The sequence below is a fragment of the Emydura macquarii genome, unplaced genomic scaffold, assembly GCF_026122565.2.
Source record: "Emydura macquarii macquarii isolate MOO-44397 ecotype Brisbane River unplaced genomic scaffold, CSIRO-AGI_Emac_v2 contig_1146, whole genome shotgun sequence".
NCBI lineage: Eukaryota > Metazoa > Chordata > Testudines > Chelidae > Emydura > Emydura macquarii.
Window position 1 is genome coordinate 12,747,305 of NW_027131283.1, and position 124,211 is coordinate 12,871,515.

Below are 124,211 nucleotides of genomic sequence, written 5' to 3' on the forward strand. Positions count from 1 at the left end.
CAACTCACTTTCTTATAGCTGTGCTGACTGTGCACTACTAAGGGGGTTAAAAAGACATAGCAATTTATTTTAGTCCCTAACGTCAGCAATTGACTCTGAATAATCCCATGGCACACATATATTTAGGGAGAAGGTGCCATTTCCACACAAACAAAAAAACTGATGATTTGTTTTTACTAAAATCACCTAATACAGCACCACAAGCCACGAAATCTATGCAGAAAGAGGCTGTTTCTAAAACCAGATAAGGATGGGGGGGAAAGACATCTTTCATTTTGAGAAAGTTACACCATATGTGATAAGGAAGGAAGCCTAATGTCTGACTTCTTCGGTGTTATCTTATTGTATTGTCTGGACAAAATCATTTGGGTTTCTTCATCTAAACTTCATTGTAATTGTTGAGATTTTCACCCAAGTTTGTCCTTCCAAACATACAAACAAATGTGCTGTCTGGTATGTGCAGAGGCTGTTCAGTATCATGTTTTCAGTAGCTTCTCTTGAGCAATGTAAGACACACACATCTGCCCACCACCACCACAGATAACTTATTGGCCTGGAATTTCCCAAAGTTTCTTATCCTGTTTATTTACAAACTATCATGCAAGAAGTCCATGAAGGATGCAACTGATTTGTCCTAGTCATGTTATCACTGCTTTTTTGAGACTTCACCTTACACTTTTTATAGTTAAACTATGATTTCATTCTTCAGCGCAGTTTCTTGGAGCGTGACATGTTACATCTGAACCTACCTACAGAGCACAATATCACTGACAATGCTTCCTGAAAACATTCTGGACTGAATCTGGGAACTCAGATGACGTAGCTAGACCAAAAATTTCAGCAGGCCTCACTGGAAAGTTCTTTCTATGAGCTGTGATGATCATTCAGTTTAAAAGGAACCACATGTTTGAACAACTGATTTCATCACCGCAATTTTGTGCTAGTAAATGTAGGAAGTAGACAGTTTGTCACAAATTATTCGGGTATTGTGGGGTTTCTTCAGTCAATCATACAGATCAGAACAGGCAATAATTAACCTTAAGAAGTGCATATACTGCTGTAGGGCAGGTGATCAGTGTCAAAAGCCTACTGTTTAAAGAAAGGAACCACCAAAAACAATTAAGTACAAAACAAGAAAATTATACAGAAAGTGGGACATCTAGGCTGATTGCTTCATAGGATAGGTAGATTACTAGAAGTTGTTTGAAGTAGGAGATGGCAGGACCTTGGTATACACGAAGACCCAGATCTTCAATGGTATTTGGGTGCCCAGCTCCCATTGAAGATCTGGGTCTTAGTGTACACCAACTCCCATTGATTTCAATGGAAGTGGGGCACCTAAATACTTTTGGGCCCAAGAGACTAATCCAGGAGGGAAAGATGGAAGAAAGGATGGTGGTATTATAACCTGTCCTCATCAGCTAAGGGGAGGAAAGATCATGACTTCATTTATAGCCACTTTAAACTAACATATTGAGCGGATTCATTTTATACTTCATACATATACTATAAACCAGAGCTTTTCCCCCCAAGAACCCAAAGCAATGTCCAAACATTAACTAACTTTCTACCAGATATCTGTCACATTTCACTGACTGATAAACTGAGGCAAAGAGGCATACAACCACTTGTCCACAGTCACACAATGGGTGGGGTGTCAATTAAGAAACAAAAACCCAGTTCCCCACACAAGACATAAAGGCCTTAAAAACAAAATCCTGTGTCTTGCAGGGAATGGAAACCTAGGTGATAAGACCAAGATGCCTAAAACAAGAAACAGATCTTACTTAAAGAGGCAGCTTTTCTTCACATGTATGGCTAAGCTTTTTATCCTTAAGTAACACCATCTGTTCTGACAGACAGTTTTATAAAATTTGAATAGGGCGACCTGGATAACGTGAGTATCCTGTCTTATGGAAATGTGAAAGTCATACTTTGTTGTGAAAAGAATGTGAACTGCTCTTCCTATTTGTCTTCTATAGAGACTCAAGTATACATAACACAGTGACATGACCAGGAGCTTTTGCAGGCTTTCCATCCAAGTCTGACAATAAATGGCTATTTTGGTACAGCAGCTGAAATAACTGTCATACTGCCTTATGTGTTTACACACACTGACATCTGGCATTTATTAAGATGCCCATTTATAAGCTCTAATTTATTTTGACTGGTATAATTCTGACAGGTAATGTCACACTCCATCCTCACCGTTCTCAGCCTGTTTTCCTTATTGGCATGAAACCATAAGCAACAATTCCTCTAACCAAGCATCTGGTAAACCAATTCATAACAATTCCAATTCTTTGGCAACTCCGGTAACATTATTCACTGTTCCCCCGAGGCAGAAAAAGAGATTCAAACAGATGAAATAACAGCTCGTTGGGATTTGCAGTGCAGTGCTCTCAAAGGTGATTGAATTAACCTCTCTCCTCCACAGAGCTAGTTTCAAATCCTGAATTAGGGTGCAGTGAAACTAAGGTGATGGTGATTCCTGACTTGTTTTCATTTATCCTCCTCCCAAAATCATCTTATGGCTTGACATAATTGGCTGCCTCTGCTTCCAGAGAGCCCCCAGGACTGGAAGTATTATAAGCCATAACTAAGGAGCATTGGCAGAGCAGCGTGTACACTACCTGCTCTTTCACTGCATGGTTTACCTGTGCCATTGTTCCCTGATGTTCAGGAACACTAAGTTCACTCACAAAGATGTAATAGTAAAAGTCACTGTTTCTACTACACGTGTAAGATCACATTAACAATTATTAGAATATTTACCTTGATGTTTAAACATGATCCTCCACTGATACCATTATCCAGTGATGCCTGAAATCAGGGCTTAAATTCTCAGAGAGTATTTCCTGGAGCACACCATGCCTCCCCACCCCCATTCTCCATGGGAGGCTTCCAGGGCTCAGGGCTTTAACTCTGCAGGAGGCGCTGGGGTGCGCTAGGGCTCAGTGCATCTGACCTGCAGGGCAGGGGTTCTCGGGGCTAAAATTTTTAAAATTTTAAAATTGCAGCTTGACAAAGCCCTGACTGGGATGATTTAGTTGGGGTTGGTCCTGCTTTGAGCAGGGGGTTGGACTAGATGACCTCCTGAGGTCCTTCCAACTCTAATCTTCTGTGATTCTATGAAAATATTTACCAGAACTCCACTCCGGACAACTCCTGCTGAATTTAAGCCCTGCCTGAAACCATAGCGATTTGTGTGTATATCATTGGAAGATCATGCTCAAACATCAGTGTAAATAGTCTAATCATTAATACAATCCTACAGCTGTAGTAAAAACAGGAACTTACATATCATAAGGTTATTACATCTTGGACCCCAATGCTAGCCATATGCTATCGGCCAAAAAGCCCATGTTCTTTCCAAAAGCTATATATCACTGGAACCATGTCTGAAGGACAAGTTTTGTTTAAAAATTTTAAATTAAAAAAAGTTGACTATGGTGGTATATTTATTTGCATTTTTTTAAACTCCTTTAGATCAAGTTGGCTTAAAGGATTTTAAAGGAATTTGCTGCCCCCTTGTGATAATAAATTAAAATACCAACTTCTTAGCATATTAGCATTGAGATTATGTTGCCCAGCATTAACATATTTTTAAAATTCTGATAAATTCCAATTATTTACTTAGAGAAATTGACAAGTTTTGTTTTTACTCCCATCTCTGGAGGTAGCACAAAATAAAGTTGCCCTTTTCCTATTTAATCAACTATCTCAAGCTGTTAGAACCACCACATTGGGTTACCTTAATGCATATGGGTCTTGTTAATAGAACATAGCTTGTGTCTCTCAAAAAAAGGTAAAATCAATTTGACAATTTTAGATTTAAGATTAACATTTTAAAAAACATTTTAGGACCAAACAAAATTTCAGAATTTTCCCCTCCCCTCATTCATCTTATGAATCTATAAGTTAAATTGACTGTCAAACTGGACAGAAAGGAAGATCTGAACATACAGGTAAAACTTACATGGTTGTGACTGAACAGTGCTGTTTTCACACGATTGTCTACATAGAAATCTTTACTTCAGATGGGCGCTTCCTTCTAGAAAGTCCACCTCATCTGTACCATCAAGTCCCAAACAGTAAGTGCTAAGCACAGAGGCCCTAATTCTATAATTGGTTCTACTTAGGCAGTCACTTGCACCTGTGTGGAATGCAAGATCAGGGCCCACATTTTGAATGCATTCGTACTTAGATCCTGTGGCTAGATGCTTTATAGCTTTACTTCCAGGTTTAGAAACAATAGCCTCCATGTGCAAAAATCTGAGATGCACCCTGTTATTTATTTATAGTTATTTCAATGGTATTCACTGTAGCTTCTAAGATCTCAAAATATGAATGTGGTAACTAGAATGTATCCCTCAAGAAATCACCTGAGCACTCTTTGTGTAACTAAGGGATAACTTTTTCAGCCCACCAATGGCCTGAACAATTAAATACACCATACGTATTGTCTCGACCTTTTCAAAACTAGCTAATCTCCAGCTGTCACCTAATGTCCAGTAGGAGATGATGTGCCAGGGAGGACAGGGTTTCTGGGTGTCTCTGAGTCCAGATCACCCATATCTCTCCATTTCTAGGGACCCAGCTTTCTGCTCTGGCTTGCTCCTTCCCACACTGCTCCATCTCAAGCCAGAAGTATCAGTATCAACAGCTCGTGTCACCAATTAAGGCTAAGGTGGGAAGAAGCTAGCAGGAAGCACAACAGGGCATGTAAAACAACAAAACAAAACCCCCTCCACACACTGGAAGGAAGGAAGCAACTGCAATTTGCAAACATTCCCAAAGTGGGGTTCAAGAGGGAGTGAACTGAAGTATGCCCATAAATACAGAGGGCTGAGGACAGATCTACTCACGTCCAGTGTCCTCAAGGTTAATGTTTCCCTTCTCTTAGGCAAACTGATACTAAAACACATGAAAGCTTAGACAGTGAGAAGGGAAGTACCCTTTGATGTTAACTTTTAGAGGATACCTCCACCATGATATGCTAGTTTCGTGCACTCACTTATATATGGTTAACAGGGAGATTAAGATTTAATCCAATAAGGACCTGCCAAGATTTACAAATATGTTTGGTAACAAGTTTGTTAACCTTCATTAAACAGGCAAGTCACCAGATGTCTCCCTGACAAGAGAGCCCTCCCTGATCCGTGACACTTTGATTGATCAAAGGGTGTCTATTGAAACACCTGAGGTGCCTTGTAATCACTTATAAAAACACGTGCTCTGCTTCTTGGCAGAGAACCAGCAGTTGGAAAGCAGTCAGCTGAGCACTCAAGTTGATGAAGTGAACCAGCAGGTAACTGGAACAGACTGCTGTGAGGAGGTAGGCAGGTGAAAGTGGCCATGAGGCATGTAAGCAACAGTGGAGCATTGGGTTATGGTGCTTGATGGGGAGCGATAAGGGTTAGGAAGCTGGGAAGACAGTCAGTGTGGTGGAAGAGGTGAGGACTTAAGTATGGTCTTTGATACAAATCCTCCCTGTTTGGGAAGGATGGTTTACAAAATATTTGACCATATTTGCATTATTTTCCTGCAATTTGCACACATTTCAATAAGCACTAGAGCCATGCCTTTTCAATGTCCTATCAATAGTCTTCCAAACATTGGCATTTGTGCACAGAGATGACAGGACTGCTAGCATGGATGCTACCAGGAAAATAATTACTTCACATAACATGGCCACACGTGCCAAATGGGGAAGGGAGAGAAAAGAAATGGAACTAATGCTTTTCTGTTAAAAGCAGCAATAAGTTTACCAGTAACTTGCACTCCTGAAATATGAAAGATTCACCACTCAGAGTACGTACTCTAGCATTCTTACACAGAGTTTTGGTCTGCAAAAAATACCATCCACATCCTACAAACAGGCCTGCTACATTGCCAGCCCTCGATTTCTCTGTGCAAAATGTTAGAACTATTTGACAATCACATCTCCTCCTTTTCAAGCCTACAGTTCAGACTTCCATGCTTCCGCCGCAAGAGTTGCTCTTACATGTGCCCCCCTCCCAGGGGAAACTAGGACCTAGGTTGTGCGTCTCTGGCAACGCCATGTGGCCTTGAGGGAAAAAAAACTGCAAAGAGGAACAAGCCAAAGACTCCAGCCAGTATGAGCAGCTGGAGAAACCAAAGCAGGGACTCCTGTATAGGGGGAAATGGGGTCCAGTTAGAGCCACCCTTCCTCCCAAACCCAGAAATATGTAGGGGAGACCCCCTATGCTAATCTAAGGAAACTAGGACCCAAATGATGCTTCCCCTTGGCCCCCGCCACCTGGGCTTGGGAGACAACGGTCAGGGTGAAGCAGCCAAAGACTCCAGCTGACAGGGCAGTGGTTCCCAAATTTTTTACCCCACAGCCCCCCTTCCCTCTGTCTGCACCCCCACGCGGGAGCAGGACCACGGTTGTGGTTGGGAGTGGGGCCACAGTTAGGAGGCTGCTGTCAGAGACTGAAGCTGGGAGCCAAGACTGTGACCTGAGCCCATGACTGGGGGGCAGGGCCAGAGCATGCTGCGAGGTGCTCTTCCCTCCCTGTGGGGGTTGGCCCAGACCCTGCTGTGCCCCCCCAGGACAGTCCTCCAGCATACCCCATAGTTCAGGGACCTCTGCAATAGGGGCAGCTGCAGAAGCAGCCAAAGCAGGGACCTTCGGACATACAGCAAAGTTTCTGCAGGTTAGGCTTTCTTTGCTATGTGCTGATGGCCTATTTGCTCCAACCCTCTTCCTCCCTCAGTCTCTTCTCCTTGGCTTCACTCCACATGTACTTTTCTTCCGTGCCCCGTCCCCATCCCCTTTCGCTTTTCTTTCTATGGAGCTGATTTCACTCCCCCTTCCCACCCTGTAAACTTAAATCCACCTACCAAAAAAATATGTGGAACTAACATGATTTGTGCCAATACATTGTTCACTCTGCTGGTGTGTTCTACCCCTTTGCCCACCCTGTGTGTCTGCTCTATTTAGACTGTAAACGCTCTGTGGCAGGGACGAGTTACAACTGTTAGTACAGTGCTTGCTACAAGGAGGCCCCACTCTTGGTTAGTCCTTAGACGCTACAGTAATACTGGATACTTGTTTGCAGCAACACCTTACAAGGCAACCGCCACTTATGAGCAACATTTCCCCTCGGAACACTTTCCCTACCATGAATTGTCCACTCGGTTACAGCACTATAGCTGCCACATAACAGCAACGTGTGACTAACATCACATCCAGGGGCAATGCCCGACCCCCACAAACTGCATCTTTCTTTTCCCTTCCTATCCCTGGCCCTTCAACACAGCTCCAGGGCACACAGCCCCATCCACTTGCCCTGCCTGACGGGGAAGTTTGGGAGGGAGGATCTGGAAGAGAGGGATGTGCCAGGGGAGCAGCGGAGGTGCAGCTGGAAGGTTTTCTTCTCCCTTTCTCAGCATCTGTTCGCAGGCAGCAACGTATGGGGTGTATTTGCTAATTTGCAGGGGTGAGTGTGGAGGACACCCCACCCCATGCACTCAGCTATCCCTTCCATCTCGGTAGCTGGCAGCAGGGTGGGGGTGGGCTGTTTGCATTGGGTGGGAGGGTGTCAGGGGACTTCCCTCCCCAGGGCACTCACCTGTCCCCTTCCCCCTCTCCCGTCTCCATAGTCCGTGCTAGAAGCTACCCACCTCTTCATTGCAGAGTGCACACAAGGTCCTTCGCAGCCGTCCCTCGCCAGGCTGGAGCATGAAGCTGCCATCCGGACCATCCTCAGCTTGGTCCAAGGCAGCTGGGCTCGCTCACCCATTTTGCCAACTGGGGACTTCCTTGCCAAACCCAGGATTACTCTCCCCCATTCCCCCCATACTTGGAGTCCTTCTCACCTGTCCCCTCCCAGTGTGGCTGCCCCCCCCCCTTCCAAAACTCTTAACACACCTGGAGTCAGATGACTCTCCCCACATAGCAGCAACAGTCGCATAGGAGCAACATAGCAAAAGGGCACAGATATGTTGCTACTAATGAGCCTCTACTATAAAACTTAAAGCAGCACAGAGCGCACACAAAAAAATGCTGTGTTTTAGGTTCTTGTGGATATCAGCTCTTACACGTGAGTTCACGTTCTTTTGTTTCCCCATAAGTAAAAGAAGAAATTTTAATTTGTTTTTTTATAATGTAACTTTTGTAACAAAGCAAATATTAGGAGCTCTTCAAAGGTGAACTGGAAAGCTTTAATAAAATTTATTTTAAGTGATTACTATTACTAAAGTTTCAAGGGATGGCACCTATTGTACCCCATGGTGTAAAAACCAGAAACATGTACACAACACACCTTTTATTCTTTTACTATATCAAATAGAAAAAGAATATACTCATGTTTTCAATGGTACCCAAAGATTTAATCATTTGACTGGTTTTAAGTGATCTGGATCTTTTTGATTGATGGTTACGAGATGTTTACAGCATTACTGTTGGCCAAACACCTTGTGTTTATCAGATTGTTCCCCCATCCCTGTGTAGAAAAACTGCAACAAGAAACATCCCCCAAATTTAATTATTTTTGAGATACCTCCTACACTTCCATCTCCCTCTCTTTTTATTTAATTTTCTGTTACACCTCACTGACCCAGATTGGATTAGCTTTAATCTTTTTAAAGAGTTTGATTTTCATCACGAGGTAGGTTTTAGCACTATGTCTTTTGCACATGGTACTCTGCATTTGGATGTATAACAATAAATTTAGCAGAAGATGATCACATGTGGTGTTTGTTGCCTAGTCATGTTTTATAAATAAAACCAAGGAAACCTGAAATGCTAGTTGCAAATTAGGAACAGAAATCATTGTAATGCATAAGATTTCATCTTTATTTACAGGCTAATAAAAAAATATGAAACTCAGCTTAACTAGATATAATACATTTGTTGCAAAATGTTACACCTTCCACAGATATGAGACCAACCCAAGATGGAAGGGCGGTTGGACAGATTATACAATATCTGAATCTTGCTTAACATATCCATGAATCAACATATCTGTGATAAATTTGAGATAGATACAAACCCTCTCCACGGCAATGAATATACTTCTACCAAGGAAATACTAAACACAATTTATGACCAGAGAGTTAATTTATCACCATCAAGCTTGTTTCTTAGTAAGCAGTGGTCCCAGATGCCTTCAAACTCCATCTACCTTTAAAAAACCAAGAGATAGCTGCTATCCCATTGACGATTTTAAAAAATGCCCAAGAAATTATCCATGCAAAACTGCACTCTATACTCTTTAGAACTTTGTTTTAGTATTTGAAGTAAAATATATACAAGTAAACAATGTTCTATACTTTTTTTTAAATAAAAATGAAAATCTCACTTTCCTTGGAAACTCAAGTCTAACTCATTCAACCCCTGGGAACCAGTGGATTTGAGTGTTCCAGTTATGGCAAAACAGGGTAAAATATATTTATAGATTGCATTTAGGTACTGGCAACTTGTTGCTAAACTACTGTCAGTTTAAAAAAGAACTTTTTATAGTTTCACTATTGTAACAGTAAATCTGCATTGTTATAGCAGGAAGTATGGAGTCCATCCATGCTATTCTTTCACTGAATGTCCCAGCAACATTGTCTGAGTCGGGGCTTCCCAAAAAAGATCAGAAAAACAGACATGGGGGAAATTTGGCATTAATTTGTCAATGCTAGTCATCTTCCCAGCCACTACACTACTTCTATCACTGATCTCACATACAGGGTGATCAAAGCAGCAGTGGAACAGAGTCTAGCAAGTCAGAATTTGAAGAAGCGAAGTGGTGATGGAAAGAAAATTACTTCAGCAACCGTGTCCAACGTCAAACTGGAGGTGGCCAAAAGTATTTCAAATGGAAGATTCTAGGTGCTTGAAGGGAGAAGGGGCTTCCTCTTTCCCCACAGATAAATATCCCAGTGCAGCTTTCCTAGATTTTTTTTTTTTTTATTAAAGGATATGAAACTATTTGGACACTTCAAGAGGCCATGTCTAACATCTTCAAACACAGAGGGAATTCCAGAAAAGTGAAGACTGAACGACCTTCTCTGACAGAGAAGCATGAGATCTATGCTACACTCAGTTTCAGCGTACACCTTACTGGAATGACAGATGTGACCCAATGAAAAATGAATGTCTGGATGCAACATTACAGCAATAAATTCACCTGCTAAAATGTACCTGAAAATGTCATGTGATACATGAAGCTTCAGATGCATAGAAAGATCCTTTCATGAGCAACCGGTGATATGTTTCATATGCGTTCAGCCCTATTTTTAAATACTAACTTCTGCTTAGAGGCAATATTAGAGTATTTTAATATGTTCTACCACAAATAAATGTGTCTGCAAATGAAGCAGCTTGTTTGAGTGAATGGAACCATGCACAAAAATTCATGAAAAGAGCAACAGTTAAAGGTTTTATAAATAACAAAATCTTTGAATAAAGTATATACATTTTAAAGATCTCTCTATAAATATATATATAGTGCTCCTAGGAGGGACAAGTAACTGTGTTCTACATCAGAAGTTTTGAACATTAACTGATATTCCTCTAAAGGCCTTCTGAGATTTTTTTTTCTATTTATGTATATCCAATACAGTAACATTTGCAAAACTGTTATTTCACATTAGTTCCACTCTCAGAATACAAAATCTCATCTTTTCACATTACAGTTTTACAGTCTGCAGAGCAGTGAACAGGAGAACAGGCATTTCGTGCTTAATCCTGGGATAATAAAAGCTATTACACTTTTTACAGTTTACAAATGGAGCATATTGTGTTTTACTAAAGTATCTATAGATAGTGTGAGAAACTAGCCATGAAAATCATTATTTACTTTACCATTTTCCAAATATAACAGGCCTTTAGATGTACATCAATCACCAGCAATTTTAGGATGTAACTGTTCTTGGAAGGCAACAGTATTTCATTTCAACAGTAACAATAACAATGCTATAGATTAACAGGGCTGTCATACCATAACACATTTAGGGCCAGATACTGCATGGTCCTGAGCACCTGCTGTGAGGTATGGCGTGTCTTCAACCCCTTTTGATGTAAAGACTATTTCAATGGGAACTGATTGTGTTCAGTGCCCATCCAAAAGTACTCAGCATCTCATAGGATCAATCCCATGATGAACAACTCAAAATGTATAAAACTACTTCATATCAGTTCTAACAGTATCCATTTAATAAAGAATACTGACTGTATGATGCTCAGATACAATGTACAAGGACAGACATAATTCTGAACAAGCTCTATGCCATTTTTACACTAATTTTGCATTTAAAAAAACAAATAGAGCAGTATACTGTTTAAATACTTTTGGGAGAATATTTTAAGTGCAGCATTGATTGGCAATAAATTGTTTAAAGAAATTAAATAATGCTGAAAATCTCCTCACATGAAAAATGATCATGGATTGTGAGATCTGAATTCACAATACTAGACAGTTGTTCTTTCCACTTTTGTTTTTCTTGAAGAAAAACATTTGCTTTTTACTATTACGTGAAAATCTGAGTCATGACATTTTTGGCTCCTCCCCCCGGCTTTTTTTAAATTGCAGTTCAAAAAACCTAAATGGAAAATTCAGGGATGCAGTGGTAAATATTCACTTCTCCCCTTTTTAACAGTTATATGCTGGTTCAGCATCAAAGTACTGTTAATTCTGTACTTTTATGCAGTGACAAAGGAACAAAATAAAGCCGGCTACAATTTTATTCTACATCCTTCAAGGACATCAGTAGGATCCAAAGTTGAATGTATTAAATTATCTTTTGGAAACCACATGCTTTGGTTCTTACAGTTCAAGGAAAATTAATTTTACATGCAATGTGTTAACTACTGTGAATCACAGAGGAACAGAGTTTTACACGTTACGAATTGCTCACAAAGAAGCCCTGAGGTAACCGCCATTTTTTTTCAGGCAACAGTAATACAGGTTTCCTTTGACTTTTAATAGTCCTTTTACAAGCTACCATGGTATATAAAATTTAGAACAGTCTATACTAATTACCAATCTTTTCCGAAGAAGTGATCAGGCCAGTCAATTTCTTTAGGACAAGGACTCAGCAGAATCAGCTAGTTTGGGTGCAGTCTCTTCTAAGGGAGTTTGAACTGAATTTCCTAGGTCTCCATTTTCATGTCCATCAACACTTGGTTTCTTATCAAACACTGCAAATTAAGAAGAATATTTTTTTAAACAGGAGCTGAAGTGATCTGGGGAATTACAGCCCAATTAGCTATTCTTCAGGAACTGGAAAACTCACTCAAATAATTAAAATACAGAACTATAAGACTCCTGGATAAACATTATATGATAGGAAAATCATGCTTGTCTAATCTAGAAGAAATATTTGAATACATCTACAAAACAGTGGACAAAGAAGCACCAATTGTCAATATATTACGACTGGCCAAGAGTCAGAAACCAAAAAGTAGAAAGTCAATTTTCAGCATGGGAAAAGGGTTAAGAAGTAAAAAGCTGCAAATAATACAGATTTATCTTGGTTAGTCAAGATGACTGAATGAGGAACTTCAGAGGGACCTAACAAAGCCAGGTGAGTTGGCTGCATGATGGTAGATGAAATTCATTAAAAATTCTTGATTCCAGTCAAACAGGTTTGAATAATGATGTTTCAGCTTTTAACATTTAGGCAAAAGAAGTTTTACCTTCTGATGGTTTGACATCCACACTTGCATGTTTCCTATTAGAACCTGAATTTCCACCTTCCTCCAATTCATCAAGATACAAGCGATAGCGATGTCCACTTTCATCCTCATATTCTACATTTTCATCATCTGAGTCTACCTCTGGAGCAACATATACCACTTCAAATTCAATCTCCCCTCTCTAGAATACAATGAAGTTTATCATGTTACTTATTTCACAAAATGGCTAGGGTTAAACTGGACTACTAACAAATATATTTTGTTGAATATCTGAAACACTTTGAGTAAGTGGTTAATTCAGATATTTTCCCATTGAAGTGCAATAATAGCTCTATAGGTTGCATTGATATTTGCACTAAAGCAGGGATTAAACATCTTTGCTATGCATGAATAATAGTGTATCATCCCCAAATTTACAAAACTTACTGTTAGTGGAGAATGAATTTACCAAGTATATAAGTAAATCTGTTAATTATTTGGAGAGGAAAGGCAGTGCGTCAAGGGAGTCCATGGCCATGGTACATCATGAAAGTTGTAGTCTAGCACACCAAAAAGGAGGACAGGAGGGGACTAAACTACAATTTTCATGAGATATCACGGCAATGTTTCCAAATAAAAATAATATTTCAGATTTTGGACAAAATATGGTTTTCAACAGCTTAGTACTGACAGAGAGAAGAATAATCAGTAATGCTTCTTTACACCTTTAGATGCTCATTGGAAGTCTTCAATCTGAGTGCTGACCTAGCCTATCTAAAAGCATCAAAGCAGTATCTAAGAGCATCAAAATAGAAGGTTATACAACTGCAGGAAACACTATCTAAACACAAGTGCTGAGGTTAAAAGAAAATTAAAATATGCCAAGCAACTCAGTACATAAGAAGAAAGAACACATATGCACACACTGATGGATAATATAAATCACCTGCTGGGAAAGAATGGTCACTGCTTCTTTATGTTTGGCATCTCTCAGATTGACTCCATTTACTGCCAGAATGGCATCTCCAACATGCAGACCACCACATCGGTCAGCAGGCTGACCAGGGTGGATTTCAGAGATTAGTATTGGAACGCCGTGCTCTTTCCCACCCTATCAACACAAAAAGGTGTGTGGGTGGTTTAATATCCATTAGCAGGAAATTGAACAAATATGAGTTAAATACTCCAAAGAGTGAACGGTGGTAATTCTGACAATTAACAGAAAATAATTAAATATTTAAAGCAGATATACAAATTGATGAAACAAGATCATAAAGTAAAAAATGTTTTTAATACATCAGACACCATGTCAGTTACTTAGCAGCTACTTGCAGGATGCAATAAAATATAGGCATGAGGGCCAGAAGTTAAGCTCAGTTGCTTAAAAGTTTGCTATCTGAATGAAAGTGACCCAACTTTCAAAGGTACTGGGTGTCTGCTGCACTCACTAAGTTACCCTTTGAAAATCAGCCAACTCTTATTTGGATGTATGAGGTTGACACCCACATTTGAAGAAGCTGGCCAATGCCAAGATTTTGAAGCATTTCCATTATAAACCCTCATTCTTCTCTCTGCTTGCTAAAATTATATTCATTGGGTGTCAGAATTCACCACTGACTAACCTGCATATAAAGCCTAGCCCCAGAAATAAAATATTATTGGGTTTTTTAAATGCATGTTTGGTCTTGCTGAAGTTAGGTTTTTTAAAAAAAATTAGAGGTTTCAGCTGTTTTTCAGCTATGTTGCACATTCTAGAACTCTAAATGATTTGTATTAGTTTGTACATGCAGTCTAATCCTCATGAGATGATATTAAAAGCAGTAGACTTATTGTTCCTTATTTTATAAAAATAATCCTGCTAAATTTAACATCTTCACATTTCAAGTTAATATTTCTGTACATTTCCAACAGCAATTCTTACATTGAATAATACTTGAATGGTGAGAGTACAAACTACTTTTTGTTCTTCATAAACAGAAGTGTGTAACAACCGTTTCTATTTAAGTAGATTACTACTTATCTGTAATATTCCAATTTTCCAACTGTCAAAAATTGGCATCATTGACTGCTACAGTATCACCCAAACTTATCACCTCAGCGACAGGAATGAACTAAAAGTTAACTGTATATGAGGACAGAAAGTGGAAAATAGGTTTAAGTATTTATTACTGTGATTGAAATGCCGAGTCCTTCATGGTCTTCTTTAACAAGGAGAACTTTTCTGATTGGACCAACGCCTTGACTCTTCTTTAAGGAGTCTGGTTCCTAGTTTAACACAAAAAAGAATAAACACGTGAACCAGAAGGTAATTTTATGGCTGTTTTTTCACATGCAGAAGAAGAATATAAACAGCAGCAGATAAGTTAGAGTATTCCTTGCCAGACAAACTGTGAAGCAGAACTGATGATAGGAACAAAAGAGACCATCATCCTACACTCCTGATTGAAGGTAGAGTTCCTTTGGCACCAAGAGATGGATGAGACAAAAATCACCCCTGGAAAGGAGAAGTAGACCACACAAAAGCTCACATTTGAAAGCTGAGGATTCACCACACACTACTAGAAATTATATTTGACATCAGGTGAAATAAAAAAACTTTATGAAACCATACAGTGATATATTCAATACATTCAATATACAGTCTCAGGCATTTCTGATCATTTATTCCAGTAGGATATAAGAAACAAAATACAACAAAATACATTCATTCTCAAAATCTCACAAAAGCAGAATATAACAAAATATTTCTTTTCCTGTTATTTTTGTTAAATTTGTTGTTGCTATTATACATTATGAGAAAAAAGTAACTGCATAGAAAATCTACAGGGCTCAATATTTTTATAAGTAATGAGTGACTTTAGGTGATTTTTTTTAGATGCTTTTAAGAGGCTTTATTTCAAAGAACACTTTCTATAAAACCCAGGATTATTTAAGGTGTATCCAGTTGCAGCACCTAAAATCACTAGCCACTTTGAACATCTGGATCAGGAATTTGAGTTCACTCCTAATTCTAATTAAGTTTGTTGTTCAGATTTTTTTATAAAGATATTCTGACAATAAACACTATTAAGCCCAATTTTTTTTAAACTATGTGCCCGAAATTTGGCTCCTAAATTCATAAGTAGGCACCTAAACAGAAGTAGTCTCATTTTCAGAAGGGCTGAGCACCCATCACTCCCAGGGAAGCCAATGGTAGCTGCCGGTGCACATCATCAGGCTATTTTAGCAGTCACTATTCAGGACAGAACCACACTTTAATCCACTATAATATATGTAACACCTTAATGGCTCAGATTATATCACCACATGCAAGGGAATATAAACTCTATATCAGAACAAGCATGAAAAGGGTAGATTATACATATTAATTCTCCCTCGAAAGCTGTGAAAGATTTATGGAGAAAATAGCGGAAGGCAGGCTCACTAAGATAAATGTCAAATTTCAGCTTACATGCCCTGGTGGTGCTTGCATTGGTCGTTTCAGGTCATTACGACCCCGACACGCTCTAATTACAGTTTTGTGACGATGCAGGTGTATTTCTGCTTCTAGCTGGTTCCAAAGTTTATCATGAGCAGGACCTTTCATATCTCGACCTAATAACTGAATCTGCTGGACCCTACAAAATGAGGAAGAAAAAGAGTATGTACATATATCACAACTGAAAATTGAGGTGATCCAGAACTTACAATTTAACTGCTCTAGTGAACTGCAGTGTTGTAACATGCATCAGTTTGCTCAAACTAGCACAACTGCAGCACTGCTAAGCATGTACGCACACAGAACTCCCTGAAAGTTTCAGGACCTATGGATTGCTGTACCTACTCCACAATAACCAGCACAGCTCCTTGAAGCCAGTGTACATGGTTTATTAGGTGAGAGATTTTGCTTAAATCAACTGTAATGGCAAGACTTTCCCTATCTAGTGAAATCCTCATTTCCCCCAACCCCTTGAACTCTGGACCCTGCCTCAGAGGCCCATTCCCCACTGGAGACCACCATTTGGTGCAGAAACCCGCAACCATTTCCCTGGGTGTTGGCAAGAAACATGGTCTGGCAACAATGGAAATGCAGCAATGACAGAGAAAGAAGCTGTCTGGGCTCCCCCTGCAACCCAAAGGCCAATTTTTTTTCAGAGGGCAGCCTTGGAGGACTGTGTCAGTGGACAGTGGATGAAATCATAGCAGAGGGGTACTATGGAATAGAGGATAATTTAATATCCATTTTAAAACAAAGAACTGGAGAAATAAAAAATAGACAAGGGGTAACAAAATTAAAAAAAGAGAAATAACAATAGCTTTGCAGAGGGGTAGTTGGGGATAGTTTCTATACATTTTGAAAGATAAAAGAAACGATGTATACTTACCACCACCCTCACCACTGTTTATCTGTTCATTCACCTTCTCACACCTTTCACTGGATTTTTGTCTTTTCAGATTTTAAGCTCTTTGAACTAGGGACAGTGTTTTCCTATATGCTTGCAAAGTACTAAGCAAAATGTGGCCCTGTCCCTGAGAATGGAGTCTTTAAGTGTTATAATATTGTTACAATATAAATAAATAGTAATTTTACATTTAATTTCCCTTTTTATTTTTGAATAAATATGGTTCTTTAAACAATTTTAGAATTAGGATATTATTGAGGTAGTCACCATAGGTCATTCATGAAGCTAAGGAAAACAAACTTTTGTTCTATGGGAAGAGAAGGAAATGTATCTTTTATTTCTCCCTGGAGAACAGACATTTGCTTTTCTTACATGGGGCAGGAACCTGACCTGAAATATTCAGCCAATGCTTGGGCAGAAGTATGCATATTCCTAAAAGATGCTTCCAAGCTGCTGGTTACAGTTAGCAATGGACATATCAAAAGCCTGGTTTATTTTCAACAGCAGGAGGAACAGAGGAACTATGGATAAACATGTCCTAAGCCTTCTTGAATTCTGACTCTCACATAAAATTTATTATTATTTGTATTATCGTAGCACCTTTGAACCCCAGTCATGAATCAGGACCCCATTGTGCTAGGCATTATATAAACAGAACAAAAAGATGGTATCTATCCCAAAGAGCAAAATTCTCATGGTGTGGACATGAATTTACTGTTACAAACCTTCCAGCTAGTTCTTTATCTAAGTATTTGGCTGCCAATCTTGCCCCATAAACCTCAGCCTGGAGCACAGCTATATGTCGACGAAGTGCCTCATTTTCTTTCCGCAGTAACTTCACCTCAGCTTCAAGCTGAGCTTCTTTCACCTTTTCTTTCTTGTTGGCTTCAAGCTCTCTCTCCTAAAAAAAATGAAGAAAAAAATTGGCAGTGTTTCATCTCAGTTATTTCAACACCACCATTAAACATTTCTGCAAATAAACATGAAATAACTGCCAGCATTACAGAATGCATTACTCCCTCTAGACAGTATTAAAGCGATAGTTCCTTTATTATAAAGACTCTTACAAGAGAGCCATAAAATTGTCTTAACTGGGACTAACTTTGTCTACATTACAAGATCCTTTTATTTTCTTAGGGGAAGGGCACCCAAAAAACGCAGAGAGGAAGTTTCAAAAGGCACAAAGGGCAATTAGGTGCTCAAGCCTACTGAAAGTAAATAGAAGCAGGCACCTAATTCCTATTTGTGCTTTTGAAAATCTCTGCCCTAAACACCAATAAAAAGACTTTTAGACAAATACTATGTAATAAAGTCATCAATTTGAAACAGAAAATTAAAAATAAAATTAGTTACCACTTCATTAACAGATTATGCCTTAACATCAAATTATCTATATGCTATCAAATGTGTGGTAAATTTAAGAAAAGTCAGAGAAGGTCTTCAAAATATATGACAGACACACCCAGTAATGATCTATCTGAAAGGAACTGGCTGTCATGCCTGGCAAAGGTTAAGAACTGCCTCGCTTTGGAAATTATTTGGAATTTTATTTCCAATGGTAGTACATGCTACATATTATTTTACTACTAGTAGTTATTTATATTGCCATAATAGACAGGAACTCTAGTCCTGGATTGGGACCCCACTGTGCTAGCATGCTACCTAAAAGACAATCTATGCCCCAAGGAGTTTACAATCTAAGACGAGAGACAACAGATGGATTTACACAGATGGGGGAGTATAAGGAAACAATGAGACAATATTGGTCAGCATGACAGCTGCTGGTGTACAGACCACTGTCTGTCTGTTGTCAAGTTTTTTGTAGGCTTTCTGGCAAAGTGGAGGTTTGAAGTTGGATAATAAAGTAACTTTGAGGATGTTTACAGGGAGCGCTTCCCAAGCCTGTGGAGTAGGATGCAAGAAAGCACACAGATGCTTGTTTGAAAATTTAATAAGTGGGTGATGGAGGCTGGCATCATGGGCCCGATCAGAGGTGGGAGTGACAGCTCAATACCTAATGAGAGATGATATGTTCAGTGGGGATTAAGTGCGAAGGGCCTTGAAAGTTAATACAAGCAGTTTATGTTTGATGCAGCTGAGAAGGGGAGCCAGTGGAGGGATGCAAAGAGGGGAGTAACAAGGTCAAAGCAATGGGGTAGGAAAATGATCTTTGCAGTAGCATTCTGAATGGTTGAGTGGGGCAAGATTGCATTGGTCAAGACCAGAGAAAAGGATTTTGCAGTAATTCAGACATTTGAGTAATTGAGAGGGTGACAGCTTGGGCAAAAGTTTGAGCTGTGTTGATAGATACAAAGAGCTGTATCTTAGAGATGTTACGCAGAAATAATTGGCAAGGTTCAGATATAGCCTGGATGTGAGGTCTTAGAGGTCCAACTCGAAGATGACATACCCAAGTTATGGGCCTGAGTGACAAGCAGGATATTGATGTTGTCCACAGTGATCAAGAAAAGAAGCAGCAGGGACGGCAGAGATTAGCATCTTTGTTTTAGTCATTTTGAGCTTGAGCGGGCAGTGAGACATCCATGTGGAGATGTCAGAGACAGGCCAAGATTTTAAGCATGGACAGGAGGAGATAGTCTGGGGATACATATTAAAGTACATAAGAATGGCCATACTGGGTCAGACCAATGGTCTATACAGCCCAGTGTCCTGTCTTCTGACAGTGGCCAATCCCACATGCTTCAAAGGGAATTAATAAAACAGGCAATCATCAAATGATTCATCCCCTCAGCCATTCCCAGCCTCTGGAAAACAGCAATCCCTGCCTATCATGGCTAATAACCATTCGTGGACCTATCCTCTATGAACTTATCTGGTTCTTTTTTGAACCCTGTTTTAGTCTAGACCTTCACAATATCCTCTGGCAAGGAGTTCCACAAGTTCATAGAATCATAGAGTCGGAAGGGACCTCAGGAGGTCATCTAGTCCAACCCCCTGCTCAAAGCAGGAATAACCACAGCTAAATAATCCCAGCGAGGGTTTTGTCAAGCTGCAGCTTAAAAACTTCTAAAGATGGAGATTCCACCACCTCTCTAGGTAACCCATTCCAGTGCTTCACCACCCTCCTAGTGAAAAACTTTTTCCTAATGTCCAACCTAGATCTCCCCCACTGCAATTTGAGACCGTTGCTCCTTGTTCTGTCACCTGCCACCACTGAGAACAGCCTAGCTCCATCCTCCTTGGAACCCCCTTTCAGGTAGTTAGAGGCTGCTATCAAATCCCCCCTCATTCTTCTCTTCTGCAGACTAAACAAGCCTAGTTCCCTCAGCCTCTCCTCATAAGTCTTGTGCTCCAGTCCCCTAATCATTTTTGTTGCCCTCCGCTGGACTCTCTTCAACTTGTCCACATCCTTTTTGTAGTGGGGGGGCCAAAACTGGACACAATACTCCAAATGCAGCCTCACCAATGCCGAATAGAGGGGAATAATCACTTCCCGCAATCTGCTGGCAAGGCTCCTACTAATGCAGCCCAATATGCGATTAGGCTTCTTGGCAACCAGGGCACACTGCTGACTCATATCCAGCTTCTTATCCACTGTAATCCCCAGGTCCTTTTCTGCAGAACTGCTGGCTAGCTCATCGGTCCCCAGTCTGTAGCTGTGTATGGAATTCTTCCGTCCAAAGTGCAGGACTCTGCACTTGTCCTTGTTTAACCTCATCAGATTTCTTTTGGCCCAATCCTCCAGTTTGTTTAGGGCCTTCTGTATCCTATCCCTACCTTCCAGGGTGTCTACCACTCCCCCTAGCTTAGTGTTATCTGCAAACTTGCTGAGGGTGCAATCTACCCCATCCTCTAGATCATTAATGAAGATGTTGAACAAAACCGGCCCCAGCACCGACCCCTGTGATCAGCTGCCAGCTAGACTTGGAGCCATTGATCTCTACTCGTTGAGCCCTATGCTCTAGCCAGTTCTCTATCCATTTTATAGTCCATTAATCCAGCCCATACTTCTTTAACTTGCTGATAAAAATACTGTGAGAGACCATATCAAAAGCTTTGCTAAAATCAAGGTATATCACGTCCACCGCTTTCCCCACATCCACAGAGCCATTCCCCTCTTCATAGAAAGCAATCAGGTTGGTCACGCATGACTTTCCCTTGGTGAATCCGTGTTGACTGTTCCTGATCACCTTCCTCTCTTCCAAGTACCTTAAAATAGATTCCTTGAGGACCTGCTCCATGATTTTTCCAGGGATTGAGGTGAGGCTGACCGGTCTGTAGTTCCCTGGATCCTCTTTCCTCCCTTTCTTGAAGATGGGCACTATATTTGCTTTTTTCCAGTCCTCAGGGACCTCCCCCAATTGCTACGAGCTTTCAAAGATAATAGGCAATGGCTCTGAAATCACATCAGCCAACCTCTCAGCACCCTCGGGTGCATTGCATCTGGCCCCATGGACTTGTGTATGTCCAATCTTTCTAAACAGTCTTGGACCTGTTCCTTCAGCACTGCGGGATGTTCACCTCCTTCCCATTCTGTGCCGCCCAGTGCAGTAGTCTGGGAGCTGACCTTGTCTGTGAAGACAGAGGCAAAAAAGGCACTGAGTACCTCAGCTTTCTCCACATCCTCTGTCACTAGGTTGCCGGCCCCATTCTGTAAGGGGCCCACAGTTGTCCTAATCTTCCTCTTGTGGCAACATACCTGTAGAAACCCTTCTTGTTCCCCTTCACGTCCCTTGCTAGCTGCAACTCCAATTATGCTTTGGCCTTCCTGATTTCATTCCTGCATGTTTGCACAGCATTTTTATACTCCTCCCTAGTCATCTGACCAAGCTTCCACTTCTTGTAAGCTTCTTTTTTGTGTTTAAGTTCACCAAAGACTTCTTTGTTAAGCCAAGCTGGACGCCTACCTTATTTGCTATTCTTTCTGCACATCAGGATGGTTTGTTCCTCTGCCTCAATAAGGTTTCTTTAAAATACAGCCAGCTCTTTTGGATTCCTTTCTGCCTCATATTAGCCTCCCAGGGGATCCTGCCCATCAGCTCCCTGAGGGAGTCAAAGTCTGCTTTTCTGAAGTCCATGGTCCATATCCTGCTGTTCTCCTTTCTTCCTTTTGTCAGGATCCTGAACTCGACCATCTCATGGTCACTGCTGCCTAGGTTGCCACCTACTTCTACTTCCCCTACCAAATCTTCCCTGTTTGTGAGCAGCAGGTCAAGAGAAGCACGGCCCCTAGTTGGTTGCTCCAGCACTTGCACCAGGAAGTTGTCTGCAACACTATCCAAAAACTTCCTGGATTGTTTGTGCTCTGCTGTATTCCTCTTCCAGCAAATGTCAGGATGACTGAAGTCTCCCATGAGAATCAGGTCCTGTGAACTGGAAACTTTCCCTAGTTGACTAGTTGAGTGTCTGTTGTGCAAATACTTCTTTTTGGTCACTTTAAACTTGCTGCTTAATAATTTCATTTAGTGACCCCGTAGTTTTTATGTCATGAGAAAGAGAAATAACACTTCCTTATTTACTTTCTCCACACTAGTCATGATTTTATAGACCTCTATCATATCCCCCTTAGTCATCTCTTTTCCAAGCTGAAAAGTCCCAGTCTTATTAAGCTCTCTTCATATGGAAGCTTTTCCATACACCTAATCACTTTAGTTGCCTTTTTCTGTACTTTTTCCAATTCCAATATATCTTTTTTTGAGATGGGGCGACCAAATCTGCATGCAGTATTCAAGATATGGAAGTACCAAGGATTTATAAAGAGGTAATATGATATTTTGTCTTATTATCTATCCCTTTCCTAATGATTCCCAACATTCTATTAGTTTTTTGACTACCACTGCACATTGAGGAGATGTTTTCAGAGAACTATCCACAATGACTCCAAGATCTCTTTCTTGAGTAGTAACAGCTAATTTAGACCCCATTATTTTATATGTATGGTTGGGATTATGTTTTCCAATGTGCACTTTGCATTTATCAACACTGAATTTCATCTGCCATTTTGTTGCCCAGTCACCAAGTTTTGTGAGATCCCTTTGTACTTCTTCACAGTCTGCTTTGGACTTAACTATTTTGAGTAGTTTTGTATCATCTGCAAATTTAAACCTCACTGTTTACCCCTTTTTCCAAATCATTTATTAATATGTTTAACAGGACAGGTCCCCAGTATGGACTCTTGGGGGACACCCCTCTCCATTCTGAAAACTGACCATTTATTTCTACCCTTTGTTTCCTATCTTTTAACCAGTTACTGATCTAGAAGAGGACCTTCCCTCTTATCCCATGACTACTTACTTTGCTTAAAAGCCTTGGAGGAAATTAATGACCCTTAAGGGGATCTATTCTAGTAAAATTACTCTACTCTAAACACTTAACACCTACTGCGTAACATTTATTTTAACTATTTACAGGAACAGAGTGAAGAACACAAGAGGATAGGCCCTTGCTGAGCAAGAGACTATGGATTCCAGCCGACCGTCACAGGCGGTAAGAAGGAACTGAAGAGGCAGAGGATTGTCAGAGCCCTATATAGGTTGTCATGAAGGCACGACTCCAGGGGGCTCCAGAACTGACCCTATGGGTAACACTGGGGAAAAAACCTTCCAGTGACTGTGCATGAGGTGCGCACACACTTTGTTGGAATGGACATGAGAAAGCACTCAAAGAAGAAAGATATCTAGCCACACATTACAGAAAATCATTAGAAAATGGCTAATTTTTAATATAAAATGTACTGAGCAAAATGAAATGACAGGTTAGTGTCCTAATATGTAAGAATACCTCAGCCTTTTCATAAATCAGTTATATTATGCCTATATAAGCAGATATTGCTTTCTAGTGTTTATGACTAACATTCCTTAAAGCAGAAAGAATATGCTTAATATAGACAATGTTAAAAATATGAAGATTTACTCAAGAATAACAGTCCTCAATTAATGATTTTTCAAAAGATAAATTTTTAATAGTAGCTATAAGGTACATAATTCTACGAAAATAGTGACATTATTTAAAAATCTTGAAGTATCACTTACAAAGTTTAAAAGGTGAAAGTCAAGTGACCACCACTACCAAAAACACCTCCATATAAGTACATTACTGAGCTTATGTATTTTAGGCACCAAAGGACTGTTAACAAATAGGAAAGTTACATTAAAAACAACATGCTCACAAAAAAGGAATTGGGGAGAGGAGTCATGTATGAAAATTGACATTTTTCCAGAGAAAATTGATAATGTACAAAAATTATTGCTCATAACATACTGGATATTGTTATTTTTAATACATTCTTAAATAGTTTCAGATTTTGTTTCTATGCAGCAAAATAAGACAACCTTCAGAATTTCATAAGTTACCAGACTATATTATCCTAAAATTGTTGCAACAACCAGAACAAATATGGACATGCATACACTTGGGGGAAAAGGCACCAAAATTAAAAATTGTCAACAATATTGGATCAACTCAGGGGAGAGGAAGAAAACCAGCTAGATCTGTTTTTCTAGTCTCAATGGCAATATGTATACTGCCACACAAAACAAAAGCACTGGCTTAAATACAGATAAAGACAACTAGCATACTTACCAACTCATCCACAGAAAGGATAGACTTAAGAAAGAAAAAAATAGTTTCATAATCAGAAAAACTGGCAAACAGTGGCAACATGAACTTTTAGAAAATGCCATAAAATAAATGCCAATATCAGTCTTATTCTGTCAGAGCAATATTACTGAAATTTACTAGGTTTATAAAAGGACACAAAAATAAGGATGGTATTAAACAAACATATATTTAATACCGATTTCTTCATTGAAAGAAGAATTCACTGAAGTGTGTATTATAAGGAACAAAACATTAAAATTCTTAACTTTGTTAGAGAATTACATACATTCATTTCCTTATGAAATGTAAGTATGGGGAAGATCTACAAATACTTGAAATACAATAAGATTGCTATATAGATTTCCACATTTTGTTGCAGAAAAGATAATTACTTTTCAAACAACAAAAACAGGTTTGCTTCTAAGCCTTTCTGAACCTAAACTAAGAGTTTTACCTGATAATTTAATTATAATTGGGATTTACATAGCACCTTTCATCCAAAAGGATCATAAAATACTTTTCAAGCTATGTATTACATAACTGGCATGCAGCCAGTTTATGGGAGGGACAGATGTAGCACAAAAATAAATAAATATTATATATATATATATATAAAAATATAAATAAAATGCACTGCAAAACAGGAGGAGATACCATTTTGACCAAAGTCACTTTGGCCAACTCCTACAAAAAGTACCAAGAGTGCTTTCATGTCCATGCAGCACAGATCTTTAAAAAACAGATCTTATATGAAAGATGCCTGTAGAGTAAGCTATATGTAAGTCATCTGTTCAGTAAGCTTGAATATTTAAATGTTTTCATTCACCAACACTGCATAGTTCTGGAATTTATCAAATATGCATTAATAAATAATAAGCTGCATCTCAACCTTTCCCCATGCTCTAGTAAGAGTAGTAGTATTCTGTGCACAGAGTGAAGGAAGTGTAGTATTATATATATTCCAGTTACACATTTTGTTGATGTGGTCTTCCTTCAAAATACTTCCTCTGGGCAGATTCAGACTGATAGAAGTTCTTTTTAAAGAAAAACTCAGATTTTTTGTTGTCATCTTAGTAGCTCCAATTTTGTTTGCTAAAGCTCTCCTGGCTTTGTACTTTCTTTATCCAAAATGGTTTAAAGGACAGTTTCTCTCCACTAAAATCTACGAATCCCAGAAGAGAGAGTAAAGCAAACTCAAAAAATAAGCATTGTGGTTTATAAGAACGAGGATGAGACAAGGCACCATACTGAATTAAGGACAAAGTATCAGCCTAGTTTTTTAATGAGTACAATAAAAATAAAATAATAACCCTAAAAAATATGGGAAAGTTTATTCCTTTAATTTTAACTATGAACCCAGATATTTTTGTGGCTTTAATACAAAACTAATATTTTCCATGTAGTTCAGGTCGATTTTTTTAAATAGAAATGCTTACAATAAGATCACAGATAGTATTTTCAAAAATGCCTAAGTACTATTGTCAAAAATATGACTGAGGCACTTTACTGCCTAAATCTTATTGCAAGTTACTGGGATTTAGGAGCCTAAATCACTTTTGAAAAGTTTCACTCTATGTGAGAGTTGATATGATCAATCATTGCCACCCCATATATTTTATAAATATTTAATGGATGCTTATTTACAGGCAGGGTGGATTGATTTAAATCAAAACGATTTAAATAATGGATTTAAATCATGATTTAAACTGCCAAGAAAAAATTATTGATTTAAATCAAGTTTCCCACTGATACTTCTTCACATATTTCTCAAACAATGGTGCAAATCTGATCACTAAACCATGTTAATTTACAACTCAATACAGCATTTGACAACATCTAGGAGGGTATACTTTGTGTAATTTTTTAGATAAATTAATAAAAATCAAGTTAGGAAATAGTACATAATACTCATTACCAGTGTCAAGCTGCAGATGCAGCAGCAGTACATTAGGAATGGTAAGAACTAATTCACACTCACGCAAACACAATAGCACTTATATTTTATTAAAATAATCTTAAATGTTACATAAATGTTTCACATTTGCAATTGCAGCAGTCTCCTGAATTGCTGGCTGATGACTGTCCTTAAACTCTTTTTGTTTTTTAATTTTCACATTTTATTAACGCTGACAAGTCATCACAATAATAAACGTATGCAGTCCTTAAAACTTCTACAACTAGCTCTCATCTTCCCCACTCCCACTGTCATTTTTATTCACAGACAAACAGAAATACGAGATTTCTTGCTTTTTCAACTCCCAGTCGATTTCTTAGCTTTGAGTGAATAATACCAAACGATGAAAATATTCTCTCTGCGCTTGCAGAGGAAGCTACCGCTATAAAAAGTTGGCTTAGCAAATGAAGGAATTCTTGTTTCAAGGTGCCTGGCTAATGATTTGCACCAATTTAGGGGAGTGACTTTGTTCAAAACATCATCAGTAAACATGTACTGTTTAAATGGTTCTGCTCCAGCCCTGAAATTTATTATTATTTTTATTTTATTTATTAAAATTCCGTCCATGCTGGACCCTGAAACCATGTTAGCAGTGTTTAGTAATGAGAAAAGACTTTTCCTTTTTAGATCACCAGATAAAATGAAGCTTAAGCTAACAGGTTTTTTTTTTTTTTTTTTTTAAAAGACTGTTTGGTGGCGTTTGTCAAATAGTTTCTCAAATCACAGTGGTGTATGGAGTCTTTTCTGATTATCTGTTGAATGAAACAACAAGACTGTGATGGAAGATGGCCCAATATACTATATGAAAAAAGGACCACTGAGAAAGGAGCTTGACAGTTTCAGTCTTGTCTCTAGTAGTTACCCTTCCCATCACAAAAAAAAAAAAAAAAAAAAAAAAAAAAAAACACTCCACTCTAGGATGGAGTGGAGATGGAAAAGGAGAAATGGGTCTCTTTTTCTGGCTTCTTTACAATGCATAAAGAAGTCCAGATTTTTATTTTTTTTAAAGACATGCTTATTTTTCACATTAGAAATTCAGGTCTTTTCTACCCCAGGAAAACACCATGAACCATTGAAGAATTGTTAGCTTTACTTCTAAGGCACTTAAACTTGATTAAGAAGAGAAGTGACTTTTACAGTGACACTCATTCACACGCGGGTTTTATTTAAAATTCTGCTTTTGTTAACACCTAACAAACAGCTGAAAAAAGCTATTTAAAAAAACCAAGAGATTCAAACCCCCTTCACTCCTTCAATTAAGAAAACTGCCTATCAATTTCTCTGCATTCTCCAAAGAAAACCTTCAGCAAAAAAATTTATATTTCCGATATTTCGAAAATTAAAACCCCAACTCTCAGATCTTATTTATATATTATAAAAACAAAAAAATCTTAATGTTTCCCCACTGCAGAACTTTAATATAATTTTTTAAAAATTATCACATACATATTTCAAAGCAAACAGCCTGAAAAAACCCTGAATGTTGGTAGACAACAGCTGGTTGGGGATCCTTTTTTTCTCTCTACTGTATTTCTCTGGCTATAGTTTGTTACTAACTCATCATTTTAGCAGTCTTCATAAAAAATAGTATAAGAAGCCTTAGATGACATATATTGGTTTATTTTAAAGCTGGTGTTCCAATAAGTTTATGCCCGCAACATTAACATTTCACCACCTACACAATCAAAAAAGAGTGTAGTTTGAACTTTTTCCTTCACTCTCGGATACTTACCAATTTTGCTTTAATTGCCCCAGAATCCACATTCTGACCAGTTTTGGCATGCAGCTGAAGTTGAATAGCATGGAGTTGCAAAAGCTGATCATGCACTTCCTTTTCCAATACTACTTTCTCAGCCTGAGTTTCTGTCAGTTCAGATTTCAGATCCACCAGCTGCGCCTGGAAGATATCAGGAGTCCAACAATCAGTGTGTTATTATTACATTTTGGTTTCTCAATATCATAATACAGATGGATATTCTACATTATAAAGGTTTCAGATGTACAGTTAAAATAAAGATGGATTTGGGCTCTTTCTATGGTTCTCTCTCACCCCCTCTAAGGAGTCCTTCATTTACAACACTTTTTCTTCTCCAACTGCCAGCGCACAAACACATACAACCACTTCTCTGAGAAGTGAATGGAACTTCTTTCATAATCCATCAATGCCAATAACTGAAGGAGTAGTTGAAGAACAGTGTAATTCCAAGGGAAGATCATGGTGCTCCTGCAGAATTTAGCCCTTGACAGCACTGCCTACCTATCAGTGACTGTGCAAATCTATCAAGAAATTTTAAATGTCAGAAATCTGTTCAGCTTCCTCCCCCCACCCCCCCACTCTCATTTATTGCCCTGTTACATTGCTCATTATTCAGTCACATGCTTTAGAACACTAGGGGCCAGATTTTTAGAGGTATTTAGTGGGAGTTAGGCACCCAGGCACTTTTGAAAATCTCACAGGTGCCTAAAGATAAACACTTAACATGCCTTTAAAAACCTGGCCCTAAGTTCCTGGTCTACACTGGGATTTTTGCCTTCAGTACAAACCCTTAAGATAGACTCCATTCACACCAGTACAGCATGATTTCCATGGGTAAACCTTACCAGGATTTTAAATGGGGTAGTTACATTATATTTACACTAGGGACTTGCAATCATAGCTTAAATTCCAGTGTAGACAGTCTCAAAAATAAGGAGGAAGGCATCGTTCGGCAGACCAAGAAACTGACCAAGAAACTCAGGGCAATAACTGTGAGAACAATCTAAGCAAGATGACAATCACATGAACAAGAATGTAGCCAAGCCTTGGGTTTCTTAAACAACACCAGATATGTTAAAAACAATATAATAAAAATTAATTAATCTAATCCCAAAACCAAATGAACCAAGTCACACCCCAATTTAAAGTACTCCAGAACCAGCACCTCAGCTGAAATACTTGTATCTATTCTAAGGTACTTATATAGCCTCCACAATCATGGCATTTGAGCGCCTCACAATCTTAAATGTATTTATCTTCCAGCAACCCTGTAAGGTAGGGAACTGAGGCACAGAGAGACTAAGTGACTTGCTCATGCTGTCACAGGAAGCCTGTAGCGGAGCACTTAAATTTGGAGTCTCCCAAGTCACAGGCCCGTGCCCTAACCAGTGGGCCATCCTTCTTCTATTTATTTCATGTGTATACTATAGATAGATAAACTGGAAGCTATGAAATAAAGTGTATCTAAAATATTTTTTTGCAGGAAAGCATACAAAGTAGTAAGTCTAAAATCATATCGTTATTAAAGATATCAAATGAAGTTTATACATAGTATTTATATCTGAAATTATATAGCAAGGACAAGCATGTTTACTTAGTTGTTATATCCAAGTGTGGCCAACATTTTATAAGATATAAACAACTACATTTATATGTGCTATGAAGTAAGTATTTATCTAACTAATGTAACAGAAAATCTTTGGAAAAATGTATATTTAGTTTGTCCTTGTATTTTTTAGGGAAGTCCCCAAAGCAAATGCAGTTTTGGGACAACATAAATAATCAGATTAACAACAAAGAACATGAAGGCTCTGCATAAATTCCTGTACAGACTCTTGTGAATTAAAAGCACATTTCCCCAGAGATTTTGCTAAGATTATGCAGATTTCTTTTGATATTGAAAATTTCAAATTATAGGATGAATGACACTTGCTTTATTCCTGCAAGCAGCCTCCCTATCTTCAACAAAAAACATCTATGTTGATAAGGTAAGCCAGGATTTGCCCTAAGTGCTAAGAAAATTTGAGTAATTTTTAAAAACTCTCTTCAGTGAAGCTGAAGCAAAATGATTGTTACGGAAGTATTTTGCAACTTCAATAACATTTTCTTTTATTCCGGGAGAAGACGTACTTAAGTCTTTGGCTAAAAGATGCATTAAATGGGCACTGCAGCCATAGGTTATTAAGTCTTTGGCTAAAAGATGCATTAAATGGGCACTGCAGCCATAGGTTATTAAGGAGTATCCTTCCATTTCTTCTTCTAAGTAACTTCTCATCTTTGCCATGTTTGCAACATTGTCAGTGACAAAACACAGCACGTGACAGTTGAATTTTTGTTCACAGTTTATTACAGCTTTCATTGCCACTTCTTTTAAATATTCTGTTGCGTGGGCATCTCCCGATGCATCTATTATTTCTGAAAGATATGCAACCCCATCTTCAGGCACATATTACTGGATCATTGTGTACATTGTTCCACCCATCAAGGCTCAAAGTTACAAATTTTCCCTCAGGATTTCTTGCACACTGTTCAAGTTCTTTCTCATAGACTGTATCTGGCAACCTTCCATCAATGTCTGATCTACCAGGTGGCGTGCAGCCTGGTCGTAAGGACTCAATCATGTCAATGAAGTGATTATTATTAACAATGCAAAAAGGAGAATTAGTGGCATAAATGAACCGAGCAATCTTTTCATCTATGGTTTCTCAATGGTATTTGCTGGTCCTTACTACATACCCATCCATGGTGGTGGTTTTACAGGATGATTTAAATCTTTTGCTTGCTACGGATACTTTGTTGTCTGAAATACGTTTAGTTGCAGCACTGCTGCTAAAAGTACCAATGGATTACTCTGAAGTTGTTGCAGATAGATAGTCACAGTCAAGGTCTCTTATGCTTAAATGGATCCTGAAACAAAATTCAAAAATGATTTGGAATAGTTGTTCTTCTCATTCTATTATTCAGGTAATCGTTTACACTTTTTTTCAGCAAGGATGCAGATCCGATTCCAAATTACCAAAAAAGCTAAGACTAACTGCATTTAGAGTGCATTTAATTTGGAGTAAGCCCCATAGAACTCACTGGCACTTCTGTTTTTTGAGAAAACAAATATAGGATGGGGTTCCCTTCAGAAAGCTGAATTATGCTGAAGTAAAATAGGGAACAGACATGTGGCATCACCATTGTGGTCTGTGGCCATGATGTTCCAAAATAAAGGGCATGTATTATGTAAGATAAAATAAGAAAATGACACCCCAGTGGCAACTGGCAACTCTAGATTTCTCTTACTGCAGCTTTCTGTACCGTAGACTTGCAACATCCAACATAGCAAACAGCTTGCGAATTTACTTGTTAAATCACACTTATACCAAAAGGCATAGGAAGAGTCTTGAAGAGTGATGCATTGCAAAATGAATTAGTTGTTACTAAACAGTTGATCCACATTGTACTTCAGACATATCCACATCTTCATCCTCTTCATTTTCTCCCAATAAGCAGTTTTCATTATGATGTTTCATTCTTGCAACTAGGCACTGCATCTCCTTCTTGCACTGCTTATACTGTACACGTTTTCCTTTTTTACCCAGGGAAGGAATTTCTTCAAAATATTCCCAGAAGCCATGACAGTTTTTCTGTGGCAAAAGCATTGGGGAATATAGGAAGCTGGCTGTGTACTGAATAATGTCTTCCCTTTTTTTTCCCAGTCAACTCCACTGTTCCTTTCTACTCTGCCTCCATCCTTTGTCTCTCTGTCTTTAAGACAGTGTCTTAACTAACTCCTCTGCCTTGCTTGGCCCAGCTCCACCACCACATCAAAGCACAGAATTACATTATCCAGCCTGCGTCTTTCTTTGCACATGTGACTTTAGTCTGCTGAGAAACAGAAAATGAAATAGAAACTAAAAGCCCAAAACTTTCAAGAAGCAAGAGTTGGTAGGTAGGCTGGATAGACTAGAGCCATTTGTTCATTTTTATGAGACCCTAAGTGTAGGTTTAGCATGTTTGTGATGAGATTTAACTGAAACTGTTATTTTTTAAAACAATAGAGAAATTTAATATTTTATTGATTTTTTTAAAAAATAAAAAAAAATTTAAATCCAATTTTTTTTATTTAAAAAAAATCATTGATTTTTACCCACCCTAGTCTGAAGTCATATTTATTAAAAAACAGGTAAATCATGAGTAGTGAAAGCTTTTGATATTGTCCCATCTATGTCCAGTCACAAATGCTGCTGTAACCTGGTACAATTCTAATAGCAGGAGGTTAGTTCACACTATCAGTTTATTACATCCTTGGCTTCTCTGTTCAAATTCCCAATCAGTAAGAATTGTAGCTATTGGTTACGTGAGGTGGACATAAGTCCTTTGGGAACCATACTGAGACAATCAAACTCATTCACATACACCAAACACTAACTATTTTCTAAGTTATTAAAACAGATAAATAAATGCAGCTGGTCTGATGTACACATGAGATAAAGTGAGGGGAGAAGGAAGTAATCTATACACATATGAATGACAGTCATAATTCCATCTCATGTTTTACAGTATCACAAACATAAGTATTCAGACCCAAGGTTGACACCCGGAAGGTAATATAACTGGTGGCATATCACAAACACTGAATATAAGAAATCCTAAACCTTATTAGTCTGTCATACAATCATAAGCTTCTAAAAAAGCTGACCACAAATTTCTAAAATCACCTAAATAATTTCATTGATATGTCACCTATTTAAGATCAGCCAGCTGACTCAATTCTAAAAATCAGAGTAATATTTCCAATAGAGAAATTGATTTCCAATACTGTAAGGTATTTCTGTTCCAACAAGGAATGATGGTAGTTTACTATAGTGGAGTGGCTGCATTACGACAGGAAAGTTGTGTCAACGACTTCTGTTTAAAATAAAATCAACACGCTTAGTCAGATTCCTTTGAAATGTAGTGTGCATCAGAAGGGTACAGGGTAGGGTTAGTGAACCACATTTATATCCAATTATATAAGCCCTGAATAAAATAGTTTTCAAAAGGGTTTGGGTTTTTGTTTTTTGTTTTTAAACAGATCTAGAGATCAAACTATTATTGTGACAGGTGCTAAAATGGTCTCAAATAGTCCATTTTTACCCTAGGTATTGTTTTGCACACTAAGTTTTTTCACCCAAATTGTAAACAGTATTTAAGAACATATTCATTACTTCACTTTAACAGATTTAAAGTCTGAAAGGATTACAGCACACAGAAAAAAAAAAACCCAAAACACAAAGAAAGAAAAAAGAAAATCAGGAAACGGTTTCTGTGCAGCCACTTTATGCTTGACTGGTTAGTCTGAGGGAACATGTCCTTGGTGAATACTGCACCACTGATGCTATTAGTCGAACCTTTGTATATCTATGCAATAAAGATTTAATAACTTATGCTGCTTGCTACAAGTTGTCTCTACTATAATATAATGTGTTTTTATTTTTATGCTGGGGTTTACTGTGAATACAGCAAAAGAGTCAGCAGTCTAACCAAAATTTTTGTTATATCAGGTAGGGAGGAGCCTGAGACAGAGGACTGTGTGTACGTTGTGCAAGACAGGGGTTGTGGCTGCAGATGGGACAGATGGTACACAAGCCATCGACTGGTTATTTGAGAAAATCTGTATTTTACTAGCCCCTGGGCAGAAGGGAGATGATGGGCACAAGTGGCTGGTTCTGATCTCAGCGTAGATTAATGTGGCATTTCCAAACACACACAGTGTGGAGGTTTGGAACTGACAGAAACAGTGACTGACTGCTGAGGGAAAAGAAAAAAGCAGGGTTTCCAAGTATGGATTCTGGGTGATTTCTGAATCAAGAGATTGTAGAAGTTTGTGGGAGAGCAAGGGGTACACCATTGGATAGGAACCGCTGACTATAGACTGATTGGCTTAACATGTAAATTGTGGGACATGATACGTATAACTGCCTAATTACTACTAACTCCTACCAACAACTTATATTTTCCTGTTTAAACAAACACACACACACACACCCCCCTAGGAAATTCAATGGCAAAACACTACATTAACACAAAGTTAGGTTATTCATGATTTATCATCCCTTTACAAGATACTGAGTTGATCAAAATTCAAACTTCTGGAAACTAGGAAACGCACTGTTAAGGTTGCCCAGGAAACCTTAATTCTGCCCTCTTTCAATAACACCCTCGTGCACCCTGTTAATACACCTTTACTCTGCCACCTCCTTTTAAAATCTATTCACTCTCACTCACAGGATTCCATCTAACATTATTAAAGGAAAAAATATAGTTGCCCACACCACCTTTCTTTTGCCTTCTTTTTCAGCAGTGCCTCGATTTTCTGATATAACACACTCTCACTGACCATTGGCACTACGCAATTCAGGTTCCAGACACTGGCATAAATTCACAAAGTTAGCCAACTCTCCAGAAACAATACTACATGTGTACCATTTCAGAAACACTTCACAGTCTTTTACAATTCTAACTCTTTACACCAGCGGTTCTCAACTACGGATTTGTGGCCCCCCCCAGTCACTTTCAGGGGATCACGGGACCCCTCGGCTGAAGGCTGGTGCCCCAAACCTAGGCGCTCTCACGGGGCTGAAGCCGGGAGCAGAGCCGTGCAGCTGAAGCCGGGAGCCCTGGTGCCCCCTGCGGATTAAAGTCAGGAGCAGAGCCACAGGGCTGAAAGCCGGAGCCCCCGTGAGCCTAAAGCCCTGAGCGCCCACTTGCATAGAGCACCAGCTCCCCACAGAGCAGAAGACCCGAGCTCCTGTACCCTGACCAGAGCCCCAGCGCACCACAGGGCTGAAGCCCCAACCCCCCCCCCCCCCCCAGCCCAGTGTGCAGAGTCCTCCCCCCGGCCCGGTGCCTGAAGTCCAGAGCCCTGAGCCCCACAGGGTTAAAGCCCCAAACCCTCCCCCCACAAGTGGCTGAAGCCAGGAGCCCCACAGGTCCCCCACTGGGCCCTGGAGTTTTTATAGCACGTTAAGGTGGCCTCAGAAAGAAAAAGGTTGAAAACCCCTGCTTTACATAACTCACAGGACAGCTTCTCCAACTACACATTCACTTAGAGCATTAGAATCCTCTCATATTCCATCTCACTACTGACAATGCCCTTTGTAATAAAAGCTCTATGCTCTGCTACTGACATAATCCACACAATTCTGTATTAAAATGATGCATGCTGCATCCTGAAGGTATACATGCAGATGGACGTAAGGAAAGAGCTAACTCTGTAAGCATCTACACTAAAATGTAGCTCCCACCAATGTAACTTGCCCACTACACCAACTTAATAACTCCATCTCCATGAGAGGCGTAGCGCTTACATCAAATGTAGTTAGGTTGAGACAGTGTCAGTGTACACTGCACAGGTTACATCAACTGTTACTGCCTTTCAGAAACGTCCCCCAATGCCCCACAATGGCAGTTAAAATCGGACAAGCGCTCCTGGTGAGGACGCACACTGCCAACACAAGAAGGGTAGTGTTGTCATATAAAACTCATTCAATTACTATGGTGGCTGTACATTGATGTAATTTAGGTCGAATTAATTTTGTAGTGTAGACTCGTCCTTAGTATATGTACACCTAACACACTGACTGCACCTGCAGTGTATGCAAACAACTCCCATTAGCTACTGTCAGCTCCAGGGGATGAGAGGGAAGGTGTTGTGGACAACTTTTTTTTCTTCCTTCCCTTTTTGTCCTTCTATAGTGTTAGATGGAATCATGTGGATGAGAATGAATGGGTTTAAAAAGAGATGAAGAGTTTGTACATTTCAGCAACTGTGGCTGGCACAATAAAGGTATTTGCGTTAAAGGGGCATACTGAGAGACTGCTGAAAGAAGGCAGAGTTAAGATTACATGGACTACCTTAACTGTGCATTTCCTGGTTTTCAGAAGTTTAATTTTTGCTCACCTCAACGTTATGCAAGGGGACCACCAAGCAACCTTATCTTTGTGTTAATATAGGTTTTTGCCACTGAACATTACATATTAGTCTTAGTAGCTAGTGTCCTTCATCCACAGCACTGCCAATGCCCACAATATTACAAGACCACCATAGAAAAGCCCATGAGAAAATTAATAATTCTATATTCAGGGCAGAAAACACAGTGGGCAGTAAATAATGCACAGCCACACACTGAATGAGAAGGATAAAAAGAAATATTAAATAGCAACCCATTCAGTGAGCACTATTCATCCTGTGCACTGAATAAGAATGGGGTTCTGTGGAAAAATAGTACGTGATCATTGCGACAAATAGGTCCATTTCCCACAATATCTTTGAGAAACCTTATGTAATAAAGTTTAAGTATTTTTGGAGTCCATTGCATTGAATTAAAAGTTTATGTATTATTGTGGGACTGCAGGTAACTTCTTGGGAAGTTCGTGGTTGGGTGGAGATATGGCCAATACAACCCTTGGAAAGTGTTATGAGTTCCAAAGGATTATTTTAAACAATGTGACAGACAAGAAGGAACTTTTGGGACAAACAAAGTTAAGTGGGTTTCCTATGAAATACCTGGGGGGGGAGGTGATTTCAAGTTCATCTCAAGACCCAATCTTTTGAAGCTACACCCTGAGGAGAGAACCCATTGTCCGCTTATCACCTGTTCCCAGCATGTGAACATCAAAGGCCAAAGCTGTATAAAGAAGAGACTGACTTATTTATGTGTTCTTGTGATGCATTTGTAACCACAGAAAAACCATTATGTGGGATCTGAAGGACTGAATGCCTACCAGAGCCCTTGCTGGAGCTAGGGATGATCTCTCTCAAGCGTATTAGCATTCGTGCAGGTTCTTTTGTTGTTTTTAATATGTTTTCTCTGTAATACTTTTACCTTAAGAATTAATGTGCTTGCTTAGAAAGTGTGTTAATTTATAACTGTGGGCAATTACACTTAAAGCCCCTGAGGAAAAAAGTGAAGTGCAGATGTTATCTGTTCAGGCCATCTGGCTTGCTGGGAATAACACACAGTAAGCAGGAAATTGTGCACCCTAGAAAAACCCTGGTCAAGAGGAACAGACACATGGGCTCAAGAGGGGAGCCAGAAACTTTTAAGTAGGTGTCCTTGGTGGACCATGGAGCGGGAATACAAGTGCAGTTACTCTGAAATTGCAATGATCTTGTAATTAAAGACTGTATCAGAATGCACACAGACAAAGGGGCTGAGTTAAGCTTGCATGGACAATCTTACCAATCTTTTAATGTAGTTTTTTTTTTTAAATATATATTATAAATTACATGTCAAAGGAAAAGTGTCATGTCATGTTCCGAGAGTCACCCATCACTTATGGAATTTTCAGAGGAACCAATCAGAAACAGCAGAAAGAAAAACACATTATGTACTGGATGACAAACAGAATGTTTAGTTTTAAGATCAAAACATCTTGGGAGAAGACATTTGAACAACTAAATGGTACAACAGCAGGTTTGAGGCTGGAATCACAATCGAGAGGTTATTTTATATATTTATTAATGATATAATCCTTTATGTAACTTACTGATTCAGCCATGGAAGGCTGCAGGGAAGAGCTCTAAATGACTGGAATTCCACTTAACTTCCAAATCCTTATTTTCCTTAAAATTGCAAATTTACTATAAGTACAGTGAATTTTTGTGCATCAAGAAACCTCATTAACATCAGTAGGAGCTTTGGGTGAACAATGTAGCTAATTATAGGTATTAAGTACCTGTATTTTGATATTTTAACAAATATCCTGCTGCACATTTTCTAACTTCAATATTTACAGGAACAAACCTATCTGCTGTTTGTCAAACACCTTTCAGCTTGTCACAGTGGGAACTGTTGTGGTTTCCTCTTTAGGAAGTAAACCTGTGTAATCCCTACTAAACTGAGTAATGAACAAGGAAACCAACGGAGTACACTGTGGCACAAAATGAAGGCACATTGCCTTAAAAAAAGGCACATTGTCTTAAAAATTACAAGGCATTTATCAGTGTCTCATCTAGTATCAGTTACTCTTCTATAGCAATAAGAGCTCAGAAATATGGAGAGTACATCTCTAAAAGAAAACAAGTGTGGCTGAGCAATTTTTCCTTGGTATCATTTTCACCCTCGACAAACACACTGCCGGAAAATATATAATTTATTGGACAGGAAATCAAACATTTTTAAAGGGTACTAAAACTTTCCACTATTTTAACCTTATTAAAGACAATATACTCGGAGTATCATAGCAAGCTATTAATAAGGTAGTCAGGCAGCACAGGTCCCAGCAACAACTGTTGGCTAAAAAAAATCAAATATATGAGAAACAAATGTGTGTAGTGCAGCAACCCATCAATACTAGAGGCAGTCAGTAAATATTAAAATGGCAACAATATTATTAAGGACTAACATTCCAGGCAAGTGATGGGAGATGCCCCACTGAGTCCTAGTTACACTAAGAAATTAACTCATTTCCTACAGCAGTCATCAACAGTGGTTCAGGCTGAACTGGAGCAATAAAAAATCTGACAGCTATTGTAAACAGGACGTAACCCATGGTTAGCACCATTACGGAAAGCACAGAAGGGGAACAGTGAGGTCTACTGGATTGGGCACTGGACACTCAGTATTGGCCTAACTGTGTTCCCAGTGAAGTCAATAGGAGTTTTACCACTGACTTCAACGGGAACAAGTTAGGCCAAATGCTGAGCTGTTTTGAAAATCACAATTTTGGGGTCTAATCTCAGCTCTGCTATGGATTCACTGTGTAAACGTGGATAAAGTACTTAGGGCCTGAGCCAAACTTCACTGCAATCAATCAAAAATGTCCCAGTGGATAATGGATGAGGCCTTTAACCTCTCTATGCTCCTGTTTCCTCACCTTTAATATTGGAATGATACTGCTTACCCAGTTTGTCTAAAGTTGTTTGAGATCCATGGGTAGAAAGGGCTAAGTATACTGTTATTAGTGTTGACAAAGATTTAATGAAGTTTCAGGGCTCAGGGAGGAAGAGCATCTGCCATTAGTAGGCAATGGAGATTTCTGAACTATGAATATAGTGTTTTTCAGTTTCATGGTCACCTCTAAAAGAAAATACTGCAAAGTTACAACTATCTATGGAATAGACTAAGAAGAAGGGAAGACATAACTAACAAAAGGGCCTATTTTCCAATCAAGCTCTCCAACTTTTTACCACATATATTCATATTTTTCTTCATCTCCTTTTATTCACTGTCTCAAGTATAATCCTTTACACATTCACTTTAATTGCTACCCCACAACATCCACTCCAAGGTTACGGCTTTCTAAAGCATCAATGAGCAACATTCTGTTTCAGAATGAGTAAATGTTATAATCACTGTCAACACTGTCCTATATCAAGGAAGCTAGTTTTTAACTCTGAAACGCAAGTATCCTATTTTAATTAAGCTGTAGGTCCACATCATCAGCATCAACAATTGAATGTTCTAAATAACTCAGCAATAAGACAGTAACTCAGAAGAAAAATAAGTTAGTTTCTGCTAAGTGTATTCTTGCTGGGGTTTTTTGGTATACTTTTACTATTTGCCAGAAATTAAGTAGCATTTCTTAAAAAAGCATTTACAGCTACAATACATAAAATTAAATTTATCCCATTGAAAATAGTCTTAAAATTTTAAACATGACAATTTTGCCTATTGGGAATAGAGAACAAAATCATCTTGGAATTAAAAATCTACTGTTTAAATACGTTCTGAGCTATTTTTCAAAGCATTCAAAAATATTGTTGGAAAAAAGCCTGCTTCTCTAGACAACACAATTCAGACAGAAATGTTTCTATTTTTTATTAAATGGTTTTCTTTATTTACTGTTCTCAAGCATTTATAAGATAACATCATCAAGTCATCTTAGTATAAATGCATTTTCTGAAGTGGAAAAATATTCAAGCTGCCAATGTTCTAATTAACTATTTTAATTACTGTGATGATTACATTTGCAGTTCTTGTGTAGTTCCATAAGCTTTTTTGCAGGAAAGGAGGTGGGACTTTATAAAAAAAAGCTAGCATTATTCAGTCAACTCTGCAGTTCTTTATTTTAATTTTATTATTAGATATCCTGTGTCAACTCCTCATACCTAGACCTCTCAGGAGATCATTTGAGGAGCAACACACCCAGTCCACCTATACATTTTTTTCTAGCAAGGTAAGTGTAAAAACAATGAAGCTCGACTGAAAATAATTACTTATTTGGATTACCACAGCACAGAGGAGCCCTCATCATGGACAAATCCCCATTGTGATAGATGCCGTACAAATAAAGAAAGCAAAAACAGCAAGAATTTACAATCTAAGACTATGTCTACACTTAAACTGCTACAGCTGCAGTTGCACCGCTGTAGTGCTTCAGAGTAGACACTCATTACAGCAACAGGAGGGGTTCTCCCATTGCTGTAGTTAATCTACCTCCCTCAGAGAAGGTAGCTAGATTGATAGAAGAATTCTTCCATTCATCTAGTGCTGTATACAGGAGGAGTTAGACTGGTTTAGCTATGTCACTCAGGGTCTAGATTCTTCACACTCCTAGGCAATGTAGCTATGTCAACCTAACTTTTCAGCGTAGACCTGGTATCAGCATTAGATAAGAGAGAACAGATGGATACAGACAGGGAAGTATAAGAAAACAATGAAAGAATACTGGTCAGCATGATAGGCAATGGTCTCGGTACACCAGCAGCCTAACTGTTGTCAAGTTTTTTGTAGGCATCATAGCAAAGGAGTTTTAAAGATGGATCTGAAGGAGGATAAGAAGATAGCTTTAAGGATGTTTATGGGGAGTGCCTCACAAGTGTGAGGGACAGCATGGGAGAAAGCACACGGTGCTTATTTGAAAATTTAACAAGTGGGTAATGGAGGCTGGCAGCATCATTCCCACCTCCAATGGACCCAACAGCTCAATACCAAAAGAGATAATAGATAATGTGAGGATTGACTGTGATGGGCCTGGAAAGTGAGTATAAGCAGCTTATTTTTGATGTGACAAAGAAGAAGCCAGTGGAGGGATGCAAAAAAAGAGGTGACAGTCAAAACAATGGGCTAGGAAAATGATCTTTGCTGCATCATTCTGAAGGGATATGAGCAGGGCAAGATTGCATTGGTCAAGCCCAGAGAGAAGAAAGATGCAGTAATCGAGATACAAGATGATGAGAGCTTGGATCGATAAGAAAAGGCATATCTTACAGATGTTATGCAGAAAGAATCAGCAAGATTTAGACATAACCTGGATTTGAGGACCGAGAGAGGGCAAAGATGACACTATGGGCTTGAAGCTGTTCACTGTGATCAAGAAAGGAGGATGTGAGGAGGGCTTTGGGGAAATTAGGATCTCTGTTTTAACCACACTGAGCTTCAGTTGATGGTGAGACATCCATGAGGAGAGTCAAAGTCATAGGCCAAGAACAGACAAGTCTGAAGAAAAGAGGTAGATCTGAGTGTCGTCATCATAGAGATGGTAATTGAATTTAGGCTTGTGAATGACACTACCCAGAGATAGGATGCAGAGGGAGAAGGGAACCTAGGACAGAGCCCTGTGGAACCCCACAGAAAGTTGGAAGGGGGATGCTGGAAGGCTTCCAAGGACACAGGGAAGTTAGCTTTGTTCTATCTTGACAATTTATGACATACATTAATTTTTAGTCTCACACCAAACTACTGAACATAAACATGAACTATATCAAGGTAACTAATGCTTTTGTGAAGATGGTAACCACTCATAACACGAAAGGATAAATCACGTTAAGACATATGATTTATTATACAAGTACTATGAATATCACCAAATCTAACATATATTAGAAAAAGAGAAACTTTTTATTGGACAAAGGAGACCTTGATCAGAACAAAAAGTTTAACACCAATAATGTTCTTGATACTGTTTATATAAAAAAAAAAAAAAAGGCATCATACCTTGCTTCAACTGTGCTTCATGCAGATACAGGGGTCCACATGTGGACATCTTTGCAGAGTGAGGACCCAAAACTGTTGGAATGCAGTTAAACACTTAAGATGTGTGTGTGGGGGAGGAGTGTTATATCAAGTCTTCATTAAGCAATATGTAGTTTACAAATCCGCTAAAAACTAGAGTTTCTATAACAAACATGGCTTGACAAATCCTCTCTTATACTTCCCAATAGCGAGAATTAAACTTTCCCAGAAATTGGAGGATGGGGACTCACCCACCAACTTTTGCAAGAAACCAAGCTTACATTTAAGAACATTTCTAGTCTTACAATCAGAAAATATGCCCTCCAAACATGAACCAAATGTAATCTAATGTACAGTGTTGTCTTCTTGAATATGAAAACAAATCTTAAAGCCGTATCTAGGGCTTCTGTTTTTCAGGGTTTATTTATTTCATTTATCGGAATTTATTTTTAGCAATTTTTGAGTTCTATGTAATGTCCAGGGTTTTCTCTTTGTACATAATGTAATGAGTATCTCTTTATAATGTTCCCTAGCACACTTAACATAGTTGTGATGGGGTGTATAAACCCTGCACTGACAGGGAAGGGGCTAGGGAGGTTCTGTGTGATAAGGTAGGTTGGTAGGGAGGAGAGCTTTAAAAGGACGATGCTGTAGTTGGCAAAAGGGAAGCCCTAAGGAATGGCTGCTGAAGCAGCAGGAGGAATCCTCATCCCAGAAACAAATCAGGAGAACCCCAGGACAAGCCCGGTAGGGAGAGACTGGCTTGACTACCTGGCTATAAGGACTCCCGTAAAGTTGTTTCCCAGACACCCCTGAAGTAAGGTGGTGCCACTGACCTTTTTGCTTTATCCCAGGAGGGACTTGCTCTCTATTGAGTCTGAACTTTTACTTTTCCTGCACCCATAAACAAAGTAAGCAGGCCCACAAGGGTGGGGCCCACTGCAAGGATTAAGAGGTTGGGGCCTGGTCTGTGCCAACCCTGTGGTGGTAACTGGGCGTCATAATGCGCCTCAACACAGCAAGAGAGATGCCAGAGAGACTCTTTTTACAGTAGTACGGTTTCAAACAGCACTACATTAAAGTGCATTAGGGAACCTTTTGAACACTAGCAAGAGTCTGAATAGGCCAATTATTGTGCAAGACCTTAATGTGATTTATAAATCACACCCTCATAGTCTATATTACTTCTCAGTGTAGACAAGCCCTAAGATACAAGGCATTTTTGGTGTTTATTGGATAAACACCTACTGTTTTATTTTTGTACTGGAGGTGGGTTTTATCCATGTTTAAGGTTAAAACTACAAATCAGAAGCCCTAGCCTGTTTTATGTTCCTAAAGTCTCATGCTTCAGCTGATTACCTGTAGAGACAAGGAAGGGAATTATTCCCCTCCTCCCCACTGTTGACATATTCTGCGTTTTTTGTGGTCTCCATCTTCTGAAGAATCAGAGATGGCCATGGGGTGGAGAAGAGACACTCGATGGAGTGGGCTAGTGCTCTGAGGTGGTACTGAGAAGTCTCTCTCTCAGGTGCTTTGCTGGTGGATCTTACTCACATATTCAGGTCAGAAAGGAATTTTCCCACAGGTCAGATTGACAGGATGTTGGGAATTTTTGTCTTCCTCTACAGCATGGGGCATTGGTCACTTTCTAGGATCATCTGGTTGTATCTAATTAAATTAACTCCCTGCCTGTGCGAGAGCCTCCGCTATTGGTGCATCTCAGTCCCTTTTGTTCTTTGCCTGTGTTACATAATAGTTCAGTCCTCAGGAGCCTATAATACTTTGATCTAATTTTGGTTGTTGGGTGCTGTATAGTGGCCTGTGATGTACAGAAGGTCAGCCTATATGATCTGGTGCTATCTTCTGGTCTTAAACTCTGAAAAGAAATATGAATTGCCTAAGGCCCAAATCCTGACCCCATTATGCAGATCAAGCAGCAATGTTGTGAGCTACTGAGTTCCTCCAGGGAATGAATCCTTCCATTCCCCATGCCACCGCACATTACAATAGTGGAACTGTCCTGTGACTTCTATTTCAATGCTATGCAAGGCTCACATAACAAAAGGCAATATAAATTGTATAGCCCCCACATCTTTACATTTTTGTTTGTGTCACACATTTTGTTATGGCTGGGATTTTTTTGAAGGGAGGAGTACTGGTTAACTTACTTTGTTCTTCAAAGTAACTACTATACTTCAGAAACAATAAAATTATTAGTATGAGCTCAACTTGGAGACGTACACAAGTGCAGGATAAAGTCAACTTGTATCAGAACGTGAAAAAATAGGCCTCCTACTAATCTGAGGCCTACACTTTCTTGCCAAAGGCAGATAAAAGAGATGAGGGTGGTCAGGCTCCTCTAAACAAGACCCTGGGACAATCTGCTCATGAGAAGCATCCAAAGATGCTGGTATTTTTAGCATACCCGGTCTGCTTGGAGGCTCCATCTTTGGATCAGCCTCCGGCTAATAGTTACCTGATAAATTTGAAAGTGTCACCTTCCTCTAATTGCTGGAAGAGATAAAACTCCTCCAGAGTCCCCAGGGCTAGGTTGCCACAAAAAAGCAACAATGGAAGCTACTCTATTCCTTCCTCAGCCTCAATTATTTGAGTTCTCTTTCCCAATGAATACCTCCAATACCTACCTCTGTTTGCTATCTTCTCAAAACCCAGTATCTAAATGACATGATTTGTTCTAACAAACTAACCAGTGTCTTGTAAATTGCAAAGGCAGATGCAGCAGCTGCCATACACAAGCTGTCTGTAGCCTGAGAAAGATAAACACTACACCTTAAAACAATAAAAGGTAAAACCTTTAATTTTTTTAAAAGATACCTTAGGCTCACCAACTTGCTAAAGAATGCTTTTTATTTTGCACAGGTGAATGAGTGAGTGGACTTTTTCAAGCCCTGATTTACACAATATTATGAAATTTATAAAACATTTGTGTATTGGTTATCATAACCACCTAAAAGAATAGGAGACATTTTCTTTTACTATGGTGTTTCAGTGATTTCAAACTGTTAAAACATTCAGTTAAAGTTTAACACAGGAACTCCATCAATTCTTGTAACCCTGAGAAGAACATAAAGAACATGCTATGCTTATACAAAATGCTATATTAAATACAATTAGTTTAGATTACCACTGCTAAATATTAAGGACCTAAATTAATACTATAAGCCAAACAAAAACAAAAGCAAAGTTGAATTGAATTGTCCCTTAACTTGCATAATATTTAAATAAAAGTATTTCATATAAATACAGCAGATGGCAGTGAACTCACCTTTAACGTCTGACTCACTTTAAATATATTTAAATATATCTCCATACTCAATAAAAAGTGGTATATAACACCTAGCACTGATTTGCTCTGTTCCTCAGGTACAGTCGAAAGTCCTGAAGAAACATACTGAAACATTGGCTGGAGAACTAAAAGGACAGACAACATCGGCTTTGTTTGTTGTGCTAAAGCCCATTATGAACATATGATTTTTTGCATGTTTGCACACTTTTTCCCTGGTACACCAATAACTAAAATGCTAACAAATGTAAACTTCACAAGGGATTGTTTTGGTTGCTATAAGCAAGATAGCATTTAATATTCATATTTACAATAAATATTTTTCATCTCTATTGTTAGAATGGAAATACCTGTTCCTGCTGTGAGCTATTATCGTTGTGTTTTTATTTTGTTTTATGTACTGATTGCTGCCATTGTTTTGTACATAATTGTAGTTTTACTCTGGACTTGACTATCATATTATTTGTACTTATTTAAAAAAAGAAATTCTGAACTGTATTTTCATAAGCAACTGTAAGTCTTGTTGGCAATTTCAACATTGTCTGTACCACAGGAGTATTTTTTCAAGTTGCTTATACTTTTTAATTGTGTACCAAGGGTACCTATAACTTCTAAAAGCTGTTATATTCCTTATTATTGATGTCATTATTAAGAGTGTTATGCAAAGTTTATAACTCAGTGGAATAAAATTTAAAAACAAAACATTAGTACCCTATCATTTGCTCTTTGGATGTTCAACTTCTTTTTTTCTTTTATTTTAAAGAAAGCACACTGATTTCTGAAACACAAGTCAGATAATCAAAACTTCTTAGACAAAATTCCAGGATTTCAGAAGCATGAGAATATGAATTAAGTACAGCTAAACTCTTCATACAAAGCATAAAGATGAGTGAGAAACTTATAAATTAAACATGCATATGGCTGATGACCCTTATGAACCTGGATTTACACTGATGATATTTAAGAACTCAGGCATATCTTCACCTCCACTTACTGCATCAAAAAATAAGATCACATCCCTGAATATAAGTTTAATTGGACCAAGTCTGATTCAGTGGATGTTCCAAAAGACTAGATCACAGTCAATACCAACACTTCCATGCCAATATACATAGAGATCTAGGAGTAAAGCTGACTGCTAACTTATCTAAAATGGTCTCTTTAAATAATCATTTCAAAGGATAATGTATGCTGGCAACATTTTTAGATCTCATTATTAGGTTGCATTGACAATACAGAGATGCTTCCTTGACTTACTTTTGGCTGAGAAAGACGCCAATCCTGTAACAAGCTATGCAGGTGGACTCTAAACTTGTATAGAAATCAGTGGGGCTCCATATGGATGCAGGGTTCCACCTGTATGGTTTTGGTTTTGTTCTCTTGTAAGATAGAAACCTTAGTGTTACCTATAAATGACTATTTAATGCTCTTGGCTGTCTGAGTTAACAAGTTACTTGTACATGAGTAAAGCTGCAAGTCTGTCACGGAGGCCACGGAAGTCACAGATTCCATGATTTCTATAGACCTCTATGAAATAATCTTCTTCAGCTTCCGCCCCATACCTGGGCCAGAGGGACTAAAGCAATCATCTTTTGGGGGCTGTAGGGAACTTGGAACTCTCAGCCACCACAGGCAGCGAGGGTCCCAGAGCTCTCAGTGGGGGGGCAGCTCTTAGCTGCCACAGAGAGCCCACACCTCCGAGCTGCAACCAGCAGTTCCCAGACGCCACAGGGCCCCCCGCCGCAGGCCAAACCCACCACAGGTCATGTGGGACCCCAAAGTCTCCAGCCTCAGCTGGTGGACCCCGCAGCCTCCAGCAGGGGTGGACCCTGGAGCCCCAAGCCACCAAGGAGGAATTCTGAGTCCCAGTGCTGAAGGAACCCAGCGGTTCTAAGGCTCTCACCCCCCCATCTCGTTTCAATAATGCCCTTAGCTCCTCCCCCCATTATTTTTAGTAAAAGTCACAGACAGGTCACGAGCTTCCGTGAATTTCTGTGTATTCCCCGTGACCTGTCGGTTATTTTTAGTAAAAATAACCATGACAAAAATCTTAGCTGTATATATGAGTGTTTTGATGTGCTGAGCAGACATCATAATGGGCCTGATTCAGCGAAGTACTTAAGCCTACAAGTAAGCATATGAGGCTAATCATGTGTTTAAAGTTAACCACATAGTTATGTAATTTTACTGAACTGAGGCCTCTGATACTTTAAGTACATCTGATTGTTAGAGCCCCTTAGAGGTTTTGGTATGGCCTTTTTAAAGACAGGTTATGGGAGTGCCAATCAGAGTCGCATAATTGAGGATTAGTTCAGTTTTGTACTAGAAGCACAGGTATTCAACCACTTTGTTACATACAAAGAATAGAGTGTAACCTCCAAAATTGCAGCACTTATTCAGTGTACCAAAATAAATTTTAAGAATTGATAAATAAATCCGTTAGCCTAATTAAACAAAGATCTGTAATAAATGTGACACCCTATCTCAGATACAGAATGATCTTAACCATGGAATAACATACCCTTGAAACGTCATACAAGTTAAAATTCATTGAAATTTCATGAGTAGACTACAGTAAGAGGTTTTGTTTTTTTAAGGATTAATGATCATTCTCATGCCCCCTCCTCCATGTTATTTTTCTTTAAGAAATTCTTTTTCAGCAGAGATATTTTTTAAGAATTTCTTCTTCAATAGAGACCAATAAATAATGATGTACTACAGGGAATTTCATGAAGAACTATTTCAAAATGGCAGTTACCTCCTATTGTTCTCAATGAGCCTTTGACCCCACACATTCTCAGTCAAGATACCCTCTTTCAAAATCACCGCCATTTTCCTTTGTTCCCAATAAAATTGAAGCCAAGATAACCTCTGGGAAGATGGTGTCCCTGTACCACAGGAGGTTTACTTAATATACTTAACCTGAACTCTACCATGTACTGACATGAAAAAAAATTAAAACAAATCAAACCTGTCTTTACAAATCAGATCAAACTAATCTGGGACTACAAATGTATTATGCACTAATCATAACTGTATAGTTATTGCATGCCATCACTATAGGGAAGAGTTAAGGTTGTCTGGGTGTGCTAAATGTGCACCTCTATTTGGATTTCTTTTATATGTTATTATAACCTGTACTTCCTGGGTTTGTAATATCTACTTTGGGGCTAACAACAACATCCCTGGAATGTTTTTTACCCTTAAGTTGCTATCTATCTTAAAGTTTTATATTGCTGCCCTTCACTGTAGTAATATCTAAGCGCCATTGCCAGCAACATAGAAATATTTTAAAGTACGAAACTCCTTAGAGCAAGAGTGTCCAATCTATGGCCTCTGCAGCACTAAACTGTGGTCCTCAAGGGCAACTTCATTAAGAAGAAAATGTGTATTTAATTGATCGAACAAACCAAGATCTTACACTCAGTTCAATGGCACTTCTCTGTTTGCTTGTCTACAATGCAATAACGTGGTCACTACAGCTCTACAGGGGAACTCTGATAAAAAAAATAAAACCAACATGATATGGGCATTGGTTATTTATTTGCTTATATTCTGCAAAATTGTATGTAAATATAGACTACTGACCTGTGTTTAAGATGCAATGCTGTAATACTGACATTTCAAGAGAATTAAAAAAAATTAATAAATTTAGGAATGCTCTGAAAACCTCTTTGGAAAGTACACAGAGGGGGAAGAGAAGTAGCACTTTAGCATGACTACTAGCACCTTCCACCTTCACAGAGCAACTCTTTCTACACAATTTGCCCACAGTCCTGCACACACTTGTGCACACATATACCATTATACCGATACTATGGTGATGGGCACAGGGCAAAAATCTGAATAAACAATCTCATCAAACTCAATAGGACAACTTACATACAAGTATCTACAGGACTGGGGACCTTAGTTTCAGATAATCAATAACGCTTCAATATCAAAATATTACTCTCATCCAGATGAAAACAGAATTCTGGATTTGTTTTCTGATACTGCTAACTGCTTATGTAAAAATTAAGATGAAGTTTGAAACAAGTGATCTGAGTAAATGTTATATGCAGTGTTATTATAGCTGTGTTGGTCCCAGGTCATTAGAGACACGGTGGGTGAAGTAAATAACTTACTGGACCAATTTCTGTTGGTGAGAAAGACAAGCTTTTGAGCTTACAAAAGAAGAGCCCTTCTGGAAGCTCTAAAGCTTCTCTCTCTCACCAACGGAAGTTGGTTCAATAAAAGATATTACCCCACCTACCTTGTCTCTCTGAGTAAATATTGGTTTCCACACCAAACAGTGTTTGGCTCCAGTTTCACAATCCCAATGAAGGCTTCAAACTAAAATATGTAGGCGTTTTTAAATCCTTGTAACCAGCTACTAGGCAATGGTTGTCATTTTAATTATTATATCAAATTAAATACAATAATATGAATTTTAAACTGTAGTGTGTCTACCAATCATGTCCCAAGAACTGATATTGACCCAAGTATGTTGTTTCAAAATTTGAAACTGCATCCTTCATGTTGTCCACCAGGTCTTTTGATTAAAGGTTTGTAATAAAGACAGACATTTATTCTCAACGTAACTTGTAACTGTATCAATAAGACGTAAAATTAGCAGTTTCCATTTCAAATTTTTGCCCTTAATATTGAAGGTTTCCAAAAACTGATATAATGAAAACCACAATGTGCAAAATAACCCTTTAAATAACTATTTTAAAAAGATAAAGACCAAAAAACCTAACTGTATATATCGAAGATCTATTAAAAGTAATTGCTCAATAGAAAATTATTTCTCTAAAATGAAGAGGCAAGCACTCGCTCCACAAATTCCAACACCACCTTCAGACTTCATTTCTTCTTACACCCAGTCTGTCCCACTCAGGCATCTCTCTTAACTCTTTCCTTTTTCTCTTCACCCATTCAAGACTTAATGCTTGTTTTCCACAGTACAGGGAACAACTTTCCAAATCAATATTTGCCATGCATCTTCTTTCCCCTTCAAACAAGATCATAAAATCCACCTGTTTTACAAGGTACAATAAAACTGAATAGCACTTCCATCATTTGCTATCCGTGTTGATTTTGTCTACTGTAACTACACACAAGACCATCTTATCATAGATATATACGCAGGAACCTTGTCATAGCTAATGTATGGCAACATACATATGAATAATACTAAAAACATCAGTCTGGGAAGAACTCCTGTGAAATATAAGGAAGACAACTTTGTCCATTACAAACTAACATGATCTACTGAATTAATTTGTACTCTATTTTAAAATATTTTCCATCTCAGCTACTGCATTATTAAAACTCAAGGGGTATTTTGCACATCCATGTCTTGCTGCCAAGAAGAAACTGGATTAAAACCAAGGCCAAGGTACTTTCTTTCTAGAGTACACTATTTCTGCAACAGACCATACTGTAATTTTAATAGCAAGTGGGTGATCATATTGTGGCATTTTCTATTTTATTCCAAATACATGTTGCCACTGTGGTAGTCCTGCTGCATGGTTCTATGGAGGAAGGTATGGATAGGCAGACCCATTTGTGGGGTTACATGTACTACAGCCCCTGATATCCAATAGTTTTCTTTCTTTTCCAGCCTACTGACTCAGAACCTGGGGTAACCCCAAAGATCCTGTGGCCAATTTTGGTGGGCAATTGTTGCAAATACCTAATTTGAGACTGGAGGCACCATAACCATGACTCTGTGCCCATTTAGTTGGGAAGTCAAACAGCATGTCTGGATGCTGGGCAAATGTACTTCACCTGGCTACCAGATACAAAAGACTTATATAGGGGTGCTTAGGTTCATTTACATGTTGATCGTATAGTGGAATTTGATTAACAGTTCAGGAAAGACAATTATATGTACAATGGGGTACACCAGATGTTTTCACAGGAAAGACCAAAGAGCCACTTGATTATACAATGTGTTTCAGGTACCCTGGCTATCACCCGAAGATGGGTGGCTACACAATACATGTTAAAATGCTAATCTGTATGGAGTAAGTTCCTATGAGGCCAGGAAGACAGGGAGGGCACATACCCCCGATACTTATCAGAACAGATGTCTGGTCACAGACTTCAAAAAGGCTAGAGTTCACAAAAGGAGTTTGCATTTAAATTGTGGTCCTGAGACATCCTGTGGGATTTTAGCATCTTTATCTCAGTCTCAGTTTGGGGCATCCTGTCAATGATTTAACCTGAGGGCTTCCATCACAGTTCAGGCTACCCAGTTTCAGGCCAGGCCCTCTATAATCAATTTCAGGCCAGGCATTCTATAATCAATTCTATGATTAATTCTTTGATTCCACAATATAAAAGGCAATTTAAATTACTTATCAATCACACAGAGGAATGAGAGAGCCAGAGTTGGTGATTTATTTAACTACCCATCCAGGTTCTTACAGTGCATGTCACCATAATATTTGAGTGCCTCACAAATTTTTAAAACATACTCTCTCCCCCTTCCTGCTGTAGGTCAGAGTGCTTTCTTGGTTATGGATTCTTGAACTGGTTTATCTGATTATGTGGCTCTCTGTTTTTTGAGCTGTGAAAACAATATTCTAGGAAAGCTACGTTGAAGTTGTGGGTTTTACATTGAGTTGTGAATACATGGAGCGGTCCTGGCCCTCACACTTTAATCAGCAGGAAGTTCCAGTCTTAGTACAGCTCCTGGGAAAATTCCATCTCCTGTGCTCACAACAAGCCTTCTTGTATTGGTCAGACAAAGTGGGTGAGGTAATAGCTTCTACTGGATCGACTTCTGTGGCTGAGAAGGACAAGCTTTTAGCTCCACCGAGCTCTCGTTTCTCAGGTCTGGGCAAGGTACTCGGGGTTGCACTGGTCAATGAATTCATTAGCCTAGCAGCCCATAGCTACCATGGGAAACTATAGCTAAGGACAGCAAGAGGTAACCCAGCTAGTTCCGGCCAAGTGCAGGGAAGGCTTTGAACAGCAGAACAGCCACCATGAATTTAGTCTATCCAATGGGAGGCGAGGGCAGTTATGAGCAGTCAGGGCACCGGGGGGAAAGTACCCTCAGTTTATCAAGCCCTTTTGCTTCCCAACTGACTCCCACCTCCCCCAACAACTCAACCCCCCTTCACCCCAACCCCACCCCCATTCACTCTGCTCCTAGGACTCCCCCACCCCTCACCTCCAGCTTGTGGTTGATCTGGGAGACGGTCTGCGCCTTGTGGCAGAGCTGGGCGAAGCAGGAGCTGAGGCTGGTCATTTTCTGCCGCCCCTCGTAGGTGATGTCCGCCTGGTCGGGGTCGATCTCCCCCAGCAGCAGGTCCACGTCCACGAAGGCCTTGTCGAACTCCTTCTCCAGCACCTCCAGCCAGCGGAACATCGACACCCCCCCGCCCGCCGACGAGGCGGCGGCGGCGGCTCCCCCCCCGCAGGCCCCGGAGCCCGAGCCGCAGGCACCGGCCCCGACACCGGACATGATGACGCCCCTCACACGGCCCACGCGAGAACAAGACCGCCCCTTCCCCTCAACGCCCGCCAGGCGCGCCCCGCAGACACACCTGCGCGCTCCGCCCCGCTCCCCCTCAGTCGACGCCCGCCGCAGCAGGACGCGGCGACTTGGGGGCAGCGGCTGGCTGGCTGCGGGAGGTGAGGCGCGTCCCTACGGCGCATGCGCTGGCATGCTGACACAGGCAGGCTCTGAGGCGGCGCTCGGTCGGCGGACGGAGATCGTCGATCGGCTTGTGCTGCCTGCCACAACTGAGACCGCACCTCAGGCAGCCTGGCCGATCCCCACATCCGCGATTCCCGGCGCCGTCCCACCCCCTCGCACTGCGCAGGCGCCGCCTCCTAGTTCCTGCGCTGAGGGGACTCCAGGGAGGCTGCACCAGAGGGGGCGCTCACCCGCCACAGCGGGGGCTGGCTGCGCGTGCAGTTCCCTTGGGAACGACCACCCCCCTGCAGAGCAGCGGCGTTAGGAGGCTGCCCCGGAGACAGTCCGCGGCCCCCGCAGGCCTTGAGTCGTTGGTGTCGGTCGGAGGCGAGGCTGGGGGACGGTTAGAGAAGGGCCTGGGCGTCTGACCCGCACCAACGGCCGCCTCCGCGGTGGCCAGGCTGCCGCGTGCCAGGGCCGGCGTCTCTCCCGCCGAGCCGCGCGCACCGCCATGTCCGCGCCTTTGGTGAGCCCTGGCTGCAGAGAGAGCGAGAGAGAGACCATCCCCCCCTCCCCCCCGTCTCCAGCCTGTGGCCAGCACCGGCAGCTGGCGACGCGTGTGGAGCCCTGCGGATGCTGAGGCCGGCAGCCAAGTCAGGCCACAGTGTCATTGCGCCCCCTGCTGGACCTGGGCGAGGAAAGAGCGGCCCGCAGGAGCGGGGAAGGGCAGTACTGGTCCCTAAGCGGGAGCTAGCCAGCCCCTCAAACATTTGCATCCAGTCAGTCCCCACAGCTCTCCCACCCAGCCCTTGCAACCCCAGCCCTTCAACAGCTGGCTCTGTCTTCCCCCACAAAGTCATTTCTGGCCACCTCCAGCTTTCCCCAGATGATGCAACCCTAAGTGACCCCAGCCTAGCTAACCCTAGCTCCTTGCCCAAGCCGTCCAGCTGCTCCCTGGAAACCTCCACAAATCCAACTTCCCTTCGTTACCTCACACACTGCTCCCACCATCTCCACCTAGTAAGTCCCCCCAACAGTCCCCATCTTCCACACGAAGCCAGCTTCCTTCCCAGGTGCTCTTCAGCACGCACCCATCTGTCACAGCTGACGTATTTTGTGCAGCTCCATGTCCTGCCTCTACCATGGTTTGGGGGACAGTACATTCGCTTTAAGATGAATGTTATGGTCATATGCAAATTATTTGCAAATTTGCAACTTGAGCTGTAGCACATAAATAAATAATTTGACTAAAATGTCATTCATGGAAAATACTTGGCAGTTATTTGGCAGTTATTCATTTTCTTGGCAGTTAATACTTGGCAGAATAATACTTGGCAGTTATTCATTTTCTGTGCCTTAGTTTCCACATCAGTAAAATGATCTGATTAATAATTACCGCATAAAAGGAATTAATGTTTGTAATGTATTTTAAGATTATTGTATTAATGTTAAAGAAGAGCAAAAGCTTAGTATTATGTTATCATTGCTGTCTAGTAATTACCAATTGCCAACAACCAACCAATTCAAAGACCTAATTCTGCAATCCACATTCAGGCAAAACTTGGTTTCAATAGGGAGATTTTTTTTGCTGAGTGCAGACTCCAAATCAGGTCTCTGATCCAAATGAGGAATTTTGTTAGTGGAAGGACTGAAGATCCAGTCCCAGATGAGGACTTTGATATTCAAGTGAAACAATTTGTTGGTGGCCAGAAGTAAAGGCATGTATTGCAACTATTTTCAGAACTGAGATTTAAAATCTAGTCAGTCTCTAAACTGTAATTAAAGTAAATCCAATGGGGGCCAATTATTCCATTGATTCAAAAGTCAATACTTCCCCCTCCCCTCCTTTCTGGTGTAATGGTGAGGCTTCCCACCATTGTCCCTTTTGTAAACAATTAGATAATATAGAATTTTTAAGAAAAAAACTAACTTCTGGTGCACCCTAGGCAAACGGAAAATTGACTTATCTTTGCATTTGATTCTTGTGCTTCTCATTTTTAGAATTCCTCCAAATTTTGCTATTTTTTCAAAATGAAGTGTGTAGTAGTGAGAAATCTGATTTTGAAAAAATACTGTATTTACTGTGAGTCTCCACCCATAAACAAACCTGAGCACATGATCTGAGGGGAAATGCTTGGGATGCCTAGTTAGATCTGTTTTTTATTAATAGAATACTTTTCAAAGGGGGAAGGATACTTCTCTTTCCTCTTCCAGACAGTTTGATTAAGACCATAGTTCTATCTTAATCCCAACAATCAAGGGTGAAAATATCATTAGATTCCTGAATGAGTCAGATTTATGGTGGTAGTGCAATTCCACTCTGAGCCAAAAGCTTTCCTACTTTAAATTGCATCCATAACAGCACCTTGCCAGAGTAAGCTAAAGACTATTCTAGTTCAACTAAACTGTTCACACTTCAAAATCTGATTTATACATGTTCATTTGAATAATTGTTGAATAATTGAATACTTTTCTCTTCTACCAGCAGACAGAGGATGACTATATAGAGACTATGCAGCATAGTTGTAGCTTTGTTGGTGCCAGGATATTAGAGAGACAAGATGGGTGAGGTAACATCTTCTATTGCACCTACTTCTGTTGGTGAGGGAGACAAGCTTTCAAGCTACACAAAGCTCTTCTTCAGTAACTTCTTTGTGTAGCTTGATAGCTTGTCTCTCACCAACAGAAATTGGTCCAATAAAATATTACCTCACTCACCTTGTCTCTCTATATAGAGAATACATGCTTTACTGCCATTTCTAACCATATGACAATAGCATGTGAAGGCTAGGTTGTACATCCCACTCTGCTTCCTAAATTCCAGGAAACACTAGAGTGTTTAAATAACATTTTGTCTCTCTACACTTGCTATATACTGTAGTATGCACTGTTTTGGGGATGTGTGTTCATTGAAAAATCCACAGGACCAAATGTGGGGAAAAGCTCCACGTGTATTTTTCTCAAAAGTCACAAGAGTGTGTAAACCGCACATCAGGCTAGAACAGGCAGAGGTTACTGGTTTGGCCTTCAAACAGGTACAGCACATAGCTCCAACCTGCAAAACCTGCCGGAAATGGCTGGAGGAAGGGCTGTCAAGCTAAAAGAAATAACCTGGAGGGTGACAGAAAATAAGGGCAGTGGGTGGGGGGTAAATAGACCTTACAAAGGCTTCACGGATCTGGTGGAGATGTGTTGGAGGGTCAGAGCCTTCTATGCTAGCCTCTTCTTCCCAGAGAACTTCTTCCCTGCTGGAGAACTGGCAGGGTTTGGAGGGCAGGGTGGATGAGTAGTTGCAGAGGTGGACAGGACTGCTCTGGTGCCTTTCCTTGTGAAAGAGGGTGCCAATGCTTAATCAGCTGATCCTGTCCACGGTCTGGGACTGGCTCAACACCCTGATCCTGACCCCAGATTTCGTGGCCCATCTTTAGAAGTTAATTCTGGAGTTATTTTGGCCAGGACTCCTGCATCTCCCCCTGGAGGAAGAAGGGCAGGGCCTGTGCTGCCTTCACAGTCAGGTCCATACCTTCTGATTCCAGGCCCTTCAGAGACTTCATTATAATGCAGGTAGTCCGGCGTAGAGCACGTTGGCGCACGCCTTCCTCCACCGCCTCCGAGGGCTCTAATATGACCAGCAGCTCTTTTTTCTCCATCCGAGAGGTCAGTCTTCTACCAGGACCTCCTCTGGGCCTTGAGACTGGTTTCGGTGACCAGTCTGTGGCAGCCACTGAGGGGGCAGATCTCCTCATGGAGACCCTGCTACACAATCCTCAACTTGGTGTGCAGGTGGTGAAGTCCCTCTCAGTACGCCAGAGTTTGATCTTGGCAAGAGTCACCAGTATCAGAGACCTCCTGGGCTACAACTGGGAGACTGGGTGGATCCCCAGGCGCTAGGTCGACGCATGGGACTCTCCATCCTACAAACTCCCCAGAGCATACTCCAGAAGGTGAGGGCAGCCTTACTGCCCATCTCTTGGGTTTACCTTATGCTGGTCCTGCAGGAGGGTGCTCCCTGCCCACCTCTCATCCCTAGCCCTCTGAACCTTTTCATTGGGTCCCTGCCCTGCGAGCCCACACAGCCGCTCCCTCCACATACCCTGAGCCAGCTGCAAGAGTTGCAGCATGTTTGTTTCCAAACTGTGCCAAGGGGACATCTGTACACACTCGTGCTCCACACTCCATTTCCTCACCCTTGTATCCCACTCTGACACTATGTGGCAAGACATTTTGCCATCTGTTGAAGATGAGGAACCTCAGTGGGCCAGCTTCTATCCCACCATGGTTCCATGGCCTGCTGGGATATCCGCTGGCGACTCCTTCATGAAGCTGTGAGCACGGGCATGTGCATGACATGGTTCACCCCTCTCCTTGATACCTGCCCTTTCTGCAGTGTGAGGGAGGCCCTGGCACACATCTATCTGGAGTGTGCCGAGTTGCAGCCCCTTTTCTGGCTCCTCCAGAACCTGCTCCTAAGGTTCTGGCTGCACTCTCCCCACACCTTCTGATATATGCATACCCTGTCCGTGGCCCCACAAAGTCCTAAGACCTCCTCGTCAACCTCCTCCTAGCATTGGCCAAAGTGGCCATCTACAACACCAGGGAGAGGATGTTGGCTGATGGGGTGCTCTACGACTGTAGGGCCTATTTTCATTCCTCTATTCATTCACGTATCCGGGCAGAGTTCCTCTGGGCCGCATCTGCAGAACAGTGGATGCTGTCCAGGCTTCTCTGCTTGATGTGCCTTTGGGATTCCTACTTTTGACTGTTTAACCCTCAAACCTGTTCTTGTTTTTTCATTTGTTGTCCCCTGCACTTAGTTGAGTCCTGGGCACAGTAGTTCCTCCCTTTAGGCTGAGGGAGGGGCCTTCACTGTCCCAGAACCCAATAGGACCAGAAATTGGTCCAGTAAAAGATATTGCAACACCCATCTTGTCTCTCAGAGAGAAAGTTCTTTCCTTAGTTATTGTTTGGAGGTTGCACTGGGTGCAGTGAATTGGTGTTTCTCACCCATGCTCTACCTACAAAGATCTGTCCACTCATGTCACCAAAATGAGGCCATTTGTAGTAGATAGTGCTGATCTTATTAACATGATCCTCCCTCTTCTTCTTTCTGTGTTTTAATACTACTCCCATTGTGTGAGTAGGGTAGTTCACACTTCTTGGAGCTATTGTTTCAGGCTGACTGCAAACTAAAAGACAAATTGCATTGGTTTATGCTGTGGTGAAGGTTACCGTTTCAATAACAAAGGCTACCAGTGTGATTTTATTTTTAAATGAAGCATAGATTCTGGAGCCCCAGGTGTCAGCCATCAGGGAAACATACTGGTTTGTTCAGATCTTACAAGCTGGCCCACTTTGACCCCTACTCACATTGATGTAGATACAGCAGTTCAAACTTCTCTTTTTTAGTTTTGTCCCAAAAACCTATTGACTCATACGAATCATAAAATCTGGTCTTGAGGTCCTACAATATACATCTCCTCATCCTTGCGCATCTTGGAGCAAATTCAACTCTGATCAAACTTCAGTGAAATCATTAGAGTTATTCCAGCAATGACTGTAATACTGCTTGTGTCTGGTGCAGCCAGTGCCTATCCATGGCAGGGTAAAGGCTCTTAATTCAGCTCCACTGGCAGATGGGAGTGATCTGCCACAGGCTAAAGTATAAATTCAGCTTAAGAGTTGGTTGAAATATTTCAGAGGAACAGTTTTGGTTTATTTATGGTCAAAATAGACCCTTTTAAATGCTTTTTTTCCAGGAAATTGCAATTGTTGAAACTTGATTTTTTCTGTGTGAAAAACTAACCCTTGTAATTTTTTAAATCAAGAACATTATTAACAATATTAATAATTATTATCAAATGGTTATCAAAAAATTTCAGTTTACTAGAAACTGATGTTTCAATTTCAATACCATTCAATAACCATTTTGATAACATTACTGATAATATTTTCAATGCAATTAAAATTGTAAGATTTTGCTTTTTAAAAGTGGCTTTTAGCAATTATAATCAATGTATGTCACAAGGAGGACAGAGGAGCAAAAAGGCATACGCAGAGCAGGGACTGACTCATGGCAGTTTGATGAGTTCCCTCCTTTTAGAGGGGAGAAATACCAAAGAAACCCACCACAGTAGCCTTTAACTTCAAAAAGGGGAACTACACAAAAATGAGGAAGTTAGTTAAATGGAAATTAAAAGAAACAGTTACAAGAGTGAAATGTCTGCAAGTTGCCTGCATATAAAACACCAAAATAGAGGCTCAAACTAAATGTATGCCCCAAATTAAAAAAAACCCCCAAAACAACAAATGCCACCATGCCTAAACAACAAAGTAAAATAGGTGGTTAAAGGCAAAACGAAGACATCCTTTATATATTGACGGAAAATCCCAGCAAGGAAAATAAAAAGGAGCATAAACTTTGGTAAGTCAAGTGTAAAAGTATAATTAGGCAGTCCAAAAATGAATTTGAAGAGAAACTAGCAAAAGACAAAGAAGGGCAACAAACATGACTAAGGGCATGGAACAACTTCCATATGAGGAGATAGTAAAAAGACTGGCATTGTTCATCTTAGAAATGAGACAATTAAGAGGGGATATGATAGAGATCTATAAAATCATGAATGGTGTGGTGAATGTGAATAAGAAAGTCTTATTTACCCCTTCACATAACACAAGAACCAGGGGTCACCCAATGAAATTAATAGGCAGCAGGTTTAAAATACACATAAGGAAGTATTTCTTCACACAACACACAGTCAACTTGTGGAGCTTGTTGCTACGGGATGCTGTGAAGGCCAAAACTATAACTGGGTTCAAAAAAGAATTAGATAAGTTCATGGAGGATAGGTCCATCAATGGCTATTAGCCAAAATGATCAGAGACAAAACCCCATGCTCTGGGTGTCCCTAAACCTCCAAATGCCAGAAGCTGGGACTGGTTGACGGGACAATTCACTCAGTAATTACCCTGTTCTGTTCATTCCCTTTGAAGCATCTAGCACTGGCCACTGTCACAAGACAGGATATCGGCTAGATGGACCATTGGTCTGGCCCAGTAAGGCCATTCTTATTTGCTTATGGGTTGGTTCAACCATGCCCTGTCCACTAAGATGTCCAAAAGTCACCACTCGCAACAAATTGTACAGAATCTGCATACAATGACATCAGCTGTTCATTGTTTCTCTGTCCTGTGTGATTTGATCAGCAGTGAAATACTTGACAGTGTTGACAATTAAGTCTGTATGCTTCAGAGTTATGCTTCAGAGTCAGGGTACTTCAGTCAAAGTAGGCTTCCTGAAGAATTGGGGAAAAGTAAACTCCTTGCCATTAAGGACTAGGTACCACAGTCCATCCCCCAGGATCTTTGGTGCTGTCAATAAAATACATAACACATTTTTTGGTGATTTTCAAGATTCACTCACTCCTCATAACATTTTGTAATACTGAAACAAACACAAATTAAGGACCCACTCACCTCTTAATGCTTTATGTAATGTATGGACAACCCCTTCTGGTATCATAAGATTAGCAAGAGGCCTGCATGACTGCCATTGCAAACCATTGAAGGTACATAATTCAGGTAACTTGTTGTTTATTATTCAAATTGACTGCATCTTAATTTAGTGTTGAAGGGCGATCAACAGCACATCTTTTGCTGCTAAGCCCTGTCCACACTAGGAGCAAACACTGAAAGCTACAAGCACTTTTAAGCAACATTATGCTTGACAACTGGTTTTTAACTCAGTTACAGCAAACATTGTTTTAGCATGGTTTCAGCTTAGAACACTATACAAGGTCCTAAAACAAGACACAGCCTTAACACAAATTAGTTTTACAACAAAACCTCCCAGCAGCATTAAAATAACCCTTCACACAGAAATTCTGGCAATGGCAACCAGACACTTATAAAAAAAGCTCCTTCTCACTTCTTCATTCAGCCCTCCCCCAAAACGATACAACTACCATGTTCACCTAAACTTCATTGACTGCGCTGCCTGCACCCCTGGTGTAGTCAGCAGGGTTCTACCATAGTACTATTTAGTGTGAATACAAACTGTTCTACAACTGTATTTGACTGAAACCAAACTGGTTTGAAACCTTCTTGTGTACCCTTGTAGGAATCGAGCCTAACTGACCTGATGTCTGACCTCCATCCAAATAACAGCATGAGGCATAATTCTGTAGGGGAAAGTCTGATGGAGAATCAAAGTATTTAATTGTATTCACCAAGTAAAATGTCATTATTTTTAAATTTGGCCAGTTACATGATAACATTAGTCTGTTCATTTGAATTAGGATTAACATTTTCTTTCTTAGCCTTTATTTAAAATAGATTTCAGTAAATGTCAGAGTGGAGAAATATGTGTGGAATTGCATTCGTTTCTGCTGCCTCTGTTTAAAGCAGAGATCTTCAAACTGGGGTGCACCACCTAGGGGGACATGGAGGAATGTTACCAGGGGTACAGCAGGGCCCAGCTGGGGAGGGAGCACCACCCCACCCCGCTCTGCCCCAAGCTCTGCTCCGGCCCCACCTCTTGGCCCTGGCTGCCAGCTGTGGTTCCCCGACTTGACCCCTGGTCCCACTCCCAGCCTTGGCCACTGGCCGTTGCAGACCCGCTCCTGGCTGCAGTTTCTGGCCCCTGGTGCCCAGTTGTGACCACAGCCTTGGCCCCCGGCTGGTGACCACAGCCTCAGTCCCTGGCTGCTATTCCCCGCTCGGCCCCCTGTTGCAGCGGCCCCGCTCCCAGTCTCAGCTGCCATGGCTTCAGCCCCCAGCCTTGGCCCCCAGCTCCTGGCCGCTGTTTCTGCCTCAGCTGCCATGGCCCTGCTCCCAGCCCCAGCTCAGGGGGGGCAAATTAAAAAGTTTGGGTACCACTGGTTTAAAGAAAAAAGGCCAAAATAATGTCTCCTACCCAGGCATTAGAACTTCATGCTAACATATCTTCATCTTGCATTTAAAGATATCAGCTTATCTTGACAACTGGCAAGGAAGTTTCTCAAAGTTACTGTGTAAAATATCTACAGTAAACATTCCCTTTAAACTCACAGAACACTTGATATAATTAATTGCCTATCTGTCCCTTTATAGAGTGTCACCTGTTCTTGATTTTGGATGATTCTTTTCCCTTTGCTCAGGGTTTGGCCTGGCTTTATCTTACAACTGCATTATCTGCAATGGTGTCAGAGTTTACCGGTCATTAATTTTACCTCTTTCATCCCTTGTCTGTGCTACATTTATTTCTCATATCATCAGACTTCACAGGTCAAACAAGGTTTCTCTTTTGCTCCTCCCACTCCCAAAGCACTCTCACAGATTAGTCCTTCAATTAGGCGGTTAAATGTGTTTGTATTAATATCATACTGTGATATTATACCATAGGTATATGCTTTGCTGGATTGAAAATAATTAGGATAGAGTGGGATCCACAAAGGTACTTAGGTGCCTAAACCCAGATTTAGGCACCTAAATCTCAGGTTTAGGCTCATAAATCCCAGTTTCGGCTCCATTGCAATCCACAAACCTCCCACTGAACATAGGTGCTTAAACTCACTGAGTGCCCAAGTTTTCAGGGTAAAAGTTCCCTTGGTGCTTACGTTTCTGCCACTGAACATGCACACTGCTGCCTCCTTCTAGACATCTGGACACCTATCTCCCCCTATGCCCCAGAGAAAATCATGAAGTGGGAGAAGATAGGTGTTGGGCCACCTATCTTTGTGGGTCCAATTCAGTAGGTGGCCTTTGAGCATACCTACTGGATTGGGTCCCATTCAAAATCGGGCCAGAGGTAGTGGTGCCACCACTGCCCACCTTATAACTTTTATGTCAGTGGTTAGAACACTTGCCTGGAATGTGGAGACTCAGGTTTAATTCCCCACTCTCTAGTAGAAGGAGAGAAAGGATTTCAGCAGGAGTCTCCCCCCTTTCAAGAGAGTGCTTTAACCACTAAGGTATGGGATATTCTGATGTGGAGCTACCTCAGTCTCTCTGTTGAAGCTGTTCCATGGTGGATAAATAATGAAAGAGTGATTGGAGCAGGGGAATTAGACCCAGGGTCTCCCACCTCCCATATGAGTGCTCTGACCAATGAACTATAGAATCATTCTCTGTCTCTCTCTCTCTCTCATTTTTTTCCCTTTTTGTATTTTAACTGTGTTAGATGGAATCCTGTGGGTGAGAGTGAATGGATTATAAAAGGAAGTGAAGAGCTTGTACCTTTCACCAACTGTGGGGTTGTCAGTGTAAAGGTATGTGTGTTAACGGCATGATATATTGGGGCACTGCTGAAAGAGGGCAGAGCTCAGGTTGGATGGGCAAGCTTAATTGTGCATTTCTTGGTTTTCAGACATTTGAGTTTTTCTCAATTCAACATTCTGCAAGGGAACAACATGCCACCAATCAACCTTAACTCTGTGTTAACGTAGTTTCCTATTATTTTTAACAGGAAAAGATACATTGGTGGTAGGAATTAGTAGTCATTTAGGCAGTTGTCCATACCATGTCCCACAATTTGCATACTAAGCAAACCAACATCTCTACCCCAACACATAAACACCAGCTTTGTCTCACCAGTCCTGATTCTGCACACCTCCCCAGTTATGTCCCTGACCTATTCACTGAGTTCCCCCTTAAACCTGGCCCCAAGGGCTGGCCCTATAACAAATGGCACCCCAGGCAAGAAGTGGCTAGGGCACATGCCTCCCCCCCCCCATTAGTTAAATTTTTAATACCTTTATTTTTTATTGCATTTGTAGCCTATTTCACAACTTTGATACACAATTTGCATGCATGATTTATCCCTGTTATATAAGATGATAACTTTGCACACTAGGGTCTGTTATTCATGCCATATGTAAGCAAATACAAAAAATTCATTTCCTCTAAGCTTATAAAAACTTTTTAATTTTAATAACTGAAATGTACTAAACATCAAGAAATTGAACTGTGCACCAACAATGGGTGGACCAGTATTAAATAATGTTACAGTAGGAAACAGCCTTAGAATGTTAACCCTAGTCCTTTAGTTCAAAAAATCGCTTTTCTCCCCTTTGCCCTCACAAACTGAAGCACAGCGTCAGAGAGATCCAAAGACTGGCCAATGGCATTTTCAAGTGATAAAATAGCAAGCAATGTCAGTCTCTTGTTGGCTATTGTTGAGGGCATAGCTGACAACATTCTAGGAGTTTCGTGGAAAATGTAGTTCTCAGAAAGTCTGGAAATTGCACAGGATTCTACAAAGGTCCAGAACATTCTAGGAGGTTAGTGAAAAATGAATCCAAGTATGGAATACATGAAACATTTTACTTCAAACATTCTATTTTTCCTTTTGTCACTAACAATAAAAACAGCACCCCGAGCCACACAACCCCCAAGCCCAGCACCCCAGGAGGTCACCTGGGTTATCTGCCCCTAAATCTGGCCCTAGTGGCTCCCTTCCCATTACTATATCCAGCCTGCCCCACCTCTCCCTGAAGGCTTCACTCCCTGGTATATAAACATTTCTATTGCTGTTACTGCCCCTTCCTCTCCACCCCCCACTGCTTCCCATAACCTGACTGACATGCAGTACCTGGAGCAAAGGACAACTATGTTACAGTGGAATGGTGTTCCTGGTTGTGTTTCAGAATGGTGGGAGGGTGATGTTTGGGGCAGAAATCACAGACAGGGTTTCTGTTCCAAAATACTGAAAGTTTTATGTTTGACAGAAAGATCCTCTGACTCCTGTCCAATAGATATATCCCATCTCTGAGAAACAGTGAGGTATCAGCGCTTTTAATGTTTCTGCAGTATACAGTATACTTTCTGGTCAGCCATGAACCTCCAGTTTCCCAACAAATGTTCTTCCAACGCATATTAATAGCTTTTATATTTTTGCTGTAGTAATTATTCAGGCGCTCAGTCAAATCAGAGAAAACTATCACAGTTCCTGGACATAAATCTCTGATGCTGTTCAACTCTGCTCTCATAGATTATATGAGCTGTGCATCAGGAATACGGCCCAGATCATTTCCATCACAGTGAATCACGCAGCGTCCTGCAGACACTTTTAAATCACCAGTTACATCAATGGTTCTCAGCCCGCGGGCAGCTTGCAGCCCAATTAGCACATAGCTGCGGCCCATGTGATATCCTCAGGGCCATACAGGTAGTATATAGGTTGAGTGGATGCAGCCCACATAACACATAGGGAACTGTATATATGGCCCAGAATGGTAAATAGGTTGAGAACCACTGAGATGCTGCAGAGTGGGCAAGACATGATGCCAATGCAGGCCACCTGTCTTCATTCAAATCAGCCTGTAGTCAGCAACCCTCCTATCATGGTATACTCCTTGCTCTCCTGCAATCTTGTGATGGAGGAATCACCAGAATCCACATGTTGGTAACCTTGCTTATTTCTTTTCCCTCAGCAGTCAAGGTACCTGGCATTGGCATTCCAGACCTCTGCACTATGTGTGTTTGGATACACCATATTAATCTGCCCTAAGATCAGGAAGTGCCACTTGTCACCCCCCAGCTCCCTGGGACTAGTAAAATACAGATTTTTTTAAACAACCAATCCAAGGTTCGCCTACCACCTATCCTCATTTCCTGCACCTTCCTCAGCTGCAACCCTCCTCCCTATCCTTGCCCTCCTCCACCCCACAGTCCTCTGTTCCTGGCTCCTCCATAGCCGATATAACAAGAATTTTGATTAAATTGGTTTTGGTTGGTTGCTGACTATTCTGCTATGTTCACTGTAAGTCTCCACACAAACCCCTCTCTCCCCCATGTTACATTATAATAGAGACAACTTGTAGCAAGTAACATGAGTTATTAAATCTTTATTACACCGGTGTATAAAGGTTTGGACAAGAAACGTCAGTGTTATGGTGTCAACAGAGGCAATGGCATTGGCACGTTCTCTCAAACTACCCAGACAAGCAAAAAGTGGCTCCATAGAAATCCTCTCGCGGTTTTTTCCTTTATTGGTGCATGTGCACCGTAATCCAGACTGCACATCTACACAAGCAACGACATGAATGTGTTCTTAAATACTCTTCTCAGTTTGGGACCCCCAAAGATTTAGTGGGTGCAGTGCACTACCTTGAGTAAAATTTGACAGATTGAGACCATTTTGACATGCCTCACATCAATAGTTTTATTTCTAGCTCTGTGCAAATATAAAAAAAATCCTAGAAATTTTTGAAAGTTGTCTATTTTTTCAGAGTTTATATCTCTACAACCCCTGGAGCAAATGAACCCAAATTTAGGTCCCTAACCCTACCCTGCACCTTCCTTAGGCACACCAAATTTCAAAGAAATCCAACTTAACATGTCAATTTTAAAGGACTTAGAAGGTCAACCTTTAAACAGAAGTCGTGACACAACCTTAATTACAGTGGATGTAGCTCTTTGAGTCTATTACTATATGGCATGTTTTCTAATCCTTTAATCATTCTAGTGGCTTTTCTCTGAACTCTCTCCAATTTATCAACATTCTTCTTGAACTGCGGACACCAGAACTGGACACAGTACTCCAGCAGTGATCACATCAGTGCCAAATACAGAGGTAAATTAGCTTCTCTACTCTTACTTGAGATTCCCCTGTTTATACATCCCAGGATTTCATTAACTCTTTCGACCAGTGTGTCACATTGGGAGCTCATGTTCAGCTGATCATCCACTACAACCCCCACATCTTTTTCAGAGTCCCATTTCATAAGAGTAAGAGTTTATTCTAGAGTTGGGGCTTGTTCAAAGAGTAAGTGCTGTAAGTTTGCGAAAGATATGTATTTTTCATACAAAATAAAGAGGTTGAAATGAATCCCTGATTTAAGTGCAAAACAGAACTCAACTTCAGCTATAGAATTGCAACAAACAGCTCCATAATTAGAATTATAGTAATACCTAGCAACTGAACCATGATTGGGATCCTATTGTGCTAGGTGCTGAACAGATCCTTAGTAAGAGGCAGCTTCTGCCCCAAAGAGTGAACAGTCTAAATAGACAGGTTGTATGAGATCTGTGAGTATGAAAGATTGGCATTCATGTTCTCATACAGAAAGAGTAACACAATATTATTGTATACATATACAGCACTTTACTTTTCAAAATGTTTCCTAGTACTAAAACATAACAAACTAGACGTGGTTCAAGGTGAAGTCCCTTACAATACGTTCCCACTAACATTACTGACTAAATTCTCAGGCCAAGATCTGCTCCCAAAGTCCAACAGCTGTTTCTTTTATCTAAGGTGAAAGAGAGAGAGATGGGTAGGGAGAGATCCCTTGGGATGTTTTTGACCCTCACTTACATAGTCCAGTCCCCCTTTGAAATGCATTTTCCTCAGGGTTACCCATAGATAACGTTTATTCCCACGGTGAGGATGGAGACAAGGTGTCTCATGGTGAAAGGTTTCATGCTGTTGTTTGCTAAAATACAGATTTGCCTTTTCTCCCTCTTGCTGTCTCAAGGACCTTGTTTACTATTTATATATAAACTGAGGTAAACACACATAAATTCCTTTGCTTAAGACAGACCAGCTTGACCACTCCTGCCTAATCAGGCTACGTGAGTTTGAACATGTGCTACCTATATCATTTCAGGGGAATTAATAACTTTACATATAATGTTGCTATGCACATTTCACCATGATGCTATTGACCAGCAAGTTATTGGTTTTCAAATGATACCTTACAAGGTCTATTTTGTACAAAGATTATTACAATGGTGTGTAGAGTGAGAATACTGGGGTGCATTCAGTCACACACACACAGAGTAAATTTCACAATACTCAGTTTATCTTCTTTGGAAGAAAACAAGTCTATGTCAAGATTGGATTTGAATCTGTGGCCCAAGGAAGTCTAGGCATATCAAACCTGACTCTTAGGTTATAGTTATCTGATCTTTCCTTGCAAATATATGTACAAAAAGAGGTGGTATTATCCACTTTCTTTTTCTGCTTGGCAAGACTAAAAAAATACTCTGGCCTATCTTTATAGTCTGTGAAGTAGGGTATACCTGCAGCACGATACTCCATCTATACAAGAAATAACAGATTAGGATTTTGCAAAGAGAGTGGGGTGCAGAGGTTTGAAGTGGAGGTGTGACTTGTGCTTATTGGTAAACCCTAGGGGCAGTGGGAAAACAAACGTAAGTTAGAGCACGTTTGTGGTTACTTTAATGTATGTCAGGGGCCAAAGAGGCTCCTAGATAGGTAGTGTAAAGCCACTTTCTTTCCTCCTCCACTTTTCACATTCTGACATAAAGCTTAGCTCATATAGAACATATCAGGCTTTTAGAGGTTTACACATGGAAGTCAGCTCCCCTGGAAATGTTTGTAATTGCCAAGTGTCGAGCTGTGGATGCTTAGCTACAGCATATGCATATGTGTGGTTACTGCTGACTTACTGAAGCAGCTCATTTACTCTAATAGTGTGTAGTTGTAGTTGGGGTAGAACAGGCTCTTGATTACAGCTTCAAGGGGAGGCAAAGATTGGGTGCTGGTTTCATCAACATGGGAGAAATCTTGAGAAGATAAAACAAGAATTTAAAACCATAAAAAATATAATTAGTCTGAGTGACCAAAATGTACTTCTATGAAGCATTTTATAGAGAAAAAATGCATCCATCCACAATGATATTTATGGGAATATACATTTTAAGGTGTAGCTACAGAAAACTGCTTGCAAAAGTAAGACTTAGTGGAGTATCACATTTTAAATGATTGGCACTCTGTGGACTCAATGAGAATTCTTTGAGTCCCTTTAATTGACTTGCTAAACTTTGATGGTTCCTTGGATATAACAATACACTTATTTCTTCTATGAAGAAATATGTAATTCTTTTGGGTCTCTTTTTACACAGGGATAATTGCACAGTTTCATAGGACCACCTTTTTCCTCTTAAAAATGTTTCCTACAGGTACATTTCTAGACTCGATTACAAAGATACCTTTACTTTCATTCACTTACTTCCTTTTCCACCTTTAACTCTCAGTTTGATTTGAGCTTTTAAATTAATTTAGCAGTGGTGAAAGGTACTGGCTTTCACAACCTAGGACAGTGGTTTTCAATCTTTTTTTCATTTGTGGACCCCTACAAAATTTCAAATGGAGGTGCGGACCCCTTTGGAAATCTTAGACATAGTTTCTCATAGTTTCCCATAGTTTGGAAATCTTAGACTCTGTTTCTCATATTCTGAGTACCCAACTTGAGACACCTGGACTTTGATTTGCAGAAGTGTTGAGCACTCATACCTGCAGCAAAGATCAATGAGAGTTCTGCTCTGAACAAATGGAGTGCTATAAAATGCTAAGTACTCAAATGGGGCACCCAAAATTAGTGGACCCTTTTGACACTTTTGACTTTAATCTTTGTGCTTCAGTTTTCAGTCTGTAAAATCAGGATAATAATATCAGTTTCAAGGTAACAGCACCTGTATTTCCCCTTTGTGATACCTCAAAGGCACCCACTTAAGGTCTTAGGCTCCCAGCCATCATGTTTCTTGGGCAGAGAGAGTCCTGCATCTCTCTCCCTCCTGACCAGGAATTTTAGGGCTGCACAGCCCTCCTGACCTACATTGTGATATCCTCAGCAATCCAGTCTGCCTAAAGGCCAGACCTTCTGTGTTGCTTTCTCCCAAGGGCTATGACCAGTGTGTATGAGCAGTTATAAGTTATCACACAGCTCTTCCTCAACAGAGTGCATTTATTCAGGATTAAAAAGCATACAGAAAAAACATAAAAAACAATCACAGGTCCTACACACTTACTAATAAACATACCAGAAATCGCCCATCTGACTTTTAGGCCCTTTTGGTCAAAGTCATCCCACCCCCTCAGCAGGATGGAGGGTCTCCACTTCAACAGAATGTCCTGTCTGTTTGCTCACTCCAAATGAGAGCCCTGAGTCTGTTTAAACCCAACTTTTTCATATCCCAAGTTATTTCTTTGTCTCTTGGTGAAGCTTATGAAGCTTATGAAACTCAAGTGCCTCTTTACTTTGGGCTACAAACATAAAAAATTGGCAGGAAGATAATTCTTAGGTAAGACACATGCCTTGTGAGGACCTGGTGAAAACCATTATGATTTGGTCAAATTGTAAGGGTTTAAAAATATATTTGCAATGCTTTTATACTCCCAACATGCCATTAGTATTGTAAATGTATGTGGCACATGAAATTATATACAGAGGGGAATTTCCTACTCAGTGTGTGAACTCTGAATGTCCTGCTGACCCAACGCATGAGGACATAAGAAAGCTGAAGGGAATTTCTCAGTCAGTGAAGCATGACTCCATATTACGGAATGCTGAAAACTGATTAAATAAAATGGATGAAAAATTAATGGAATTCTTCACAAAAATTTTAAACCCTACACACTTCTAGCTGGCACAGCTATTTGACAGTTTCAGGAGAGAAGCCAAGGACTGAATTGTCCATTGAGACTGAGTGACTTTCTCATGTCTAGACCTTACTCCCATTGAAGGGAAATTTTGCTACTGAATTCAGTAAGAGCAGGACTGGGCCCACAATCCCTCTAAAACAAAGTTGAGCCATACTCCTGGAGCAGTGTACTGAAATTTGCACTGTCACTGCTTAAGTGTTACTTTTTCTGTAGACTTGTCTCTGTTGCTGTTAATGGATCACTTCTCACAAATATTATCATTTTATAGTTTATAAAGCCTTTTGTGGGTAATGCTGAGGCAAGAGAAAACACAAAGACCCTGTTACAGACAAGGATGAGCTTTCCACTGTAGCCAAGAAGAAGAATTTACAGTAGGAAAATTAAGGAATAAACCACAGACCTGATCAGACCCACCCAAGATCCACATGCAGAAGGGAATCCCAGACATGGATTTTCCCCTCCTCGGTGGAAAGATGGCTCAGTTGCCTTCATGGCAACGCACCCCTCACTTATCGCGGGCAAAATAAGGGACAATTTAAAGATCCAAAGATCTGTGTGAAGGGAGAGTAAGCCAAGAATGGGTCTCAACTCTCTGAATAGGGGTAAAGACTTACGAAACATTCCTCATCACTTGAACCAGCCCTATAGAGCTCAAAGCAGAAATGTAATACTACTCAAAATATAGCTCTGACATGAAGGCAGAGGGAAGTAAGGGACCTCCTTACTTTGTGGATCCCAGGGCCAAAAGTTATTGAGCTGTCCTCACAGCTTGTTCTACAGGGAACATGGAACAACTTGGGAGAAAACTCAATAAGATGGAGCTCAGAGTCTTCCTCTTTAGCTCCTATTGACCTCAGATGAGACAACTGGACCTTAAATAAACACTTTCTTTTTCCTGTACCACTGGAAATGTAAAAGCTTTCAAGTTTTTCATAAATTTTCAATTCCAAAAAGAATGTTTATCAAAACCTGGAATTCCTTGGCAACTTTCTCCACATTATAGTTAACACAGACCAAAAAGTAATTAAAAAAACTATTTTCATCAAACTTTAAAAGAACTTGTATCACTCACTTGCATCAAAAGCTTCAGAGAGGTTTTTTTTTTTTTAATTAAAAAACAAAAACAAAAAAACTACTTGTAGGTGAGGGGAGGAAAAAAGGCTTCTGTGTCTGTTTTGGGTGGGTTTTTTTTTTTTTTTTTTTAATGTTTTAAATACAGGGTCACAGAAGATACAGAGGTTTATAGCCCACTATAAAACAGCTCTTTATCTTTTTTCCACTAACTCCAGGGTGTCACATTTAACAAAACTAGGAAACTGCAGATAATATGGATGTTTGCAGATTAGACATCAGGCAATAAATAACACTAATTTCACAGGCCTACAAATATAAAGGCCCCTTATCATTGTTTAAGCCTCTCACTCTTTGTAATGCTTGCTAACACTTTAACCCAGGCAAATTAAGGTATTGTTTTTGCTGCCTTCTCCCATAGACAAAGCACACAGTCGTAATATCCTTTTATCAGATTCCATGGTATAAAAGTACTTTTGGTGTCTAAATTCACACCATGTGTTGCTATTAACTGGCATAGTTTCAGAGTTCCTGTATTGGAAGATGCATTTGTCCTATGTTTTACTCGTTTTATTTCCTTTTAACAATGGTCTTAGTACCACCTGCCCCAGAAGATGCAACTGCGACTCTACACAGTCAGTGCAATGCTACAGGGTCATAGAGGTACCTAAAGAGATTCCTTCTACCACCAGGAGGCTTTACATCAACCACAGCAAAATCAAACACCTACAGGTAGGATAAACCTGGGTTTAAATAACTTCCATTTTCAATTTAAACTAAATGACCCATTATGTTTCTACATGGTGGTGACTTCAAAATCAAACCCAGTGAGAGGCTTATTCCAACTGCCAACTGATTAGGTACAATTGTGCCAGGTCTGTATTTGTTTTTTCCTATTATTACCAATTATTACTATTAATATGCTGTTTCCATAACCATGGTATCTGACCACCTGTTTGTATTGCATGGTTGACTTGTTTATGAGATTCATAAATTAGTTATTCAAATGATGGTGATCTTGCATATATGCATTTTATAATTAATAACAGTGAGACAAATTTTGATCAGTTTTTAGTTAAACTCCCACTGACTTCGAGAGCTACCTTGCATCTTCACTTTGAAGCCACAGCATTCTCTTAAATGCAATTAATTCCTTCTTTAGCTTAGACAAGAGACTTAACAAAACAAGAGACGTTTCTGTGATGAATGGAACTGCAATGCTTTCCCATGAGTACATCTACTATTAAAAACTGCATGGTGTGGGTTTGACTACTCACGACTTGATCCTGAACTTCTGAAGTCAATGGAGACTTTTGTATTTGATGTCAATAAAAGCAAAATTGGGTCCTACATGATCTTACTAAACAAGAGCAATTTATTAATGAAGTTGCTAACTATTTATTATTGTGGTGGTCATAAATAGTGAGAGGTTAAAAGAATACGTCTCAGCTCATTCTGAGTTTCACTAGGCATCACTGATTTCCAATAGTTCTGTACAAAAGTCAGTACCAGATGATGCTTTATTGTGGCACATTCTGGAGTAGCTTTTGTTTATTCCCACTGTAAAAAAAATTGCTATAATAAATCCAATTTTCATGGATAGACACTAGGGAAATTAAGCCATCTGCATTATACATTCCGTATGTGCCAATTGTATGTGAATAACTTCCTAAGAAATTGTCTGTTTAAAAGAGAGACATTTTTATTGAATTTCATCTTTTACTTTTATTCTCAGGATTTAATAAACTGGGCTAAAAATTGCTTTGGAACAATATCTGGGATTCCTGTTGCTCAGACTGTTAAATAATCTCTATCTTGAGAATAGTATTGCAGTTTAACCATATCAGACAGTTCACTTTTGCTGTTTCCCAGTCATTATTAATGCCCCAAATTCCCTTGTCATGGGTCCAATACCTAGATGAGTCAAAACTCACCAGTATTTTTAGTGATATAGCCCAGTTAATTAATTCTTTCTGCAAACATTCCTTCTGTTTGCTCTTTATTAAGAAATATAACCACATATATGTGAAAGAAAAATAGTATTTACATTTCAAGACAAGTAAGAAAAATGGATTGCTCTTTATCAGTTTAATTGCCCATTTCTGTCATCTACTATTCTCTTAATAGTAGCAAAGCTGACTTGGACTATGCCTTTTGAGAACACAGGTATTTTTATGAGACATTTAAATGTTTGCTGTAAACATGTAAGACACACAACTATGTTGCAGTGTGAAGTAAATATAGTAACGAAATACATGCCAGCAAATTATACCTGAAACCATCTGATGAGGCATTTTGTCATTTTATAATTTCACTGAGCTGAACAATCAGACTGCCTCCCTTTTACTATTATGTTTGCAATGAATATGGTATAAATATCTTTATTCTATCAGGGTGTAATTATCTAGGCTCTTTAATTAGAATTACTCTAAGCTTATACATATATATTTCACTTCTCTTTCCATGTGACAAGCTTTGTTTAAAATAAAACTTAGGTTCTGATACTCTAAGCATTTACACCCATGTGCTTAACTTTACATATGTGAGAAATCCCATTTGGCACATACCTAAGTGTTTACAGGATATGAGTCTGAATTTCCACATTTATAATAAATGCTTTTTTTCTATGGAAGCTTTAAAGGAAAGCCAACTTATTTTTTTGATTCCTTATCTTTCTCACTTTATTGAAATTGAATTTTTAAAAAATTGAATGTACATTTAATCGTTTATGATGTTTGTTCACCTTCTGCATTTTGCCCAGCTTGAATAGTGATTCTAGACTGGTCCCTTTCATTTTAATGTATAGGCCATTTCTAATTAATTTATGGTTTGCATCTACTAGCACGATATTGTTGTCAGCCCACACTGCAGGGGTTTGTTTAAGAAGAATTTGTTTCCACTGATATAAAAGTAATAATGAAAATGTTTTTATTCATATAAAGTTTTGTAAAAACTTATTTTCACAAGATGTAAATTTTTGGATCTCAGACAGTGTCACTTCAAATTAACTGGGCTAAAAATGACTTTGCAAGAGAGTTAGTTGGGAGCTCAATCCTAAACAGTTAGAAGCTAGCTCACGCTTTTGATGAGAACGCAGAGGCAATGTAAAATCTGGCTTACCCTTCCATAGCTGTAGAAACTGTCACTCTGTAGTGTTAACAAAAGTAAAACTTGGATTTTGGAGGTAAAGTAAACAAATATGACTCAAGGACACACAGGGATTAGATACATTAAAATGGTGTGCATGCTTACAGTCATTTTTCTGATGACTGCTTTACTTTAAGAAGCACAATGAAGCTGTATGGCTGTATCCTGTCCTGGGAGGTTCAAAGAAGAGAGAGCACAGATGTTACCCAATACATCCTCTGCAAACAATTCCTATTGGCCAACGCTGCATTCCACAGGGAAGGGCCAGAGGGATGTGCTGTGAAGCATGTTTTGCTGCTCCTCTGAGTAGGAGCAAAGTGTGCCTCTAGCTATTGAGTCATTTGGAGAAGCAGTGTGCATGCTGTAGCATCAGCCAGACATCTCTCCCTAGCTCTTAAGTACTATAGGAAGATCTCTGCTGTGTATATGGGTGGATCGAGGAGAGGGACAACCATCTGCATGCTTGCCTCTTGCATGCCAATGCAGAATAAGGCAGGATGTAGTGCTTAGTCTGAGTTTTTTTGGTTAGTCCCACTGAAATTCATTCTTAAAAATCAAACTTTTTGTTGCATTGTATTGTTGCTCAAGCTTTTAAAGCTATTCAGCACCATTGCTTTAGTAAATCAGTGTTATCTGAGAATTCCTGGTTTCTACCTCTTTCAATTGCTTCTCATATCTCCATGCTTCTCATATCTCGAGTAATTTGTCTCTTGTTAATTCAGCATACAAAAAGAGCATTGTAAATGAGAGAGCTCTAGTAAAGTGGAAAAATAATAAAATGATCAGCATTATCCTATTTATGTAATTCACAGCCACATCTAAGTTTCATTTATAATTGATATACATCTGTTTATTTCTGAGTTATGAAATTTCAGTGGAAGTAGAGATAAGCCCAAGCTGTAATGTTCATTTTCAAATCCAAATTGCCCTAAAGTTCAGAATGTCTCGATTTGGGGATTTTGGTTTGGGCCGATCTCAAAATGTAAGTTTAAAAAGAATGAAACACTAAGGGTTAGATTATGGTTTACAGCCAAAGCCCATGGTAGGGAGGTGTGTGATGAGACCTATCCTAGCCTCCCAGGTAGCACCATTGCTCTAGGAAAGGATGAAGTATGAACTTCTATCTGCACCAGCCAGCTCTGCTAGCCAGCAAATGGAGGACAGGGACATGGCTCCACCTTAACTCCATCCATTACAGTGGCTTTTGCTTACAGTGATGCTAGTCATGAACATGTGCTGCGCTACCTTATGCAGGAATGCAAGAAAGGCTATTAATCTCCCCTTTCCCCAGACATGTGCATCTGCACAGAGCCAGCCACAATCTGGACCTAAATAATAAAGATGTATTCCAGAACTGCAGACAAACAGCAGCTGAATGTAGATAGCCACAGTAATATCTGTATTTATTGTCTGTTGTTTTCTCTGCAGTTCATCATTAATCATATTGTAGGAATAAACATTAGCAACAGTTAGATCATACAGAAAAGTAAAAGCTAGTATGGAGGTCCATAAATGGGAGAGTATATTATCACATTAATTTGTTCTGTTTTTTCTTTTTCTTTAAGATCTCTGACTTCAACAGAATATCTTGCCTTGAAGAGCTTAGCCTGTCTTGCAGTGGAACTGAATCAATAGAAGATAACACCTTCAAAGCTCTGAGCACCTTGAAGATCCTGGAACTCTGGAAGAATAAACTAAGGCGCATACCCACTTCCCTCCCATCGAGCCTTGAAGTATTAAAACTTGGTGATAATTCAATAAGTGTTCTGCATGAGTCGAACTTTGAAGGTTTAAAGAAATTAAGGGTGCTTGACATTCAAAACAACTTGATTTTGGCTGTCTCTTTCAGCACACTTTCCTCCCTTTGCAGTTTACAAAGTCTGACTTTGGATGGTAATAAAATGGAATCTGTGTCTGGACCATTTAAACTTCCCCAGCTGAAGTATCTGAGTATGGAGAATAACAAACTACATTCTTTCTCAGGCAGCTTCTTTGCACCACTCCAATATTTACAATTGCTCAGATTAAGTGGCAACCTTCTGACCAAGGTACCTCTTAACCTGCCTAAGTCCCTGCTTTCATTAAAACTAGAGAGAAACCAACTCAAAATTATAAGATTTCGAGACATGAAACACCTGGAAAACCTGTCTGAGCTTTTCCTCTCTGAAAATCAGCTTTCATCAGTTGATGGTGTCCAGCTTCTTCCTAATTTAACCATCCTGGAGCTGTCCAGGAACCACCTCCAAACTATGCCACTCAGACTACCAGCCAGACTACAGAAACTTGACTACAGCAATAACTTCATTCAGAGAGTGACTGCCCAGGGCTTCCAGGATCTACGAGACCTCAAGCATTTGTTTCTCGACAACAACGTCAGCACGTTTGAGGCTGGAGCACTTCATGGGTGTGCACAGCTCTCTAACCTGGCACTGGAACAAAACCTGCTTATTTCTATTCCACTAAGGCAAGTGAATCTGAAGACAGTTGGTAACTGTCTTCTCCCTCTTGGCATGCTACTGTAGAGGGAGTCTAACCTGGCAGAAATAGGACTGCAGTTGTGGAAGGTGGGAGGGCAGCACCTCTGCTGCCTTCCCTCCCCTCACTTCTGAGTTTTTGGTTTCCATCAGCATGCAGTGATTGGGGCTGCTCTTCATGGCATCATGCACCTGCAAAGCTATTGGGACTTCATTGTGGGAATTAATGCTGACCCAGTTGATGATATCTTTCATTGGTTCACCGTCTCTGCTGTGAAACACTTTGGAGGGGCATTTCTAGGAAGCTGACCATGGGAGGAGGGTTATGGTTTCATAACTACAGAGGGAACCATGTTGCCATAGGAAAAGGAGGCCCAAACAGCAGTGCATAGGCACTAGGACTCTCCTCTACTTCCTGACATCCACGGCATTTCTCGTTGATCTTGGGACAGCCATAGGTTCACTTAATCTCTCCCCCTGCCTGCTCCACAGGTGTGTGGTTCGGGGTGGGGAGGACCCTGCTCCCTGACAACTAAATTATTTGCTTCAAATTTCATAAATTGAAGCTAATAGTTGCCTGGGACCTACACAGGTATTTAGGCAGGGATCTGTGGATTCCTCATAATCATTAGCCCAGTGGGAGACCCTGGTTTAATTCCCCTCTCTGCCTGATGAGAAGGGAGTTGAACAAGAATTTGTCACCTCTCAAATGAGTGCCTTAGGCACTGGACTATGGGATAGTCTGATGTGGGTCTCTCTCAATCTCTTGTGTTGAAGCCATTCCACTTTTTATTAAATATTAATTGGGTCAGAAACAGTATCAGAATGACTCTATAATACAGTTGTTAGGGCATTTATCTAAGAGGTAGGGAACCCCTGTTCAAATCCATTCTTCTTTTCAAGCAGAGATGAGAGTTGAACCAGGGGTCTGCAATATTCCAGGTGAGTACCATCACCACTGGGCTAAAGATTACAAGGGAGGCTTCCTTCTCCACTCTGCCTCTTTTGTGTGGAGTCAGGCATGCGCAGCACTTGCCTACCTGATAGGGATTCCTCTGCCTGCTTGAGTCAGCAGTGCATGTGCCCAGGGGCAAAAACTTAGGCATGTAGGGAATTTTAACCCTGAAATGTAGGCATGGAGTTTAGGTGCCTACAGAGTTAGGTGGCAGCTCAGCAGGGATTTTGTGGAATGCAGCAGTGCCTAAAAATGGGATTTAGGAGCCTAAATCTCAGGTTTAGACACTTCAGTCTCCTTGTAGTTCTGGCCATTTTTGCATAAGGGATAATTTCATAGAGGTAACTTCACACAGATTTTGTTTCTATTTACAGCAAAATTCAGTCCTCCTAGTCCACATGAATGTGGTTACAGATACAGTAGAAGAGGCAGTGGTTTATGGTAACTTTCTTCCTGTGGTGTCTGCACAAAATTCCTGTTGCCATCAGTGGTTGTTCTGTGCATGGCAAAATAGTAACATTTCATTTATTTAAAATTGTAAGAAAACTGTCTGTCTCATACTATTTGTTACAACTAGATGGCTTGGGAGCCTTTAATGTCAGGTCATTGTCTTGAATCACCCAGCAGTTGGTAATGAAAGAAAACATTACCATGTCATGACCACAGAGAGGTCTCTGAAATGAGTTTTGTCTCCATCCTATTCCTACTACAGAAATGTTTGTACCACATGCCCACCACCATAATTGGAACTTACTGGCATCCTCGTTAGTAGTCTCAGCAAAGAGATAGAATTGTTTTAATCAAATCTGTGGCCCCCAGTGAATCCATTTGTTTCAAATCTGTGGCTGCAACTGGAATAAGAGGGGCATGTGAGACATATATAAAAGAATGACATAGAAAAGGTACAATAAAAACAACGAGAGTCCTGTTGCACTTTAAAGACTAACAAATTTAATTTCTGCAGGCATAAGCTTTCGTGGGCTGCAACCCACTTCTTCAGCCCACGAAAGCTTATGCAGAAATTAAATTTGTTAGTCTTTAAAGTGCAACAGGACTCTCGTTTTTGCTGTATACAGACTAACACAGCTACCCCTCTGAAAAGGTACAATGTTGCTCATCTTTACCCCCTCTCATAATGCAAATGCAATGGAATGTTCCATGACACTGAAAGGCAGCAAGTTTAAAACCAATAAAGGAAACATGTTTTTAACCAATCCATAATTAGACTATAATTGCTACAAGATAAGATTTCAAAAGCTTAGCATGGTTAAAAAAAAAAAAAAAAAGAATTGGCCATTTATATGGATAATAATATCAACAATTTAATTAGATAGAATTTCACACAGACCTTCCCTCCCAAAGGTTTATAAATCCCCATGCTTCAAGGCAGAAGCCAACCTCTAATTGAAGAATTTAGGAAGGAATTGCCTTGTGGGCAGTATATTCCATAATAGCCCACTCTGGGATTCTTGCACATTGTTCTGAAGCATCTGGTACTGGCCATTGTCAGAGACACTATACTGGACTAGATGGACCATATGGTAATTCCTACATAGGAATAAGATGTTCTAAAACACAGCAATGTAGCTGTGTAATATTGGCTTCTTTAACACAACTAAACTACTAAATTTCATTTTATATTTTATGGACAGGTTTAATTGGGCAAAGTAAACAATGTAATAAAATCGAACAAAGTCCAAATAGGACTAAAATTGTTGTTTATTTCAATTAAATGCATTCAGAATAAATCAGAACTGTAACACTTTGGGGAAAACAATTCAAATGCACAAATATGATGGACCCACGGTTTAAATTAACAAATTACTCCCAAGTAAAAGTTCAGATAAATAAAACCCAAAATTATGCATAAGAATGTTCCAGGGCCACACCTCTTCTGCAGTGGGTCACATTATTTACTTCATTTTTAAATGGTGGATAACAAAATCTGATTGCTTTTTTTAAAATGTAAGCAGCAGGCCCATAATCTGTGTGTGTGTTTCGACTTTCAACTTCTCTCCCTGCATAATCAACACAAGCAGAATCAGTAAGATAAATATATTCACCTTGTTTTGTTTTTGTTCAGTCTTCCAGATACTCTAGCCAGGTTGGATCTAAAAGGAAATGACATACAGGATGTTGGAGAACGAGAACTAAAAGACTTGAAACAGCTCCAGGTTTTAAATCTACGGAACAACAAGATATCTGCCTTGGATCGCAAAGTCCTGGAATATTTGCCTCGTCTCAGGTACCTGTATTTGGATGGAAACCCTTGGAATTGCACCTGTGACCTTCTGAGAACCAGAAGAACGCTAATGACCAAAGGGACAGATGTCAAAGGAGGACAGTGCGCAACACCAGCAGAAAGCCAAGGAGAAAGCTGGATGTCTTCCAAAAAGATTCTGCAACGGTGTGAAGACAACCTCTCTTCAGCTGAACAAGGCAAAGAGGTCAACAAGAAAATGAAGACCGATCACCTCTCCAGTGAAGGTGTAAACTTGGATGATGATTATTATGATTATGAAATAGATTAATCATGTAACTATTATGAGCCTTAGCGCTCTTTCTTAATTCAGCAATGATCTCTGCATACAAAAAGCCTAGTAGGCTACCATTGGCATTTCATCTTTTATTTTATACTACAAGATTTAGTGGTTTGGGGCAGGTGGGGATGTAATGTGTTTTGAAAATTGTAAGATGCCTCTTTTTTAAAAAACTGCTTTGCTATGTGTTTGTAGATGTTTGTAGGAAATAAGAGTACCAGAAAAGCGTGGCACATTCAAACAAAACTATGGCAATTAACTGCGTCTGCTAACTCTGGATGGGGCTCAGTCAAGCATGCAAATAGTTCCATAAAAGTCTTGTAAATAAAATCTTCACCTACCTCACAAGATGCCATGACTGGAAATCTGAGGCTCAACCCATTTAAGCCTGAAGTTGGAAGGCTTGCTATGTGTACCCAGACTGACATGGGTGGTTGTTCAGTACTGTTCACATAATATTGCCTTTGAGAAATTAGATATTCAAGAATGATTTGTCCCCTTTTACTGATTTACACCACTTGATCTAAAGATGAATTAGCTGAGGCATTTCTCCCGGTATAATCCATTTGTCTATTTTTATAACAAATACAACAAAGAGACTAGGTGAATGGAGCTTGTTCATTGTTCTATTCAGAAACATTTATTTATTGGCTCTAATTTTGCTTGGTATCCATGAATCAAAAAGTTTGGGACCAAATGTGATTTAACTGTGTCCCTTTAAGGGATCACTGCTTACCTCTTTCTCAGGGAACAGGAACTGCCACCACCAGAAATTAGGCTACTTTTGACAAATTATTAGGAAACTTTGGTGAGCGATAGACAAATAGCCATTTGACTACAATGCAGAACAAGTTGCTATATGTAAGTATATGGGGTTATGTATTATTCTTGTATGGAGAGGTACAGCTATAAAAGGTGCAAAGGAAAACATCCTCCTACCCAGTGTAATAGCTCCAGACTCTAATGGAAAATAAGAAAACAACAAATTATTTAAACTGAGTAATAGGAAAGTGCTGAAATATCTAAGTATTTAACAGAAGATACAAGGTTTTTAGTGTGTAAATTTCTTAAAGATTGGCTTTTTTTATAAGGAAGGTCGCAAGTGCTGTGTTAAATAACATAAGGCTAAATTCAAAAGTGATATAAGTTATATGTTGGTAAGATTCTAAGATGAGATCCCCTCTACCTACTTTATCTTACTCTATCTACTTTATCTTGTTATATTTTCTTTAGGCTCTCTGGTATGTAAATTTGACCAATTTACACATCTAATTTGAACTCTAAGAGCTAAATTCAACACATAGGTGAAGAAGTTATAATCTCTCACAGTGTGTACAAATTAAATATATCTGTTATTTGAGGGGAAGAAAAAATACAAACTTCAGAATTAATGTGGGAGTTTTTCCTGCATCAAGAAGAAATTATATTATGATACTTTAATTATGTTAAGGTGAGAAGCCTTTCATGGGTGTGAGCCGCCCAGAATATTTGAGGTGAAATGGCTTTATGATATAACACCAGCTCTGATATATACATTAGTGCAGGTCTTATTCAATAGTTCCAAAAGTACTTGAAAACCAAATAGAACAGAAATACACAAACACTAAAACCCAGTGAATTACAAACATCAGTCTGGGGGCTTTCTTACTAGTTCATAAATCTCAGCTGATAACTGAGCAGTGATAACAGCAAATTACTTCCAAAGCAAATAGTTTCCATTATCCACTGTTTTCTGTTGCCATTCAGTTACTGAATAATCATTCATGTTCATAAAGTCTGTTTTTTCAGGTGTCAGAGCTTAGTTATTTGGTTATGTCACCTATGAAAGTGTCAATAGCATTCTTGTTAATTAGCACTATATAAATCACATGATTAAACACAGTGATATGAGGAGAGGAGTTTTTCAACTTTTTTCTTTAACATGGCATCAGACAAAGAAATGTTTCTGGTAGAGAGAGATTTGGATGTTTCTCGCAGCAATATGTTTAGACAAACCACCTTAGTGGTTCCGAGGTGACTTTTATCTGCTTATATTGGATTGTGTATTAATTAAACAAGGTCCAGAAGTACTTTTTTCTGAATAAGAAAATGATTTTCATATTATACTAGTTCTCACCCATTGTTTATAATGATAGATTCCTTTAACAATTTACTTGAGGTGACTACCTAGTGTTATCTCAGGCCACCCAGCCTGTCTTACTATCAGAAGGTATCTGTCTGACAGCAAACTTGATGGAGTTTGCTCTCTCCTTTGAGAGATACAAGATATATTACAGGCAGCCTACAGATTTTCACAAGAACAGATTGTAGGAATCCAGTGGACAGGGATTTCATTTCACAGACATTATTCATACAAACTGAATTATTCAGCCTACTGAATTCAATTGCACCTTTTGCCTTTGGATCAGAAAATTAGGCTAGTCTCTAATTCTGGGTGGGAGATACTCTTCCCTTAGCAGTGGCAGAATGCAGCAAAAAAAGGTACAGAATCCAACCTGGATCCACAAAGGGACTTTTAGGCACCTAGAAAATCATAGGAACGACAATGCAATCCATAAAGCCTGAATTAGGTGCCTAAGCTCCCTATGCACTGAACGGAGAGAGATGGGTACCTTAGAATCCAAAAGCCAGCATGCTAGACAACTCCCTGTCTAGGCTAGTCAATGGGATATGGCAACAACAAGGGGATGTCTAAGCCCCCCAGCTTTCTCTCATAGAACTAGAAGCTTATTTGTGCTACCATCAGGAACCCCTCTCTTGGGGGCTTAGATGCCTAAGTTGTTTCTTGTGAGAATTAGTTAGATGCTTGCCTCACTCAAAACAACTACAGGAGGAGGAGCAATCCACCGTATAACTTTTTGCCAGATGGTTAGCACGCTCACCTAGAGTGGCTGAGACCCAAATTGTTTCACTCCTGTCTGCTTGATAAGGAAAAAGGATTTGAACAAGGGTCTCCCACATCTGAGGCAAGTGCACTAACAACTGAGCTATAGGGTATTCTAATGGGTGGGTTTCTCAGGCTCTCCTGTTGAAATTGTTCCACTGAAGCCCTCTCCTGAGACTGTTCAAATCTTTTCTCCCCCTTAGGAAGAGAATGGAGTTGAATCTGGGTCTCCTACATCCTAGGTGAGTGTACTAAACATGGGCTTTAAAGTTATACAGTGGTTGCTGCCAGACCCACCAACCACATTTTGAATCAGATCTGATCTGGTACACAGTTTCTGAGCATTCCTACCAGCTCAAGCTCTACATGCAAGATAGGCACTATACCTATCTTCCTTTGGTTTGTGGATTGTGTTGCGGGTTAGGTGGGAACTAAGCATCCAGGTGCCTTGAGTGAGATGACAATGCCCATGCCTAAAGGCAGGAATTTAGGCACCAAGGGAAGTTTTACCCTGAAAATGTAGACAGAGTGAGTTTAGACACATACAGGGTTAGGCAGCAGCCAGGCAGGAGTTTTGTGGATTACAGTGGTACCTAAATCTGGATGGATCTTTGTGGATCAGGGCCTCACTGAACACAAGTCTGAGAATGAGAAGCTTCTGATTTAACCGTTAACACCTTTAGCACTGACTCACTCAATGGTCTTGGGGAAGTTACTCTGCCTCAGTTTTTCCTCTGTAAAATGGGGATACTGACCTATTTACAAGGATGCTAGAAGATTAATTACTAATATTGCAACACATTTTAAAGATGAAATATATATGAATATAAATGTTTTGTTGTCCATGTGGTTTTACTATGTTCAATTTCCTACAATTAAAAAATACCAAACTAGAGGAGGCCATAAAATTACTTGTTTAAAATAATTTTAAAAGCTCTTTTCAGTTTATAACTTTTTCCATGACTTGGTTTTTTAATCCACTTCTTCCCCATTGTCTGAGTTGAGACACTTTTTCTGTCAATCCTCTACACTGGTTTCCTAGGACAAGATTTGAAGAGGAAAACATGCATGATGGACATAAATCAGCAGCCACAAGTTTCTATTATTTTTAAAAAGGAGCCCTTTTAGTACATTTTCTTTAGAAAGGGATTTTTTCTTTAACCCTTAGTGAGTGTTAGGATAATTGCACAAGCACATCTTGGCATATTTACTAAAATATTTGAATAGTAATACCTAGCTCTTACATTGTTCTCTCTAAGTGCTTTTTAAAGGAAGTCAGTATCATTATCCTCATTTTACAGTTGAGAAAACTGAGGCACAACAGGATGATGCGTTTTGCCTGAGGTTCCCCTGACTCTGGTAAGCTAGGACAGAACACTGGTCTCTTACATGATATTCTAGTGTCCTCATTTCCAGACCACACTAGCTAAGAAACTGATATAAGTGTTGAAGTTAGCATGTAGCCAATGAGGTACAGGGCATTGCACATTATTTAAGAATGAAATGAAGACAAACAGAAGCACCAGAGATGTGGGTGGTGGAAGAGGCAGACTTTAGAAACCTTACATTCAATAAACTGCAGGGTGGGACGGGGATCATAGCTTCTCCAAAAACTGATGCAATCCGAAAGCATTTTCATCAAAGAAACAAGCGCCTTTGGCCCGAATGCTCAAGTGTTACAAGACCTAACTTTCAAGGACCTGGGAAATCATTGCATTGTGATGATCCACGAAAGACAGCACCTTAGGCTGGGAGCCACGTAAGGGTGCCCCCAATGCCCTGTTCTTCTCATGGAGTTAGGTGCCTCATTCACGGTCGACAGTGACCCAGGGCCAGGAGCCCCTCTTCTGGCATCAAGCAGCCGAGAGGCGGAAGAGGTTTCTTGTGAGAATGACTTAGGCAGCTGCCTTGCCGCACCCAGCCAGGGCAAGGGATCAAAATGCTGCACCAGGCTTTTATCCTAGGCCACCCCCCGGGGGAACCTCAGGTTCAGTTGCACCCTTTGCCTGGAGTGGGGGTGGAGGGGATTTGAGTCACAGGGTCGCGGGGGCGGCGCTGACCGGGGGAGTCTGCGCAGCTTGCAAAACCGGGGGCACAAAACGCAGCGCGGCGGCGCGAGCCTGCCCCGCGTCACCTCCCGATAGAGCGCGAGGGGCCGCTGTGCCCCGAACCGCTGCCTCCCTCCAACCCTCTCCGGACCCTGCGCCCAACGACACCTCCCGGCCCGTTAAGCGCCACCCTTTCCGGTCACCTGGGGGGGGTGGGCCACGTCATTCTCGCCCACTACACACGGAAGTGACGACGGCGCTGGGGTTTTAGCCAATAGGAGCACAGCGGCGGCGGGGTCAGAGGGTACGGTAGGCGGCGTGCAAAGATGGCGGCGCTAGTAGCCGTTGCCGGGCGGGTGAGGTGGTGTCAGTGAGGAGAAAGACGGTAGCTGGGCTAGGCACGGCAAGCCAAGGCGCGGGGGGAGGGGGGAAATGACGCTGCGTGGCGCGCGATGTGGCTGAGGCGCTCGCGTGCCCTCTGTCCCACGCGCCCGCCCCGCTCAGCTGGTGCCCCGGCCTCGCGCGTCTTCCCCTCCATGAGCGGCGCGTGCGAGCTGGTGTGGCGCCTGCTGCACGCCCTGCTCTGCCTGCTGCGCGCGCTGCTCTCGTGGCTCCGCGGCCGGTTGCGGGGCGGCCCCCGCTCGTGGCTCTGGCGCTGGTGGCGCCGGGCGGCCTCTGCCGCCGCCTCCTGCGCGCTCCTGGCGCCCGCCGCCGGGGCCTTCGCCTTCCACAAGCCGGGCGCGGCGCGGCGGGTACCTGGCGGGCGCGGGCGCGGGCGCTGGGACGGGCGGCCGCTGGAGAAGCTGCCGGTGCACATGGGGCTGGTGGTGACGGAGGAGGAGCCGAGCTACGCGGACATGGCCAGCCTGGTGGTGTGGTGCATGGCGGTGGGCATCTCCTACGTCAGCGTCTACGACCACCAAGGTGAGCGCAGGGGGGCAGAGGGCGAGGCCTTGGGCGCCCCCCCCCGTCCCGTCCCGTGCTCAGTAACGGGCCCGGGGCGCCATAGAGCCCGGCGGGGGTTGGCTCGGCCCGGGGCAGCGAGCGAGATGCAGGGGGAGGCCCGGCCCAGCTGTGTCCTGTCTGGGGACTTCTCTGGCTAGTCGGCGTTAGAGACACGACCTTCACGGGCCTGCCCTCCCCAGAGCCCGCTGGCTGCGGGGCCTGGGTGTCTCCACCTCCCCCTGCACTCCCGGGCGGGGCTGCTACCAACCGGCTTAGCTCCCTCCATGAATAACTCCGTGCCCACCCCTGGTCCTGGCTGCCCGCCTGGCTCTTGGAGCAGCTGTAAAACCATCAGACAGATCCCTTGGCTCTGATCTGCTGCCTGAGGAAGAGCCAAGTGGCAGCAGAGACCCGGTACTTCTGTGCCTGCTAACTCGGGAGGGCCGGGCAGCATTCGTTCACATGAGATGATGATCCATAGTCTATGACTCAAGTTATTTAAATGGGAACTTGGATTCTGTAGGAATTGGTGCCGTAGGCCTCTGCTACTCTGTGGGGAAAGCTTCAGGTTTACTGCTGGGAAATGGACTTGCTTGTTTGGTTTATGGTTTTATTCTGTAAGCTTATTCTGTGTTCTTTACTATTGTGTCTGAGCACCTTTCAGAAGTTTAAGCAATGTAACTAGCATTTCTTTCAAATGATTGTTTGTTCTGCCCTCCTCTAAGGGGGAAAGGTGTGCATTTTTTATTTAAACTTTATTTTATTAAATTTTTTACATGTACTGTGCTATGTTCTATATTGATGAAGATACGATCAAGTAAGTGCACCATGAGTTTAGAACATAGTGGTGAGATTTGGGGTTGGTCTTAGATCCTGCTGAAGATTCAGCCGTGGCTCACCCCTTGAAAAAGGTTAGTTTCCTGCATTGATGAGCTTTATGTTTGTAGTAAACAGCCGTGTGTTGGAGGACTGGAGCTGTTGAAAGATGGTTAGGTATTCTGAGCCCAAACTATTGGATTTCTTGACTAGAGAGACAGGAAATTCAAGATGTATTTTATGGGAAGCCAGTGCAGTGAGCAGAGGACAGTGTGCGCATGCTGTCATGTGTTGCTGAGGACATGTACAGAAACAGCATTACTATTTAAAGTTTCTTGATGCCTGCTAGCTTCGTTCCCAGTTAGACTGCAGCTCTAGTCCAGCTTGGAGATGATAGGCATCTATTACTAATGCTAGCTAAATCATCTGCGGGGCTAGGTTGGAGTCCTCTAGATAGTTGGAGATAGCCGCATACACAAGTAAAACTTTGCTGTGTGAAAGCTAAACTGCAGACTGACTTGCCCCACAATTTATCTTCAGCCAAAGGAGACTGCACTGCACTGAAGGGCTCTTCAAAGTGTTTTTGATTACAGTAGTGTTATATGATACGATGGATAGAACTTTTTGCTATCTACATATGATTTCTCTGACTCCTCACCAGTTTTGATCGCTGTATGTAGATCTTAAATAGTCCCACAAGGATCAGTTCTTTCTGAAGTGCTATGTGGGTAAGAAGTCTGGTGGTGGTGGATATGTAACTTTCAATCATTATCTTTTAGATGAGTCACTTCAAGAAGGGTTCAGAACATTTTAGTGCATTTCCCTGGACTCTTCCCACCTCCATCAGGTGGGATAGAAGTTTCTCATGGTCAGTTGTGCAAAGAGATCTAGGAGTATGGAAATGGATGGTTATCCAGACTTTAAAGCATTGAGTTTTTATTTTAAAAAAGTAAGAAATTTGTAGTATAAAACTTTTAAAAGAAAATTAAGAATTTCACCTTCATGTTATGTACAGTGTTACCTTAACATGCTCCATAAGACTGTCACTTCCATTTCCAACATCTACCCCTGAAGTATTAAGTACTGTACTTCATCAAACTTGGATTTAATGCAAAACTTTAACAATGCCCTTAGCTTAGACCCTTACTACTTGAACTACAGGAGTAATTGCTAGCCCCTTTCTAGACTGATCCACTGTAGATTGAAGAATTACTTAACACATACTTTCACGGTGAGTTACACAATTATATACTAGCCAAACATGAAATATTGGTGATTAGGAAACCTGGATTTTATCCCCAGGGAGAGGAATGTAGGAGTGGGTGTAAAGGTGGGGGAGAAAGGTTAAAACAAGGAAACCAGAACTGGCTTAATAACTCTCTGGAAGGCACTGGAGTATAGTGAATAAGAGTGATATTGCTCATGTTCAAGACCTAGGCTCTGGTCTCTGCAATGAACTTTGCATAAGCTCTCAATTGCATTTAAAAGATGAATGGGGCAGAAGAAGTTAAGGAAGAGCTGTTGAATAATTTTTTAGGTTGAAGATCAGGGCTATAGTCAATACGAAAAATTAACTGCATGGGGATTCAAACTCTTGGTTTCCTGTTTCCAAGCTTTCCTGTTATCTTAAGCTATGGAGGTATTTGGGCAGGTTTCATTTGTTCTTTCTCCATACTGCAGTCTCTGCAACATTTTTTTCTCATATAATCAAAATTCATTGGTTTCAGATGGAGACACACTTCCCATTATTGCAATAGTGGTGCCGGTCCCGCCACCCCCATCCCACCTCCTTCCCTCCCCAGCCAAAAGAAAAGTGAGAGATTTGCCCAGGGGAAAAAACATACCCAAACAGCTATTTTAACTGCTTATTACGTACTTCCAGAACTTCAAAACGTACACCAAACCATCCATAATTTGGCAAAGGTTATAATCACTTTTCACCAAAACTCACAAAACGATTCACCATCCTTCTGTCAAAATTAGTCTGTAATGTAACCTTAACTATGGTGCAGCTACCATAACACTGTAATGAAAGGCATCTTCTCAATGATTCTGGGTTGGGGAATCACATCTAGGTTTTTACTCTAAATCTTTGGAGATATTGAGTCTAGGCTCCACAAATTTGTAGGAGCTGAAGACCATTAGACTGACCCTCAAATCCCTTTCCCCATAGGTCTGAAGGTAACTAGTGTAGATTCTCAGACAACATGATTGCAATGTGTTGTATGCATGAACAAGGTGGTGTCCAGTCACCTGTGTCAGGAAGTATTCAATTTGTACAAATAGTGCATCTGGAATTGAATGACCCTTGTCTGCTCTGCGCCGGCAGGTATAAAGATCACCATTGCAGATGTGAGTCAGAAAGGTGCAGATGATCATAAATAGGCCTCTGAGAGTTTCAGTACCTCACTTCACAAATGTCAAATGGTCAATCTGGACACACTCATTTACTACAACTTATATTTCAAGGTTTAGCTCAAGAGCAGGCAGGACTCCACAATGTGTATTGATTGGATGCCTTTCTTTTTACACTGAGGCCTGTTCTATGCTACAGAGTTTTGTTGACAAAAGTCAGCTTTTGTCAACAAAAGAATGAAGGTGAACACAATGAAATGCTCCTCCTGCTAATGTAACTCCCCTGCTATGCTGCCATAATAAAACCACCTCAGTGAGAGGTGTAGGGCTTATATCAGTGTAGTTAGGTGATGCAGTGTCTGTTCCTTACATCAGCTGTTGGCTATCATTCTTGTCAATTTCATGGCTCTGCTTGATCCATGAAATTGATAAGAAAGCCAGACTGCTAAAGCCCAGCTGCCCTCCCCCACTCCCCTGGAGAGTTGGGTGCTGGACCCTGCTACCAGAGGGGGGTGGGTGAGAAACCCGGGAGGCTGGGCCCCACTCCTGGCTGGGAGCTGGAGAGGCAAGGGGGGGAGAGGGCAGCCCCCTGGGAGCCTGTGGGGCAGCTGGGCTCCCAGCTCCCCACACTGCCCCTCTTAGGTTGGTGGAAATGCTCCTGGTGAGTATGTGAGACCCAAGCAGGATAGTGTGTAATGAATGTGATGGCTGTAAGTCAGTCTAATGCGTGTCAACTTATCTTTGTAGTGTAGACAAGGCCTGAGGGAATGGGGCTCTTCCACACCCTTAGCTTTCTTTCATCCCCAGAGTAGAGGACGATGGGTCAGGAAAGAGCCAGTCACATTAGTAGAGCTAATGTAGGCATGACAGATCCGATTCTTATCACCTAGTCTGATCCTAAGATTCCCATTCAATCACTCTGAGTCAAGTTCTTTTTCCATAAGAGCAGATTTTGGTTGCTGCATCCAAAGTCTCTTCAGCAGACAGCATGACTGGGTTTCTAGCACAGGCTGCCTTATCCTTTTGGAGTCCCAAAAGACTAGGATGTGTTATGTGGCCAGAGAGAAGGGGTTTAAAACATCTGTTCAAGATAGGCCTTTACTCTGTTTGCTGTTACCTTAGGTTTCTTCCCTCTGTCAAAGTTATCCCCAGGAACTGTGTGAAGGTGTTCTTTGTTACTTCAGCCTATCATATCTGTGTGAAACATCTGTTTTTCTGTGCCCCTAGCTCTTTTTAGGAGGTGTGACAAACTTATCCCATACCATCTAGGAACTTGCTGATCCTTGGAATTTGAATCTGGTATCAATCAAATTTATGGGAGAAGGCTTAGGAGCATACTCTTATCACCTCTAGCTGAAGGTTTCACTTCTGGTAGCCATTGCCTTTGCCAAATGTCTGAGTTGTAGACTTTTGTTTATTCAATGCTATATTCAACAAAGGCCAGTTGTACTTAATGCTTGACCCAAATTTCTAATGAACAGCTTAACTTTTGCTTCTGTCTGCCTTTTTTTGAAAGCCCTATGAACAGCATCTGGGGAGGTGAGGAGGTAACAAAGCCCAATACTGAAAGAGAAATGTTTGCTTTTTACTCCTGTATCATTTGGATTGTCAAACAGTCTGTTAGTGACTCTGTTTTTCTCTGACTTGAGCCATTTTGGATCAATTAAATATACATGGAGTTGTTATGAATTTGATGTTCCTGTGCCTGAATGTCTTCACACTCACTTAGCTAGGGAGAGAAGATAGCTGCAATGGCATGTATCCAGTGCACCTTTGTCTGAAATCTCTAGGGAAGGTACAGGTTCACACTTTCACAAGTCACTGTTATCTTGACATTCCATCAAGAGCAGATGTGGGATTTAGGAGTAACTTTGAGAGCCTTTATTCTTAGCTGTCTTAGACAATACACTGATGAAGCTTATTTTAATGGGAAAGTTAGTCTACCCCAGCTTTTCATTTCATTTATCTGTTTTGTCCCTCTTCTCTCCAACCCCATGAGCCCTTGCCCTTGCCACTTGTTTCTTTTCTCCCTTTGCTTCCAGGGACAATAATGCCTACTGCCTTATCTCCTTCCCTGGGCACTTCAGTCCTGCTGGTAGCTCAAGCCCCTACAGAATACTTCTGTGTTCTCTTGAATAACAGCATCTCTTTCAGACAATTGTTTCCTTCTATTAGACACCAAAGATGCAATTGGAATAGAGAGCCAATGCCATGTGACTGCCTGCTGTGTGAATTGCCAGCAAGTGCTCCTTATCCCAGTTTGGAAGAGTCTTTCTTAGAAAATTCACAGTAGTGACTTTTCAAGCTTTACTTACTTGAACCAGGTTATGAATTAGTGCATTTTTCAAGAGCTATTAATGATTGTGACAAGTTTCACAATGCTTATATTTAGCTTGTCTAGAGATTTTTCTTTTTAATGGGCATTGGGGAAAGCATGGTACTCTTTCCCCTCATTCTTGACTGAAATGTCTTAAGTTTCAATAAGATTATTCACACATTTGGTGTGGTCAAATAGTTTTCATCAAATATTTAACAGGTTAAACTTTCCCTTAAGAATAGCCCAGACAGGAATAATAAAACTAGAAGGGAAAGATCACTGAGTTTGCTGCTGCACGCTCGCCTTACTAATTTGTAGTCACTGTTGTGTCTCCAAGTTCTTGTTCTTGTTTCCATAACAAATGTTTGCCCTAGCAAAAAATGCACAAATAACTGTCTATTTAGGAACTGTGTACTATATAACTATTGCTTGTTTATAAACTTAGCCCATTCTGAAAATTATATGAAAGACTTTTAACAGGGGTGGAGGCATTTTACAGAGTCCAGGGTCTTTGCAGTTGACTAAATTAGCTTGTGACACACAGCTGAATGCAATCTTTTCCCTGTCAGAAATAAGCCTAAAATATTAGCATCTTATATACTTCTAAATAGGCTGCATTTCAATAGAACCTATGTTGTCACCAAACCTGCTATTACTGCTGCAGCTGTGTAGTATTCTTGCATTCCAAAACTCATCTGACCTCTTACCACAGAAAACTAATGAGCTGACATCGAAGTCATGAGTTTTAAATGAATCATTAAAAATGAATAACTGAAAATTATGTAGAAAATAGCAAATAAAGCTGGAGGATATTCCTTATATGGAATATATGTTGCTTAGATATATTTTAACACATTGTCAAAAGGGAAATATTTAAATGCATTCACATTTTCAAATTGTTTTTAGTTAAATAAAACTACCTTTAAAGGTGCTGGATGCATGTTTTATATATATTATATATATATATAATAAAAAAAGAAAGAAAAAGAATTTGCCAAAATGTTCTACGTTTTAAAACTGACTTATTAAACAGCTCTCTGTGGTGGAAGTGAGGTTACTGTAGGCATGGCCATTGACTTTGAGTAACCTCTGTGCCCTGAAATCAGTGGGATGTTGGAACATGGACATTTCTCTGTGGAGGAGTCTGGGCAGAACGGTACCCGAGGCATTTTAAGAGAAATGCTCCTTAACGGAAGGAAGCTAATTCATTAGCAGAAACAGAGGACCAAGATGGAGAGAGTGATGTTAGGAGGGATTTTATGTCCCCGTGGATGCTGATCACCAAGCCTTCACCAATACAGCTGTGCCACTGTAAGTTTTAAGTGTAGACTAGCTTTAAGGTATACATCAGCCCTACCCTGGGAATGAAGTCCTGCCCCACCCTGACAGACAAATAGCATATTATCTTTCCATATGATATGGGGCCACAGTTCATGGGTACAGTAGGCGAATCTCTGTCCTCACTAAGGCAAACTCTGCATGTAGAGCAGGCTTAGTGAACACAACTGGCTATGCCTGGCCTGTACTTAATCTGTTCTGCTCAAACAGCTCCAGAGTTGTCAGTTGTTACTGTTCCTTGACCCTTATCTTAGTCTCTTGAAAACATTGCCTGCACTTACCTCTCCCCTGAAGTGCAGTGTCATATGGAATCAGAGTTCTACAAAACCCCACAGCAAGAATTCACTGTTATGCCTTTCTGCTCGTGCAACCCACATAACTCAGCACAGAAATTAAGGGTGCATGATCTCTTTGGGTGTAGATGTACCTCTCCTCATATTACAGTGTGAGCTGTGGTAAACTACTGCAAGTAATCCAGTCAATGCAGCTGTACCTAACACAAGAGCAGTTGGAGTTTATGTAGATGAATGAAAGAATACAATTCTGTAGGACACTCCACACCACATAAAATGGCAAACTTTACTCCATCATTGCTAGGCATGTGTGCTTATTGTAGAGTAGCCCTGTCTGAAACATACATTCATTATACCCTCAGTGGCTCATGCCAGCTCCTAGGAACAGAGTTAAGGTTGTGGGCTGGGGTTAGTGTGTTCTAAAACCTCTAACAACCAAGAAATAGAGTGAAGTATAGGTGCACTTGAATTTCTAGAAGGGTATGAGGTGAGGCACTGTTAATCATCTTTAAGTATTAATGAAGTTTTGAACAATTATTTTTTTTATAATAAAATTAGCAATAATATTCTCCAAGTGTCAGAGTTTGTTGATCCCAATATGCTGTAATATATATTAGCCTGTACTGTGATATTGACTATGAAATCTAACTGTAAAAGTCATAATTGTTCTTGTTGCCTCTAATGTTCATCTACCCTAGCTACATCTTGCATAACTTAAACTATAGCATACTTTACAAACATTGATTCTTGTAAAGCTAGTAAACATATGTAAGAGGTAAACATTTCAGGGGATAAGAGACTTGAGTGGGTGTCTAGACGAAGTTAGCATGAAGCAAGCTGGGGTGCAAAGCTAAAATGTATGAGCATGCTATGCACTGTAGCTTTACAGCTCGGTTTGCCATGTACTATTTGCCTAGACAAGTCCTGATGCAAAGTTTGATTTGTCTTAGGCCACAAAGAGAGCTGGTGCAAGGCTAGTACCAGAACATGGGAATGTCTGGCTTCTGCGTTTTTTGTACCTCTTCTCCATCTCTAATTTACATCTGACCTGTAAATGGCAAATTAGTCATAGAATTAGACAGAGCTTTCTAGCAGTGAAGTGGCAGTCTTCTGCTTTTTAAAAAACAATCAGATGTCACTGCTCACTGGTTCAGCCATGCCAAGAGTAATAGCAGCATACACCAGATGTAAAGTTGTATGTAGTTAACTTTATTCTCTTCCAAGGTCATCATGAAGCCAGATTTATGTAGTATTATCTGCTTCATTTGTTTATTGACCTTGTGGAATCTAGTTTGAGGCTAGTGTTTACTGCCTGTTTCTTCTCTCTTTATTTTCATAACAATCTTTCTGAAAAAGTGGAAACTGAAGTGACTTGTATGTTTTTGTTGTGGGTTTTTTTTTAAGGTATCTTCAAGAGGAATAATGCAAGGCTGATGGATGAAATTTTAAAACAGCAGCAGGAACTCTTGGGTCTAGATTGCTCCAAATACACAGTGGAATTTGCAAATCAAGACAAAACGGACCAAGGTAGGATTATGGTGTGAGGGCCCTAAGAGAACCAGTGGCTTGCTCATTGCAGTCTATGTATCCTCCTATATGCATTCCTCACTCCCTCCCCTTCCTTCCTTAGCCCCTCGCATTAAAGTGGGTGACCAGAATGTTTGTAACTAATTTAAGGGACCTGTTTTCCTCGTAATCTGTGAGAATTATTAGTGGAAGAAAATACTCTTACACTTATCTGTCCATATGTGTGCTAACACTTTAAAGTTAGCTGTAGGGATGAGGAGGACATAATAAGCTCATTTCACAGGGGAGTGGTCACCTGCATATTCACTCTTGCTTGTTTTTTGCATGCTGGCAAGGCTCTTCTCTTTATGTGACATTAACTAGTTCTGGGTATGAGAGGGATGTCAGAGCAAGCATTGCAATGTGTACTTTACCCCTGCAAGGGAAGAGAGGAAGAGTCAATGGAAGCTCTGCCACTGCTGCCTGCAACAGTAACTTCCTCTTGAAGCATGAGGGGACCCAGGAAGGAAGTGCAGGAATGTCCACTATAAGGTTATTTTTCACAATTTAGCATATACAAACAAATCTACAGAATATTTCCTGTTCCACAATTAACAGGAAGACATTATTTTAGCATAAAATATTAGGAATCAGTTCTTCTGACTCCGCTAACTAGCTGACATTCCTAAACATATTTGCTTTCTTGATAAGGTAGATATCTCCATGTGAAAGAGGGGCAGCCTGTAACCGAAGGCCTCAGTGTATAAAAATCTCTGAAAGTGTGTTTAAGGCACTGGGTAAGCTGCTGCCAAGGGCAACTGGCTGATGGGATATATAACTTTGGTATTCCAACGGTATACTGCCTGGCTAACAATATTATAGCACTACTCAAACAGTGCATTTGTAAAGACAAATACAATACTGTACTTTTAAATGCCACTTGCCAAACAGAGGATGCTACTTTAAAAGTATTGTCAGCAAATTTTATCCGACTATTGTGAATGTGAGACCCTATAATTTTAAAATCAGTTTTACTGCTTGTCATTCAGTTCTCTACACTCTTACAGGATTCTCTCACTAGATCTGCAGTACTGCGTTAGAAGACTTCCTGAGAGAAGGATTACATTTCTTTTAATGTGCCAGCTAGCAGCTGCCCCAGAAGTTTCTCTTTATTGGCAGTTGTGCAGAAGTAGACATAAGTTTTCTATTTCCTCCACTGCAAGAATTCTGGGATGAAATTCTGTGTCTTGTGCCGTTATAAGATTAATAAAATAAACATTAATTCAGCAGGAGTTCCTCAGATTTTCAGTGTATAAAGACTGGCAACAAGACAATCTCATTTTCCCTTTGCAGTAGTGCAGACACGCTAACGACGAGTGTCATGTTCCTCATATCTAGATGCTGCTGCTTCTCCAACTGCTCCTTTAGCTATTCCTCTCTTGGAAATAGCACGTCTAAGTCTTGTTGGTGACTTTGGTTTCAAACTGCAGCATTAGTTTCCTTTCTCTCGTCAATGTAATATTTGTGCTAGATAACATGTCTGTTCATTAACTCTGTTGTGTAGACTAGAACTTAGGTAAGTCGACGTAAGGCAGCTTACATTGCCCTAACTCTGTAAAGGTCTACACTAAAATGCAGCTCCCACCAATGTAACTTGCCCACTACACTGACTTAATAACTCCACCTCTGTGAGAGGCGTAGTGGTTAGGTGGTGGTACTAAGGGCAACAGTGTCAGTGTAAAAACTGCATTGCTTAATTGACTGTTGCTGCCTTTAGGAAGCCATTCCACAATGCCCCACACTGGCAGTTAAATTGGTGCAAGCACTCCCCCTGACGCAGTGTAATGTGGACCTGCAAAAGCAGTTTAATTACTGTGGTGGCTGTAAGTCAATGTAACTTAAATTTAATTTTGTGGCGTAGATTTGCCCTAAGTATCATTGGCTGGATTCTTACTCTTGTCTCTGTTTCCTCATGTAGGGCAGGCCCTTAGCTGTAATTTTTGGCTCTTGGAGGCCAAGGCAGGTGAGCCCCATTTAAGCTGGCTGCCAGTGCCTTTGTCCTCTTGAACAATAGGAATTGTGACGTCAGGGGGAGCTGCTGAGTGTTCAGCACTTCAGAAAATGAGGCTCAGTTAGTATAGTATCTTTAGAGACTAGCTAATTCTTCTTCTAGTAGATGCAGATGTATATTCCACTGAAGTGTGTGCGCACCCCGCACATCAGAGCTGAAGACTTTCACCTGGCGGTACCCGTACAGGGGCAGCGCTCGTAGCTGTGACTCCTTCCCTGGCTATGAGAGGTGGCACCACCTCCACCCCCTCAGTTCCTTCTCACCACCTGTGGCTGGAGTCGGAGCTCTGTGTGGTTGTAGTCTCACAACCTCACATTTAGTCTTAGACTAGTTTATTGTATATAGTTAGTGTTAGTGTTCCCCGGTGATGCCTTCACTGGGGTTTAAGCATTGTCCATGTGGAAGGGTGGTCTCCAACAGCGACCCTCACATGCAGTGCTTACTTTGCCTCTGTAAGGTCCGCCTTAAAGAGCACTGCTCAATCTGTAAATCCATTTAAAAAGGAAACTCAGGTGACATGGGATCTTTACCTCAAGCAGCACTTGCTTGAACAGGCCATGCAGTCTAATCTGGTGTCGAGGCTAAAGCTTGCCCTCACGCTTGGAGAGCGCTGCTGCCTCTTGTTCCAGTGCAGGCGCCTCGTCAAACAGACAGGAGTCGTTCTCTGTTGCTGGTGCCAAGAAAGAGGTCTCATAACACTAGTTGGGACTACTCAAGGTCACGGGGCAACTCTTCTGCCTTCCCCAGGAAAAGCACAGACTGGTACAGGCCTGTTTTTGGTGTGCAGGGTGGTGCAGGTATCTCTGACCCTTCCCCGGTACCGAGTGGGGAAGGTAGAAACCCAGTGCTGTTGACTCTGGTTTTGGCCTCCAGGCATCTGTTAAGTCTGATACTGAAAAGGGAGATGCTGGTGCCAACTATGTCCATGCTGTCAATGTATCAAGCAGCCACAGACCTCTTATGTATTTCAGTCCCAGTGGCATTGTTAGTTCAGGACTTTCCCAGGGCTGTGCCACCTATGGTCGCTAGCAAACCAGTGAACCTCGATATCATTGGCACTGCATCCAGACACTCCCTCTCCTGTGGTGGGAATGGAGCCGGTACCAGAATTGATGCATGGGATCTCAGCCCTGGGACCCTCTTCAGCCTCACCACATTCGACACTGCAAGTGCTCCCATGGTAGTTCTCATCACACTTGACACTCCAGTACCAGGGTTTGTGCTGGGACTGACACTACCTGTGGCACCGGCATGCTCAGTACTGACGGTACAGTCTTCATTGTCTGATGAATCTGATCACCTGTTGGCTCCCTCACATGTTGCTCAGCCCATGTTGCCAAGATCCCAGGGTTTTGATTCAGAGTCGTCATCTTCCCACTGCACATGACTTGAGGAACTCAAGGGACTACCAATGGACAAGTATAATAGAATTGTAGGACTGGAACCTTGAGAGGTCATCTAGTCCAGTCCCCTCCACTTTTGGCAGGACTAAGTATTATCTAAACCATCCCTGACAGGTGTTTGTCTAACCTGATCTTAAAAATCTCCAGTGCTGGAGATTCCACAACCTCCCTATGCAATTTATTCCAGTGTTTAACTACTCTGACAGTTATGAAGTTTTTCGTGATGTCCAACCTAACCCGTCTTTGCTGCAATTTAAGCACATTTTTGTTCTATCCTCAGAGGTTAAGCAGAACTAATTTTCTCCCTCCTTCTTGGAACAACCTTTTATGAACTTAAAAATTTACCATGTCCACTGTCTTCTCTTCTGCAGGCTAAACAAACCCAGTTTTTTCAATCTTCCCTTAAGGGTCATGTTTTCTAGACTTTTTAAATCATTTTTGTTGCTCTTCATTGGACTTTCTCCTATTGTCCACATCTTTCCAGAAATATGGTGCTCAGAACTGGACACAATACTCCAATTTGAGGCTTAATCAGTGTGGTATTACTTGTGTCTTGCTTACAACACTCCTGCTAATACACCACAGAATGAGGTTTGGGGTGTTTTTTTTTTTGGCAACAGTGTTACACTGTTGACTCATATTTAGCTTGTGATCCACTGTGACCTCCAGATCCCTTTCTGCAGTACTCTTTCCTAGACAGTCATTTCCCATTTTGTATGTGTGCAACTGATTTGTTCCTTCCTAAGTAGAGTATTTTGCATTTGTCCATATTGAATTTCATCCTATTTACTTCAGACCATGTCTCCAATTTGTCCAGATCATTTTGAGTTTCAATCCTATCCTCCAAAACACTTGCAACCCCTCCCAGCTTTGTGTTGTCCGCCAATTTTATAAGTGTACTCTTTATGCCATTATCTAAATCATTGATAAAAATATTGAACAGAACCGGACCCAGAACTGATCCCTGTGGGATCCACTCAATATGCCCTTCCAGCTTGACTGAAAACCGCTCATGATAACTCTCTAGGAATAATTTTCCAACCAGTTATGCCCCTCCCACCTTATAGTATCTCCATCTAGGTTGTATTTCCCCAGTTTGTTTGAGAAGGTCATGTGAGACAGTATCAAAAGCCTTACTGAAGTCAAGATATACCACATCTACTGCTCTCCCCATCCCATTCACAAGGCTTGTTACCCTGTCAAAGAAAGCTAATAGATAGGTTTGACGCAATTTGTTCTTGACAAGTCCCTGCTGCCTGTTGCTTATCACATTGTTATCTTTTAAGTGTTTGCTCCTAGGGTAGGTGTGCCCCTTGTGGTGGGGTGGAGGTCCCTGGCCTGGCCCATAATGGCCACCAATGTCCTACCTATATCAGTGGCCTTGGACTCAGTGGAATGCTCCTCATTCAGAGATCCTGCTCTTTGTCCAGCTCAAAGCCAAAGTCACCACCAGGTCAATGGTGGCTTTTTATCAGCTGCAGACTTAGGCATTGGTAGTGTTCCTCCCTGTGGATACATCTTCCCAGGAGCAAGAGCTGGTTTTTGGCTCAGCAGGACTCTTGTCCTCCTCACTGGACAATGCTGTGTTGCCTGGCTCATCCTTCCCTTCTGTCCTGAAGGACTTGAAGGTGTACCAGGATCTCTTAAATAGCATAGCTGCATTCCTGGGCATCCAGGCAGAGTTCCTCCAAGAAAACCCAAGCAAACTGATGGATGTTTTACAGCCTGCCGTCCCTGGGAGAGTGGCCTCCTGATCAGTGATGCACTCCTCAAGCCAGCGACAGTCCTGTGGAGTATACCGTCCTTGGTGCTAGTGGTGAAATGCACAAAAAAAACACTACTTTGTTCCTATGCGGGAATTTGGGAGGTTCTATTTCCACCCAGCCCTGAATTCCCTGGTTTATAACAGCGATAAATGACAAGGTAGGTTCATGTGTCCTCCCCCCAGAACAGATTGCAAGTAGCTGGATCTGCTGGGCAGGAAGATCTATACCTCCATCGTCTGTACAGATGAGAATCACTAATCAACAAGCTTTGCTGGCCAAGTAGCAGTTCCTCAATTGTCAGCCATTGCTGAATCTGGGGACAAGTTGCCCAAGGCCTCATGAGAGCAGTTCTGGGCATTTGTTGCGGAAGGCTGCTTGATGGCCAGAACATCCCTGCGATCTGCCATTGACATTGCAGACATCTCAGCCAGGGTCATGGCCTCAGCGGTAACTATGAGGAGGACTACTTGGTTGCACACCTGATGGCTCTGGATATCCAGCAAGCCATTGAGAACTTGCACTTTGACAGGTGAGTCTTGTTCATGGACAAGAGAGATGACACTTGGCACTGCTTCAGGGATCCCTGGGCTACCTTGAGGTCCTTGGGAGTGTACACATCTCATTCTACTAAACATTCTCTGGGTGTCTTACCCTTAAATTATGGGGACCTCTTTCTTCTTATGGAGAAGTTGAAATCAAATGTTGCTGACAAGGGGTAGTGAGGCACTGGCATCAGTCTCAGTCTAATCTGTATATGTTGCAAGAGATATGCTTTTGAGAGCTAAGGGAATTGAAACCTGCCTTGTACTGAAGAGTAAGAGTCCAGCCAAGTGATAGTTGTAATCCTGTTTCTCTTAAGGTTCAGGGATAGATATGCTGGTCCCATCTTTTTCCAGATGCTTCTGCAAGTCTCCAAGCTATCCTTTGCATTGAAAAACACAAACATCCTTGAAAGCAGCTGAAAACCAGGAGAGCTAGCACTATCTGACCACATAGCTTTTCATGACTACCAGCATGTAGTTTGTGGCTTAGTATGAGAACCTAAATAATATAGTCTGTTACACACCATACAAAGCATATTTAATGATTCAGAGCTGTATTCCAGGTTCTTTCGGTAAATGCACTGGATGCAAGAAACCAGTTGAAGTCTACTACAAAGTTTGCCCTTCCATGGATGAACTTTTGATTGAACATCTTTATTCACCCCCTGACAAAAAATGTGGAAAGTAGTAGTGTCTTTCAAAAATGGGACAAGTACATCAACTAGTAAGAAGCTTGTGACTTGCAGCATGGGAAGTACCTTGCCTTCATCTGTTCCTTTTACTTAATCTGGTGATACAGACTAAAAACTAGTGGCTTCCCTAGTAGCATCATAACCCCTGTCTGTCTCTCTCTTTCTTAATTTCTCTGTTTATAGCTTTTTCAAAGACTCCTGGGAAGCAGTTACTTCCAGCCACGTATTTTAAAATCATAAAAGTATTACAGATTTCTTAAAGATCCTGTCTGTGCCTTTCACCCATGTTTCATTATGTCATATCTGGAATTGCCACTTCCTACCTCCCTGATTTTTGTTTTTTTGCTGCTCCCTCGGTTTTGTCTGTTCTGATTTTTCATTTGTCTTTTATCCTTCTGGTTTTTATGGATATGCTTTACATTTTTCACTCTTGTTTATTACTTCATTTGGAGCCCAGGTGATCACTCCATTCTCTCCCCCTTGTCTCCCTCCCGCCCTCCCCAATGCCATAGCCTTCTGGTAGAGTGCTTCCAGCAGTCACATGCAGCAAGAACCAATGCAAACTTCTGGAGTGGCCTTGCCCTAGAAACTGGTTGAAGACTAATGACACTCTTAAATTATAACTGGTAGGCTTTTAGGTTCTTACAAGATCTCTGTAAGATGTCCTACAGTCAAATTGTAGGAAATGCAAAGTTAACAAACCTGGAGACTATCAACATCATAAACTTTTAAAAAGATGTAATTCTGATGTACATGTTTGTACACAGTGTATTGCTTTTTAAAATGTGGTATTTCAAGATGTGCACACTTTGCTATTGATACAAAAACTTGCATCTCTGTCCCTCTTTTCTGAATAGTTCATCAATATCCAAGAACTGTAAACAAATAATCTTTCCTGCAAAAGGTCATTTGCTTTTAAAATTACTTTGTGTTTTGTACTTGCAGTTTTAAATTGGCAGTCTACATTGAAGGTGCTGTCCCCAGAAGATGGAAAAGCAGACATAGTGAGAGCTGCTCAGAACTTTTGCCAGTTGGTAGCACAGCAGCAAAGAAAATGTACAGACCTGGATGTGAATGTTTTAGACAACTTACTAAGTAGTAAGTATTATATTGTGCCTGGGGCAGAGGGCGAGGAATACTATGTGCTAATAAGTCAATTTGTAATAGGCATATTTGGATCAGAGTGGCACTGGATTTACATCTGGATTTGATATTCTGCTCAGTATTGATGACCATTTTAGAACCTTTGCTCACATTATGATATTTAGTTTAAATCATAACATTTTTCATGTTTCTGTCACAGAACTGAGCAAGTGATTGGATTTTTTTTTTATTTCAGCGGCTGAACTGAAAAATCTGAGGGGAAAAATCGTTCATTTTAAACTGAATGGAATTTTCATTTTTCCTCAACTAAACAAATAATTAGACAACCTTTCATATGTTGACTGAAATGACATTTTGATAAAACGTAGACACTGCAAAAAACTTTAGTATTTTTCAGCCAAAACTATTTGCTGAATTTGAAAATCATTTGAGGACACCCCCCCCAAATGTTTGGCAAAATTTCTATTAGAAAAATTTCATTCCGTTTGCCCCATTTGAAGATGCTGCTGCTAAACTTTTTTGCAGACTACTCTGAAAATATTATATTCCACTGGCTTCCTCTCACCTTCAACGTCGGTCTCTTCTATGCCTTCAAAGCTCAATTTAACTCCTCCCCTCCAAGTCTTCCTCTTATCTGTGTCCTGTATAGCCTTTCCAACACCAGTCTTCATATCTTAGTGTATTTTATGGGGTGTTCAAACAACCTTCCTTCTGAAGGAAGGAGAGAAGTGCAACTGAGTCAGCTGAACATATTAAAGGCTTTCTTCACATTTGAGTCAACTTAAATTATCTATACTCCAGGTTAATTTCTCTCAAATTAATTTGTCTCAAGTGAGAGCAGCCATACTACAGAATAACACGCAGCAGCACAGTATGATTGTATGAGCAGCTGATGAGCTAGGCTACAGCTCATGTTAACACATACCCCTACCCAGCTCAAAGTAAAAGCACCACAGCATTTGAGTTAAGGGGTATTTTGTGGAATCGAATTCTAACTTGAGTCTCTTCTGCAGTGGAGACAAACTCTAATATTTGCAGTTGCTGCCACTTACCATGCTTGTTACTGATGGTATCTGTAACAGAGGAAGGGAGGTAGTGATTTAAACGTGCTTTTAGGGGGGAAATTTAATCTCTTCTCAAATCTGAATTCAAATTTAGTGGAGTAGAAAGTCTTTAATTGGACAAACTAGACACAGATATCTAGTACAGGGACAATATTTTAGCTCTATTTGTACAGAGCCTAGCATAATGAGATCATAATTAGGGCTCCGAGGTGCTACGATAGTACAGATAACAAATATCAGCTATCCCTGCCTGTGATGGTATGCAGAACCCCTGGGGTACTGCCTGGTAGCTGGGATACCGCTAAGCCCTGTGTCTGACCTGCTTGGACTCCCTCTCTCACTGTGATGCTATGAAAAGTCACAAATGTCTGACAGGTACTGCACTTACACAGCTCTGCACAAGCAGGGACCACACCCATCTTAGTTCAGTGAATGATTTCCAGCCACCCATGAACCAACACTAGAGGTGCTCCATGCTGGCTCCTCAGCCCAGGGCCACAGGACTATACTGTCTACTCTGGTCAAAAAGCCTGACCAGTGGAGATTATTATCCACTCCACCCTTCCCTCAGAGTAGAAGGAACGTGCATCAGCTTTTGTTACTGAGCGGTTAGTTTAAACACTTCACTCAAAAACACACTGCTTATGATATAAAACATTAAACAAGTTTAATGACCAAAAAATAGATTTTAAGTGATAAGTGGCACGTGTAAAAAGATTAAAAGTAGTTACCAAATGAAATAAACATAAGATCGTAGTCTGAATTCTACACACTAACAAGCTTTTGAATTAGCAATGTCTCATCCTTGTTAGCTGGTACAAGTAGTTTCTTAAGTGCAGGCTGGGCAACCTTCCTTGCCTTTATGTATCCTTTAATCTACTGGTAGAACAAGATATGCCAATTTCAATTTACTGAAAAATCTCTACAGAGTTACTTAGCTTATGTAATTAAGAATAGTATTCACTATAAACCTGAGCTTGAATTAAAAATCACAAGGACTGTCAATCCTAGTACTTCAGGATATAAGCTAATAACCAGTTGGAGTCAAAAGGAACTGTTCTTCCTGTGTTAGGGAATTGCACCATGAAAGAAACATTGAGCTTTTTTGTTCTTGGAAGCTTTTGGCAAAGGCAGTTACTCAAAGCAAGGTACTGGATTAGATGTGTTGATGTTATCCTGTATGATTGTTTTATTTAATTGTGGTAAACTTTTGGTGAACAACCACAGACTGTTACAATATAACTAACTTAAAACAAGGTTCTGTGATTCTTGATTCTAATGGACAAATTACTTTATTCACATCTTCTGAAACATCAAACTATTCTATATTTGAGTGCTACAATACTGTACAAAAAGCACAGCTATCTAGTAGAAAACTACATGGCATCGTTAGCAAATGTGCATAGATTTAAAAGCACTTAATACAGCTCATAGAAGAGTGTGTGCGGGAGGGGGGTTGAGTATATTTAGGAGGGGAGTATGTAGTTTTTTAAATCTTAGTTTAAAAACTGCAGAATCTAAACTTAACCACTTGCATCATTTTGTAAGATCTTTATGTAAAAGTAATAGAATAGTTAAGATTGTACATGTTTTCAAGAAAATCCAATTACAAAAGAAATCATACAGCATTTCCTTTAGAACCCTTGTTTTATTTTCTCATTAAATAAACTATTCTATCCTAATTTTATAATGAATCTAATTACAATAACAGTATAAAACAAAACCATAACTATGGAACTCTCATTACAATTAAGACATGCTCGGGGGGGGAGGGGGGGAGGGGGAGAAGGAATAGTGAGGCGGAACATGGAAAAAGAAGAGGATCCCTTTTTAAAATTTCTTTATGTATAGAAAACCAATTTCTGCATAGACGCATTTAGGAGGTCAGCTTCTGTAGATAAATGTACCATTGTCCCCATCTATTTTTTCTGTTATACTTGGATACATGAAATTCTGTATTACATACTCTACTTTTCTACACATGAACATCCAAGAATATGGATTGAGCCCATAATTATGGCTTTCTTGTAGTAAAAAAAGAAATTGAAAACTTCCGTTCAAATACCTTAATTTTTTCCAAAATCCATTCCTATTTCTAAATGGACAACACAGGATCCAATCATAACTAATTACATAACTTTTTTTGTTGCAAGACACTAACCCAGAATATTGGACCCATCCTACACTTCTACAGCATATGTATACCGGTAGGTTTAGCTGTTCTACACTTTCAACATACATTTGTTCCTATATTGAGGGGAATAGAATACATACTATTTTAAATAGTGGTTCTTTATGATTCTTATTGTAATTCCATTGCTTATGTGTAAAAACCTGGATCGAGTCCCTTATTCTGTATCACAAAATTGATCCTTAAAAAATATTCAGGTCTACAGCTATCTACTATATATTTTGTCCTAAGGTGGGAAACTTCAAATCTAAGACTATTCCAGAGAAGCAAATCCTACATACATTTGTAAAAGTTGGTAAAATAGTCTTACGGGTAGATACTGGTAGTATGTGCAATTATTTGCTCAAAGTGCACAAGATAAGATTCCCATGTGAGCTCACCTCTTTTCATGTAAAAAAGTATTTATATAGCCCTTTCTGGAAAAAAAAATTTGGGGGGGGAATTCTCACCCATGAAGAAAGGAGTTAATCCTGGTTGATCAGTCTCTCTCAACAAGCTCCCATATTAAGAGGATTTTGCTCTTCTTAATAATCTTAGCAGGAAGTTTATCACTTTTATGAGGAGCTGAAGCAATTCTATAAGAGACAGTAGCTGTCATTATACATTTTTGCATCTTCCAGATTCCTGACCCTGCTTATTAGACTTCCATTGAAGTGGTTTTGGGTTGAGTTGTTTCGGAAATGTACATCAAAAGCAGGGAAGGCAAAGCCTGTGCTCTAGCTAACTGATTGTAAGACATCTTTGATATGAAATTTGAGTGAGACCCTCTGAAATATCCTAATTTATCATCAGAATATTCTGGGAAGACCGATGGAATAAAATACCACAATAATCCTGGAAGCACATCAGTTTAACATCTCCTCCTTGGAAATCTTAAAGTTAAATGATTGCTTTAGACCACAGTAGATTGCTCCATGAAAGTTTCAGCCATTAAGCAATAAAAATTTTCCGTTGTCAAGACAGACTCCGAAGTATTGTCAAGGACTACTGAAAGCCTGCTGTTTTTAGTAATTTAATTCCTTTTATGCCTCCATGCCTGTGCTTATTTTCTGCCAGATGTGCTATTTCTCAAATCATTAATATGGATCTTATCAGTATAATGATATTTTAACTTTCCCCATTATAGTAACACCTTCTAGGTTCTGATCCTTTCAGCCATGGTTGGCTGGCTAAAAGGCATGGGCAATACCAAGTAACGACTGTGTAGTAATATGGATTCAGTCTTCTTACTAACTGTATACCTGCTTTAGAATGCTTGTACCAAATCATATCAATACACCAAAAGTCTGCTCTATACATAAAATACCTAAGAGAACCTAAAAAGCAAAAAAATGAGAAGTTTAAAGCTATCAGAAGTAGACCCTCTACTCCCCCAGCTACAGAGACAATCACCATGCACTGCAACCTTAATTCTGCCTCAGTAGGCATGCTAGCCTTTCAGCATCCCATTCCCCAAATTCTACCCACTTCCACAACAAACAGGATTTTTCCAGCTTCCCAATCCTACTATGTCTTCTGTATACTGCTATGAAACTACATGCTCAGGTTTGGGGAAAGGGGTGCTGGTGTTCTGGCATCCAGTGGGGTAGAGTTAAGGTTGTATTGCATTCTGTGGTGTATAGTGGTTATGTTAGTAAAGTGGGTGTGTGTATCTCTCAGGGTAGGGGAGTCGAGGATATGCACTGCCGGATACCCTTAAGTTTTCATTTCCTTAATTGTTAGGTTTTTGTGAGTATCCCTCGTAGAGCAACCTTAACTGACAGACAATGCAGTGTTCATGATATAACTTTCTTTTTTAGATAAACTCTTCAGCACTCCAATGACTCCGTTCATGCATCTTTGACAAAAAGTGTGGCTGAGATAGCTGGACTCTTTGAAGATGGGGTTTGGCATGAAAGGAGTCCTTGCAGACCCTGGTGTTAGGTTCAGCTGATTGATGAGTTATGCACCTGAATCAGCTAATGAGTAAAGCTGGTCAATTTTTCAAAAAGCACTCCCATGGGAGAAAAAAGCATTTTTTTCCAAAACCAATTGTTAACAAAACAACTCAGTTTTTTTGGACACCCCCCTCCCCCGAAGGGGTCTCTCTTTTTAGTTTGGTCAAAATATTTCAGTCAGCTCTAATCCTTACTAATATACTGCTCTTTTGACAAATCACCAACTACTACTTCATAGAAGATTCTGTGCATTTTAATTATTTTAAAACAAACATCTTTGCCTAACTGCCATATACATATAGTCATGTGAAAGACCTCAATTGTTTGTTCTTTTTAATTATGCAATGTGTTAAATTCATAGTCCACCAGACTCTTGCTATGTACACATTTTTTAACTTTCTACAGCTTTCAATTTTTAAGCAAGAGCAACCTAAATCCAAACTTTGCCTCATGATTTTTTTTGTCAACTTTTAGCTGACTAGAAGTTGGAAACTAAACTTTGTTTAAACTAAGAAAATTCAAACTTTACTCTTGAATTGTGCTGAAAATTTGGTGTAGATGCAGTTGCTGTAACGGACAAAAGCCATGGTAGACTTTTTGGGCCAAACAAAATAACCCTTAACTAGGCATAATACTACTTCCATAACTCTAATTTAACGTAGTTGTTGTCTATGAATTAAGTTTGTGTACATATCTGAAATTCAGCATTATGTTGAGTATTCTGAATGTTAAGAGATTAGGTTAAGAAAGCCAAACACGTTAAGGTATCAAAAGGTATAGTTAAGGCATCTAAATAACTCACCTGCAATGACACCCAGATGCAGTGGGGAAAAAGCTAAAACTAATGAAAAATCAGTTGAATCTGTGACCACAAGCCCAAATGTTGCAACCAGAATTGTTTGGTTGCTGCATGGCACTATTTCTTCTCATTCTTGGCCTCTATTGCTGTGTCCTTTAATGGCTTGCATGTCCTTCCTAGTCAACTTCCTAGAGTACCTGTAGAAGCTGAGTATGTAGGGAGTACTCTTGTCTTCATCCTCAGCCTTTTTTAATGTTCCACATCAATGGGCTCAGGTGTGGAAGATGGGTGCTGGCATCTAAAATTGCCTGTGCTAGCCTAAATCTGTCCAACTAGCCAGGCAACCACACTCTCTCTGCAGCCTGTGGAATGCAGTAACTTATTCCTGGGGCAATTCTGTACCACTGCGCATATGCAGAATTCATGTCCTGTGTAGATTTCTTTGCTTCCCTGCAGAAAAGACTTTCTGATGGGGAAGCTGCAAGAGCAGTCTCATGCCCCTCTGCAGCCTTGCAGGCGTGTCCTTTTGGGCACCCAGAGCAGGCCCCATAGAGCTAAATCATGGCAGGGGGATGGGGACACGCCTGTTGAGTCAGACCCAACCTCCCCTCCCGCTGAGCCTCAGCACGTACCCTGCACACCCAAACACTCCACCCCACTGAGCCTCACCTGACCCCCACAGCCAGAGCCCATCCACACTTAGACCCTTCACCCAGCCCTCCCCAGCCCCATCTGCTCAGCTTGTGGCTCCTATCCTGCCAGGTTCAGCTGCTAGTCCTGGCTGGTCTGGGGGTGAGGGAGGAGCATGTGTTCCCTGCACAGAGCAGCCTGGGTGACTTCCCACAAACCTGCTCCACTTCCTGCTTCCATTGCTTCTCAGCCAGGGGGTCAGAGGTCACTATAGGGGGAGCTGCTCCCCCATCTGCCCAACCACTGTGCATCTGGACTTCCCAGACCCAGGCCCCCCACATCTGAATCCTCACCCCAGTGAGCCCTACTCCCCAGCACCCAGACCCCCCACACCGCCCCTTGTTGAGCCCCAGCCACCCTCACCACCCATGCAGAATCCCATTGCCTCTGCACCTTGACCCCCCGCCCCCCCCATGAGCCCCTGTGCATCCAGATCCCCCTCTTCACTTGGATATCCCATTTAGCCACCCACACCCAGATTGCCCCCACATAGAACCCTCTTGCCCCACACCTGGATCCCCCCCCCTCACTAAGCTCCCCCACACAAGATCCTGTCAGGTGGACCATGCCTGCCTACATCTAGTGGGCTGAGCCCAGGGCTGCTAACCCTGGTGAGTTGAGGGAATTCTGTGCATGATATTTTAAGTGTTTCAAATTTTGTCAATAAATAAATGTGGAGGCTCCAGCATGGGAGAGGGAAGCACAGGCCACTGGCTGCACGGAGTTGGGAGATCAACCTTCAGCCCCCAGGACATAGATTCGGTGGTGAAGTTGCTCCTGACCCTGACACGTTGCAAGGGCTGGACTTGCCCCAGAGGTCTGTGTCCTGGAGGGGGAAGGCAAGGGCTGCCTCAGGCTAGCCTCCCCATCTTGGGAAGACTTTCTTGTGTATCGCACCATATAGTCCCAATGTCTCTCAATCTGAGATGTCCCCTTCTCTTCCTTCAGAGAGTAAGAGCATGTCTACATTACAATCTTAAATTGACTTAAAGTAGGTCCACACTACCATCCTCTCAGTCGTGTGCGTCCTCACCAGGAGCGTGTCCATTGACTGAGAGGGGCAGTGTGGGGGGCTGCAAGCCAGGGCTTTCAGCTCCTGCCCAGCTACCTCCCAGACTTCCTGTCTTCCTGCCCCCAGCTAGGATCTGGGGGAAAGATGCTCGGGGCTTCTCGCCTCTGGGGGGAAATCCATGCCTGGAGTCCAGTTTGCTGCTGTGCTCCCAGGGGGAAAGCCGGGCTCTAAGCTAGAAACCTCCATGCAGCTGGGCTCCCAGCAGGGAGTGGGGAGCCTGGGTGGCAGCAGCACCTTTCTTGTCAATTTCCTGGCTCCAGCTGAGCTGTGAAATTGACAAGACAGCCAATGTAAGTGATGCAGTGTCTACACTGACACTTTATTGTCCTAACTACACTGACATGAGTCCTAGGCTTCTTGTGGAGGTGGAGTTATGTCAATGTAATAGGACACTTACATTGGCAGGAGCAAGGCTGTAGAATGTATACTGTGTGTAGATCGAACTAAGACCGCTTATATCTACCGAACTGTGTAGTGTAGATCAGGGCTAACTTCCAGATGCTAGGACACAGTACCTAAGGTTCTGTGTCACAACCCTAAAAACCTGAATAATCCCAACCAACTCTTAGAAGAATGGATTAGTCAATGTATACTCCAGTGATAATTCTGCCCTTAGCAGAAGGTTTTGAAATGATTTTTAGTATGACTTCTTGTTGTGCCTTTGTTTCAGACTTCCCCATCAATGTCAGATGCAGAGCTCCAGCTCTGCAAGGAGGACTGAGCTACTTGGTCAGTCTGTTTCCTCCTTTAACATAATACTAGAGCATCATACTATGAAATTCAAGACTGTTGGACTTTCCATATAGATGGTTCTTACGTGTCTAATTTGAAAGTGGAATATCTGATTCTTGCTGTACATGGAATTACTCCCAAAAGTAAGGAAATTTGATTCCAAGCTTACATTTAATATAAAATACCCCCCAAATATAGGTATTTTCTTACTATGGGTTCGTTCAGTTAATTAAGGTACTGACATAGCTACAGTATGTTCTGCATTTAGTTGAGGAGAACCACACCACTCAGTCAACCATACTGTAGTATGTGGGAGTTGTTCAAGATGGATGTAGGCAGAGCATTACAGTTTAGCTTGACGTGCATAGCGTGGGTAGGAGTTTAAACATCACCACACAACCCTGCTAAGCCTTTTCTAATAGTCCTGCATTTTTTAAACTACCAAATTGACAACTTTATGAGACCATTTAAAATGGAATTAGTCTAGTTTACAAATTCAAGCCACAGAGCTGGAATGCAGTGTGGCTAGATAGAGCATTGGACTGGGACTCGGGAGGCCTGGATTCTATTCTTGGCTCTGTCAGTGGCTTTCAGGATGAACTCAGGCAAGTCACTTATTCATTCTGTGCCTCCATTTACCCATCCATAAAATGGGACTAAAGTATCGTTTTACGAGATGTTATGGGGTCAGAGGCATCCTTTGTAGATGCATTGGGCTATTTCCATGTCCAGGAGCACTCTGGCTGAAGGGAAAAATATGTCTGACGTTAGTACTCCTACTGACACGATCTACGTTGTATTATTATTATTACTTGTGTAAAGTCATTAAGAACAATGGGGATGTAGTAATTCCAAGATATTCAGCAGCTCATCCCTGTTTTTGTGTTAAAGCAAACTTTCTTCCCCATCTCTTTACTGCTTTTCCTTGAATATTCCCTTATGCAAACTATGTATGGCTTCCCTCACTAGTTTCTAAGATAATTGCCTAAGGCAGCGTTTCTCAATTAAATTTTCCTGCGGAACCCTTTAGGCTCCGTGGGGAAATTACACTCATACTCGATACCCTCTGCCGAAAAATCCGGGACATCTTCCCTTTTTCGGCGGCGCAGTGAACAGCTGCTCTCGGCGGCGCAATGTCACTTTCTCGCAGAACCCCAATTGAGAAACACTGGCCTAAGGGATCATTAGGTAGTAACAATCTGTCAGAACCTGTATGTTAAGAACAGGCTGCCTTTTTAAAAAAAGTTTTTTCTCAGCTGTGTCCCAGTGACTGGTGCTTTTTTGTGTAGAGTTCTGTGATGTATGTTATGTGACATCATGTCAGCTAATTTGATTTTCACAATAGTGTTCTAACATGTCTTCACTATAATTTTTTTTTACCAAATCCCCAAACTATAGCTGGTGTAAGGCACAGCAGGTCACTCTGACCAATGATGGACTCATAACCTCTTACTCTAGTTAACCTTTTAGAAAAAAGGAGCAGGACTGATATCTTTTCTCTAACACTTTTTACTTTTCATTGTCTCTTATGTGATTTTCTTTTTAAATGAACAAATGCATATTGGATGTGAAATAAGTCTCTTAAAATTCTAATGCATCTAAGTCTTTAATCCATAAATGTAATTGATTTCTATTTATTTATTTTATAGGTAATAAAGGTTTCCCTGACCCTGATTTAATTTTGAAGTTTGGTCCTGTGGACAGCACATTAGGATTCCTTCCCTGGCACATTAGACTGACAGAGATCATGTGAGTTGGTTATAAATCATTATGTGAACCAGATTGGAATATATGCATTCTTTAATGTAACAGTTTTTTAAAAGCGTTAATTTTAAAGCAATGCAGGGAAAAAAAGATTAAATCCCTCCAGCAAACAAAAAGCAAGTCCTAAGCTCTGCTTGGAGATAGCAAAAACTGATGCTGGTTTGTGCATAGAACAGATACTTTCACTCTCTCATATCAGAGAGAGAGGGATTGATTGGTTCCCCACTTTTGGGCTTTGCTTGTCTCATACAAGAAACATTTACTCAATTAGCTGTAAAGGCTTTTGGCCCTTGAAGCACAGGTAGGAATTATGTGCGCAGATTTGTTTTCAATGTCTTAGTTAATTGATTGTTCCATGGCGGGTCCTTTTTTGACCATGGTGAGCAAAAGAAACTCCTTCTCAGAAGTGCTGTCATGGCCAATTTAGTTAGGAAGATTCTGAATTTTGTTAGTTGGGTTTGATAGGTTCTTCAGAAAAGATTCAGCAGCAGCTTGAAGTCCATTGGCTTCAGAGTTGAATAATTATCAAACAGTCAGCTTCGTGTGACCATGTGTTTTGCATCAGCTTGTATCACATTGTCTTTGATTTGTATATGTTTGATGGCCTTTTTCTCTCAACGGGAGCAGGTATCTTAAATTCTAAGTGAAAGTATGTAAGACTGTTGCCCTCTGTCTACACACGGAGAGTGTTAAAATTCAGATTTAACTGAAGAGATGTTATGGGGTCAGAGGCATCCTTTGTGGATAATTTGGGGTATCTCCATGTCCAGAAGCACTCTCCTGGAAAATGATAAAATTTATCATTTTATAAATAAATAAATCATTAATAAATCCAATCTGTAATTGAGTGCTATAATAGAAAAAGGACTCAATCATACTCTCCCCCAGAATGTTTAAACTTTCTTCAGTGGTATGAAAATATTTGTCATATTGCTGTCCCTAAGGCATGGCACTGGCAGCAGCAAGCTTCATTAGTGTTCTGGCTTGTGAATTACCTCTGTGCTACTGCTTCCCAGTGTTTGTGGAAAGCAGCAGCTCTTTGTGCTATTTGTAGGCTACATCAAAATCCAGTAGAAGAACCCTTAAATAAAGGGCATGACAATGGAATGGCAATGGTACTACATAAATTGTTTAAAAGTACACACACATACTTACCATATTTACACTGAAATAGCTAACTTGGCTGTAATTAACATCTCTTTTTATTTTGGTTCAAGTCTGTCTGTCACAGTGCTCTGGAAGTGTCCACAGACAGATTTGTGCCAAAATAAAAAATGTATTAATTACAATCAGTTAGCTATTTCAGTGCAGTTTGTGTGTAGATAAGCCCTTCCTTGTGACGGTTGTGTAAGAGGCGTCACATAACTGTTGTTATGGTAATAATTAACCAGAAGTTATGGTTTTCTTGCCCAGGCAAACGCCTTTTAATGATTCGTTCCTAATTTGTTTCCTCAGTTCTTTGCCTTCACACCTGAACATCAGCTATGAAGATTTTTTTTCTGCCCTCCATCATTATGCAGCCTGTGAGCAGCGCTGGGGAAAGTGACTTCTTACTGAGCACTCTGTCAGGCTTTCCATGGAAGGAACCCAATATCTCTGTTTACAAGCACCCTGTGATCTGTACAAGTCCAGTTCATAGTCATTTTCTTAATTTATCAACAAACTCAATAAAGTGTCTTACCTTTCTAGAGAGTCTGTGCGTGTGAGTGTATGAGAATCCTTCTGTGGGAAGAGGGAAATGCACAGGTTTGTTAATTTGTGCAAATGACATCGTATAAATGTTGTACTCAGAGCTGCTCAAATGCTTCATGCTCCCTCCTCTGTCTTTGTCTTTCCAGTGACTAAAACATTATTATGTAAGAGTAATGTTGCTCGTTTCAAAGCGGAAACATTCATAGTATCATTGTGTGAAAACTACAGGGCAATGTAAGATGTTGCCACATGCATTGAAGGTACTTTTCAGTGGAAAAGTGGACTTGTCTGCCATCATATGCTCATCCATTCCTCTTCTTCACTGTGGTCCTCATAGATGAACACTTATGAGCTATTGGCTGGGTTATCCTCAAATACGTTAGGGTGTGGGTGTGTATTGTGTATATGAGTAACTGTTCTGTTGACCATGAAAATGGAATGAAAAAATTCCAATTTATCAGCTGTCAAGACAAAGCATTTAATAAGATAAAAAGCACAGGTAATCAGTTTCTGGAATCTGAAGAGGCCACAGGTGCTTTCATTACCTTATTCTGGGGTAAATTCACTAATCAGCCGTCATTATGAAATATCCAGAGTGGGTTTGTTTTTGCTTTTTTTTTTTTTTTTTTTTTTGGGGGGGGAGAGCAGATAAGGATGTTTAAAAGCTAATGCATTCCAAAAGTGCACCTATAGCCCTAGCTAGATATATTCCCTTTTTCCCCAGGATCCAGCAAAGCCAAATTCCTGTTGAATTCAATGACATTTGATTGAGCACCTATATAGGTGATGAGATGGCCTAAATTGAGGTTTTCAAAACATAATTAACATTATAATGACTTTTTATATTACATTGATTGGTACTTTTTAAAAATTAAAATGTTAACGGAATTAAGTCTCTAGCTGGAAAATATCAGTCAGACTCAGTTTGAGTTAGATTTAGACTGTGGGTTGCTGCTTCTATTTTTCAATCTCTATTTAATGACCAATACAAATTGCCGCTATGCTTTCCTTATTACTGTTCAGCCATAAGGCAACGTTTAATTAAGTATGTACATTTCAGGGAAGTCTCTGTCAGACATAAATATATAAGTATATATTCTGAACGAGACGTGTTCAAGTCTGAGTTTAGGAAGTCTGCAAATAACAGTGAAGAGAGAGAAAGGATTAAGTGAACATGCAGTGCTCTTATATATTTTTTTTCAACTTGGAGATCATGAATGATGAAACAGTGTAACCAGAAGTGGAGCATTAGGTTAATTTCTGCATAAAGAATTCTTGACAGTTACAGGAAAAAAAACCTCCATGACAGAATGTCCTCATTTAATTATAATTTTAAATATAGAAAGTGTACTTGAAATAAAAGCTCTTAAATTGAAATTGTCATCTAATAGTCTAAATGCTTTTAAGCATGAAAGAATAAGCAGTACCTAAAAAGAGAGCCGTATTGTTTATTGCTGAATGTTAGTCTTTTTTTTTTTTTTAAAACTCTATAATGAATTTTGTCCTTGAGTTTATAGAATCGTTAGCCAATTCTCAAACAAGTGTTTTAGATCTCTGTCCCTGTTGAGAGATTTAATTATCTTTTGCTTTCTCTTTAAGAAGGTGGGAAGCCTGGTAAAGCACTACATTGGAGATCTTTATTTCAGTTTAAAAAGGGAACTGTCAGTTTTTAAATGAATGTTTTTGTAAAATAGCACATTTAATGTTATGTCATGAATAGATTTAAAAATGTTACAGTACAGGTTGCAGAAGATATTACTTGTTACCAGATTACAGGTCCCAAAAACCCCTATAACAATGTGAACTGGCTCGTTTCATGTTCTGTGTGAGAGAAAGGGACCTTGATCAAGGTGCTCACTGCTCTGAGCTGATCCTTTCAAGGACATCAAGATATATTCCATATGAGCTGGAATGCCAGTGTAGTGTATTTAATCTCATTTGTGGGGTTGGCTTTCGATGTTCATCCTGTTTCTACTATGATAAAAACAAGATGGACAATTTAATGTACAATGCCTTCTTGGAGTCCTTGTAACTCCCCACTAAACATTGTAAATTTTAGCTTTTTTGGGGGGTGGGGTGGAATCCGTGACTTGTTCTTGCAGAGAGATCTTGGGTATGGTGAATTAAATTTTTCATGAGCCAAAGACAACCTTTATGTAAGCATAAAAAAGGTTGCCAAGCAGTTCTGGTACTGGTAGTAACCAGAAATAAAACAGGAAAAAAAAGTTTAATCCTGTATTTCTTTGATCTTTTCACCAATCTGCAGACTGCCAAAAAAGTCTTGCATCACCTGAGCTGCTTTTGGTCCTTAACAAATTCCTGCATCTCTTTACTAAAGCTAGTATTTCCTATTTCGGAGCCAGACTTTAAGATTTAATGAGCTGTGCCAAATACACTGTGCATATCCACAACTTGATCTTTGAATGTATGTCATTGCAGTTAGCTCCCCCTCCCCAGCTTGTCCTGCGTGAAGGTATATTGCATAGCTGTAACATTCTGTGTGGCTGTAGTCTCTGGCTACATGTAAATAATGTGTAAAACAAGTTTTTTACGATTAAGTAATCAATTTATTGAACTTTATTATTGAAAGTGAAAGCTGAATCTGTAAAACAAGAAACCAATAAAAATATAATCTTTCTACAGGCTGTGGTGTTATATAAACACTTTATCTAGATTTTTTTGAATGCCCAAACAGGCCTTACCTCTTGGGTGAACCTCCAAAATGTTTTTTTCTGGATTGCCTCCCATTTTTTCTGTGAACAATTTGTGTCCATTGTGTTCACATTACCATGCACAGCATCTGCAGTGGAGAGTTGGTGAGATTTTTTGGGGGCAGGGTAGTGGAGGAGAATCTCAAATGTAACTATGTCCTTTTATATAAAGGGATCTAAACTTTCTGCAGTAGAAGGGGGACCCAGATGCTTGTTGCTTACATTTTTTAATTCTGTAAACAGGCTAGGGGAATCTAGACTCTCAGCTGCAAGGGGTTTGTATGATCTAGTGAATCTTGGCATTATAGTAATACTTTCTTTCATAATGATGATACCCAGTTTAGAGGGAGGGACAAAAAGGTTTAAGTGACTTGTGGTCAAGACTCATAGAGCTGGACTTAGAATGCATTAACCCTTGCTCTACCCTGTATTTAGTTTACTACACCAGTGTGCCTGTGAATTACTTTTCTGTAGCTCAGTGATCACAGTAGCTGTTCAGCTGTGGAGTAGCTTCAGCTGCCAGTTGTCAACTGGAATGAAGTTTGTGATTAATTTAGTGGAGTTTAAAAGGCACAACTTCATACTACAGGTTGTTCTGAGGTCTCTTCCCAAAATCAGGAATCACTGAATAATGGGCCCCAGAGGAAAGCTCTGATCAGTCATCTGTAGAGGCAGAACTCTGAATAACTCTGGTGATCTCTTGTAGATTTTTCCCATATTTCAAACTTTAATAATTAGTCTCCAGAATGTAGAGCTAAGCCATCTTTTCATGGGAAAGGTCTATAAACTGTCTTAAATTTTAAGATAAGATTCACACTTAAAAATCCTCAAAATCATTGGTGCACAGTTGGATCAGTTTTTATCAGCAGTGACAAAGTTCTTGAAGTATCGTAAGATCTCTGCTGAGTTTATCATAACGGGCACTGGTAATAACCACTGTGATTTGGTTACAAAGTAATCTTCATTGTGATGTTGTTTCTATACACCTAACTTTGTGCGACCACTTGCATGCCTGAAACTTATCCCAAGCTCTTCCCTGAGTTCTTCGGTTTCTGCCAGAGTTTCTCTCAATGGAGATGGAGGTTTTGTCCTAATCAACAATACCTCTGTGTACACACAGCAGTCCTGTGAGGCATTTTAGAAGTGTTGATGTTAGAAATTTTGGAACAGTTGGCATGAGTTCTTTGGGTAGGGTCCAGCTGAGCTAATGACATTTGCAATAGTTTTGCATTCACCGTGAAAAGAAGCCACAAATTGTATCTTTAAGGGGGTCAACAAACATGGACAACATTTTGGCAGTTGGGGGTTTGTCTGTTTGAGTGATTGATTGGATCCAGGTGGGGTTAATTGCGGGGGCGGGGCTTTGAGGGGTAAGTGCAGGGGCAGGGCAACTGCCCCAGCCTTATAAAAGGCAGCCAGCTGCGAACCAACTGAGCAGCGAACAGAGGGGCGGCTAACAGAAGGAGAAGGAGGGAGTTTGCCTGGGAGTTGGCCTGCGGAGAGAGCCCACTGCAGGTTTTTGCCTTACAGACGTTGCTGAGCAGGAAATTGAGCATCTGAGGAGGCTCTCAGAGCAGAGATATGGAGATGGAGCGATCCGTTGTTGTCACCTGCACTGGGTGTGCTATGTTTTTCTTCCTCCCACAGGACAGAGATGACTTCATCTGTACCAAGTGCAGGCTGGTTTCCTTATTGGAAGAGAAAGTTAAAGGACTAGAGACCCAAATGTCAACCTTGCGGTGCATTACAGAAAATGATGTCTTTGTCCATCAGGCACAGGCAGAGTGTAAGGAAGATTCAGAAAAGGCCGGGCAGGCGAAACTGAAGAACGGGGAAGAAAATTGGCAGCATGTGACCTCCCAAAGAAAGAGAACCCATGTGCCCGCCATGCAGATAGAAGTAAGGAATCGTTTTCATCCTCTCTGCACAAGTACTACGGTGGAGAATGATTTGGAGGACCCTTCGGAGGGAATGGATCAGAAGGAGACCCGTTTGATCAGAAGGCAAGGGATGCATTCTCCTAGGGATGGGGGTTCCACGACCACCATTCCCAAGAGGAAGAGAAGGGTGATGGTGGTCGGGGACTCCCTCCTAAGGGGAACGGAGTCATCCATCTGCCGTCCAGACCGGGAAACTAGAGAAGTGTGCTGCTTGCCTGGAGCTAGGATTACGGATGTGACGGAGAGACTGCCAAAACTTATCAAGTCCTCAGACCGCTACCCCTTCCTGCTCTTCCATGTGGGCACCAATGACACTGCCAAGAATGATCTTGAGCAGATCACTGCGGACTATGTGGCTCTGGGAAAAGAGATTAAGGAGTTTGAAGCGCAAGTGGTGTTCTCATCCATCCTCCCTGTTCAGGGAAAAGGCCCAGGTAGGGACAGTCGCATTGGGGAAGTAAATGCGTGGTTACGCAGGTGGTGTCGAAGGGAGGGCTTTGGATTTTTCGATCATGGAATGCTGTTCCAGGAAGAAGGATTACTAGGAAGGGACGGGATTCATCTAACGAAGACAGGGAAGAGTATCTTCGCAGACAGGCTGGCTAACCTAGTGAGGAGGGCTTTAAACTAGTTTCGATGGGGGACGGGGACCTAAGCCCGAAGGTTAGTGGGGAAGAGGGACACCACAAGGAAGCAGAAGAAGGAGGGTGCAGCAGAGGAGGCCTCCCGATTCATACTGTGAAAGTAGGCCACTCGGCTACTTATCTCAAGTGCCTGTATGCAAATGCAAGAAGCCTGGGAAACAAGCAGGAAGAACTAGAAGTCCTGGCACAGTCAAGAAACTACGACATGATTGGAATAACTGAGACTTGGTGGAATAACTCTCACGATTGGAGCACTGTCATGGATGGGTATAAACTGTTCAGGAAGGACAGGCAGGGGCGAAAGGGGGAGGAGTTGCACTGTATGTAAGAGAGCACTATGACTGCTCTGAGCTCCAGTATGAAACTGGAGATAAGTCAGTTGAGTGTATCTGGGTTAAGCTTAGAAGCAAGAACAATAAGAGTGATGTCCTGGTGGGTGTCTGTTACAGACCACAAGACCAAGAGGATGAGGTAGATGAGGCTTTCTTTACTCAGCTAGGGAAAGTTTCCAGTTCACAGGGCCTGATTCTCATGGGAGACTTCAATCACCTTGACATCTGCTGGAAGAGCAATACAGCAGAGCACAAACAATCCAGGAAGTTTTTGGAGAGTGTTGCAGACAATTTCCTGGTGCAAGTGCTGGAGCAACCAACTAGGGGCCGTGCTTTTCTTGACCTGCTGCTCACAAACAGGGAAGATTTGGTAGGGGAAGTACAAGTGGGGGGCAACCTGGGCAGCAGTGACCATGAGATGGTCGAGTTCAGGATCCTGATGAAAGGAAGAAAGGAGAGCAGCAGGATATGGACCATGGACTTCAGAAAAGCGGACTTTGACTCCCTCAGGGAACTGATGGGCAGGATTCCCTGGGAGGCTAATATGAGGGGGAAAGGAACCCAAGAGAGCTGGCTGTATTTTAAAGAGACCTTATTGAGGGCACAAGAGCAAACCATCCCGATGTGCAGAAAGAATAGCAAATATGGTAGGCGCCCAGCTTGGCTTAACAAAGATGTCCTTGGTGAACTTAAACACAAAAAAAAAGCTTACAAGAAGTGGAAGCTTGGTCAGATGACTAGGGAGGATTATATAAACACTGCTCGAACGTGCAGGAATGAAATCAGGAAGGCCAAAGCACAATTGGAATTGCAGCTAGCAAGGGACGTGAAGGGGAACAAGAAGGGTTTCTACAGGCATGTTGCCAACAAGAGGAAGATTAGAGAAAGTGTGGGCCCCTTAGAGAATGAGGGAGGCGACCTAGTGACGGAGGATATGGAGAAAGCTGAGGTACTCAATGCCTTTTTTGCCTCTGTCTTCACAGACAAGATCAGCTCTCAGACTGCTGCACTGGGTGGCACAGAATAGGAAGGAGGCGAACATCCCGCAGTGCGGAAGGAACGGGTCCAAGACTATTTAGAAGGATTGGACATTCACAAGTCCATGGGGCCGGATGCAATGCACCCGAGGGTGCTGAGGGAGTTGGCTGAGGTGATTTCAGAGCCATTGGCTATTATCTTTGAAAGCTCGTGGCAAGAGGGGGAGGTCCCTGAGGACTGGAAAAAAGCAAATATAGTGCCCATCTTCAAAAAAGGGAGGAAAGAGGATCCAGGGAACTACAGACCGGTCAGCCTCACCTCAATCCCTGGAAAAATCATGGAGCAGGTCCTTAAGGAATCCATTTTAAGGCACTTGGAGGAGAGGAAGGTGATCAGGAACAGTCAACACGGATTCACTAAGGGAAAGTCATGCCTGACCAACCTGACTGCTTTCTATGATGAGGTGACTGGCTCTGTGGATGTAGGGAAGGCGGTGGATGTGATATACCTTGACTTTAGCAAAGCTTTTGATACTGTCTCACACAGTATTCTTATCAGCAAGTTAAAGAAGTATGGGTTGGATGAATGGACTATAAAATGGATAGAGAACTGGCTAGAGCATAGGGCTCAACGAGTAGTGATCAATGGCTCCATGTCTAGCTGGCAACCGGTCACAAGTGGAGTTCCCCAGGGGTCGGTCCTGGGGCCGGTTTTGTTCAACATCTTTATTAATGATCTGGAGGATGGGGTAGGTTGCACCCTCAGCAAGTTTGCGGACGACACTAAGCTGGGGGGAGTGGTAGATACCCTGGAGGGTAGGGATAGGATACAGAGTGACCTAAACAAACTGGAGGATTGGGCCAAAAGAAATCTAATGAGGTTCAACAAGGACAAGTGCAGAGTCCTCCACTTAGGAAGGAAGAATCCCATGCACAGCTATAGACTGGGGACCGACGAGCTGGGCAGCAGCTCTGCAGAAAAGGACCTGGGGGTAACGGTGGATAAAAAGCTGGATATGAGTCAGCAGTGTGCCCTGGTTGTCAAGAAGGCTAATGGCATAATGGGCTGCATTAGGAGGGGCATTGCCAGCAGGTCACGGGAAGTGATTATTCCCCTCTATTCGGCATTGGTGAGGCCGCATTTAGAATATTGTGTCCAGTTTTGGGCCCCCCACTACAAAAAGGATGTGGACAAGTTAGAGAGAGTGCAGCGGAGGGCAACCAAAATGATTAGGGGGCTAGAGCACAGGACTTATGAGGAGAAGCTGAGGGAACTGGGCTTGTTTAGTCTGCAAAAGAGAAGAGTGAGGGGGGATTTGATAGCAGCCTTTAACTACCTGAAAGGGGGTTCCAGGGAGGATGGGGCTAGGCTGTTCTCGGTGGTGGCAGATGACAGAACAAGGAGCAACGGTCTCAAGTTGCAGGGCGGGAGGTCTAGGTTGGACATTAGGAAAAAGTTTTTCACTAGGAGGGTGGTGAAGCACTGGAATGGGTTACCTAGGGAGGTGGTGGAATCTCCATCCTTAGAGGTTTTTAAGCTGAGGCTTGACAAAGCCCTGGTTGGGATGATATAGTTGAGGTTAGTCCTGCTTTGAGCAGGGGGTTGGACTAGATGACCTCCTGAGGTCCCTTCCAACTCTAATATTCTATGATCCAGTGAATATAGTGTACTTGGATTTTTCCCTCACCAAAGCTCTTAAGCAAACTAAGCATGAGAGGGCATAGGATGAGAGGGAAGATGCTGTCATGGATCAGTAATTGGTTAAAAGACAGGATATAAAGGGTAGGAATAAATGGTCAGTTTTCAGAATGGGGAGTGTTAATAGTAGGGCCCCCCCAGAAATTTGTACTGTGACTAGTGCTGTTCAACATATTCACAAATGAGTTGGAAAAGGGACAAACAATGCAGTGTCAAAGTTTGCAGCTGTTAACTATTTTGAGTAATTTTGTAAGTCCAAAACAGATTGTGAGAGGTTATAAAAGAGACCACACAAAGCTGGATGACTGGGCAACAAAATAGCAGATGACATTTAATGTTGATAAATGCAAAGCAATGCAGATGGGAAAACATAATCCCAAGTATACATACGAACTGATGGGGTCTCTATTAGTTGTGCCCTCTCAAAAGATCTTGGAGTCATTGTGCATAGTTCTCTGAAAATACCTGCTCAATATGCAGCAGCAATCAAAAAAGCTAATAATGTTAGAAACCATTAGGAAGGGATAGATAATAAGACAGTAAATGTATAAATCCATGGTACACCCATACCTCAAATACTGTGTGCAGTTCTGATCTCCCCATCTCAAAAAAGAGGCATTAGAAATGGAAAAAAAAAAAAAAAAAAAGGCAACAAAAATGGTTAAGGGTATGGAACACCTATGAGGAGCAATTAAGAAGATTGGGAGTGTTCAGCTTGAAAAAGACAACTAAGGGGGATATGATAGAGGTCTACAAAATTATGAATGGGGTGGAGAAAGTGAATAAGGAAGTCTTATTTACCCTTCCACTTAACACAAGAACCAGGCCTCATCCAATAAAATTAATAGGCAGCAGGTTTAAAACAACAAGAGGAAGTATTGTTTCACACAATGTGTAATCAACCTTTGAAACTCAATCCCAGGGGCTGTTGTGAAGGCCAAAAGTATAACTGGATTCAAAAAAGAATTAAATAAGTTCATGGAGGGTATGTCCATCAATGGCTATTAGCCAAGATGGTTAAGGATGCAACCCCATGCTTTGGGTGTCTCTAAGGCTACGTCTATACTGATGGTGGCAAAATCACCACCGCCAGATCGATCTTTCAGGATCGATTGAACGGTCAGTGAGACCCACTCAATTGATCAGGAAGTCGACTG

The 124,211-nt window shown here is 40.9% G+C and overlaps 3 protein-coding genes and 1 long non-coding RNA gene across 6 annotated transcripts; 2 read left to right on the top strand and 2 right to left on the bottom strand.

The window, feature by feature from the left end:
* Positions 1-8,803: 8,803 nt before the first annotated feature.
* GOPC (golgi associated PDZ and coiled-coil motif containing) lies at positions 8,804-53,019 on the bottom strand. Its single transcript, XM_067546644.1, has 8 exons — positions 52,690-53,019; positions 28,266-28,430; positions 17,745-17,920; positions 16,089-16,254; positions 14,807-14,902; positions 13,584-13,748; positions 12,659-12,839; positions 8,804-12,160 (listed from the first exon to the last, which is right to left on the bottom strand). The coding sequence occupies exons 1-8, from the start codon at positions 52,981-52,983 to the stop codon at positions 12,042-12,044; spliced, it is 1,362 nt and encodes a 453-aa protein (XP_067402745.1). The 5' UTR covers positions 52,984-53,019; the 3' UTR covers positions 8,804-12,041.
* On the top strand, positions 52,985-80,721 carry LOC137152035 (nephrocan-like). The gene is made up of 4 exons (XM_067546504.1): positions 52,985-53,153; positions 72,135-72,346; positions 76,327-77,225; positions 80,274-80,721. The coding sequence occupies exons 1-4, from the start codon at positions 52,985-52,987 to the stop codon at positions 80,719-80,721; spliced, it is 1,728 nt and encodes a 575-aa protein (XP_067402605.1).
* Positions 80,722-84,494: 3,773 nt separating this feature from the next.
* LOC137152117 (uncharacterized) lies at positions 84,495-85,900 on the bottom strand. The gene is made up of 2 exons (XR_010919430.1): positions 85,181-85,900; positions 84,495-84,652 (listed from the first exon to the last, which is right to left on the bottom strand). It is a non-coding gene; the product is annotated as an uncharacterized lncRNA (long non-coding RNA).
* NUS1 (NUS1 dehydrodolichyl diphosphate synthase subunit) lies at positions 85,838-114,747 on the top strand. 3 transcript variants are annotated; one of them, XR_010919429.1, is made up of 5 exons: positions 85,838-86,586; positions 95,131-95,253; positions 102,652-102,804; positions 111,234-111,438; positions 112,945-113,043. XR_010919429.1 is itself a non-coding variant. In XM_067546645.1 (5 exons), exons 1-5 carry the CDS (start codon positions 86,115-86,117, stop codon positions 114,603-114,605), a joined length of 939 nt encoding a protein of 312 aa, XP_067402746.1. In that variant the 5' UTR covers positions 85,838-86,114; the 3' UTR covers positions 114,606-114,747. The 3 variants fall into 3 exon arrangements, 2 of the variants coding, with proteins under 2 accessions (XP_067402746.1, XP_067402748.1); XM_067546645.1 differs by lacking the exon at positions 111,234-111,438 and adding an exon at positions 114,515-114,747 and having other exon boundaries at positions 112,945-113,044; XM_067546647.1 differs by lacking the exons at positions 111,234-111,438; positions 112,945-113,043 and adding an exon at positions 103,046-103,504.
* The last annotated feature ends 9,464 nt before the right edge of the window (positions 114,748-124,211 follow it).

What these genes read in the sequence shown, in the direction of transcription:
- LOC137152035 (XM_067546504.1), top strand. Translation starts at nt 52,985, where the DNA reads ATGACGCCCCTCACACGGCCCACGCGAGAACAAGACCGCCCCTTCCCC. An exon ending in CGGCTGGCTGGCTGCGGGAG is followed by an intron (nt 53,154 to 72,134) that starts GTGAGGCGCGTC and finishes TAACTGGCATAG; the next exon opens with TTTCAGAGTTCCTGTATTGG. An exon ending in CTTATTTCTATTCCACTAAG is followed by an intron (nt 77,226 to 80,273) that starts GCAAGTGAATCT and finishes GTTTTTGTTCAG; the next exon opens with TCTTCCAGATACTCTAGCCA.
- NUS1 (XM_067546645.1), top strand. Translation starts at nt 86,115, where the DNA reads ATGTGGCTGAGGCGCTCGCGTGCCCTCTGTCCCACGCGCCCGCCCCGC. An exon ending in TCAAGACAAAACGGACCAAG is followed by an intron (nt 95,254 to 102,651) that starts GTAGGATTATGG and finishes TTGTACTTGCAG; the next exon opens with TTTTAAATTGGCAGTCTACA. An exon ending in TTTAGACAACTTACTAAGTA is followed by an intron (nt 102,805 to 112,944) that starts GTAAGTATTATA and finishes TTTATTTTATAG; the next exon opens with GTAATAAAGGTTTCCCTGAC.
- GOPC (XM_067546644.1), bottom strand. Translation starts at nt 52,983, where the DNA reads ATGTCCGGTGTCGGGGCCGGTGCCTGCGGCTCGGGCTCCGGGGCCTGC. An exon ending in GACTCGGCATTTCAATCACA is followed by an intron (nt 13,749 to 14,806) that starts GTAATAAATACT and finishes TTGTGTTGATAG; the next exon opens with GGTGGGAAAGAGCACGGCGT. An exon ending in TGACCATTCTTTCCCAGCAG is followed by an intron (nt 12,840 to 13,583) that starts GTGATTTATATT and finishes ATTGTATTCTAG; the next exon opens with AGAGGGGAGATTGAATTTGA.